Raw genomic sequence first — 144,179 nt, 5'->3', positions numbered from 1 at the left:
GAACCACAATATTGAATGTATACGAGTACGTCTAAACTCCGCGCAAAATACGGTCCCCGACATCAAATGTATAAACGCACTATAATGCGCAGGGATTAGATATTGTATTTTTTCGGTAAATCTCGTTTTTCTGTTACCTGTGTGTAAAAAGACTTTGTAGATCTTGGATTAGATTGGACGTAGAAATTTGTCTAAGAGTGTTTTTAATATTTCGCGTTAAAATTACTGATGGTTTACTTAAATATTTTACAGTACGTTGTAATGTAATGTAGTTATATGATTACAGTATTTGGACTTTGGAGCTATACTATAATATGGTTCAGTTAAAGCTCCTTTTTGAATTCGATCAAAGTTCTACATAAAAATTAATTTCGTTTTTAGGACTGCAGTGATTAAAGATTGCACGTACCTAGTGTAATTAAATGAAAAAACGCTTGTCAAGACAGAGGTCGGCATGTAAACTTTCTTGATTTTCAATTCTTAGACATTTATTAATCGTATGCAATATGTATGTATAATGTATTTTATTTTCATTTTCATTTAGTGAGATAGATCTCTGAAACCGGAGAGCGGATTTTGTTGTTTGGGGTCTTGTTAGATTCACATTGGCTAGGAGAAGTACAGTGAAGATTTTCAGAACTTTATCTTTTATAGTTAATTCACTGCAGAGCATCAAAAAAAATTAAAACACATTTTAGTGTGCGTTGTTTATGATTTTCAGCTTTATAGCTTTGTATGTAGCGAATTAACAAAATTGAAGTTAAAGTTCTGAAAATCTTCGTAGCACTTCTCCTAGCCAATGTGAATCTAACAAGACCCCAAATAACAAAATCCGTTTTCCAGTTTCGGTAATCTACCACGCTAAATGAAAATCAAGCAAAAAAATAACAAGTTTTTTAACTGTGAAAAATGTTTTATCACACATTTTATATTTACTTGATAATCTCTTTTTAATGAGCTATCAGCCAAATTTTAGCTGTAATAGTTTTGGAGAAAAGTTGAAAAATAAAAATTTTGGGACTGTTTACGCCGACGTTTTTGTAGACTCAAATCGTTACATCGCTTGGGTGTGATATCGATTCTCTGTCATTAATATTTTATGTTAAAGCTAGCCTAATTATCCACCTACTCATTACAACTGAGTTACATTTTTATAATTTTCCTATTTAACAAAAACTCTTGAAGTTTTAAAAATGCAGACTTTTTTCATTTCAATTACCATACTTATTTGATTAAAAATCAAGAAAGTAAAGAAGAATATTTTGTAATTATTAATTAAAATTCATAATTTTATATATTTTTCCAGAATTTTTTATATTAATATTTTCCTCTTAGTAAATGTAGTTGGTATTATAAAAATGAAAAATAGGTACATATCAACAATCTATCAACTCATATTTGCAGAATATATTCAAATAGATGATATTTGAAACTACTCTGCAGTAACGCCAGTAGCCCACGTTAAATAATCTATCCAAATAAAAAATCTTATGACTTGAATTTTTTTTAATCAAAACCAACTTTATCAATAAAATTTTAAGACTAGTAAAATCTAATGTTACATATTTTTTCCTTACCTACTACTCAAATGTGATTATTTTACGTACATGTTTTCAAAAGTTAATATGGCCACCAAACCATAATGTTCAGTACCTATAAATAACAAAACAATATTGATATCGACAAATTAAAATTTGGAGTGTTGAAAAGTAAAGAGACGGCTATAAGGTTTATTGCCTTCTTGATATATATATATACACATAATCATACCTAATTAACAATTGTATATGGTTGAATGGTTATGCTTGTCAGTATGAGTAATAGGTATACATAGTCATTTGCTACATTCAATAAATAGTAATTTTTTCATCATTGTCAAGAGTTTATACATTTTATTATTAATTTAAACGATGTTATTGAAAAATAAATGAGAAAATGACAATGTATATTTTTAAAGAAGAAAAATATATGTAGGCCGTTCGATTTTTTCGAAGGTCACTAAATGACGACATCAAGCTCTGTAATTTAAAATGTATCTTATAAAAATTATAATTATTAATTATCATAGAAGAAATATTTAATTATGTTTAATATACATAAATTAAAAAAATTATGATTTTTATTAAATATGTTCTCACCTATCGTATTGAAGATAAGTCAATTGTAAAAATTTCAAATGCTTTTTACGGTAATATTTATTTATCTAATGTCTTATATTTAATGTAAGTAAAGTTAAATTTTTAAAAGTTTTAAATCCAAATAATTTTTAATTTGAAACAAATATCATCTGACTTATGAATCAAGTCGAGGTTTAGTAAAATATTAAAATATACATAAAAAAATGCAAACATTTAAAATAAAATAATTAGTTAATTATATTAGTTATATTTTACTCATACAAATCTGAACATGGATGGAGAATATATTATTTGATCGTTTCTTAATTATACTTTGCTAAACTCTAACTAGGTAGGTATAGTTACCTTATAATTTCCAAATTATAAATACAGAGTGATTCTTTTACCATAAACCATTTAATATTTCAAAAAGTATTCATGTTTTAGAAAACATTTTTTTACATAGTTCAAGTTGTTAAAAAACAACGTTTTTATTAAAAAATTATATATTTTTTTAAGTTTTTTAGTTTTTTGAATGACAACATAGAGTTTTAATTTTATATTCCAATGAACAATATTTTTCTGAGTATTTTGATATATAAAAATCGAATTTAGGGCGAATATTTAAATGTTTGACAAGTGGAGTAGTGGACAAACATTTTTGGGGTTACCCCGTATCACACCACTCCGCGGTCAAAATTTTAAATACTTAATAAAACTTAATCTAATAAAAACGTTGTTTTTTCAACAACTTGGAACTATGGAAAAATATGTTTTCAAAAACATGAATAGTTTTTGAAATAATGAGTGGTTCATGATAAAAGAATCACCCTGTATACATCAAAATGTTTAAACATATTTATAAATGTATCAATATTATGGTTTTAATGATAAACAATGACAATAACATAGATATCAAAAGCTGATTGGACAATAAAGAGTATCATTTTAAAAATATACAATCGTTAAGATGTTTAGAAAATCCTACAACAGACACTTAACGGTCGCAAAACACGCGTTCGTTTGCATAGGTACTAGGTACTAAGGTATATATTTAAATTAATTTATCATAAAGAATTATAATGAATACATTTTTTTCACCTGTTGAAATGTACTCGCCAGTTTATATAATAAATAGTAAATAAGTAGTTTTTATTTTGTTCTTTGAGAAACTTATTACTATGATATGGAATATAAATATTATTTTGTGGTTTAACCGTGTTCGGTTTGGCTATCAGATGTCAGTACATCGTAATAACTAATAAACGGTTCGTAATAGTGTTACATAAAATATCGGCTAACAACTGCAGTCCTATCCACCATATGGATACTGAACTAGAAATAAATAACTGTATATAATATATCGATGTACGCGTGCAATGCATTACTGTTACGACCCTAATCGAGCAATAACACAAATATTGCATTACGAACGTCGAACGGGGTTGACAATTACTACGACGCACGATAAAATAATCCATTTTAGAAACCTCTACAAGCAAACCATATCACTTACATTAAATATATATATATATAATGTAATGTAATGACTAAAATATAATAATGACAATAATGAACACATCCTATGGACCGTTTCGACATGTAAACAAAATACTGTGCGTTTATTGTACGTTTATTATACCTATAATATAATATGATATTGTTATGCAATGTTTGCGTTTGCAACACGGACCGTGTGAAAAGAAGTGGAAGACTGTGTGGAACGATGCAGTTATATATATAGCGTTGGTCGAAGTGCGGAATACAATAGATACTCGCCATCAATCGATCTAGAACGTGTGTACGCGCAGTTCTTAAGCCGTTTTCCGATCGTCCTCTGTTATTGATACGTATAAATTGTTATAATATCATAGTAAACACTCGTGTTTTTTTACAACGTCAAGGAAAATGTTGTCAAAGGTACATTGTTAAACGGTGTCCACTTGAGATACATTTTTATTATTATTATTATTATTATTATTATTCTTTTTTTCACTAAAGGTTATCGTCGGTTCTTGCGTCTTGCTGTACGTCAGTCTCACGGTTCAGTCGTATCCTCAAGGTTACGGTGGCAGCGCTGGACACGACGACGACGACCACGTGGACTACTATGTGGGTACCACCAACTAACTATCTATATCGACTAATATACGGTGTGATCCAATCAAGTATCACCCATTATTTCAGAAAACACAAATGATTTTGAAAATATATATTTCAAATGATTTTAAGTCGTTACAAAACGACATTTTCATTTTTTACCGTTATAATTGTTCAAGCTTTTTACTCTTTCAAACGACAGCATACAATTTATTATACATTTATAATTTCGTATTCCTTAGTAGAATTGTATTCGTAGTATTTAGAATTTAATCGAGTGGATCAGCATTTTTCGGGGTACTCCATCACTCTTTTCATATAATCTTTAAATATTTATAACTCAAAAACTACTCGTCCAAAATTCGATTTTTATGTGTCAAAGTACTCATTAAAATTTTTTGCTTTGGAATAATAAATTAAAAATGCATATTTTTGTTTAAAAAAAATATATATTTTTTAGAAAAATTTTGTTTTAAGATATATTAAAAATATATCATTATATCATTATATTATTTTGGAAATAAGTGACCTACGTCAAATAGATCACCCAGTAAATGTATATCTTTCACTTCTTATTCTAAACACCAAAGTTGTACGACGACTAACAATATCAATGCATAGAAACGATTTGCTAACGCGTATGTGTGTGTGTGTGTGTGCAATTTGTACACTGTGCATGTTGTATTTTTCCCGCAGGCTCATCCAAAATACTCTTACAAATACGGCGTGCAAGACCCGCACACCGGCGACTACAAGACCGCGCACGAGTACAGAGACGGTGACGTGGTGAAGGGATCGTACAGCGTGCACGACCCCGATGGTACGTTGAGGACCGTCGAATACGTAGCCGACAAGGAAAACGGTTTTAACGCAGTCGTTCACAAGACCGGTCACTCCAACCATCCAGACCACTACGAACACTATTAAACAGCTGAAAGTGAATAACGCAGTAGGTACTAATGAATTATTACCTACGTACCAACATGTCGTATTATTATTTTTATTTATTTTTTCACTTGGGTTCTTCACTAAATTTCCTCGAAAAACTCCGCGTGTCCGTACATATAAGTGTCTACAATACATAATCGTCTATTTACGTCTCGTCGCTCATCGTTAGTATTTGGTGACAAATATTCCAGTTTTTCCCTATAGCGAAACCGGTCACTCGTGTCCGCATTTAAAAAGATTATATTATAAACTCTTAAATTTGATTGGCAATAAATCGATTATTTTTCATTTTGTTGTAGTATAAATCGTTATACGCATATAACCTAGGCTCGTTTATGACAGGTTTAAAGAATCGATTTCTTAAGAGGACGCCATACCCGCATGTGTTGTCTCTGTCTTACTAACGTACATCATAACGAATTTTCGTTCAGCAGAATACATTTTATGATGTTAATTTTAATATTAGAGTAAATTTACCTATTGTCAAATTTAACGGTAAGAATAATATCTAGACAATGACTTATGCTCTTATGGATATTATCATTTAAAAGCTATAATATTTTACATAGTTATAACTCACTTTAAAATAATAATATCAATAAAAACATATGTCATTGTCTAGGTAATATTCTTACCTTTAAATTTGATGATAGGTAAATTTACTCTAATATTAGAGCTAACATCACAAAATGTATTCTGCTGAACGAAAATTTGTTATAATGTACGTTAGTAAGAGAGAGACAACACATGCAGGTATGACGTCCTTTTAATTAATTTTAACAATGTCTAGGGATATCAGAATACAATCGCGTAATAAATTATATGAAACAGTAAATGCGAACTCAGATGAAATGTATAACAGGATTGAATACTGTGTCTAGTGTATTCATGATCTATAATATTATGGTTTTTAAAAACGTTTTTGTTAAAAATGGGTTACTAGTATAATAGCTTAACCTTATAATATTAAACTGTTATATAATCACAATGTATGATTTACTATTATTAACGTTTTGCATTGATTAAAATGGTATAGCTATAAATGGGTTTTTGCTCATATATTCGAAAAGTCCGTTTGTAAGTCATAACAAAAAACATGTATCATAGACTATTATACTATCTATTTTACTATTGTAAATAATTGGCCAATAGTTAACGATCCGTAACTGTAAACTAAATGATTTTTTTTATTTACTGTTGATACTTCAAACTAAAATAATATTAATCAATTATCGAATTAGAACTTTTATGATAATTATTATTTAAAATATTTCTAAGTTTTTAACTTTATCTAAAACGTATAAGATGTTTTATTCGCAGATTTATAAATCGTAGCCTAACCCCAAGTGCACTTTTCATAAGAGTTTTTGATTCAAAATCAACGTGATATACATCCAAGTGAAACTATAAAATAAAAATAATTATACTTGTATTTGTGCATTGTACACATGTCGCATGTCTACGAGTTGTATATAAATGTGTCGATTTTTGTATATATATTGAATCATTAACAGTATAAATAGTTATTAATATTCATAAAAGATATGTCAAACAGGTACATTTAATATTATTCATTATATAAAATAAACAACATTAATAGATTTTACTTTCAGATGATCTTTCCAAGGTAATTATATGGTTTATAACTTCCGATAACTATACTCATTTTCCAATATAAAGGACACAGGAAAACAATTAAATAACAATCTAGTCCTTAATTTTATTTAATTGGTTTGACTTATTTGTCAGCAAAATATTCACACATATTATTATACTTTTATACGTCATATTATAATCATTACTATTATATTATTATTATTTTTATATTATTTATACTTTTTTTTTACATATTATTTTATATTATAACTTAGAAATAATCACGGTATGTTAAAGTATTAATAAATACTAAAAATATTATTACCGTACAGTACATTCTGTAATATACCGTGTGTATAATCTAAAAATACTCACTGTATTTTATAACGGCTGATACATATAAAATATTATATACCAATATTGTAATTAGTATATATAATTTTAAAATTTTATTACCACAAATACATAACACATTTATTTTACAAGATTTTTTTTTTTCTTAACGAATTCATGTGTGACCGTTGTACTGAGAACTAGTTACGTTTATTTTAGAAAATTACTATTCTTATATAACTAAAGTAGATAAATGTTTGAGAGAAATATACTGGCTATATCCAATTGGGTCTTCACGCATGACAGATAAAAATATATAGGAGACAGATAGGATAAACTAATATTATTGTTATGAAATAATCACATAGTTCAACATAATAATGTTGTTTAAATAAAACCCCGGAAAACGTAACCGTAGATATAAGGGCAATTATGACACATCATGTGTTATGTGTAATTTTTTTCCCATATTATATTATAAGGTATAATAGAATTATTTCACGTCGATACATATTATTTAATATACGTGGCTAGTATGGTAACTATAATGGGTACGTTAATAGTTTAAACAATTTATATAATTCAAAAATAATTTTGACACAATTTCAATATGGTTATTGATTACGTATGACAATGTTTTCAATTATTATTATTATTATTATTATTAAAATAGAAAAATTACAAGGTTAACTACATCGAATGAACAACAATAAAAGCATTTAAAATGTGGTGTAGTGAGAGCAATGACACGAGAACAAGGGCGAGTGGCCCCAGTACCTGATATTATACTGTGTATATACTTTAAATATTATATAAACTTGCAGGGTTTATTTTTTAAATGAATATTCGTATTTTTATTTTTTACAATCTCAAAATATTATGTTCTATAGTGATAACAATTAAATATTACTACATTTGAAGAGCATCACAAGAGGACGGAAATTGTTATTGGTCACTTCATTCATTATGATATTATTATATACGAAAAGTTTTATAGACCTACGTTTTTTTACTTTGAGATGGAAAAGTATTTATTTTGAAATGCCTTTATACTATTGTCTTTTTTTTTTATCATATTATGATATTCAGCCAACGAAAACTAGTGGAAATTCATACGTGACTACTGACTAGCACACAGAAAACAATAAAGCAAAATGAAACAAAGTAAACACACCTAGAATTGCTAGGTGTAAAATAGAAGCATTAAATGTTGAAAAAAGTAGTCGAACAGTAAGTCGGATTATGATATTTAAATAGCTCTTGTTAAGTTTAGGCCTTATTTAAGCTACAGTAATGTATATGCTAAATTTGTATTTAATAAATCATAACATACAAAACAAAAACCAATTATGTTTTAATTGAACACAAAACTTTTTATCAATATAAGAACTTAAAAAACACAAATTTTGAATATTTCAAATATTTTTAAATAACATAAAATTTGTCTAAATATTTTATAATTTTAACTACGATGTATATAAATATATAATTTAAATTGAAGTGGAATAGCTATAAGTTTCAATTCAAAAAAATAAGTAATTTGAATAATTTCAAAATAATAAAAATCTTATGATGAAAATTCATTATAATTTTATATTTGTACATCCAATATCATCAACTTAATGAGTAGGAAATACTAATTTATTATGATACTATATCATTGTACATGATAAAAAATAATTTGGAGTGTAGACAGTGTAAGCCTATCACTAAGTACATTTCATGAAATGTTTTTTGATAGTGCAATTAAAGTTACTTATTTATTTACGGTAGGTTTAAGGTTGATTACATTTTTCCGAAAATATTGCATTTATTTTATTATTATTATTTAAAAATAATACAATTTATACCATAGTATATTATAGTTATTCGTTTATGAATCAATAATACCTTACTGTAAGACAGTATTTAATACTGTTATTATATTACTCATGGTATATATTTTAATTAAATACAGGTAATATCTACATATATTTTGAATATCTAACGTAGTGTAAAGTAGAATCTATAATATAAATACGTGTAAGTTTTAAGTTCCAACGAAAAGAAAGGGGTGCCCATACAACAGTATCTACTTCACAATTCTCTTCTCTTTTTCTTTTCTCTATTTAATTAATTTTTTTTTTTTTTTGAAGTTGAGGAAGTCTCTGGGCCAATTACACTTAAGACGATGTGTTTGTTTATCAAGGAGTGTGAGGGAGGAAAGATTGGATATAAGTAGATTGGAATGGTTGAATGTGTTTTTGTGAAATATTATTTATAGTAATAGAAAGCTATTGTATTGATGTTAGGGATTTTATGTCCGAGTGGAAGAGAGAAGGGTGAGATTGCTGACGTACCATAATTATTATAAAATTATAACAAAATAAATAATATCATTATTCATCGTTTAAATATGCAGGTAATTTTGTTTAAATCTGAACTTCAAATATTTATAAAAAATACCTATGTTTATATAGGTACTAATTTTATTTTTAGTTCTCGTATAAACTTATGAAGAATATTGTGTTTAAATGTCACGCATTAGCTACATAAATTAAACATCTTATAAAGTTTTTACAACAAAATACTTTTATTTGTAAATTTTAGTGATTATTATGAATATTGTAAAAATTTGAACTTAAGATGTATAAAAAAAGTGTATTTTTAATACAAATATAAATAAAAATTATAACAAATAAAATACATTTACATGGAATCTTATATTAAATTTTCAAGATTTTTGACCCAGTGAATAATTTGTTATCTGTCATGTCCCCTCCATGCTATACAGTAACGTAATTACGGAGAGGAGAGTTCCCCCAGAAATAGGTGTACATACGCTACTGATGCTGTGAATTTCCATGCCCCGCTATATCGCGGTGGCCCTTATCACTTCCATCTTTGGACTCCACGCTCCTTCATACCAATATCAGTCGTAAGCCGTTCACCATCGCACAATACACTTTAGTTGACGACAACATGCAGTTACGAAGACGACGGACAAAACTACCGCGACGACCACGACGACGACAACAAGGATTCCTATAAAAGACAGCTGTAGAAGTAATAATTTAAGTACCCCATCCTCAATATACTTCAAAAAACAAAAACTTTAGTATTTCCAATAATTAAATTGTAAAACATATAGTCATTCAGTTAATACATGTATATACGAGATATAATGATAAAATCGACTCATATTTAAATAATATATCATAAAATACGAGTATGTGTAGAAGATCATATAATAGCTCATTCTATATCCACTATTGTATGTAATTACTTTAAATATTTTAATGCAATTATTCCCCGAGTTTACCTATATATTACTTTTTAGTATTATTTAGAATCAAAATAATAATTTTAGATACTATATAGTGACCCTATAGAAAACGGAAATTAGGATAAGATTCCAACGAGCATTTCAAAACGTTTATATTCTGCGTTTAAATAATAGTTTATTATTATAAATAATAAATCTTTAAAACAATAAAATTACAGTTTTATGTATATATTATACTGATAATAAGTATATAAATTCTTAACATTTTTGAGAAACGGTGATGATGATAAATATACTCCCCCTTCTCATCAAGGAAATTATATGTTTGTCAAAGTATATCCCCTCTTGACCAAATCCTAAATACGCTTAATTACACAGATGGTTACATCAGATGTATTTCTATTATCACGAAAAATGGAGTTACCTCTTCAACTAACTCTATGAGAGAAGATTTGATTATACATTTTTTGTGAACCAGAAATTCGTCCATTGGAGTACAACCCTACTATGGCCACACGTGACTCTGCTGTTGCACGCCTAGTAATTACTAAATTGCTAATTCACACTTAAAAGAATATTATGCAGACATACAATTAAAGTTCGAAAAAAAGAAATATTTTTATTTTTTGATACAAATTAACATTGTGAAAGAAGAATCAAAAAAAAATTATCATAAATATAAATAATAGAAATGCAACATAAATTTTTCAGCAAATTAATGTAACAAATTTTGTCTGATATGACTATTCAAATATATGCTTGAAATCTACGGGTATCCCAGTACAAGTCGCTACTGAAATCGCCTGTTCATCTGTAGGATATGATTCTTCAAGTATGCTTGACTAATAGAAATTAAAATAAAAAAAAAAAAAAATAATATAGAATATTATATTTTTATATCTATAAAATATACATACTTTTACTGAAGATATAGTTATATGTGTCAGTTTGTCATGGTTGTCGATGATATGTTGCACGTGCTGGACACCATTTAATATGGCAGCAGTTTCAATAGAGCTTTTCTAATAAAATTTAAAATATCGAAAAACCATATATCATAAATAATAATAATATTAAAAAAAATGAGAACCTACGAAATTTTCTCGAATTGTGATATTAGTACAAAAATTATTGTTAGTAACTATACAATATCTGTAAAATTGCAAAGTATATACTAACAGTTTAAGAATCAATATTATATACTTATTTATTAAATATAAATATAAATCACCCAGCCAAAAAATGTCTTCCATTAATTGGTTGCATAGTTCGTTGAGTAAAATGCAACATAAAATGTAATTTATTGTCTAGTACTGCGTCAAAGAATTAAAATAAAATAATTTTTTTTTATACTAAAGCTACTACGAATAGGGCATGTATTTATCACATACTATCACCTCTCGATAAAATATGATTCATCCATTTGCGAACCATGCGAAGTGGACTACACAGATATTCAAATTACACTTAAAAAACGAAATCGATGTTTTCAAAAATTGGATTTGTTTATTTATGATTAAATAATCTAAAATTTGACACCAAGTTCAATACCTGTACGATATTATTTTCTTAAAATATATGCTGTTGTATAGCCGTAAATTATTAGTATCATATCTTCTCGTCAAAGTATCAATGTTTGCATATTTAAAACGCCGTTACATATTTGTGATGTTTTGGATTTGCTGTCTTCTAATTATTTTATTATTACTATTATTGTTATATTCGTTAGTCTTAATGTGCTTATAGGTATCATAATTCGTGTATTGGATTTTAAAAATGTATTAATAATTTTTAAACAATAATTGTGTATAAAAAACTTACTATTAATTTATTTTATGCAGCGCTTATATATCATTAATGATAATTATAATTTATTATATTAGTAATTTTTTAATATATTAGAAAATTTATAGTAACAACTATCAACATAATATAATCTAGAAAAAAATCGTCATTTAAATTGTTTAAGTGAAAAAAAAAGTAATTATCTCATAAAGAATGTTTTCAAATGTATATTAATTTACTAGATTTATACTTAACAATAGACGATATCATATGAAATAGGTATTAAGAGCCATACATAATATTATAATCTGGTGTTTTAATTAAAAAATTAAAAATAATATAATAGAGAGAGAAAAATAAAAAAATAGATAAGTTCCCAAAACATTTTTTCTTAGGCCATTGGTAAATTTAAACGTGCTAAAGTGGATGGATGACCGTTTTCATGAGAAAATATTACAAATTTGACGTATGAAAAATACGTTTTTAAAGTGTTTTAAATAAAAAAAAGTCGTTAAACATACTACACCTACAACTAAAACTACACCAATTACAAAAAAATATACTATAAAAGAGTTGTTTATTTTTAATTTTGAAAGAATTTTAAATATAAAACAGTTATTAAATATAAATAAGCTTCTCGTTTCATTCTTAAATTAATCATCATTGTTATGATAATATTATTATAAAATCATATAATTTATTAATATACCATATTCATTATTCTAATTTAAAAATAAACTTACTATCAATCAACTATGGTCTATAGTAGTGAAAATATAATTAACTTCTTACCAATCAGCACTTGCGAATAACAGATAAACAGCGAGGGTACTTAGATGTCTTTACAGTTAACAGCTCTGGAATATATCTTATAATAATTAAAAAATAATTTATTAAATTTGTTAATAAAAAAAATATTAATGCTATATTAAAGATATTTAAATAAAATAAACAATGATATAGTGGTTTTTGCCACAATATGATACGATATTAACATTGCACATTGTAATTTTCATTGCATATTATTGTACCTATAAGCCATAAATAAGTATATATATTTTTTTAATATTATGATGATTTTGTTCTTGACATTTTTAATACATACTAAAATGGACAAGTAAATGGACAGTAGTATAACAATATAAAGAATCAATATCATCTTGATGCTTTATATTCACGTCTATATTAAATAAAATACATATAGGAAGGAATCTGTTGACTATAGAGTTAAATTTATACCTATTATTTTACAACAATAAAACAGACTACTGCAACAGAATATTTATGTTATTTAAATGTCTAGTCATTCAGGCGCATAATTTTGAAGTGTTGTTTGACATGTTTCATCTTTTAAAATTTTTATATCTATTAGGTGATATGAAAATAAAATGTAAGAATTCTGAATTCTGACATAATTTATAAGACTATATATTCAACTTTATACAGACATTTTAAATTTTACAAGATGTTTAGATTTTTTAGGATTATGGTGATATATTTTTTTTATCTAAGTAAAGCATCTGAAGGTTAGGACTGAACATTTAGTACAGTATGTATTTTTAACTTGTTCTTGTAGCACTTTAAATGTATAAAAAATACTTGGGGAGGGGTACTATATCTTTTTTCATCTTAATGAAATTCAATATAATTAAACATAAAATAACGAGTTTTGTAATATTTGCTTTAATTAAAAAAATTATCACCTTTGCATATTGTTTTTATGTATAAATATGTAAATACACAATGGCATTTTTACATGGTTTTTATCTTTTAAAGTATATAAATACATGGTATTCATTTATAAGTTAATGAAAACAAATATATGGTATGATAAATAGTATTACAATATTAATTTTGAATCATATAATAAATGCGATATATTTGTGTAAGTTTTGTTTAATTTACCGTATCATTAATAGAAAAGTAAATAATTAATAGTCACATCAGGAATTCATAGAATTTCCTTAGTTAAAATAGAGTAAAAACTCTATATATATATATATATAGAAAAAAGTTATATCGAAGAGCAATATTTGATTGAATATTAATAATTTATAGTGTATAGTATGTCCACTCTATACTAATATTTTGCTATATTTATATATTAAATTACCGCATTTAAATAAATTTAAAGGTTTAACCTAACATATCTTTTTAAACAAATATATAGTTATCTACGATACTTTTTCATTTTTAGCTAAAAATATCATTGTTTATTCATAAAAATCTATTTAAGTTAAAAAAATAAAAAATTTAATTGAATTTATAAATAATAAAATAGTACGTGCATGAAAAAATTAATTATAATATATTTTTATAACGTTATACTTTAAATATTATGTTTGATATATAATATTATATAAATAATAAAAATTATTGTAAGCATAATATAAACTATATAACCATTATAAATACAAACCTTATTTAAAATTACTGAGTTCACTTTAAGTGGCTATTTGTTTTTTAATTGTTAATATAGGTAATAGAAGATAGATTCGATAAGTCGACAGACAGTTCATTGACAGTTGATAGATAATAAATTAACAAAACCAATACCTATTAGGTATGATGTGTACATGATTATAAACTCGCCAATATAGATATAAATATGAATATTAATACTATTAATGGCTGTCTGCAGCAATATTCATGACGATCTAATGAAAAAGAGTTCAAGGAAAAATTTCATAACAAAATCAATCTGAACTCTAAAATTATAATTTATTTTGATCGTGATCTATTTATTAAAAAAGATAGTCAAATAAAAATAAAATGTGTGGGTATACTTGTATATTTTGATGGCAGGATAATAACGTAGAAAATAAACCAATGACCTACTATAATTATTATACAGCTAATACTTAATGTACAATTTATTATTAAAATATTTTATCTATCATTTCAATTGCATGAGTTATTAAGTTTGTAGACTAGATTACATATCACCAATTTCCATTAAATTTCTATGTTAAATAGGTGCATCGTTTCAATAGTTAAAAGATAAAAATCTCAGAGACATCAATGTGCGTAGGTATCTATTAATTTATTATTGAGTTAAACTAATACAAATCCAATTGTGAATGTATTATGATTATATGAATCATCTGAAACATCGACAGAATGCTTCTTCTTAACTGTCAATAATAGATTATCACTTTGCGTTGTGAGAATTAAACTCGTCCAACACAACTCTTTAATGCATGATAATGGGTTGGTAATCAATGTGAAATATCTTCTGAAATAACAGTTAACGATTATTTGGATTATTTATATCAAATTCACAATAAATATTTAGATATAACAATATTTATAATATTGATATAAAGTGGTATTTGATCTATGAACAGTTACCTATGCTATATGAACATGCTAAATAATTCGTATATATTATATTATATCAATAATAAAAATTCATGATTATACATTTATACGAATAAGAAAAACCATTCATCCGTATTTCAAAAGAGTGGAATAGTAGACTGTAATAAAGACTAGAGAATTGTTATAACAAATAAATATAAGGTGCCTTTAAGGCGATGATAAAAAAGTGGTGCAAGTTGATACATACATAATATAATAATTGAAATATAGAAATTTAAAAGTTAGCGAAGAAAATAATGACTATAGGTTTTAATTATTAAGTTAATTAAATCAGTACACGAATATATTGCTACAAAGTCAATATTTACATGGTATATGAACAAATAATAAAACGTAATTGTTATTATTATTAAATAAAATCATGTAGGCTAATTAAGTACTACATGTTTATTAGTCTATGTATAACGTATTTTAATCATTTATGTCCGTGATTAAAGTAAAACTAGTGCTTAAGGCTATAAAAGGAAATGCTACCCGACATTGTATGTACTTATAGTAATTACTAATCAGTATGTAACAAATTTAATTTGATGAATATTTGCCTGTTGCCTACATTATACAATGTATACTGGTACAACTCAAAAATAAAGAGATTACTTTTTAAAATTTTTATTAAATTTCTATGAAAATGATTGTTTTATCATTTTTATTTCTTCAGTATTTGTTGTGGCATTTTTAAAAAACTATTAAAAATTAATTACTAACTGTTAAATGCTATCAAATATCACGATTTTTAAAATCTACAAAGCTTAAGGAATTATAAAATATGGATTTAAGAATATCTAGATAACTCAAGTAATCAATAGTCTCTACTATGAAATACAAAAAAAAATAATAATATGTTTAAATTGAAAAATGCTTTAATAACTAGATTTAATAATCTAGATAATTAGATTTTTAAAGTTATTAAAGTTAAACGTGTTAAAAACACTGTAAATATATACTATAGTAAATTAGTAATTATATATTATTGTATATATAATTATAATAATATTTAAAAAATATACATATTTTTTTTTTATTTGTTATAAGTTGTACATAATCTGTACCAGTAGACACAATAAGAATATGAGCTACGTGAAAAAAAAAGAAAGAAAACATGATAAATGTTGAATGAAGAAGCCACCCATTGATGCCACTTCGTAAATTTAGAAAATATTAAAGTAAATTATCTTATTTTATTTAACTATCAATTATTTTTAATTAACAATGTTATGCAATTGATATTAGATACAGAATAAAGCTATACCTATATTTTTTTTAATTAAGAAGGCAAATACTTCTATGAAGATATAATTAATAATTGAGTAACTTTAATTGTATACAAAAGTTAGTTATCATACTATTAATATTATATTCTGTATGTTCAATAGTGTTTTTTAATAGAAAAAGAAAACTAATAATTATAATGTAAAACCTAAATAATTATTTAATTTTTTAGGTATATTTTTAGTAATTTAAGGTTATTTATGTTCCAAAGTCATCAGGACCAATTTTAAACATTCAATTATAAATATATATTATAATATACGTGATTAAAAGTCATATAATTTTCAAAAATATTTTCAATGGGCTCTCAAAGCAAATAAAATACATCATATAACTATTTTTCGTTAAAAATAATAATAATTCATTTTATTTTCATGGCTACTTATCATAATAATTCATAAACATTTAGGTGAAAATACATGCGTTTAAAAATGATTGAAATGTATGGAATTTTAATAGCTCCATAAATTATAAAATAATATAACAATAATTAATATCATGTTGTTTAAATTTTTATTATTGTTATAATTTAGTCTTCATTTTATTGATCTCGCAAAACGTCGACACTTCGACAGCAAAGGTGATATTGGTTCATCAGTTACAATTTTTTTTGTTACAGTGTTGCTTATAATCTTTATATTTATTTTTATAATATAAATTTTACAATATTAAATTTCCTATAGTTATGAAAGAAAAAATGAAATTATGAGAAACATAAAAACAAAAAACTACGAGTAAAATATGAAATGTGTTTATTTTTATTTTTTAATTTTGTTAAATAAGTTGATTTTAAGTGATTTTTATAAACTGTAAGATTGTTTCATTGTTAATCGGGTTCAAACCAAAAGAGGTATCGAAGTATTCTGATAGGCTTCATCTTTTGGTTTAATATTGGCCGTTTAATTGAGAGACTAATTCTGCAATTTATCTTTTACCGCAAGAAATCCGAGGAGGGATAATCCTACAAGTATTATTATTTATAATATGAAATCGACGGTATTTATCAATTTATTGATATTATTATTTATGTAGTATCAATTTTTATAAAATATACGTATCGATATAAAATATTATGTGCAAATTATTAATAAAATGAATAATGAATATGACACACATTATGTAATAAAATGTTATACCAAATATTTTTTTAGGTAATACAATACTATTAATAATTTATATTAGAATATTATAGGTACTACCTCAATATTTACGAAATTGAAACATATGTAGAATTGGATGTGGATATAGAAATGTGACACATTCACGTGCGTGAAGTTGTCCCTCTCAACAACTTCTAAACCCAATTTATTTAAAAATTAGCTAAGGTAGTAATTTTGTTAATAATTTGAAAATATCTCAAATACAAATAAAATAAGATCGATGGGGGCCAGATTCGCACAGCACTCTCACCCCTTTTAAAATCTATATATTTCTAATTAGGCAGACGTTTTTCAAATAACTTGATAATTAAGGGAGAGGAAGGGGTATCGACTTTATGCGTGTTGGTGTATCTTCGACGATAGTAAAAATAAAAGTAAAATAGAATTATCTAGTCTAACATAAAACAACTGTACCCACTACCCAGCTACATAATTATTTGTCGACAAAAAAAAAAAACAATTGTGGTTATTGTTGATTTTAAAATAGTGAAGCAATTCGTGTATGTAAGTTATATCAATAATATAATTAATTATTACTTATCGGTATATTTTATTATTCTATATTCTTAAATGGGAAATGTAAAATATTTAAAAAATTAAATCAATGCAACATTATAAAAAAATGTAACTATCAATGAATTTCAGTTTGCAATTTTGATGCAAAATTTGATTTGAAGTTTAAACTATTGAGTACAAAATAAAATACAGAATAAGTTACATAATTATTAATTATTATTATTATTATTATTGTTTATTCTGCCAATTGAAATTATTATTGCCAAAAGATCTTCTAAACATCACGGAGTGGAACAAATTTATGACATGTTAGTATAATATAATATACTCATGTATATAAAAATATATCTATGGCTTGATATAATATAAGACATGCATTTAAAACACTGATACTTATTGTTTATTTTTCATCAAATAAATCAAATTTTTAATATTGTTTACAATACCAATATCCAAGGATTATTTTTTTAACTAAGCTACGCTGAAGAACATTGAACGATATAATATTATAAAATGTTTTATATTTTAATGATAAATTCGATACGAGTATTTAAAATAAGCTATAGTGTGAAAATTAGTTCAGGGTTTTGCTAGTAAAAGTATATGACAAACTGGTGACAAACTCATTATTTTACTATTCGTCGTCTATAAAATATTAAATAATGTATTTACTATTTACTGTATATGAAAAAGTGAAACTATATACTATACAATTACAATGTAAAATGAATCGGACGAGGATGACCTTATCATTTATTTTGATGTGTAGTGCGGATTGCTTTGCTACACGATTTCTTGAAGATTTTTGGTAAAGGTTAGCTTCGTACCCACGGTCATAAAATTACCCTCATAGTAAAATTTGATTTGATTTATTTATCGATAAAATATTAGATAATAGACATTATTTTATTAGATATTATTTTTGTTTAAACAGTACAATAAAACATTAAATTTTATTCAACCACACGACGCTATCCATTACCTCACAGGCATGACCCAATACCGCACACAAAAATAGTAAGATACCCACACAGATGTATTAATACAAACTACCAAACATATTATATAAAATTAATATGTCTTCAAAATTAATAACGTAAAAATAATATTTATAATATCAAAGACTAAAATTTATATGCTTCATAAAAAAAAAAAAAAAATTTAAACGAGTAAAATAGTACGTACCGTGGTTTAAAGATAGAAAGTCGAAAGTAACTTATTACAACATTTTACATTGTTGACACAATTTTTTATTTTTTCAATCTTGATTAAGATAAATTTATTTATCGATAAGATACGATAATTGTGAAAAATATACTTCTTAATATATATGCGGTAATGGGATATCTAATATTTTAAAATATGTGTGCAGTTTTATCTCATGTGTATTTTGCACATTTGTACGGTATTGCACGACGCCCCAACCACAATCTTTAAAATAATTATTCTCTCGTGTTTCTACAAAATATTTCAAATATTACAATCTTTATAAGGTATTATAATTATTATTATTCTTTATACTTTGATATAAAATAAAAAAAAAATAAAAAATATAACACATTAACAAAAAGTCTTGTACATAAAATAAGTCGATACAACGCCACGTTGTATTTTTATACTTATAACATTGTATTGAAACAATTTAAAAGATTTTATTTTTTTTTAATAATCTCATAAGTAGTTATACTAATCATATATAATACACGGATATTTGATAAAATTAAAATTGAGCATCTGCGATTATTACCTATAATTTACTGTACACTATGTAGATGTACGTCCTATTTGCTCATCGGCCATCGCCCATCAGATACATATATCCTGTACCTATTTATGAACACAATGTAGTGTCTATGAATATCATGACAACATATTTTAGTCCTTCAAGTAAAATTTATTATATTTTAGTATACAAATGTATATTGAGCATAATTTTAGATGAATTTTCGCCAAGTTTTCTGTGTGACTAATTTGATAATTTTTTTGTTATTTATATCCGAAGCTATATCTACTAATCAGACATGCCGTTATTTGTCCACTGTGACAAAACGATAATATTAATTTGATTGATGAATGTGTAAAATGGCCCTCCTATGGAGTAGGACAATTACATTGTTTTTAAACATGGCTATCAGGCCGACCACCTTAGTTGAATGATAGAATACAAATACTACCATAAAAATAATGTTTCTTAAAAGTCTATTAGACTCGATATTCATAAAATCTATACAGGATTCATAATTCATGTCCATTATAGAGTATGACCTAAATATTAACTGGGCTAACCTAAAAAGCGATTGAAAATATGGTTTTCGAATAAATGCAAATTTTTTTAATGAGTGATATACATTATTTTTGTAATGAATATATAATTATTTATTAAATTTTAAATTTTGTCAAACATTTCAAACAATTTATTATTTAAAATGTGTTTATTTTTGTTTTATTATAATAATATTTACACTTTAAAAGGAAGGGTGGTTAATTGGGTATCGTTCTGCTGTATAGTAGAGGTGGAGAGTAAGTCACTACAATGGATGTGTTAAATTTGAATGCAACGACAGCAGGTATCATTGTATACGAAAAACGATTCTAAAATGATTTGTCAGTTTATATATATAGTATTATATTATTACCTATTTACCTATATTTTAATTGTAATACATATTTTTTTTTGATACAAGTAACTTATTTTTCTCAACCACTGGTGAAAGTTTTAAGTTTCTACGACTTATATTTTTTAAATAACAACAAATGTTTTAAATCATTTTAGGATGCCTATATCGTTATTTTACGTGATTTCGTAAATATTTAAATTTCATATACTCATTAAATGTTTTCTATATTAACACTGGAGTTTTTTTTTACAGTTATATGAAGGGAAAACTTATGGAGAACCTTGTATTAGGTATTTTCGCGATTTTGATATATTTCATGAACACTTGAACTTTAAATGCTTATAAACAAAAATTGTGATTAACGATTGACTGAGATAAGTACAACTTATAATAAACTTTGTATTACATTTTAAAGATTTTTCGGAATGCCAAATTTTTTTATCGGCATTTCAAAAAAAAAAACAGAAAAACAGAAAATTTCAATTGTCTGTACTCTAGGGTCTATTATTGTCTATACTCTATAAAGTATAAATAGCTTAAAAAAAGTCAAAATATTTTTAAAATTTAATCGTAAATAGATAACGCTAATATTAACATCTGGTGTAAATTTTAAGTATTTGCAATAATTTGTTTTTCCGTTACTTTTTAGACGTTTTTCTGACATTATTGAAAACTACTGGAAATCTTTTATTATTGACCCCCCAAAGTACCAACTAGATTTATTTTCCTTTTCAAAACGGAGCTGAAGTCAAAAATCAAAGCACTATTACTAGTTCAAAACGTGATGATAGATACAAAAATTATAAAAAAACACATACACACATTATTGTAAAATTAATGAATGTATTGTAATTAATTATGTATAGTTTTTAGCTATTTAACTTTATGTACTAAGGATAATTGGTCCATGTGGTATTGAATTTGGATATAGAGGATATTGAAAATTTTAGTAATTTATAATATTAATAATCTATAGTTATTTATAATTCATAAAAATTATCATAATATAATAACCGATATTATATCTAATTTATTTTATATTTTCATAAATCTATTTTTAAGGACTATAATCCTTAGTATAAACATTTTAATAGCTGAAAACTACTATTTTGCGTTTTGAATTGAATACACTAAAATAGGATGAGCATTGTATTATTTGTTAATCACACTATACATAAAAAAAATGTATACACCTAGTTTCATCATAGAAAATATCTAAATATGCTTATCATACTTAACTGTACTAACTGGAAAAATTAATGAAAACATTATTGTTTCATAATATAGTAAACGATTTAAATAAGAACCCCTGGTTTTAATAAATAATAAATATCTGTAAACAAATATTATTATCTATCATTTTTAACAAAAATACATTTTTACAATTATAGCATTATAATATAATTTAATTTAACTTCTAGTTATGAATCGTATTACTATGATGTTGCTATGATTAATTCATAAATACCTACCTATAACAATGTATTGAGAGGAATAATATGATATTATTGGTATACAATACTTAACGACTCTAAATATTACATAAAAAACATGATCGTCATAATATTATTACTAATCAATTTATCAATATCTATAGCTAGTGATTACAAGTTAACAGTTTAATAATCACAAGTGAATTGTAAACGGTATTTTCTTCTATTTTTTTTTTTTTAACTATTAATTCTTTAGTATAGGTATCTACCTAATTATATTCCAAAATAAATAACAATTAAAATTGATTATTGGTTTTGTATATTTTCACGATGGTTCGTGTCTGAGGTTAAGTAGACGACATTATGATCCCGAGAAAGCGGGCTAAGTTTTCGCAATAAGTACGTATATTTATTTATTTTGATAAGTAAGACTTACTCGGCCATTCAATCGACCTTCAGATTCGTTGATCCGGAAAGCAATATTGCCTTGACGTCATAATTGTTATGTCATTGAAAGACATACAAGGACATTAGAAATCTGCAGGGTACTGACTTTGGCAGGGAATTTATACATAGCATCGGTGAAAATTGCCTTAAAGTATTCCATGAATGTTATTTAAACATAATAATAGAATGCCTACAGTGACTAAATTTGAAAATAATTTTAATTCGTATATAAGATTTTCTATTATTTATCAAGTACTAATATTCTACAAAAAAATTGTTAAATTGAAATGAATGCATTTCACACGCTATTACCTACGAAAAGTAAAACAAATTATAATAATCTACACCATCTAAGTTATATAGGTTTAATTATTTGAAGTATTTAATTGAAAAATGTACCATCAAAACTAATTTATTATTTTCATTAAATATAGAAAAATTATACATTATGGTTTATAAATAAATCCTATACTGCTATATTGATTATTATCATATCAAATTAAGGATAAGCTTATAACAGCTCCAACAGTTATTTTTGTATCATTAGCAAACTGTTTTTTTTTAATATAACAGTATATCACTTTTTGGCATATTAATTTGTACAACTAGTTTTCTATTATTTTTATGGTATATTTCCATGAATATTAATACTATTTTTATAAAATAGGTTACACTTCGAGCGTATTATTCTAAAAATTACTTACTTTGTACTCTACTTACCCACAAATAATTGCTATATTTAATTATATTTACATTTATTCATACTGTTAGCTGCATATCACTGCTATATCATTATAGTATATAATATTAAACTAATACCATCCATAAAATGAAACCTCCGTGAATTTAACAATAGTTCACAAATAACGATTATATTACCAGTTCTGTTTTTGCAGATTGCGGTGTCGAGAAAATAAATCAACCTATTAATTTTAAAAGCCTTAAGCAATTGCATACATATTTTTATAAGATTTTATAGTGGCCTACATATTTGGATATAGAACTGAAACACCTTATGGGGGATAAGTTGTTGATAAACTGAAATGTTACACGCATCGATACGAAATTTATCGTTCACATCTGCAGTCATCATTGTCTCAACACATCGCCCTGATCTGTCCAAAGAGCGTTCAACCGATAGATAAATCATTTAAGAATTGAGCACTCCATCATAGGGGGTCATCGTTTCTTGTTCTTTCGAGTTATTATTGTTTGGGTTCCAATATTTGGAAGGAGCAAGGACGTGAAAACGAGCTAAGAAGGAGAACTATATATTAGTGTCGGCGGGAAATAACGTCATGAATAGTCGCGTGGAAGTGATTGGACGTTTAGTTTGAATAATTTATTATATTATTATTATTTAAATTTTTTACACGTGTTTTTAAATTGTATAAATCTACTTTGGTTAAAACGTATGATTTAAACAACTTATTTTATCGCTATAAAATGTTATAAGGTTCTAAAATTATTTTTCATACTGTTTTTTTCAAAGTACATTTCGGAGACTTAAAGATATGAGAGACCCAAAGGTTTGTAAAATTATCTACATATTTAATTATATTATTATATATAATAAATTAAAAACAATACAAAAAATTACATGTATAAATTAATAATATATTAATTTATATTTATCGTTGTTTAAAATAAAAAATATTTAAATTCAACATTTAATAAAATATAAAAACTTTTTTCATTGAAAATTATTTAGTATCGGTACCTATTTTAAGTTTTTAATATTAACCATTGATATTATAATAACATTGCTTAATAACTCTGTGATAATACTTAATATCATAGTAGTATATTGTGCTCTGATATAGAGAATCTCTGTATTTTATTACATTGTAAAATTTAATTTAAATTATTAAGTTAAGTCTAGAATAAATCAATAATACAATTTCTACATGGATGATATTATGTAGTTAATGATCCGTAAAATATATATAAGCGTTATTTTTTATTTAGAAGTTACTGAGTTAAATAAATAAATACCCAATTTAATTATATATTTCTTGAGTTATTATTATAACTACTACTATAATTATTCATTTTACAACTTGACATTTTTTACAAACATACAATATTAGTGGTTTTATTTCCATTTAATAACTGATTTTTTAATTACATATCAAATGAGTGAGCGTACTACAAAAAATCATTAAAAAAAAAATACAGCTAATTCTTATTATTTATTTATTTATTATTTATTCATTTGATAGCAAATTAATTCAATTCGAACAATATAGAAGATTATACATATAAATATATAATAGTTAGATAATTTGGTAATAATATGAAAATAAACGCTTAACTAATTATAAAAAGGATAAATGCTAATTAAGCATTTTTGATATGGTGTGTACGATGAAAAATAACTTTTATTTTCTTGATAACAAATCAATTTTAAGGGTAACTGTAACTAAACATATCCATGTTTGCAATTACATCGTATATTGCACATTAAATAACCTTACATACATTCTTATAAATTGTTTAGGTCCATACTTGTTGATAATACATTAATTCGATACAGTGTTTGTGAAACACTTTAATATAAATCTCTTGCTTAATAAGTATGTTAATTATATTATTACTAACTTAAATACGTTTAAATACTTTAAAATTAAAATTAAATCCATTTGAATATTTACTGAAAACATTTTAAATATATTTTAATAGATATAATGCAGAAATTTAAGTTTGAAATGTTTTATATAAAACGTGAAATTATAAATATGTAATATGTGTACCTTATTGGTAATATTTTCAAAATCATTATTTTAATTCACATTCGGTGATGTGAATAATATATTGTATGTACTATGTATAAAAATAAAACAGATCGTAACTATTTAAATTTGTCAGTTTAATATGGACATCAAAATACGTAAATCTTCAAAGATTTAATTTAACAAAAAAGGTAGGGTATAATGTGCAATATTTATCAATAATATAATAATATATGATAACATAGTAAAATAAATATAATATATATTATTGATGTGTGTATTATTAAAGTATCAAATATAATCTCTTGTCATTACCTATTATTTTGTTGGTTACAAATATTCAATACAGGTACTATTGTACCAAATCTGATCACAAACTGTCGAAAAAAATATTATAGAATACAAAGGAGTCACTTATTATTATTATTATTAAGATATTTTTCAGTTAGTAATAGTTTTCTTAATTGTATTGTAATAGGATAACTATTATAAAAGCCAGACTAGATATATTGCAAGGTAAATTAAATGAATCTAGTGTTCGACATTCGTGTCAAAGTGTTATATACCATATATTAGAAAATAAATAAATCATTACACTTAAAATAGTAAAAAAATATTGAAATGTAAGCTCGATTATAACAATTAAACCTACTAAAATACTAAATACTACATTTTTTGACTTTCAACGATTATCGATAGTTTTTATTCGAATATAAGCTAATGAAAAAATCAAAAATTAACTTTTAAAAGAAATATCTAAAATTTTAAGGTCTGGACTTGATTAGTAAAATGACATTGTTTAATCTGAAAAATTAAAAAATATTCTGTTTTTTAAATCTTTGTCAAATATATATTTTTAATCTTAATCAGGATCTAATTTACACTATTTTAATAATTATATTAAAAACTAAACAAGTATTTAAACTTCTATTGACTATTTCAAAAATAATTTAATGCACCTATACTGATTCGCGTCAGGCTTAATTACTTTATGCTTGGTACACTGTAATCTATTTATCCATATGTGCATTACAATTTACAAGACTGTAATTTCTAAACTTAATGCAAAATTAAAACATTTAGGGATATTAAATTAAAAAATTTATCAGAAAACAAGGTTATCCACAATAGTAAAAGTTATTAAATCAGATATGGTTTTTATAACAGCACACAGACGATTTGAATTTTGAATCTAACTTAGCGGAACTGTTATTAATCTATAATTGACCATCGTTGACCTTATATCTGCGTAGGTGAATTATTAATGTCGTTATTATTATCTAAATATTTTTTTTTATTTCCATGGACATATAAATGTAACGGATTAATTCAATTATTTTTATAAATGAAGAAACGTAAATAAAAGTATTCTAAAACTGATTATTTTACATTTCATTAGTTACAAAATACATATATATTGATTGAATTATCAATTCTATCACAATTATTTTGTAATACGGGCGTATAGCACGTATTTCATTGATAAAAATCAAAGAAAAAATATATATTAATTTGGTGATTTTTTATTTCAGACGGTTTTGTTTGTTTTTGGGCTATTCGTACAAACATGTTTAGCGGAAAACGTAGAAACTACTAAACACGCTGACGCAAGTGATAAGAAGGTGTCAAAAAGAGAATATTACGCACCAGAATACAATCATGATCATTATGTAAGTTTAAACAAAATAAAAATAAACAATGCATAATATAAAAATATATTACTGGAATTATAATAAATATATTATATGTATAATATTATAAGAGACATCGTATTTTCCCATAAAGTTATAATAAAACGGTAAAAGTCGGTGGTCAGTTCTATATATATGTATAATTTATGAATGCATTATTAATACGTCTTGAGAAACGAATGGTCTTATGAGAATTTTTAAAAAATAAAATAGAGTAGTTAAGTGCTTATAACTAATGAGTTGTATATGGGCTTAGAACGTTATGACTAAAAATGAATGATTTCCTTAAAAAAACTTATGTAAAAATGTACCTATATAAATAATAAATATTAAGTGCTACGCTAAGTATTTTGATTTTATTAAAATAATTATTTTATTTTAATCGTCATATTCATGATAACTAAAAAAATGTATAAATAATTAATGTCATTAAAATATAAAATATAATTTAATTAAATTCTAAATTGAAGTGTTTTTAAAACAGTTTGAGTAATTTGATAGAATATTGTTATACTCATATAATATATCTACAAGCCATCAAAAAAATTATGTATAAATTAGCACCTAAAAATTTCAAATTTGTATGTTAAAATTTTATCTAATCGAAATATTCAAAATTACAATTAGGTGCATAATTCATTATTATTATTGCATTAAATAATAATCAATCATTCTTTGATATTTTCTATTTTTAACGAACAATAATTACTATATTTCAAATACCTGCAGAAAACTCGTTTCATCCACAAAGATGATTGGCGTATACCTACTTAAAATGATAATTTCACTTACGAATTACATATATATCTTTCTGATAATCTCTCTTACACTCGTTTTGTTATTCTTCCCTCGCTATTATATTTGACATTTGAAGTTCGAACTGCTATCTTACATATCTGTGATTTTCTTCTATAATAAAATATTATATTCATATAAACCATTTCTCCGCGGAAATTGAATTTAAAAATGATTTTAGTATTGATTTAATAGGTAATTATTAAATACTATTACTATTTATCATAACATTTAGTTGTAGTATTTGCACTTGGCAGTACATATATTAAAATATTCAAATATATAGGTAGAACAGTTGATTGTGATTGGCGTTATGACAATATAATGATTTGATTTCACAATCATGTATGGGCGCGCATAGGAAAATATCTCGATCGCTCAAAAATTAAATATGAATAAAATTAATTTGGAAAAAAAATGGGCAAATTATTTCTATGGACAGAACTTGCGTGAAAGAGCGTGAAATTGATGTGATTTCAACATTTTGTAAAGACTGCTAATTTACGCGTATCGAAAACATAATCGTCAAGTTAAACATTTATAGGTGCATTTTATTGCTGTACACCTAAATAATATTTATGAATAAATTAAAATAATGCCGAACAATATTTATCAAAGTAGGCAAACCAAGAATCACATATTGTGTCGTAAAAGTAAAACATACCATCTAGTATAGTAGGTAATATGTAGGTAGGTGGGCAGGTACGTATAACAATGTATACAACTACCGATGCCTATATATGTATATAATTTTATAATATATAGGTAATATCTTTTGTTCACTAAGAACGCGTATTTTACCGGATGGCGTCGTTTATTAAAAAACATTTTTAACGGATAATAATTATTATTACAATACATTTAAAACCCTGAACGGCCGAACGTACTATATAATATTATATGATACATAGTATAATATAATATATAATCCGTCGTCACGCCATGTATAATAACATAATACAATAATTCAAATAGACGCGTGTTTCGTGTGTACATAAAAAAGTAGACATCCGTTTGACTAAAATAATAATATAGTAATATTAATCGCTGTACGCCGATAAAATAATATTATTAATATTACCGCACATATTACCGCACATATTATACTATTGACCCACAATATATTATTATGACTCGCTAATATAATATTATGTAAAAATATATTGAGGTTTTTTTTCGTGCTGACTCGGTCGATATTGAAATTAAAAAACTTACGCTAATAATAATAATTAAAAAAAAAATAGTATCATATATTATTATTATTATATTATATGTATGCTGTTATCAAACCCAAAGTACCTATACAATATACTACCTATATTCGGATCAGCGGAGGTGACATTTTTTTAATTTATATGTCGAAGTAAAAGAACTGCAATTTTCGAAATTCCCGACAGAATATACGCATACATATATTATAAGTACAATAATAATATATACTTTGTACATACGAAACGTATAACAAAACGACGTCCCCGCGGAGACAGAACACAATGTATTATAATATAATGATATAGATGTGTGAACACAATACACCCATATAATATAATATTTTTTATAGGTACACTCGCACGAGCCGGTGCCTATATTATTGTTAATAATAGTAATATTATAATGATATTATACAGGTATAATTGAATTATTTGCGGCTCGCGCGCGTTCCACTTGACGCGATTTGCCAGTCACACCGTCATCGTCCGCATTTCGTATAATAATTATTAGTTGGTAGTTACCTACACATGTACGGCACACGAATATTGTACGATAGTCACTAGTCGGTGACGGATTAAGACAAAATATATTACACTAGGTGAAATGTTCAAAGCGTCTTCGTGCTCGTACAGTATATATTTGTCTAGCATAATACGTTTTGTTTATATATTGCAAATTATAATATGTTACGGCCTCAGTTGTGAAATTATCATATTTACGAATTGGTCAATATTCATATTTTATCCTGCCAAATTTAATCTAATATTTTGCTACCATGCATAAATTATATTTTAAAAGAAAAAAATGTATATTATAATACGCATTACGCGTTTAAAATTCCTAAAAACAAGTTATAATAATTTTAACTAAAAAAAAAATATGACTTTTTTTAATAACTAATAAGTAATATTCCAATGTAGGTACTAGATATATACTGATTTGATGTCTGGTAAAAATACATCGACATCAAACAAAGAAGGTAAACAACCTGTTGACTAAATCTTTTAATTTTTAAATTAAAAATTAAATTAAATTATATTAGAGGCTCGTTCGTTTTTCGACGATACCAAAGATAGACTAATAGTGTAACTCATCTCATGTAAATAGTTATATTGCTCCGTATAACGTTGTCGTGACATAATGCAGTATTAATATGTTTTGCGTTCATACATGTATTTTATTATTTTATTAAATAAAGCCAAAGTGGTCAAAATGATATTACTATTAGTTATAACTTATAATAATATTATACACAATATATACGAATTATAATCGGTGGTTCATAGTTCGATCGACTGCCCTAAAAGACTCTAAGGCCTAGATCCTATAGATTTTATGCAAAACCATAATGTTAATGCAACATCGTATACACTATACCTGTATTATTGTTTTGGCTTTCGTCATGGGTGCAGTCGTCTATATATGATTATTTTTTATCCCTCTGGTTTAGTTTGTAGGAATGACCATATTTAGTATTTTATGTGGGTATACGTTGTTGTTGGTTTGCATTTTTACAGTACCAATATGAAGGAGAGCACTTAAAATACAATTTACAAACTATCACAATATGACAGTTTAACAAATATATGCAGTCTGAAATATAGAATTTCCCGACAAAAACATATTGCAACACATTATTTTTATCTGCACAGATATTTATTTCAACGAGCCGTGAAATTTAATACATTAAAATTGACTAATAGAATAACGAATTTAAAAAATGGCTCACCCAGTCGCCCCGCGTATACGCAATATAGTGCAGTATTATACGTATAATATAATGCCTTTATATCGTACATTGCCGGTCGAAAATACTTAAAAGTCTATGCTATTATCAGCGGCGCCACCAAGAACGTCCAGACTAATTTTCTTAAAGATGTGCTGACCAAAAAAACTAAATTCGATTTACTGTTGTAGCGCGGCTGCTATACGGGACGCGTGTTACAGCGGGCCTCGTTCTAGAGGCCGGTAAAACTCAAATTATTGGGCAGTTGTAATTACCTATAAGAGTGCCGAATCGACATTGCGTATCCGTTGTAAAATAAGAACGTCATAATCACAATACATCACAATAACTAAACTACTACATTATAGCCCCGACCTATATGAATAATTATATTACTGAAAATTTATGTTCGATTTTAAAAATTACCTCTGCGCGCTCTCTCCCCTCGGCTACCGAACACCGAACACTGAACGCTTTACTGAAACATAATATACCCTCGGGCGGTCAGGCATTGAGGAGAAATTTTCAGGACGATACGTCTTGGATTCGGTGTCGTCGCCGCTTAAATGTTCGGCGATGACCGATTTGTCGTGACAGTATAATAACATTAATAACAACAATAATATTATATGTCACTTACAAATAGTTGAATGCAAATAATAATGTTTACGGTTTTTGTATGATTTCCGCATTGTCCGCGGCACGCAGTCGTATCCGGCTTACCGCTTCGAGTACGGCGTCCACGACCCGCAAACCGGCGACATAAAGAAACAGTACGAGGAACGGGACGGGGACACTGTGCGCGGCTACTATAGCCTGGTGGAACCGGACGGTTCGATCAGGTTGGTCGAGTACACTGCCGACGCGAAAAACGGTTTCCAGGCGACCGTCAAGAAGATCGGAAGTTCGCATCACCCGGACACGGTGACACATCACCTGAACACCGCTAACGGTCACCACGGCGGCGACGGCGGCTACGCGCCCAATTACAACGGCGGTGGTCAGGACTATTATCATAATCTGCAGCAGCCGTCGTTGCCGACCGTCCACGATGGTCATCATCAGTACGAGCCGCCCGTTTTCACGAATCACTACGAACCGCCGTCGCCGCCCGCCTACAACGGTCACTTCGAACAGCCCGCGGTCCACGGTTACGACGATCATCAGTACAACCACCATCAGCAGCAGCAACCGCCGGCGCATGGTTACGACAATCACCACCAGTACCATCACCATCAGCAGCAGCAACAACTGCCGCCGTCCGTTTACAATCACTACGAGGCGCCGCTTGTGCCCGCCGCGCACAATCACTTCCCGCACCCGCCGCCGCCGACGGCGGGTTACGATCACTACGAACCGCCGCTGCAGGTGGTGGTGCCGGCCGGCCACGGCGATCATCACTTCGAGACGCCGGCGGCGCATCCGGAACCGGCCGACTTCGATCACGGTTCCGCGCTGCCGCCGCTGTTCGCCGCCGGTCTACCCACCGCCCATGGCGATTACGGCAGCGCGTCACCGGAAGAATACTATCCCGCGCCGCTGCAGTTCCCGACCACGTCCCACGAAAACCAATTCGAGTGGCCCGCCAAGAGCGCCAGCGACGACGGCGACGACGTTGACCCACATCATCGCGGTCGTCTGCATGACGAATACCAGTTTCCGGCCGCCAAAGAGCACGACCATCTGCAGGGCGCCGCGGCCAAAACTTCTTCCGGCGAACGGCCCGAGTACCTGAGGAAGTACTTCGAACCCAACTATCAAGGCCACGCCGCCGCCGTAAACAGTTTTTACGACGACGACGAGTGAATAAGTAATGTACCTATTTACGTGTAAGTTTGCGTGTAGTGTAATATTTTAGTCGAGCTCGCAGCTTATGCCATCATAGTAATTATATATCTATCACCGTGACAATTTATTATAGAACATTGATGGTTAAACGCTCACGTTTCGTGCACTCATTGATTACTCGTTTTTCGAGAATCCCAGTTTTATAGGAATGTATAATATTAAAAATTGGAAAAAATTTAAAAATATATATAATAAATTTAAAAAACAATTTTTATGTGAAAACCAATTATAATATTACAGATAAAACCAAAATTGCAATTTGCAAAACCTATTGCACGCGTATGTACGTTTAACCGTCGAGATTAAAGTTATCATAGTCGTCAATTACATAAATTGTTTGTTTACGCCCAATCGAGTACCGATCGCTCATAATTACTATTTTCATTTGAATGTCTTTAAAATATTTTATCGCAACCGCCTCGATTTTCTTATAAGGCCGTTTGGTATACCATCGCAGGTATTTATAAGCCTATACCTAATAAAATAAAAATAAGTTATTTTAAATCTTTAGATATATCTACTACCCACTACCTAGTTTATTTTTCAAAAATAATTGCAATGAGTAAATTATTATTGCATTTTAACATGTTTATTATTAATTATATTTCTTTTAAATAATTTTCTTAAGCTCACTCCGTTGGAATCGAGATTTTGTTTTATATTAACTACAATACGCAAATCAAAAAATAGTAAGTTACGAATTTGTGACATAAATTTGATAATAAAGTTCCTTTTTATTATACACAGTTTTAAGTTTTCACATACTTTCGTTAATTCTTTTAATCAATAACCATAAAAGTATAATACCTATTAGTCTAAAATATAACTATAGTACATCAATTTTCATGATAACAATTGCATCATAATAGGGGTCAGTGATACACAAATCGCAAACGCATACATTTTATTAATTTTGAACACTTTGAAAATAACAAACCAATAATTTGTACAACTTAAAAAAAAAATATGTTCGATATTGCAATGATAAGACGCCCATTTAGACGTATAAATTACAATAATATTTAGTAATGCAATCAATAAGTCAAATTTAAATGAATAAAAATCCAAACATTTTTCTGGAGAAAGTTATTATTTGCCATGTAGATAATTTTTATTGAAAATAAAATACCTACCTATTAGTTCTAATCTCTGAATCTCATATTCTATGTATGTGAGCCGAAGAAAAATATATTATATAATATATAATATCATCTCTAAAAAAACTATACAATTAGCCAAAATAGGTTTTCACTTTTAAAATCTATTTAACTATAAAAATAATACATAACATAACACATAAGCACATAACATCATATAGAACAATATTTATTTCGAGCAATTAGGTTTCTTCACAAAAGTATATTTGTCAATTTTTCATTGTAAAAAAATCATAATTGACGAAAAAAGTTGCATACTGAAGAAACCGTTAGAAACCCATTGCTGATGTGCGTTGCATTCCAATATTATATTATTTGTATTTAAATTTCAATTATTCTATTATTAAAACTTCGTTTAAAAGATTCAATATAATCATTGATTATAAACAATTATTCAAATTTTATATGAGTACCTAAGTACTTATATTTGAATACCAATAACGGCATTTCATATCAACTGTTGATAAATACTATATAATGTGAGTATACAGTTATATTGCATTTTAGTATTAAAAGTCATAACACTCATAATATAACTAACGTTGGTGAGTGTTAAATACCTACACCATTTACGTTAAATGTTTTACTTTGTATGATAATCTTAACGCGTTTAAATTGTAATTTTTATAATAAGAATGTCATTTTTACACTATTACTATTAAGTTAGGTATGATGTATCATATTATACAATATTAGTAGATATTATAAAAAGTCGACCGTAATGTTAATATTGGTCTTGTCTTGTTGTATTATTATTTTTTTTTATTTTAAACATATTATATTATGTTGAAGACGTCAATAATATAGTACATTATATTATTATTATGTACATATTACATTATAAATATATAATAATTATGCTGTAGGCTTATTAATTATTACTATAGGACTACGGTTGTGTTTGTTTTCTATTATATTATTATTGTTACTGTTACTAATTAAAATGCCTAAATGTATTACCTTATATAATAAACAGTTTTTCTATGTATATATTATTACTTATAAAGTTATAAGTATACCTTTTCACGTTTTCATCCTATTACAAATTTGCTAAGTATTTTTCAAAAAAACAATAAAGTAAAATAATGTTTTTTTTTTAACTAATCCGATTAATTACCAATCTTTACTGATTATAAATCTTTTACTTATAGATTAGTAATTAAAAGTTCAACCACCTTTCCTAGATGATTTACACCTAACGAGGTCAACCACTCAACCCGACCACGTTATATTATTAATCATATAAAACATAAAATATTTTTGCCGTTCCCAATATGACAATGATTACTGCCAATACTTGTCAATAGTGTCGTCGAAATTACAAATGTAATAACTAATAAGCAATAATACCATGTCTAATTTCAATTATTATAAGAATTATAATGATTTATTTGTGGGATTATAAATTTTTTTTTTATTGGTACAATGAATGTATTCAACAATATTATTTTGTTCGCAGCGTGACATTAAAAGGAAAATTTAATTATATTAATCTGTTTGTCGATTGAATAGTTAAACTATTCAACAGTTGAATGCATCATCAATACACATCTAAACTCATTACTCGATATGAGTGGAAATCAGATATTGAAAACATAATTACCTATATTAAGTATAAAGGCTTAATGTTTTCTAAAAAATAGCTCAACTAAAGACAGTAAAGTCCGTAATTCAAATTTTATATAACAATAATATTATTTATTCCCCAAACTCTTTCCAAAGTCGATATACCTAACCTGATTTAGAAATTATTTACTCTCTGTTTTAAATAAACTATTTATATAAATGATACCCTACCTATGATTTATGCCAGTGATAAGTTCAAATTTTATCCGTAAAATAAATAAATAATAAGATAATAGTATATTATTCTACTTACATAGTTGGATCTTTTACATTTTTTTATAGCAAAAACCCATATTTGTTTTGTAGTCTGGCACAGAGCAATCGCACATTACCCAAAGCTTCACGGCGTTATACAATCTTGCACACGAATACTCTCGGCCCCTGCCGTTTCCCAATGAATATTAGATTTTTTTCAATCTCGTTATCACGTCGAGGTTAGGCGGACTAACGAGAGGTTTAGTAATGAGGAAGGAACTTCGTGCACCGCTAAGGCTGTTTGCACAAAACAATAATTTTCCAATACTGGCTGTGTTCAGTAGTTTGGTTGAAAGGATACCGAGTACCAAACACCACGGTGCTCCGTGGAAGCACTCGGTAGTCAGTATACCATTGTTGGATTAACGGTTACGTCGTCTGTCGTGTTACGTCCAAACACCAAAAGTAAAGTTAATTTCGACCAACAGCCCAACTCACGGTAGACCATGGTAAGTGAGTGATACTACGATTACAACGGCCAATCAGAGTTTGTATTTTCGCGATACAAAAATCACGACAAACGATGTAGCAGTGAAAACGGCTTGAAAATTATATTGAACCCGCGTGTGTGTTCACTGTTCAGTGTTCAGCGTTGTCTCCGTCTTACTAACGTTAGGTTAGGTTACCTATTATCAAATGTAAAACCGTAAGAATATTATCTAGAGTATCGCGCATTCATGCAGTCTTTTATTGGTATTTTAATTTTAAAGTGAGTTATAGCTATGCAAATTTGCAAATTATTAAGACTTTAAATACTCATGACTACTTACTTTAAAATTAAAATGTTGATAGAAGCCTACATGATGCTTTGGGGCTTAGATCTTACTCTAAGTCCTATAATATGTTTATACTAACTCTAATATCAATAGCTAACACTATAAAGTGGGTTTTTTGCTGAATTCAAATTTGTTATGTTCTACGTTAGTAAGATGGATACATTGCATACGGATACGACACGTCCTACACCCTTCCTAAGCTGCAAATCGAGAATGCAGTAAAATGATTCATCATATCATAAATTGAATATATTATTTATGTATATTTAATCTGTGATCTGGCGTACGTCTCTGAATTGGTGAACAAATTGTATATTATAAACTTATCGGATGAGGAATGTTTACGCGGCAGAATGATTGGTTAAGGTAGGTACCTATGTCTAATAATAACTACTAACTCCCCACAGCGCTAGATAGCGTGTTAGTATAGTGTACTTTAGTGCAGATAGTGGTATACCGTATACGCAATTTTAATTACACCGAACGTGTAGTAACGATCATGTCAACACAGTTAATTCTACAGTGCATAATTCATTACCTATACAATTAATTTGAAATTTCTTTAATTGTGCTCTACACACGGATTCTCGAATGTGGTCGCATATGAATCATACAATTGTTGCCTAGTTGAATCCCGTAAAAAAGGTATACACTATACACGTATTGCGTCCTAAAAGGTCAAGGATTCATACATTATAATCAATGGGATCATTAGGATCTTAAACAACTAATTATTAAATAAATAATAAATTTAATAAAAATTTGATTTTTAGAACATTTAAATATATTTAGAGACCATGTATACAAATATTTTTACTTAAGGAGTGTCCTGTTGAGATTCAAAATTCCATTTTTCAGATGAAAATCGCCCATCTTTGTTGTAAATTATTAAATAGATAATTTTTCACATGACAATATTTAAGTTCTAAAAATCTTAACTAGGTAAAAATAGATATAAAGTGGTAGTATAGAAACTAGTAATAACAACACGATAAATCAACTACTTAGTACCTACCCTATTACTCATTAGTATGTTTATGAGTTACGAGTATAAGCAGGAACTTAATTAAGGGAGGGGCCCATAGGGCCCGTAACCCCCCACATTTGCTTATTTTATACTTTTTTTTATTATATGAGATATTTTACAACTCTGCCTCATGTACGCAAATTTAAAATTTATTGTTTGTGCATAAGACATTTCTAAATACGCCCCCGAGTATAAATTTTCAAGTGTTTGTATGTCGAACAAATTAACACATAGGTACACATTAATAATAATTTATGTTCTTTTAGAGTCAAATTATTTATTAATTTATGTAAACAATTCAATTATATCAATGAAAACATATATGAGGATAAGACCAAATAAAAGATTAATAATATAAATGCAAAGTTTATAATGAACAATTTTTCAGATCAGTTAATAATGTTTGATTAAGTAATAATAATAATGGTTTATTTCAGTTTATATTATTTGATAATTATCCTTAAAGGAGTTTTAATTTTTAAAATACATACTTAATTTAGAATTAATTAATGATTTTCCTTTCAGAAGTAAAACAAATTACTAAATTTATGACTGTTTTCTTAACAACCAAAAGTATCAGATATTATACATAATAAAGGTTTTACTGGGATACATTTTATATATTAATTTTCTAATTAATCTTTAAAAAAATAAGCAAACACGAATTTTTTTCTCTGTATTTTTATCATTTTAAATAACCACGGAATAAAAAAAAATGTATAATAACATCATCTAAGAGCATGTAATTATTATTCCATTATGATCTTTCGATCGCTATTTAGTTTATTTGGTTTAAGGTATAGGAAATATTTTTACTTTGATAATTTTCTATCTTAAAATCACCCTAACTGATACACTGCACATTTATAAAAATAAAACGTTATACCTATTAAATTTATAATGTACACGTTAACTTCTCGACAGTCGACCTACAATAATAGTTCCTAATTCAATATTGTATTCTTTTTTCATAGGTTGTCCAATGATCTCATAGAATATAATCGAAAACTTACATTACTTTCACAGGCATTCATAGTTAAATATCGTCAATTAGATAAAAAAAAAATTGGAATATCATTTTATTTACCTTATTCATATACTGTGTTGGCATTTTGATAGTACAGATACACTTTTGGAAACCACAACATCTACATACTTCTATTTATACACCTTTTTAATTTCCCGTATATTACGAACTATGTGGTTATAATTTTTATTTATTTTCTTCTCATTGACATAGGAAATAGATTTCAAACGTTAAATGAATTTTGGAAGTGCTTTCCAACTGAATTCGTGATGAATGGACACATTCGGAAATAGCGATGTTAGTGGAAACCATTAGGTTGTTGCACGCGGAATTAAATACAATATTAAAATTATTCAATTTTAGTTATGGTTCATTGCTTTTAGAGTTCTTTGTATACAATTTCTTAGATTTTATATACATAATATATTTAATGGCTTATCATGAGATAGATTCATAAAAAATGAATTTAACCCAAAATATATTCCAATGCATTTGGTTAACCTTCAAATTAAAGTATTTTTGATGTCTATTATTATTGCTGCATTTCGGATAATTGATGAGATACTATTTTTATTTTTAATAAACCAAACATTATTATTTGCATCAAAAATATTTTTATATTATTATATTGTGTATTTTAAGTTTTAATATTTTTCAATAAAAAAAATAAAATTATATCAATATTAAGATTGATACGGATTTCAAAGTTACATGTCGACTTAAAAATTCAAGTAAGCCACTTTCTAACTACCTATCTATTATTTATTATTATTAATATTATTATTTTACAAGAATTTTCATTATGTTTAATAATATAAATATGTATTATTATTTTTTAAATAAAATGCATCTTTTGTACTTAATCACATTATTTAATAACAATTTAAAACATAGAATCGTTAATAATCTATTTTTATTATTGTATAATTATAATGTAGGTATTAATTACATTTAGATTAAAATGTTTATGAACCAAACATCAGTAACAGAACATAATTGAACGACGTAAATACATGGACATTTTTTAATATCAATTTGAATCTAGTCATATCAGTAAGTATGTCAAATTATATATAATGTCATTGGTGTTAATTGATATTCACGTAATGCACTATATGTTTTTTTATAAAATAACAGTTGCCGTTCTAAAAGTATTATATTCTCCATATTCTCCATATTTGATATTTGATAACAATAGTTTATACAATTATACTAGACTATTAAACCACTTAAATTCAATCAATGGCATTTCACTCAACCAATTTCATTTCAAAATAATTTACAAATTTTTGATTTTTTAACGAAATTCGTCAAAATTTAAATACCCATACTTATAAAAAATATTGTGACTATGTATTTTTTCAAATATAATATATTTATAATTGGCTTTCTCATAACAACTTACGAGGAAACTTGTATTAAATTTTCAAATTTTTTGTACAAGCGGAAAAATTTTATCAATAATAATTGACCAAAAGTAATCGATAATTTGTTATGTTTATTAATATCCCAAAGAGTCAAAATATTTAGAAATTATACTGTGTTAGAAATGCTAATGTAAATATTTGATAAAAATTTCAAGTATCTATAATTTTTTTTAATAACACTAAAAAATGATTTTGTTAAAACTAGGTTTTCATAAAAATTTCCCCTTTTACTAAAAATTTTATTTGTTTTCCCCAAACATTTTGAAAAATACTGAGAAGTGAGAATTTATAATTTTGGCCTTTTAAAATTACAAACTAAATCTAATTTTCTATTGTATGAATCATTATCATACCGCTCAAAATCCCAAAAATTAATTGTCTTGTATTTCATGTTTTAGATCCTTAACAATGATGAATTTTACAATGTGTTTTTTTTTTTTCGGTGTCTATCATCACGTTTTGGAGTAGTCATAGTACTTTTATTTTTAACTTCAGCCCCTCTTTGAAAAGGAAAATGAATCTAGTTGGTACTTTGAGGGGGGGGGGTCGAGAGTAAAAAATTTCCAGTAGTTTTCTAAAGCGTTAGGAATAACCATAAACAAATAACGGAAAAACGGGAATATTTACGCATAACCAGTTTTTAAAATTAAAATAAATCGATTTTTTTATTTTGCTGTAACTCAAAAAAGAATCATAAATACTCGAAATGTTCACCAAATTTTTATACTAGCGTTATTATTTACGATTAAAGTTTCAAAATATTTTGACTTTTTTAAGCTATTTGCAGACAATTAAAATTTTCGATTTTTCTAAATTTTTTTTCTTGAAATGTTGATAAAAAAATTTGGATTTACATTGTGTTAGTTTGAAAACACTGATGATCCTATAATGTATTTAAAAATATATACTTTTACTTAAGTTACTTACAAATAATAAAAACTCTTTTATTAATTTACTTAAAAATAATTTTTTTTTTTTTTGCTCAACTGGAAAAAAATCCAATTATTTTAAATATAGTCAATAAAACTAAGATCCACTATGAAAATTGGGTAAGAATCTAACCTAACCTTATGAAAATTTGTTAAGTAACACAATTTCCACCACATATGTTTAAAATGTATTTTGTTTTAAATTTGTTCTTAGGAAATAGTTTAAATTAATTGATAAAAGAAAAATAAATGTCTTCATAATATTGAGCCATTTACTTTAATTAATTTATTATATTTGTTTTGAATAGTTACTCTATTAGGAAATTAGCTAATTATTCTATAAATGCTAAATATCTTTGAAAAAATGTTATTAAGATGGTAACTTTGAATATAATTTTTTTATCACTATTACAAGAATAATTTTTGAAAATCTAAAGAAAAACTACCAAAAGTTTAATACTACGTAGTATGCAGTGGCGTATCCAGGATTTATTTTCCAGGGTTTTTTTTGTAAATTTAATAGACTTGTGGTAGGTGGGGAGCAAATTTATCTTAATTATTAATAACTGCATTATTGGTGAAAAATAAAAGGGTGAAGATACTAAGTGAAATTACCTTGTAATTAGATAAATAGTTAATACAATATTTAAATATGTAAATATTATTATATTCTTAAATTCATTCTAATCTTAATTAAAAAAGATTATAGATAAGTACTTTTTTTTTTTTCAAAAATGTATTGATTTGAAAATATTGTTTTATAAATTATATATACTTTTCTTATTTATTGAAATTAGAAAAAAATGGTTTAAATTTTAATTTACTGAAATATCTATGGTGCGTAATTTATACAATATTTAATGTTAATTCAATTATTAAATTAAATTTGTTTTTGAAATTTATTTTAAGTGTTTATTTATAATATTAATTATCACTCATTCATTAGGTTGAAATGTTTATGATCCGAGTATCGTTATTGAAATTTAATGAAGTATTGAAGTGTCTGCATTTAGATTTAGTGTTTTAAGCGGAGCAATATATATATATATATATAGATTTTAAATTACATGTGTTTCTTTTTTCTATCTTTCATAAGTCTTTAAAGCAGTAAAAATACTATGATTTTTAATAACAGATTGGATGTGGATGATTACTTGGGTAAACGCAGATTAAGAACTTATTTATGGGGGAGGTGACTGATATAAACGGACATGGCTGAAACGCTATCGGAACGACAATATATTTTATTGACTGCTGAAAATAAATATTCCAGACTCTACAGTAGCAGGGGAGACTATCGCCCTTTCTTACCCCAGGTCTGCACCTGTGACATGGTAATAATAAATTAGAATGGTAATTGGTAGGACGATAACATTTCATTGAATAGAAATAATAGAATTAATGTAAATTACATTGATGAATATGGATATTTTAAAATATGTATTTATTGAAAGACAAAATCCTTTTGGACTAGAAACTTTGAAAATTGTATAGGTTTAATTTTTTTAAATTAAAAAATAATGTAACAGTTTCGACTGAACCAAATAGAGATGGAAAAGTATGTGTCTAGTGTCTATTACATAGTTTTAGCTTATACATTAATAATAAACAAAATAAAATATATTAGCTTTTTTAAATAAAATGAAACTACATTATAAGTCAGTGAATTATATTAAAATATGTCCAATAAAAAGTATTTTGTTAATATGTTTTCTTTTTTTTGTGTTTCTTTGATTTTCTTTTTGAACTTTCCTCCTCAGAACTAGAACTCTATAATAAAATAATTAAACAGATCAACTAAATATAATTCTTAGTTATCAATTATTTAAGTATGTGTGGTCAAAAGAAGTTAAGTCAGATTTTTAAATAAAGCCTGACACTAATAAAAGGAAAGTTTTCCAAAAAATGAGTTTTTTTTTAAGTTCAAATTCAATTGTATAACATCTTTAAAATGTCAAAATTTGAATCTAATTTGATAACTAAATGGATTGTTAGCTTACATTTGAAGAAGAAGTTGATAAATGTCTTTTTCTTTTCTTTTTTTTCTTTGATTCGCTAGATTTTTTCTTCTTTTTCTTTTTTTTGATTTTTTCATTCGTTGATAAAACATCTTTATTTATTGCTTCAGACTTTTCAGATTGATTAGGTGCTACGTGTAATACCTCAGTCTCATCATCGTCTGGCAAAAGATCATAAATTTTTCCAGATGTGCCCTGTAATTAATATATTATTTAACTAAAATAAAATAACGAGTTAATAAATGAAATGTCATACTTTAAAACAATCTTTAGCTAAATGTCCACCAGTTCCACATCTCACACACTTTGTGTTATAAACTGCATCTAATTGAATTGTTCTTTTACCCTTAGAATTGGGTTGAATCTTTCTTCTTTGTTCATCTTGACTAAAAATTATTACAGAACTATATAAAAATATTATTTCTTAGTTTAATAATAAATTAAGTTATAACTCACAACATTTGAACTCCATTGGGATCTAAATCTCTGCCACTACCTTGATCAACAAGTTTCATAGAAAGAGAAATCTTTCCGTCATCCTATATCATAATGCATATTTAAAATATAAGTAAAATATTTACATACAAATTAATTAACTTACTGTTCCAATAACTTTAGCCCATATTTTATCACCTTTAGATAAAACATCTGTGGCATCATCTACAGGTACTCTAGACAACTGTGTACGATGTACAAGACCTTGTTGCTTAGTTCCTGGTATTCTAATAAATGCCCCATAGTTTTGGACAGATGCAACCTAAAAATTCAAATTTAAAAAAACTAGATATTATACATATTTTATGTTTCTTATCTTCTCACTATTAAAAGTATTTTATATTTATTTTAAGTTATGTAGTACCTAAAATAAAGTAATAAAGCATTCAGTTAAATTCATTAAATTAGCAAAAACAAAAATAGAGGAATTTAAATTAAATTTATAATAACAATCAGTGGCAGTGACAACTTTTTAAGTCTTTGAAGACTTATGTATTTTAAATATGTTTACCACCGCCCTGTTATTGAAACAAAATAAGCAGTAGGTGGCTTTGTTTCACACATCTTCCCTCTCAAATCATAAATCTCTGAATATGATATAAGTAACTATATTTAAGATAAAACAGAACTTAAATAGCTATGGCAATATACGAATGTAGACACAGTAACTTGATAGTATATTAGTTTATATAAACTAAAGTATTTGTCATGATATTTGTGTTAATGTCTTATAATTAGACACCAATATAGACCCAGCCAACTGAGCCAACCATTCACATATTTAGCCATGAAACAATTGCTTCAAATAATCTTCAAACTTACAGTTACATATAACGATAATACAGTTCCTTGTATTTTTGACTGTAGTATACTAAAATATATTATTTAGAACTACCATACTATTATAATTCAAACCTTTTCTCAGTTTGCATCACATTTTGTATAAGTAATTTTTAAGCGCTTTAATATTTTTATTGAATAAAATTGTTGATTTAGGTTACACATATGATTATTTACATTTTTTTTATTAAATAATTTTTTTTTACATTTTTTTATATATTTTAAATCATGTAATAGCAATCGAATTTATAGGTCATAAAAAAAATTTAGAAAATGCAATAAAAAAGTTGATAAAATACGATAAAAAAAAAAAAAAATTAGGTAAATAGAAAATTTTGTTTTCATTCAAATTGGTCCTGATAAAAGTGATTAATTTGATTTTTATGATTTTATAAAACTAGTGCAATTGAAACTGAAGATACAATTTTTAATATACTTTCCAGATCAAAACTATTTTACAAACTTACTTCTCCTATAAATATGTCATTTATATTCATAGACATTATTATTATCAATTATTAATCATTATAATAATCTTAATAAATATAAAATAGCAATAAAAACATTTGAATATCCAACTACTTCAACAAGAACGGCTCAGTTTTTTATTTACTGTTTACTTTAAACTTTTTAATATTAACTGTTATCTTAGTATATTATTTACTTGCAATTCAAATAATCAAAACATAATTGATAACACGAATATCTATTCAAAGATTCACCTTGGTTGTTATTTTATGATAACACGAGACCATGATAATCTGATAAGAATATTTTTTTTACGCAGAATTTATATTTCATTGTTTATTTTAATTTTTGTTGTTCCTTTGTTGCCTGAAACTCTTCATATAATTAAAAACAGTTTAAACATCATAATTCATCACCATTTAATATAATCAACTGCGTTACCTAAGCGTTAGTGTTCAACATAAACTGCAAGTGCACAATCATAAATGCATTTATAAGGTAAATATTATAATATATTTGCTTAATTATGATAATTTTCACACTCACTTTTACTTGTGTTGTGTGTAACCATGAACGTATATAGGTAAAAAATACTGCGTAATTTAATAATGCTTAATTATTGAAAAGTTATTTTTATTGTGTATAATTTAATATTTTTAGAGATGTCTTGTCAATGGACGACAACTGTTATGGTCATTTAGGCCATTTAAAAAACCAACACAAGTTACCAGCCATAATGACCCCTGTCAGTACAATTTCTTCGGCTCACAGCGATTTTGGTCTTCCAGATGTGACCTTCACATCTCATTTTACATCATTAAAACTTACTCCCGATTACAATGACAGTGATGAGGAAGGTGATGGTCATTGTCATAGCTTCTTACTTCTCGATGAGAAAGAAAGACTGAAGGTATGTTTAATTACAATTAGGAGAATGTTGATTAGTTATCAGATTTTGATATTGCGTCTTATTTTATCCCATATTATGACTTACTTAATTTTATTAAGTACTATTTAAATATTTAATATTTTTTCATTGTAATCATTATATTTGCATAGGTGTCTAGCGTTGAAACGTTTGTAAAACGTCTCAATGGATATAAAAATACTAATCCAGTTAAAGTAATATCTATATTTGGAAATACTGGTGATGGAAAGTCGTACACATTGAACCAATGTTTTTTTAGAGGTGCAGAAGTATTTCGCACATCTTCTGAACAAAAAGCATGCACAGTTGGAGTTTGGGCAGCATTTGATCCATCCTTGAATGTTGTGTGTTTAGATACTGAAGGATTTTCTGGTTCAACTGCTCATAATAAACAAAGGACTAGGCTTTTGCTTAAGGTAAATTAAATCTAAACATAATTCATACTCAAATAATATTAAGTATTATTAAATAATATGAAAATAAAACTGTTCTAGGTTTTAGCTGTATCAGATGTAGTTATATACAGAGTTAAAGGTGAACGATTACAAGATGATATGTTTAATTTTCTTGGTTCAGCATCTAAGTCATATATAAAACATTTTCAAAAAGACTTACTTACTGTTTGTAATAGATCAATAGATCCAATTAAATGTGCTGATTCTGTAAAAGGACCAACATTATGTATTTTTCATGAAACTAGAAACACTGAACCATTAGGACGTTGTAAGTTTTGATAGTTACTTTTAAGTGTATACCATTATAATTTTATTAATATATATTTGTTTCAAAGATAATGGTAAAGATGTCTCAGAGCAAATACAAGATAGATTTCATGAATTACAACTTGACATTGATGGATTTGCATCTCTTCGCTATGTGGGAATTCAAACTATTATTCCACCAACAGATTTTGGTCAAATTAGAGAAGTACTTAATGAAGAAATTAAAAAAAACTGTAATCGACCACAGAGATCTCCACATATTGTTTATCTGACTCTTAAAGTATAATAATATATTGTAATTCACAATACACTTACACATAGTGTACCTACAGTTAAAATATTTTACTTTTCTAGGCATTGAACGACAAGTTTACTGGTGTAATTAAAACTTCAATTGAACCGCTCTTTCCAGATCAACATTTAACATGTCCGACTGTATGTCAATCTTGTGAACAACGATGTTCAAATAGTGTTGGACATTTAAAAGATAACATTCCCCATTTTAACAATTCTAAATGCAGGTAATATTGTATACTGTATTTAAGATTTTGTTATGTATTTGATCATTATTTGCTGTACAATATTTATAATCAGAGATAGATTAAAACATAGGCAAGGGGCTAGGGCACAAACATTTTATAATTTTCCTTTTTTTTTTTTTTAATATTTATAGTATATACTATAGTCCACGCAACAAAAATTGGATGGTGATCTCCACGACCCGCCCACCATAAACCGGTAGGTTAGCCATGGGTCCTCATCAGCTGGAAAAACAGTGATAGTTTAATAATTATTCATTTTTGTTCAGTTATGACTTGTGACGCTGAGTAGAGTTTTGTTTTTAGAATGTCTAATTAAATAATCTAGTAGAACTAGGTACTCGGATATGTGAAAGGGATGAAAATCCATTTAATCTAGCTCTGATGGTCTTATATCAATTATAATGTTAATGATAAGTAATACAATATATTTCAGGTATCAGTCACAATTTGAAAATTCGGTTTATATTTGTAAAGTGTGTGCAGACAACGGAACACCTGTTGTTGTTACAACAAATTATACTAATGATAACCAAAATTCTTGGTTTAAATATGCGTTGTCTGGGTAAATATTCACCAAATTAAAGTATGATAAGATAAATATACTTAATATCATTATGTATTATATTTTAACATACAATTTAGGTATACCATTGATTGTCCACAATGTGGTGTAATTTATCGTAGTAAACAGTATTGGTATGGAAATAATGATCCAGAAAAATCTGTCGTTTATACAGAAACAAAACATATCTGGCCTGGTGTAAGTTTTTATATTTTGTACATAATAATTACATGTTAATATCATTCTTAATTGAGTAATATATAAACCAAAAATAATTTTTATATTTAATCTAATATATATTAAATAAATTTCATTTCATTTTTATCAAATGTAAAATGTATAGTTGGGAAGTAATCGACTTTGAATACATTTTTGTATCGAATTTGAATACTACCAGATTTTTATTTATACTTATAAATACGAGTGCTCATGAAGTATTTAAATTTATTCAACTTAACTTAAATCAAGTATCTGACTGTTTTATTGGAAAAATAAAAACTATAGATATTTAGAAACCCTATTTTTCCCCAGTATTCAATTTTTTTTCTATATCATATCTATTAAATTTTAAAATACTTAATAAATTAAAATGTCATAAACATATAAAAATTAATGATATAACTATATATCTATTAAGGTTTATTTATTTATATTTGATTGCATATATTTTTTTTTACAATTTCAATCAATTAAACGTTTTTTGCTAATTTATGAAAATTTTAAAATAAATTAAACCTATATTTGTTTTTATATAATATACTTGCTGAGAACATTTTTTTAAATTATTTTATAATATAAGATTATATTCTAATAAATAATAAAGTAATTGTATGTGTTTGCTTAGATGGATTTGCCTTCCTCATCTAGTATGAATCCTGCTAGAAAAGTGTTGGATGGAGTAACTTATCTTTCTGAAACAGTTGCTAGTGTTAGTTATGAACCATCCCGTTTGTTATCTTCTTGGGTTGCTGATCAATTTGCACCTAAATACTGGAAACCAAATGCTGAAATAAAGGTACTATTTAGGTTATATAAATAATACTTTAAATTAATATTATTACCTATACTCATATAAATTAATTATAATTAGAGTAATTGATATGGTATTAGGAATGTATTGTTTGTAAATTACAATTTTCTTCAACATCAATAAAACATCATTGTCGAGCGTGTGGAGAAGGGGTTTGTGATGAATGTTCTAAACGAACATTGTGTGTTCCAGAAAGAGGATGGAATACACCTGTTCGTGTGTGCAATTTTTGTTATAAACGATCTGGTTTGTTCTCTTGTCTTAATTCTTAGGTCATGATTTATAAAATTCTAATAATTATTTTTTTTAATTTTAAAAATATAGGAAGCATAAGTAGTAATTGTTCAGATTCATCTAGTCGGGGAGACGAAAACGAAGTAGGGGCTCGTAAGTTTAGTGAAGCTGTAGTACAAACATTATCTTCTGTTGCTTCTGTTCTAGAATATCCAAAAAGTTAGAACAACTACTATTATTTTATTTTATTTTTTTGTTATATTTTAGTGTTTAATTATTCTTGTTTTTTAGATCTTATCAAAGATACAGCTAGACCATCTTATTGGGTACCTGATAATGAGGCATTAGAGTGTTATATATGTAAATCAGAATTTGGATCTACTTTAATATTGCATCATTGTCGTGATTGTGGCCAAGGCGTTTGTTCCGGTTGTTCCAACCATCGAAAACCAGTCCCGCATCGAGGTTGGCCTAACCCTGTACGAGTGTGCGATTTGTGTTCTAACCAAGACACATAAGTACATTTTTTTATTTTTTTTGCTTTAATTTTTTATAACCTTTATTTAATTTAATAATGTGCATCATTTTTTGGTATTCCAAACTGGATAGTGACTTAAGAAATTGACAATTTGAAGTACAAATTGCCAGTGAATTTTATTATTCCTTTTGTATTGTTCATTTTTTTTCTTCATTGCCAAAAATACATAAACAAATTACTGTGATAGGTATGATTTAAGCTAGTCCTAAGTGGTTTCCTTGATTTCTTGGTGGTTCTATTAGTTTTACTCATTGTTATGATAGCTCCATTATCATTAATTAGTATTAATTATCATATTTTATTGTTTGTTTTATTTTATTAAATACTCATTTATTGACCAATTTACAAATTTGTACTTTTTATGATATTCTAAAAGACTTAAAGTGTTCATCAAAATTGTAATTACTTGAATAATTAGTTATATATTTATTATTTTATCGTATATTACTAATTATTTATAATATTAATAAACCAATAAAAAAATTGTTATATCTATACTATTGCCATCTTTGATCTGATTTCAATATTTTTATGTTAAATCAAACAAATTTAAAAAATGTTTCAGATTCTAAACAAAACAATGATTGTATTGGTTTTATAGCGATTATATTTTTTTTTACCAAATAAAGTATCACTGCAACACTAAATTACTATCTATTACATAGTATGTTGTAAAAACAATACCTACTTTAATCTTGTCTGCATAAGGCGCTATTAGAACACTATATTATTTTATTACTTGAGATTGTGTGATATATATTATAATTTATAACTATATAATGAATTAAATAAATAGGTTGTTAGTTATTACTATGTAATAAAAGCAACTTAATATAAATGATAATATATACTACACATTTATTCTAATAGTAATGTATACAAAAATATCGCTTGTAATTACTCTAATCTCAATATTTATAAAGTTTTTAGATACAATATTATTGTACGAGACTTGAGTTACTACTTACCTACTTTAAATCTCGTTCATGGCTGTATGAAGCTAGTTATATGTACAGATGTACTGAATGACCATATTTTATAGGAAATATTTTATTTTTTAATTTATTTTTGAACAATTTGACATTATTCTTAGTTATTTAAGAATATCATTCTCAAAAAAAAAGAAATAGCATTACCTATATCAGCATTACCCATTCTTTTATATGTTTATAAAAAATAACAGCATGCACTTTTTAATTTTATAAATTATGAATTTTATTTACTTCTTAAGAACATTTTTTGGTGGTTTCTCAATGCATTAAAATCAAATCTACAACTTGTAGTTAATTAGTTATTATTTTTTAATGTATTTTTAAGTTTAGACAATTCCCTGTGTATGTACTTATCAGCCTTTATAATATTCTACCTCACTCATCAAAACTTAAATACTAGGTTAATAACTAATATAAATTAGTATAAATTAGATATATTTTATTAAATTAAATTAACTCATTAGAAATTTGATTAATATGTATCAAAATACATCAAAAAATATTCTACGAAATGTGAAATTAAAACGTATGTTGTCATTTCAATAATTCACTTAAAAAAATTATATTAAAATATAGTAAAATATTATTTTTTATGACTAAAATTAGATAAAATAAATAGGTATTTTAAAAATTACCTAGTTTAATTTTAAACTTTAATTTAAAAAAACAACGAATTTCTTACTTTAAAAAAATTACCCTGTCATTCATAGTTAGGTATTTCAATCGTATACTAAGTAAGTATTATTCATATTATTTGAAACAATTATTAAATAATACAAAAATTTATGTTATTATGCAATTATCAGCATCTGACAGATTTTTGAGACAATAGGCTATTTATATCTAGATCGGCTAGATCTAATATGGATTTAGAACTCCAAATTCCTGTTTAACAATTAAATACCATGTATCTACAAACAGTACAAGCAACAAGAAATTATATAAATTATTACATATATTCAAACGACACGATTTAATAAATAAAATATTGTAAAGCACATTTTAAATGTGTACACAATTATTTTTATAAATATGAAAAAATAAAAATACAGTATCGCTTATAAATATTTATCGTTACATGATATAGGTATAAGTTTTTACGTAACAAAAGTATTAAGTAGATATAATTATAATGTACCTATTATAATTAAAATATTATTATGTACATGTGCACAAAGTACAAAATAAACATTAAAAAATAACATTATAATAAAAAGACAATATTTTCTCCTTGTTCGAGTTGAAGTGCTACTTTGTCGCTAGACGTTGCCCGGTCCGCTGGCCCCGACAACATGGCAGTGGCGAAAGTGAGAACAATACCAAAAGCTGCAGTGTACAAACCTGATCCTATAAAATCGCATAACAAAATATATTATTTATAAGGCAATGCGAAGGTAAAGGCACAATTGATGAGATATTTTCTATAAACCGTATAGGCGGTACGTATATACGAGTATTATGTTATTTTATATGGGCTGTTTGCTACAATCATTATTGCAGCCTATCGACAAGGTATAATATAATCACACTAGGTACATATTATTTAGCTAAAACAGCGTAGTCTCCACAGTTATTCAAAGCTTTAAGCTCCTATAAAATATTAAGTATTGTATGCTATTAATTAGCTCATTTTGTGTAGAAATATTTTACCTCTTCCCTTAAAATTTCATAAAATCTTCAACTAGGTGTGACTTGTGAGCTAGAAGCATGAAAGCATCTGAATTTGGTTTGAGTAATCCGGGATTAGGAGATTATAGTTCATTCCGGAAATGAAAACGTTTATAATAATTTTTTTTTTAATTAATCAAAAGCATTACTGCCACGACATTCTTGGCTCAGGAAAGACTATATTATTAAAAAATGTCAGTTATTTGTATTTCATTATCGTTTGATCCTATTCGGAAGTCAAGAAGAGTGGTTGCCTGTAGATGCTGTATACCTCGAGTATTCGTCACAGATGATTTATCTTAAAATATTACCTCCGACATCTGGACGGATTAAACGACTACGAACAGAACTACAGAAAGTATTTTTAATATGAAAATTTAAAAACGAGATGTTTAGGAAAACTACAGGAACCTTCGCAGTTTGTAAATACGAATGTGAAAAGCAAATTTTAGTTTTTACGCACCGATTGCAGCCATATACCAAGAAATCCGCGGAGCATAGTGTCATGACGTAAAACGTAAAATGCAATTTAATTTAAAAAAAAATTCATTTCTATTTTTGTAATAATAGTACGCGGCACAGTACTCGTGTTTATAATAATAATAAAACTTCAGATAATTATCTATAATAATTCGTTCACTATACTAAAATAAATTATATGATATTATATATTATCTTATGCAGTTATATGCCCTCGGGTGTTTTGACTTTTTCGTATTTTATAATTGTCTAGTCGTTTAAATTTCTTATTAAACTATATTATATGTATACACTATACACGACATACCATTCGTGCAATCCGCAGAGACAAAAGGCACGGATTGAGTACCACACAGCATCACCACGCGTTCCGAACCCCAACCAGCGGCGAAACAAATAACACCGATCAGATAGAGTAAAACTAAAAGACAAAAATAAACATTCGTCACATTTGGTTGTATTATATATTTTATTATATGCATATATCTTATAGTCGATACTACATCACGTCATAAGGTGACCATACGTTCCGTTTTAAAAGGGCAGTCCCGTATTCGACTGTCTGTCTCATTATTCCTAAGGGAATCTTATGACATTAAAATGTCCCGTATTCATAAGGTAGACTTTAAAAATAACAAAAATCGTATTTCGTTGATAAATAATTTGTATTACCTATTCTTTTTTTATTTCCAAATTTTACATTTAGACGCACTGCGGGACAGCTAAAGAGGGAATAATAAAAGATATAAAATGAATATTAGAGCGGATGGCATATTATGGTTATAATCATCGCGATATTCAGCATTCAGCGCCAACACATTCGAATGTTCTCTCAGCGGCGCGATTCTTTTTTTGTCTCGTTTTGAACTCAAACATATGGTCACCTTCGGCTTAACTATACAACGACTTTACTGTTATAAATTCTTCTAGTGAAGTTACTTATATCGACCGACATGTATACGTAATAACTTATGACTAATGAGTATAGTACCTACACATAATACATACAATATATCTATTAATTATTATTTATTGAAATTCTACAAATGTACATAATAATAAATACAATTTAAAACTTATATAATATATTATAATATACAAATGTAGACTACTCGTAGTAGTTTGTCGCGTTTACCGCAGCATAATCTTGGAAAGTTGGAAATGAGTTTAAGATGGTATTAACTTAACTTTTAACTCAATTCATTTGTCTCTACATTAACTTAAAATTAACTTAACTAAAAGATATGGTTTCTTGGACGGTAAAAAGGGATACGGCATTTTAAGATCGATAAAATATCGGGTACATTCAATGAGCCGTCAAGATTGGAAAATTATATGATTATATCATATATGTCAGAGCGACGAAATTATGTTAAAGGTACCAAATTATTAAATACTAATCGTCAGATTCGTCAGAATATAATTACAGGTACTCCATCAAGTCCATCAGAAGTTACTTCGAGTAGCTACATGCAAAACACGGCAATTTATATTTGTCTATTTATATATATAATATATTATACAGGTATGCAATACTTGCTAATTCAATGATAATATTGATAAAAAATATATATTGTATATTATATTATTATTTATTAGTTTATTACCGGCGAGTCCTTGCCCAGAACCAGCTATCCCAAACACGCTTTTCTTGCTTATTGATTGTTTGCAAAAGCTGACCACGGCCAAAGCAGCCATTAAAAAACTGACGAAAACGCCAGCGGACATTAACACCAGGCCAACCTTCCATACGAACGGGAACATCGTTGAATCCGTAGCCAGTCCTTCGACAGCGAACGAACCACAGTGCTGGTTACCGTTGATTTTCTTACACCGGTAGTAAATGCCCACGGACGGGCGGCAGCGCACTTCGTAGTACGGCGAGTCTACGGTGTTGTTCGCTGTGAACACAAAATCCAACGGTTATCAATTGCATTGAAGTAGCCAGTAGGTAGTGATGCACTAGTGCAGTATACAAGTGAATATTTATGAATGCACGAATTGTCGTATATTTATTGTTTGTTACTTATATATATATATATATATATATATTTTAGTTTGTAAAATATGATAAAATGTAATAATATAAAATGAATTACACATGGGCATAAGGCATATAGGTTTTTTCGAGGTCATCCCTGCGGTTAGATACCGTCTTCAGACGTGATATTATTAAATTACACGTGGGTTTAATTTGTATGGACTTACTTTCAGCGGGCAACGATTTGCTCGATAGACAGTTGTAATCAGTAGGTCCGATGAGCCATTTCGGCGAGTAAATGGCCGTGAATAGAGTAATGGTGGACACCACGCTCAACGTGGCCCACAGTAGACTTTTAGCGGTTAGAATGAAATACATCTTTTCGACCTGCATACACAAATTAACAAATTAACTTTTTGTTTAATTAAAAAATATTCAAAATCTTTTATGATAATAATTATTTAATATTATTTAATAATAATTTTTCTTTTAAAAAATGAAAAAAATTATATAGACTTTATAATAATAATAAAATACAAAATACAAATCAACGTATGCATATAAATTATAATATATATGTTATAATATTAGTAATTACTAATTACTAATTAGTGTTTAGTTCACTTCATATTATTATCTCTGATATAGCAGATAATAAAGTGGATATCGCACGAACTTCGTATTGCATGCCCATATATATATTATATATTATATACGCATACAATGTACTATCTATATAGACGTGCACTGCAAACAAAGCATAATATACCGAGGTAAAGGGCCCGGGGTTATTTTACCAAATTAAAAACGTTAAAACCGTCGCGGGAACCGCCGCCACACTCGCTACAGCTATATTACATGCGTATATTATATAGCGGCTCTCGTTTGATTACTGCGGCGAAACCTCCTTGTTTTATAATACTGCATATAGTACATAATATAATATCGTATATAAATATATATAGGAGGTGCGCGTTGCACGAAACCGGCCCCTCCGATATAATAATAATAATAATATATATAATATGGTCTACACACGTGTTCGTGGTGCCAAAGTGACGTTTGCCATACATCGCGGCTACAACAATTCACGTATATAACTGTGTAAGAATAACACCATAACAACAACAACATAACATACGATGACGTTATAATGAAATATATTGTAAGTCCGTTAATAGATCGGAAAAAAAAAGGTTTTTCATTGCCACGCCGTCTGCGCTCATAATGATATAACCTATTGCATTGTATATATAGGTATGTATTTATATAATATTGTGCGTGTGTGTGTGTGTATGTGTGTGCGCGAGTGACTCATGTGTACATTCTGTCGTATGTAATATTATATATACCCTCTTATTTCGTTTACCTCTACTATTTGTCTTAGTCACGGGTATCCCAACCCTGCGCGCGCTCATCAACCCTCAAAAAAAAGAATTCCCCCGACGAGCGATCGAGACGGTCTGCAGCGAGCACCGCCGACGACCGCACCTGGTTCAATTCCTGCATGACGGGCGATGTGTGTATACCTCGCTAGGAAACCGACGACGACGACAATATAATAATAATAATAATTTAATTATATTATACCTATGTACGTATATTTTGATATTATCCATCGCGTATATTGTTTTAAAATTTTGTCCGTGTCCGAAAACAACACCGGAACAACACGATCGGAATTTAATTTTGACGTTATTATTGAAGGTAGATGGTATAGATACCTACGATATTTTATTATTATAATTTATAATATTATATATTATACTGAGCGCGTGTCTATATACAATACCGAATACGTGTAGATTGTCGTTACCTACTCGATCGTCCATTATAGTAATATATATTATTGTATATATATATGCACTTGCACTTGAGCGAAGGTATATTGTGATTTCGTTATTAAAAGAATACGCATACTGCATGTACACTATACGAGTATATAATAATATATTGGAGAGACGCATCTATAGGCCACTCGGCACGAATAATAATTCGATATTATTCTGGACGGCATGTGGTGTGCGGCCGTGATTTGAAAGAGAAAAATGTACACCCGAATAAAAAAAGGAATTAAAAATGGCGTTTAAATATTCACGGCGTAACAGGAGACCCTTAATGTGTTTTTTTTGTCCGTATATTCTTAACCGGCAACATAATGAACGAACGAAAATTAAAACCAGCTACATTATATTGACGTCTTAATTTACATGCATCATCCGACCGGTATATCACAGCGCATTGCACACATATTACTTGATATATTTTGTTATGTAGAACTTGTAGAAGACTCAGTAGCCGAACAACACATTATTTCATTGGTCGACTCGTACGTATAGAGTCGTTGAGTGCATCACACATAACGGTACAACATACAACTAATACGTGCAAGGTGATTCTTTTTTAAGGTAATAACCACCCATTTTCTTGGAGAGTATCAACAATTTATATCAATACTTAAAATATTTATTTATTTTTATTTCATGTTATTACAAAACAATAAATAAACGGATTTTAAATTTAAAAATGGACATTGCCAATTGTCATTCAATAAAGTAAAAAAGTAAAAAACAATAACAGTAATGATTCGAAAAAATGAACGTGAGTCGTACGCCATCATATTACCGATCCAAATCGAAAAACGCGTGACTGTGAAACAGAAATGTTTCATCTTGTGTTAGTTAAGATTCTAGCTCTGAATTCACGTATACTTTTATATTGCATTATTGCCCAAGGCTACATCAATATAAATAATATAATAATATATTATTTAACATTTATAATAATACCTATTTGTGAAAGTGAAATATTTTTAAACTCTTTATATTATTATGCAGTCTATACGCGTAAAAGTCTAAGCACAGTGTCCGACACCTGTGTAATAAAGTGGTGCGTACTGTATTCGCATTTCGTCGAAATAGTTCGTATATTTATTGTGATTTTGTGAATAAGATATCTCGCATATTATATTACCTGCTATATTGGTTATCATAGCTTCATAAATCATAATACAAAAGCATTATAATAGGTATACTAAATTATGTTTAAATGATATATGTATAATTTATATACGTATTATTATACTCAGTTCCAGAGTTCGATCGTGTTTTTTCGGAAAACAAATTAAAAGCAAATACGATATAAACAGGGATGCGTGGGTGAGACGGAAGAGCGTCGGGGTTATATTGTTTCACACTCGATATAATATGAAAAAAATGTATTCCCAAATCGTTCATCCGGAGTAATTTAATCATTTTTGTACATCAAAATTTACATATTACTATGGGGAATAAAACAGTTTAAAAAAAATACGCATCATAATATTTGTATGGCTGCGTGCAAAGCAAACAAACGAAAAAAAAACAAAATACATAATACCTACACTATAATGTATATATATATATATATATATTTACACATAAGATAGATTATTATAGTAGGTAGGTGGTATGTATAACATGGTTATCGTTCTGCATCAGTGTTGATTGTTGAACACAATATTTCGTTGTTATTTGTTGCGTGGTACCAAAAGTGTCGACGTGAAAACAGAATTAATAAATTTTAATGTGTATCTATACGAATATGATAAAAGTATAGATATAATGTGTATTATATAAACACGTGGCTTAAATACGCTATGAAATTATAGTTTACACCATTAGATTCATACGATGGACTTTCTAATATTTATTTTATGAGTGACAAACGATAACGAGCCACTGCGCAAAAATAAATGTGTATACATTTTAAGTATAGATTAAATCGTTTTATACATTATAATAATTATTTTATTGATAAAATGTATTAACTATCAAAAATTCCAGAGTACTCAATAAGATATGTATTTTTCGAAATACACGTATTGGGAAGTGAACTAAAGATAAAATGTTACACAAATCGACAAATCTTATAAACACTAAGTAATAATCATCTTACTTTAAAAAAATTCGACACACTGCAAATACGATGCATTCAATATGAATTAGAATTGTAAAACTATTAGTAGTTATTGTGTAATCTTAGTTATAAAACTGCTAAACGTAATTAAGCAAGTTCGTCGCATTGAGTTAAGTTGTGAAATCATTAATATTTCTAGTTTGAAACTCTAGGTAGGTATATATATATATATATATATATATAGTTACTATAAAATATAATTTATTTTTAATAACTTACGAAGTTATATGAGATGTATAGATGCTTAAAAGTATATAAATTATACAAATATACAGTTAAAACAACTAACAAGAATTCATTTTAGTGCATTTAAACATTCGATTTTTAAATCACTTTTATACATCAGTATTAGGTACACACTAAACATATCGATATTTTAAATTAAAATGACCAAATATCAATTAATCCTAAGTATTTTTTTTTATTTTTACTTTTTGTTAATCGTCTCTACGTTAATTACGAGTGAATATTTTATTCCAGTTTAACACAATCTACGGGCACTGTGCAACAACTGCAGTCTACAATGCACCTGAGCAACCGGTTTGAAATTTGAAAAATCGCATACTGCAGTGTAGAATAAAAGTTAGTCCCGCAGACGGAATAGAGAACGATAAAATAAGAAATCGAAGTAGAAAATATTTGTAATTACGACATTACAGTTTAAAACATTTTATATGCCCACCAACAAATAAAGCTGTAATTTAAAACGATGATTATATAGTATATAGGTATAGTAATATAGATATATTAGCTATATAATATAGTACCTTCACGTACCATCCTTTTAACTGATATGAAAATACTTTTTTAATTTTTTTTAAATTCATAATTCATACTAGTATACATGTTAACAAAGTTAACGTCGTTTACATTATCATTGTCAAGTATACATTTTATTGTATTTCATTTTAAAGATAACGTTTCATTATATATTTTTTTTAAAGAAGATAGTTTAATATCATTTTATTGAATCTATATATATTAGTCTATGATATTATTGAAGTAAACATGATTATTTTGTTACAATACATTTTTAATGCTAATAAATGTCCTGATGATTTTCTAAGTAAATAATACATGTTCGGATTACCAAGGGTTTTCCGTTTCGAATTACGAGCGGTATTTATCTATAAAGTATAAACTGTAAACTATAATCGAGAATTCGATACCACTCAGCTCACAGCTGTGACTGTAGTGATTTTTATATTTAAACGCATATATTTTATGTTTTACCACATAGAAGATATTATATTTCTCAGACTATATATTGGTAATAACTAATAACATTTATAATATAATAATGTTTAAAAACTCGTTAAATACTTAATGTAGATGCTACATTATCTTATATATTCCCTAGTCTCCCCGCAGGTACTAATTTTAACTATACATTATATAATTATGGTTATTTTATAATTTATTTATACTTATTACTTATTATATAAACATCTAATACATAATTTTTTTTCGTTTAATTAGTACGACAGTTATATTAATTTGTTAAATGCTATAATTAAAATTTTTTTAAACATCAGTTTTTTTACTAATTTATATTCTTAAATTAACTCAAAACTTGCTCATAAATGGGTGGTCTCAGTCTTTTAATAATTATGCATTTAGACGCTTAAAGTAGTCTTATGATATATAGTAATATTATTATAGGTACTTAAAAAATAATATTATATTTTTTTGTCCTCATGTAGTCATGTCCTATAATAGATAATAGGTAGGTAAATTTATTTATCAAATATCTATATTTAATTTCAAATAATGTTTGGTGAAACTTTCTACTGACTATTCGCTGATGTTTTCGAGTATTATATTATATACATTTACAGTGTAGAAACGGACATATTGAAGCAGCTGTTCATTTTCATACATACATGTTCTCCATTCAAGTTATTTTAAGTCATTCTATTAGTCATTGTTAGTCTACAACAAAGTAATTAATGACAAATAAATAATATGGACCAAAAAGATATTATAAAATATAAATTATAAGGAGAAGTAGAATCTACATAAAATCATAAGAATATACATTTACAACATCAACAAATTTACAGTCATATAATAAATTATTAAAAAAGGTTCCAAAATTAATATTTATTATTAACAATGTACTTATGTCATAATATAATAGGTACATATTTAACTTATAATATTAATTATAATTCATAATTAATAAACAAATATGTATACTGTCTAAAGTATAAATATATAACTAATACGAATAAAATATAAATTTAATGCATTTTGCAATATTATATTATTATGTGTGTTTTGTAGTTTGTATTATATAGCCAGGTGGCCAGGTAAGCTAAATCTTTTGTAAGAATTTTGACTATTTAAAATACGTATTATCCTACGCAAGGCTACGCCCAAATCCAAATTCGTATTATATATTTATGAAGCCATAGCTTATAATAAAATAATAATATTCAATTTAACATTTACAATGGTTTTCAATTAATTTAAATTATTTTTGTGTTAAGTATCTATAAAATTAATATTACTACACTAATTCAAATTAGCTTCAAAATTGGTATTAAAATATCAAAGTAAACCTTTTACTATTTTAATTGCATAATTGAAAACTAAAAACTAAGTCCAAAATAATTACTATAATATTTTAGTGAAGATTAACTCCCTAAGATATAAAAGAGTAAAATAGAGTTTTAATATTTGAATGAATTATAAGTTAAGTATGACTTAGTATGAGTAGTATGACATTCGAAAATACTTTAAGATCTTTGAAAATTATTCATGAATGATTCCATTATTCCAATCGTCCATAACAAATAGCATTCGTCATTGTAAAGTATAAGATATAGAACCTATAATATAACAAACATGATATAGCCAATATAGCAATATAGGTACTTAAATAATTTATATTGTTGGAACAGTTTTTAAATAAATATTTTTTTCTAAATGAAACGTTTAACTAAACAACTTAGTCTATTTTTAAATTAATACAGTATTCTCACGCTTTAATAAAATTATACATATATATGTATATTAATTAACCTCGACGTACAAATAAATAACCATTATTATAGTAATTAGTATTTATGTCCATTCTATGTACAATGTGCAAAGAATATTCTATAGTATAATATCACTAATCTAATATTATATTTGTATACAAATATTGTTTATGTTTATTATGTATAGATATTAGATATAGTATATTATAATACATTCATTTAGGTATAAATTATAAGTGTATAAAACATAAATTATGTACTTAGTTATGTGATATTTCAGTTAAAAAATAACCTTATTTTTTTTACAATAGATTAGGTTAAATGCATAATAATGCATACTGATTTAATTTTTTTTCTTAATAGTTATTACTATTATGATTATTATAAAATCATTTTTCATGTGTAAATATTCAAAATACAACTATTTAAGATCTGTTTTTTGAATAACATATGTTTACTATCAATCACTTTTAATGAAACCTAGGTACTTCACATCTAGTTTAGACTTTTTAGTTTTTATTGTTGACATTTACTCATAATTACTAAGCAAATTGTTTCTATTACGTTTTTAATAAGTATTTTTTGTGTTAATAATAACAAACTGTCTGGACATTAAAACATTATAATAATCCCAAAAATTAAAATATTTATTTCTACATTTACATATTATAACAATGCAATCGACAGAATTACAAGGTTCATCGGCAGGTAATTAAACTATAATTTTTCATGTATTTATATTTTATACACATGAAATAATGATTATTAATTATTAAATATTATTAGATGTATTAAAAGTTTTGAAATTATAATATCTAAATTAATCAATAATTGTTTCTTATCGTTTAATTTGTTTTTGTTTCTAGTTATTAACTATTATAACTTAAAAGTTTAAACTTCTTTCTTATTTAAATTGTCCACAGAAAAAAATTAAATAATTCAAATTATAATAATATATTTACATTAGACATAAGTTGTATTTTATCGTAATTTGTTGTACCCTGTTAAATTATTCAAACTGATATTTATATACTTGTATTACAAGAAATATGTCTTTTATTTTGTGTCAAATTTTATGAGGCTTAGTGAAAATAAGTATTTTATTAGAAATAAAAGTGTATTGAAGATCTTTCGCGATTCCCAATTGAAAATTCCTAAAAAAAAGATAATGATAAGAAAATAAATTTCTTAGTGTGGTGATGGGTGTCTTAGGATTATAATTTAGAAATACAAAGAGACGAAGAATACCTACTATATTATAAATTGTGGGTTAGTACATTACACATGTATTCAGGGATTAGTTCGATATAGTAAGGCACATTTTATAGAGTAAAAGTTGAGCCTCATGAACATGAATACATTTAAGGAAGATTATAAAATGAATGACAACGCGATAAACATAAAGATTACACTTATCCCGTAATACTTTTTATGCAATTCAAAAATATTTATATATAATACATTTTTACATTTAGCTATAATAATGCTTTCATAACTCAAACATAAAAATCATATTAATTTATTTTAAAGTGGACTACCCACATATCAAAAACACATTAACATATTGTCATATTTTTAAAATTCAATCCTGAATCTTTTCGTAAATTAAAAATAAGGTAGGTAATTAATCAGTGTGTGTATATATATATATGTAAATAACTATTATAAAATAATAACTGTAACAAACTTTTAAATAAAATAATTTTAAAATACTTTCATGAGTTTAATGACTAACAAGATGATTCACCAAGCAAACATCTCTGATTTGTCCAATAATATTGTATTTATTTAAATTTTTGAATTTTTAAATCTTTAAGTACCCAAAGACCATATATTAAAATTCTTAGATTTTAATTCTTAGAAGTATTCTTTAATGATTGAATCTTATTTTTTATAAATGATTATTATATTATAAGTAGATTAATTTTAAAACTATAAGATGTAATAAATTAACATTATTTTATTTTAACTGTTTTTTAAACTTATTATTATCATAGTCTATAATATATTATCCTTAATACATAAAATTAAATAGCTTGAAATGATTCAATTAAACTTTGTCTAAGGTACATCAACATTTAAAAGAATTATATGGTGGACAATTTATTGTAAAAAATGGAGGTTAAAATTTTAAAAATAAGTTTTTATTGTCAATAGAGACCCTTTAAATGACAAAAAATTTGAATATTCGAAAATTTAGGCTTTAATTAAATATACTTAATTCTAAAAATAATAATTTGAATAAATGCATAATTTAAAGTAAAATGGGATTGATCGGTGAACTTTTTTGATAAATCGTTTTTTACAATAGAATATTATAATGTTAGACGTTAATATCTTATATTAATATTTATCTTGGTGCATTGGTCAATAATCAGTGATACTCGGTAATCGGTATTTTTTTTTGATTTTGTTTATCATTTTCAATTTTGTGTCACAAAGTTAACTATATTTTCATTCTAAATACATACGTTAATGTTCACTGTGATTATCCCAATATGATATATGAATAATATGATAAGAGTTCGTTAAATACCATAATATTGTAGTAACTAAAGTGATGTTTTAAAATATATTTAAAAATGGTAAACAAATATAACATTTTATAGATATTTTATTAAGTTATTCATAATACAGTAATGCCCTTATTTAAATGTTCAAAGCCATTAGGTTCGTACAATTATAGGTCATAAAAAACTAATAAGTAGGTATTAAACGTATTATGTAGTTATATATAGAACTCTAAATTACTTTAATTAATTAAGTTCATTACTATACAATATGCTTGGTATATTGACTGTCATTTACACAATAAAATATACATAATATAGTATGCACGCGTCTAAAGTCCGTTTTAATTTAATAATTACCTTCGATTCCAATGACTCACGTTATTGATAAAAAAAAAACCATCTCGTATGGACGATTTAAACGAATTTATATATTATTTGTATTTTTTTACACATTCTAAAACCATAATTACCTATAACGTTTCCGGAATAAGCAACGACCGTGCCGATCGCGGTCCGCGGTCACACAATTGAATTGTATTATAGATACTGACTATTTAATATTTACTAATTACAATAATACAATATTGCTAATAATACTAATTGAATAATGCAATACGCGCTTAATTCAGTTGTTAAATACTGCATACGATATTAACAAACGTGTGCAGTATAGCATTATATTAAGATGTGTAACCGGTATGTATTGTATTATTGTGTATTTGTGTATACGTTAAGTATAGGACCATATGAAAAACTTACGTACCTAATTAAAAATAATATTAATTTTTTATTTACCGCGAAACTGTAGCCGACAGCCGTCTGTGGAACGAAACACTAAAATATGGTGATATTCGAATTGAATATTTAAATATCGTTTTATGACGAAACGCGCACTACATTAATATATATAATCGTTTGTTATTACAAATATTATACAAACGCGATAACCGAAAAACTACGAACGCAACAACAACTGCGGCTGTCCCGTGCACGCGGCGTACCGACGACATGCCGTGATCGCGTGTCGTGACCGAATGACTGGGTGTCTGATGGGTCTGCGCGACGCGAGTGTGCATCGCCAACCGCCACGGCCGTCGTGTATAATATATTATAATAATATGCATATATTATATTATTATATCATACTCCGATATTCATATATTATAATAATATTATTATGAATGGGCTGATGGTTTCCGCCGCCAACGGTGTACATTTGCAGTACATATACGTATTATATATTACTGAAACGCTGTACAGTTCATAGATATAATTTGGTAATGTCTAGAAACAACAGTATACAAGTTTTTACAACGATAATAGTATAGACTATAGTCAACTGTGATGCCGGTTGTACCCAAAGTCTTCAACTTTCGCAGAATGCCGGTCTATTATAGATGTATTACTTAGGTATATTTATTTATATATAATAATCATCAATCAAAAGAAATTAAAAAAAACATTCCAGTCGTCAGTAATATTATAATACATAGTTATTGACACATAGAAACTATTACTTAGAATAGATTTAGTAATGATACAGATTACACACCAACAAATTTAACACAAAAACAACTGAACAATTAGTACAATATAAATATATCTAAAATCATTTGGTTACATTTTATGTTGTTTTAAAGATTAGCTTAAAAATTTTAGCCTTAAAAACATTGTGAAATAAAACAAAAAAATCGAAGACAGTCGTGATTTTATTGACATTTAATAAAACTTTGGAAAAAAATTATATTGCTATGTACAGTTTGTTTTAAATATTGGTATTAATATTAATTAATGTTATGTATAATCCTGTTAATGATTCTGAATAAAATTTAATTTAAAAGCTAATCACAATAGGTGGTATATAACTATAGTTGTACCACAATAACGGCCAATTATGTGCGTTGTATACCTTGTATGTATAGTATAATACATTTATATATTAATTGAAAAAAGCGCGCAAACTTTACCAGAATATTATCAGAACATTCTGAACATTTATATAATACACATACACCATACACAAAACGATAAAAAAGGAAGGGAAAAAAGAACGTTATAAAAACACGTACAAACCTACCACGATCATTAAATACATCATTACACGTATTACTTATTATGTGTTGTATACATTGTGTAAAAAAACAACAACAATAACAACTATGAACGAAAACAAAGATGTCGTTATAGACCGTAAAATTTGGAGACTTTCAGCAGGTGGTCAGAGCTCAGATAAATATATGCACCAGTGCACCATATTTATACGTATTACACTAAACATGGTATATAATTCGTTTAAATGACGTTAGAGTTGTAAAAAAAAATAATAACGTGTACATTATAGTACATAATGTCTCGTTATAATACCTTAATTCTTGTCTCAGAAATTTTTTGTATCATTTTTTTTCGAGCGGGACACGCATGTGTATATACGATACACGAGTATGTAAAATTACATCACCTGCTGCACGATGATCCAAGAAAAAAATATATAATGATATTATGTTCGTAGTAAAAAAGAAATTAAACGTTTTCCTCGCCCCTTGACACATTGCTACTGTGTTGTATATATACCTACGCGCGCTCTGCAGACTCGCCCGGCGGGCCGGTCGGGGTAACATCTGTACACAACTATACGTATAATGTGTATTGAGAAAAAAAAGGACCCCTTTTTTTGTCCGATGATGGTCTACTCACTTTTTACTATATTTAATATTGTACAAGGGATCGCTTCTATATAATTTACGCCCTATATGACGAATACGCGCGCGCATTGCATACTGTACGTAGGGTCATAATATGATGGGTTATAAACGTCGTGTTTGTTGTTTCGCTTTACCCATGTGGATTATAAATCTCCGTCATCGCCTTATAAATAACTCGGTTAATGGTAGTGCTGTATATATATATATACAACCATATAATACGAGTATATACAACATACAGAATGTTGTCGCCCTACGATAAATATTAAACCGATCTGTTTATGTGAAATCCAGATGAGCGATAATAATAATACGAGAGTAATGGGATAAAAATTAGAACAGACAACCCAGTTAAGTAATAATAATTAATAATCATCTGGAGGCAGCGTACCTACTGAAAAAGCGAGTATAAATTACTAACACAGCATACGATGGTTTTTTCCGGTAACTGAAATCTAACACGGTTAAGGTCAACAAATATGCTATAAGTTAATCGTATGGCCATCCTCCATAAAATAAAATAAATTATAAACCATATTATTACTTATATTATATATTATTGTGTGCGTGTTCTGTGTACATGCGTTATTAACACAGTACTAATAGTACTATGCTAGTGAGTTATTATGGTATTAACTATTATTATACATAGTAATCATTGTATAATATTAAACATTATCATTTAAACACTAATTTCTCCATAATCTATATATATATTTATTTTATATTTTACTAGGTTCTAGGAGGATTTGCATTCTGCTAATCTGCTCGCTATTCGGTCACCAACCTAATTATGTAAACTGAGAGTTTATAACTAATATAAATATTTATTGACATTTTAAATAATATAGTTCACACATTTCTGTAACGTACTAACACCTCATCGAATATAACGCGTTCAATTGATTTTTCTTTAAATTTATACTCGATCCCGATTCTTCCACAATTTTTACATCGTTCCTATCGTAGTAATGTAAATAAACTATTATACACTCAGATATTATGTTTAAAATATCGGTCTAATTGTCTAAATAAAGTTACAAAATATTATTTAACATTTTCTAAAAACTACTAAATAAAATATATTTTAAGTACAGAGTATATTTATCTTTATATATTATATTACTTATTTTTATAATTATATTAGATTTTTTAATAAAAATTATAGTTTGTATTCTATTAAATTTCATAACTTATACAATAACAATGTTTTTATTATGTGTTGGTAAGATTTTACATTAAACCTTAAGTGTATACGTAATACGTATATGAATGGGCGATGTCTATTTATGGTTGTATTATTAAAATATAAGTTGAAGTATTTGGACACGCCTGGTCAAAAACTTAGGTACTTCAAACAAAATAAAATGCACTTTGTATATAGGCATAGAATTTTGTAGTAAAATAAAAAAATGAATGAAACACAATAGCTAGGTATATAGGTTGATGGTTGATGTAGGTACCTATATTATTATGTTAATTTTTTAGATTGTTATACTTTACGTACTAACTTTAATTATCGTTTGAAAATCTGTACCTATGTGGTGTGTGGGTTTGTGAATTGTGGATAATAAATAAAACTCATTTGGTACTTGTAAAAAAAATATATTCTTTATATTACAGTATTTTACTATAAAATATAATATTACGAACATATCACTTATTGTTATAGCCTTATAGGTTCAAAATAAATAAATCGACATAATATTTTATTTAAAAGGTTTAAATATTAAAATATTTTGTTTGTGCGTCACTCAAATGACACAACACATATTTCATCCTTAATCTATTATAATTCAATATTATAGATTTATATAGAATAAAATGTGTATATATATATATATATATTCTTAATTCTTGTCCCTTTTACGTATGTATATTATTGATAAAATTAAATTTAAAGTGTATGTATGGGTATTTTCATAGTTAATTTATTTTATTACTAATATAACTATTTAAAAGTTTAGTATGTAAGTACCATAGGTATTAATAAACTATTATTACATATAATTATTATACTATTGAGTATCGTTTTGGTAATATTTTGATCAATATACATATACAATATTACGCCTTTATAGAACAGTTTTTTTAAAAATATTTATTTATTGTGTACTATGACTATATAAATAAATCTAATAATTTTCTAAGAAAATAAGAGGTCTCGTCTAATCTAATTAAGATTACATATGTAGAATGAGAAAAAAATTGTGAAAGCCACTAGTAATTATATAATAACAAAGGATAAAAATTATTAATACATAAATCTAATATAACAAATAATTTTAATAATTACGGTGAATCATATTATTACAAATAGTAGAGAGATAAATTATACACAATAATAAATGATTAAACACAAAAATTAAACAATAATCATTCCACAATTTAATCTATATGATAGGACAAATTAGAGATCGTATATTATTTGACAAAATTCTTTTTACAACATGTAATTAGGAAAACTGTATTAGATTCTAAACGCTCTGAAGAATATATTAATTTTAGTATTTTACAATAATGTATTTTTTTGTGTTTATTTATAATTTATATACGATGTATAGTAGAAAAAATACTTCGATTTTCAACTTTGGGAGTGGTTAATGGTAAAAAATTGGATGTAGTTTGTTCTTTTAAGATAAAAATTTAAGTTTCAAAATAATTCTATGTTTGTGTGAAAATTGTGACTAGAAAAAGTGGCAAAAAATATATCTATTTTATAATAACAACATAATATGTTTTTTTGTTTAAGTGCCGATTCCATCTAATTTTGAATTTGTTCAAATGGTATTATACGGAAACCATTAATCAGTTATATAGGTCAAAATTAAAAAAATTTAGATAACCTAGACGGCTAGACACCTACTGGTAGTTACACTATATTATTTCGGTTCCTCAAAATTTCAACTTAATTTCTCGTATCGGTGTATAATGCATAATAAATAGAATAGTGCATACCTACTGAAGTATACACATGTACCTATAATTTAGATATATAAGAAATTAGATTATAAGAAAATGCAAATTTTTAATTTTTAAACAGTATAATGTATAAAATAATAAACTTACTATAATTTAATAAAAATTAGGAAAGAAAATTGAAAGCAAAATGAAAGTTTATAACAATGTGCATTGGTATGAACAAGAATTATCAAAAACTATTACTAAACTCAGGTAATATTATTTATATTTTGTTTGTATATACAACAGTTGTTGTTGTTTTTTTTAAATAATTTTTTATTTACAATCTATATTAATTTAACAATACAATAAGTAAATTTGATGATAGAAATTTTTGGCATGATTAGAAAAAATATCCACTGATATTACTCTAGTTATATATAAAAAAAAATATTTAATTAACTTTGGTCTTATATTATTATTTAGAGTATATAGCCAAATAGGTATAGCAGCCAGCAGGTCCTTAGGTACCTATTTAGTTTAAATTATTTTTTACTGGGTAGAAAATGTGCTCAAAATATTTAATGTAATAAAACTATGACTGACTAAGAATACTATTGTAATTTATTTATAGTCGTAATTAATTTGCGCATATGAACAAAATGTATAAAATACCTATATTAACAAAGTCATGCCTAGGGGCTGGCGAGAGGTGCAATATACGTATTAAGCCCTATAAAACCGTGAGAGTTGCGCCAAAAGACATTTTGTTATAGGTAAATTTTTATTACTTGTAAAATATTACTTTAAATTAGCTATCTATGAATTCTAAATTCATTAAAATATACATCGAATTTATATTTTACATTAAAAACTTATTACAGTTCATTCTTACCAATAATAATGTAGGTGGCTATTTGGAAGGCCGTAGATGATTTAAAAGCGTTATTCAAGGACTCAATCCCTCTACTCTAACGTTTGTATAAACCAACAAAAAAATTCTAATATGCTAAAGCCGAAAAAAATATTTAACGAACTAATCGCCATTTCAGTAAAATTTGGTTCTAGCTATATAGCGTTGCAGGTCATGTAGATGTAAATACACAATTAGGTACTTATTGTTTTTAAGAAAAGAGCTTTAAATGAATCTTAGCACCGGGCGTAGATTTTGCTAGGCACAATAAAAACAGTATTGCCTATTATATAATATTACAATTTTACATTGCAGTTAATATTAAAACGTACCTATTATCAGATACCTAAGTACTTGTATAGTATATTGGGTGTTAAATTAAAAACCTAGATTATTATATTTTATATATATATTTTTTTTTTGGTAGATTATATTTTTATGCTTACGTCTCATTTAATGCATGATATAGCAAGATATGAAAAATGATGTGGTAATCAACCTCAACTCTCGCTTTTTGGTGTATAAATAATGTAGTAATTAAGTGTAGTGTTTGAACAAGGTTTTTCCTGTAACTTTAAATTGAACATTTTTGCAGTTTCATTATTTAAAAAATCTTTCTCCTCTAAGTATATGTATAACACTTCAGGATCTAACTTAACCATGGTTCTATAATTTACACTTCTACTGTGTCCTACCTGGCTACCTAGGTACTCACAAACATATTAGTAGATAGATATATTGTATATGCAGCGGTAAAATATAAATATAAATAAATAATATTAAATTAAAATATATTATACATTCACAGCTTAACTAATTATAAAGTTAACCAAGAAATATTGAACAATTTGAGCAACTATTTGAAAATGGAAGAATGTCTTGTTAACGAACTAGTACTTGATAGAATTGATCTGTCGAATTTGAATTATTTATGCTGTTTAACACCAGATACTAAGTAAGTACCAACTTACACCAATTACGCACATTTCTTTTTACATTCGTTTTTATTTTTTGTTCACGTTTTGGATGACTAGCTATATTATTATTGTAATGAAATCAATTAAATTACCTCAATTATTTAAATTTAAGAGTGAAAAAATTATGGCTCAGATTTTGCCAACTGAAAGATAAAGGAGTTAACTATCTTTTTGATATTTTGGATGAGACAAATGGAAAAACACAATTGAATACATTATACTTAGATTGCAATGGTATAACAAATGAAGGAGCAAAAAAAATTGCACAGGTGGATAACAATAATTATACATATTATCAGATACATTATTATTATATCAATATTTATAATCTATATAATATATTATAATAAGTAGATTAGTATATTATTAATTATTAACATGCCTACTTACATAATAATAATAATAAATATACCTCAGATTTTAAGGACAAACAGAACATTAAAATCACTTTCGTTGGCTAGAAATTTGATTAAGGATGAAGGTGCATTTGCTTTAGTGAGTGTTTTGTCAAAATTCCAACTCAATAGTGATGAAACCAATTGGAAATCAATGCAAGAACAAAAAAGCAATAGAATTTTAGAATATTTAGTATGTTTTAATAGTATTTACGCATTATATTGTGAAATTTCCATATCTCTTTGAGAACAATAACGTCCATAACCAAGTTAGAACCAAATTAATGTACTCCTATTTAACGAATTCCTATATAATCAAATTTTTATGTCATCGATGATACTTTTTAATATGTAAGGTTAACAATGGTCCTACTATAAATTGATGAAAATATAATAAGAGATGAAAAGTTGTAATGTTACTTATGCACTTTTTTTCGAAAAATATAGGTTAGTAGTTACCAACTATACCTATTTCATAAAAGGTACAACCAATATAAATGTCTCATAATAGTAATTTTGAATTCAAAAAATTACATTAACATCTTCAATTATATATCTATATTTTGCAGGTAGCTAAAAGCAAAATGTATGTTTTTGTTAAGAAAAAATTATAATAAGAGTTTATGATAAATAAAAAAAAGGTAGATAAGTAGGTATAGCTCTGCTGTATAGTAGGTCACTATAATGGATGTGTATGTGTAAAATTTGAATGCAATGACAGGTATCATTGTAAACGAAAAATGATTCTGAACGGAGATGATTTGTCAGTCTATAATAATTAGTATGATATATTATATTATTCCGTTTCTTTAAATTGTAATATATCGTTATTTTACGCGATATCGTAAAAAATTAAATTTCATACGCTCATAAATTTTTTTCTATATTGATGTTGGAATTTTTTTTTTTACAATTACTTGAAGGCAAACTTAAGGATAACCTTGTATTAGGTTTTTTAACCTTAGATATAAATCATAAGAATTTAACGAATTTTCAACTTCAAAATTCCTTGCAAATTTTTGCTATTTAGATATATTTTGTAAACATTTAAAAATTAAATGCTTATAAACAAAAATAGTGACAATTTTCAATTGTCTATAAATAACTAAAAAAGTCAAAAGATTTTGAAAATTTAATCGTAAATAGATAACACTAATATCAACATTTGGTGAAAATTTCAAGTATTTACAATGATTCGTTTTTGAGTTACAGCAAAATGAAAAAATCGATTTTGTCGAAAATTATGCGTAAAAATTCCCGTTTTTTCGTTACTTTTTTAGGGTTTTTCGATTTTTCCTGACGCTTTTGAAAACTACTAGAAATTTTTTCTTTTGACCACCCAAAGTACTAACTAGATTCATTTTCCTTTTCAAAGAGTGACTGAAGTCAAAAATCAAAGCACTATGACTATTTACTTATAAGTAAAAATTATTAAATTTGTTAAATTATTTAAATATAAAATTTGTTTTAGACGGATATTCTAACTCAAAAATTAAAAGAAAAAAAAAGCCTATCAAATGATAGTATCAATTATGCTGAGTTAACATCAACTGAGTGTAAGAAACTAATATAATATTACTAATTTTATAACTTTTAACCTGCTCATCTATATTTATATTTTATTATTACACATCAATGATTCCTGACTCAACTTTTTTAATGAAAAACATTTTGTTAAACTAATTAATTAAAGTTGTTTTAAAATTAGTAAGTTTTTCATTTTTAAAAATATATACTATATTTAGTTTTCTCAAATAGAAAAATTGTATACGTATCAAGGTCTGAAATTATTGGTATTATTCATAATGATGACTTATCAGGAAATCTTTGAAATAGCTATAATATAATATAATATTATATTTAATATTTATATAGTAGTATATAACATACTTTACATATTAAATATCAAGTAAAAATACATATTTATTCATTTTAGTGACTAATTTGAAACAAAGAGCTAAAAATATGATTGTTCCTCACACACACCCATATTTAACAGGTCAATTGTTAAAGATTGGATTGAATTATCATAGTCCAGGAAACTTTAAAATTGAATATTTAAACCTTTCATGTATTATATATTATGTCATGTATAATAAAAATACTAAAATAATTATTAAATATTTTACTTTATAGATAATCAATTTAGCTCAAATATTTTAAGTGTAATAGAGCAAATATTTCAATATCAACAAAAAGTCTGTATGGCTAAAGAAGGACTAAGAAATTTAAAAATTGAAGTTAAATAATTATTGTACTTTAAGTTTTAATTTAATGAAGATTTATTTGTATTTTTTAGGGGTTTGATAAGAAGCAAATAGAAAGGATGAACAAACTAATTGAAGGAAAGCTACGTTTAGAAAACAGGAGTAAAAAATTTCACTGAAAGCATATATTATTACATTTCATTTAATTTAAGGTTTATCACAAGAAATTAGGATCATAATTTTTATAATACAAAGAATCATTATTTAAAGTAATTTAAGATGTTATAACAATGGTATAGTCATAATACACTAAATACTATTATAGGACACAATATAATCAGATAATTTAAAATACACTTTATTTTAATATCAAGAAAAATCTAGATTAGAAATTGCTCTTTTTACATTTGCAATCCAGGAAAGATCAGTATTAGTACCAGTTGTTAGAAGTGTGGCTAAATCAACCATGAATGTGTCAATTGTCTCGATAGTAGGTGGCTCAGTGTTATCTAAAGGAAGAAAAATATAAATAATAAACAAGATTATAGATTAAATAATATATTATTTGATTATTTTTTATCATTTTTAAATATATAATACACCTCAACATTATATGTACAAAAATGCTAAAAATTTATTTTTGTTTATATATAATATACATATTTATATTATATTTTCACTGTAGGAGTGTTATACTACGGGCAGTTAGAAACTTTAGACAGCCGATCCTTTGACATCTCCCAATTATTATTAATTTTGCACAACTGACTAGGAAAACTAAAATAATTTAGTAACAACTTGTCGTTCTTAGATGATCTAAATAAAGTGCACATTTCTAAAGAGTATAGACTATTAATAATAATAAAGTTTAATTGTGTAGAGTATATAATATAAATATTTATAAAAATAAAAAACAGAATTAGATAGATGTTGAATATTTTCCTTATTTCATTTGTCCAAACACAGAATAAATGTGTATTTTGGTATTAAATTTGAAATAAATGGTATAATTATACCATTATTGAAACTTAATACTTATATAGTTATACAGTGATGGAGAAACTAAATAAAAAGAGATGTGGTCCACTACAATGCTATAAATGCCAATCATAAAGGTATGTGCATAACTATTGTCATTATAAATCTTGATGTCAAATATGGTGAAAATCACAATGGTCTACTCAAATGTACCCTCAGACAAAGGACCACCGTGCCAACTTCAAAAGGTATCGAGCACTTAAATCAATTTTTAAAAAACCTAACAGCTAAAGACTGTGATTCTTCAATTCAAGTCAAATTCATTTCACACATAAAAACTACAAACAATTTAAATTTAAACACAGAATATACTATACTCCAATACTTTTTTACATTTGATTTCAAATCTAAATTTAATAATCAGTCCTTTAACACATTGACTGCCATGCGGCTGCTGGCGGCCACAAGATTATTTATCATGGGTACACCAAGGACATTTTTCAGTGTCATTATACATTTGTACTTGGATATATATTATTGTTTTTGAAAAAAAATGTTAAAATTATGTTTATTACATCAAAAAAATTGCAATTATTCCCGTTACGCCACGGAAAAGTTAATAATATAAATCTAAATTAATTTACTGCAGCCCGCGGCCGTATGGCCTCCTATAAATGATATAGTGCAGCAGCTTGCAGTCAACGTGTTAAATTCCCTTATTTTTTAAGTTCTAAAGGCAATTAGCTAAAAGCATTAGCTCTTCTTAACTGTTTTTGTCTATTAATACTTACTCATTACAATCTTATCTATTATTACTATTTATTTTACCCTCATTAATGTATTTTAATATTCAAGTTGTATTTTATTATCAATATAATTCATGTACTATAAAAAAAAAATTGGCCCATGAGAGAAAGCACCTGAGCACAGATCAAAACGTGTTCAAACTCATCAATTTCACATACTGATAACATTGGTGTCAGTCAACATCAAACTGCTGTCAATTTACATATGCGAAACAGGTGCGTTCTCTTTTGGAATGGAGATTATATTATGGACTTATTTCCATATTAGTTTACAAATTTGATTATTTTAATAGGTATGTATTACATACCTTTTTTTTTGTATATATAAATTTGTTTATAATTAAAACTGTAACTGAGAAAATTAATGGTCTTATTTATACAGTTAACTTAAAATAAAATTAATCAAAATCTTGATTCATAAAATTATTAAACTGTGGAAGTGTTATACTACGGGCAGTTAAAACTTTACACAGCCGATCCTTTGACAACTCCCATTTATTATTAATTTTGCACAAGTGACAAGGCAAACTAAAATAATTTAGATGCAATTCGTCATTCTTCGATGATCTAAATATTGTGCATATTTAATTTTATCATAAAATATTAGAAAGCTATTAATATGTACAAAAAAAATATTTATTTTTTAATGTGAAGTTTACCTGAGAATGCTATGTTAGAAAAACTATCTAGAAGTAGAGATCGTAATTTAGTCAAATGCTGTTCATAATTTGAACATCCAGCTTTAAGTTTTTCAGTGTTAGCCATTAATTTGATTATACCATTATTCATGTTTCCAATATGTTTATCTAAGACAGATACTTCTTGTTCTTGATCTGTTACCGTTTTACGGAGGTATCGTAGTTCACTTTCTCTAGCTGTAAACAAAAAATAATAAAATAATAATAAAAAATAAATTAAATTAAAACAAATACCAACCTTTATTAAAATTTAAGAATTCTTCTGTATAAATAGGTATATCATGAACCGTATTACTGTTATCGTTAGATGGCTTTTCTTTTACTAATTTTTGATCCTAAATAGAATTAACACATAGACAATTAATTAATTAATAATAATTAACAATGAACATGTAATTATAATTTATTTTTCATTCAACTATTATTATTCAAAGTTCCAAAATTAAAAATTTATTTTAATATGAACAATATGATTTCTTTTTTTAAATTCATTATTATACAATTATTGATGTTGATAATTTAAGTTTAAGATTTATTTATTATTTAAAATAAAGAATTTATGTGGCTTGGTGTGGTGCGATCGTACATTCAACTGCGGAAACACTATACACAATACAAGTGTACGTATCGGCCGGTGTTACTAGCTCTCGGATGGGTGACCATCCGGGATTTTAGTGACAAATCCTTGCCACACATACAAACAATCGTGTTTCAACCTACCGTTCCTCCCCCCTACAAATTAATAAAACCATCCAATGGCTTTTGTTGTCTCGGATAATAATAAGAATTTATGTGACAGATTATAATGAGTAAGTGTTTTGAATTTAACACTTCAAAAGATATTCAATTAAAAAAAAAATTACTAATTTTATAATAATAAACATTTGAAAAATTATATAACTGAAAATTTTAACAAACCTCTTGGATTGAGGTATTCACTTTTTTTTTTTTCAATTTGCGTTGAATAAAATTTTTGTATGCATCAGTATTTTTATAAGCTGCTAATTCTTCAACATATTTTACTCGTTCTTGTTCAGCAGCTAAAAGATATTGCTAAAATAATTAAAAGTAATACAATATTCCCATAGAAGAATTAATTAAATTCTTTCTAATTGTTTATAGATAGTTTTTTAAATATTTATTTAAAGAAAATTACTTGTTTTTTATCTGCCGGCAACTGGTTCCATTCAGTAGCTAACACTTTGGTAATTTCAGCAAATGGTAAACTGGGATTTTCAGATCGGAACTGTTCACGTCTGTCATTTAAAAATCGTATGTACCCTATATATATACAGACAGATAATCTGTACATTTTTTATAACTAAAAGAAAATATATTTGTTAATTACCAGAATGTGGAGGTCTTGGTGCTGTTTTGTCACGTAAACATTTCTTACGCTTTTTACCTTTTACATTATTTTTATCCGCCTTTTTAGACATGCCATTTTCAATGAATTCATCATCTTGACCTACGACATTTAAAAATAAATAATAGGTAGGTAATGGACATACCTACTATTATTCAAATACAAAGTGATAAACGGTACCTGATTTGTCCACAGCTCCAGTGTTTTCAGACTGAATCATTGTAATTTATCAAGCACGTTCTTTTACATAAAAACACAGCTTACGAGTAAACGGCTTTCAGCATTGGTCGTTCCGACAAGTTTTTAAACAACCGTAGATAGTAAGCAATAACAATTGAAAAAATCTAAAAGTATTGATTTTTACATCGTTTAAGAAGCGCACTCGCAAATGAAGGGATAGTGGTACTGGAAATACTAGAAATTCGGCCGGTCATGTGGATACACTATACAAACAAAACATTCAATAACCACGATTGGAACCACGACTATCCAGTATCCAAACTCCACATAGGTCACAATATTATTTTTTGTCAACAGTGCACCCAACCTTAACGGCCGGAGTTCAGTTAAGACATTTTAATGTCAAAAATAATATAAATCGTATATTATATTCAATATGTTGTTCAATCGTTCAGTGGTTAATCTTAATATTCAACACTCGATATTTTAAATATTTACGTTTTACACCACTAGGAATTTTGTTTTTCTATTAATCGCTTATTATGTAATACATTTTTTATTGTGAAATTCGAACTTTAATGTGTTGGATATTCGAAAGTTGATCTTTGATTAGGACACACTGCGAAACATATTTCTTTTTGCGGTAAACTGTAAAGCACTAAAGCGTAGCCGCGTAGGAGGAGTCCCTGCGGCTTGTAGATCGTTTTGACAAACTAAATTTCTTTCCCATTAAATTTAAATTCGTTTTAGTAGCTGCAGTGTAGTAATTTTAAAATAGATAATCATAAATCCAGATATGGGATCAATAGTTCTAAAGAGTCTTTCGGTTCTACTTGGTATTTTTTTCCTATTTGTAGGTACTCTGAAAATGAGTCCTGTCATCAGTAAAGAGCTACACAAGGATCTCGTAAGAAATAATTTATGTCAATAAATAATAATTGCTATTAATTCTATTATTAGGTATAATATTATCTATGACGTGATAACTGTAATTGATTATCAAGGTTTAAAATTTAAATTGATTGGTACAAATATTTATTCATTACTCATTTTGATTGAATTTTTTTTTATAAGAGTTAATTGTTTAAAAACTAGATATCTCTATCTAATTAATTTAATGGTGGTCTTTTTTTAATTTTAGAACATCAAAAATAACCATATGATTTTTAAAGGACTAGGTATACAGGTATTACAAAAATTAAAATTTTATACCTCTACAATAATAAATATTTATTATATTTTATTTAATAGTGTAATTCATTTTAATTAAAATTTTTAAAACAATTAATTGTATTTCAGTCAAGATTGGTACAATTTAATTAAAAAATACAGTGAATTATAAACTAAATTTTTGCATTAATCTGTGAGTAATATTTTATCATCTTATTTGAAATTTAAATTATTACGTTTAAATATTTAACTTGTATCGAAGGTTCATATAACTACTTCTCTTGCATAAATAATTGAAAAATTAAAATAGTAAGATAGAAATTATAAATAATATAAGGTACTTCCTGTTTTATTTTTTGTAAAAAATTTAATTTATTACTTACTAATGGAATATACCTATATTGTATAATTTCATTTAATATTGATTTATTATAATTTTTAACACTACCTAATTAGCTCAGTCAATCAAAATAATTTAGATAACAAAAATGGAAATTTATTTTTATAAACATGAATATTATTTAGTGTTTTTGATGAATCTATTTGTGGTAAAATGTGCTGATTGGCAAAATGCCCGCGTATGAATTTAAAATATTTGGCACTAGCGTAAATTTGTTAAAAGATTCTACCAAAATATGTAACTATTTATCAATAGTTTGTTCTGAAACTAAGAGATTTTAAAATATATTTATATGAGTTAATTATAATTATATAGTTATTGAAATAATATATTATGATTATTTAGAAGTAAGGAGATAACACTATAACATAACAATATTGGTAAAATATTTATGATATTTATTTTTCTGAAAAGAAGAAACAGTTTAATGCTCATATTTTCATTTATGAAATGAATAATTGAAAGCTATTAAATAATTTATGTAGAATAAATATATTATATTATATTAATCTAGTTATTATTATTTTTTTTTATATATAATAAAATTATTTATTTAGAAAGTATGTACATTATTTTGAATAGTATATCCATTTCTTTGATACGACCACAATATATTGATTGTAGCTAATAATTATTATAATTTATCTAAAACTGTATTTTTTCAGCGAAAGGACTATGTTAAGTATGCCAAAGTATTTCCATTATCTAAAATGATAGATTTTAAAGTGCCAGCCAAATGGTATAGAAGAGCTGTCGGTGGAACAGAAGTATTAAGTGGTGTTTGCTTGGCATTTGTTCCTTATAGTATGTATTTAATCACAAAATCAACTACTTTTAACCCATTTACATGTTTATATGAATATTCTAATTGTTATGGTACATTTATTCTAATTTAAGGAAATGTTAAACAAGGGGCGAATATAACTCTTTTGATGTCACATTTATTGGCTGTTTATACACACTATGCAGCCAAAGATAAATTTGAACGGATGGCTCCAGCATTAGTATTTTTATTCATGTTAGCTGGACGATTGGTTATTGATTATCAATTGAGGCGCAAAGAACTGGCAGAAATTGCTGAACCTAAAGCTCAAAAACAAGAATAGAAAGATAACAACTTTTCCCAAACTTAGCTCATTTTTATTAAAATTTTTGCACATTAATTATTGTAAGGATTTGTTTTTTAACTACTAAAGCTTGGGAAACACAACCCCTGTTCCATCCCTCCAAAATATGATAACAAATTTTTGTGTTCATTCATTCTAGTCATTTATGTTAGTACCTATGTAAATAATTTATGTGTAGGGTGTAAATCTTTACATAGTTTTTTTTTGTTTGTTTGTTTATTTGGTTTTTTTTTTTTTTTTTGATCCATTTAAACGTCATGTATATTAAAAATAAAAATAATAATTTTAAAACAATGTATACATTTTTTTAACACTATTTTAATAATTAGTAAATAATAATTATGAATCTTCACCAGTTGTAAGTAACTTCAGTGCTTTTTGTAAATTAGCAATGGACTCGGAAACATCATCATAGGTTAATGCACTAGCAGCAAACTTGCAATATTTTTGTGCTTTAGTGATTTGTGATGGTGATAGTTGTATTCCATCTAAAATGTAAAATTATTTTTATATATCTGTAATAATAATCACACTTTATCCAATCCAAAATACACCATTGTTATTAGATTGTTTTGAAAATAAAATATTACTTATTAATCATGAATTTATACAAAAAATAATTTAGAAAAATTATACCTCTGAGTAAAGCTGGTCTTTCTGATACAATTGGCTGTATTTCTGTTGGACTAATCGTGGACATATTAGGTATTTTCTGATACTCATTAGGAGTCGATGCAGGATAATCTAAAATTATACATTTTAAATTTTTATATACTAGATGATTTCTTATCAAATAATACTCATTATTTCAAAATATATTAATGTTTTTGAAAATATTTTTTTACATAATTTCAACTCAATATAAAACCATTTTTTTAAGTTTTTAATTTAATTGAATGAACATACATTTTTTATTTATATTCTGAAGCAGAATATTTTTAAAGTAATTTGACACACTAAAATGTAAATTCGGGCAAAACGCAAAAATGTAAGTTAAAATTTTTTAAAGTTTAGATTAATGGAATTAAGTGAAGTGGTACGCGGATACCCCACAAATTATGGTTTATTACTCCACTCAACTAACTTCAAATACTTAAAACAGTTATAAATCATAAGCTACTCATCCAAATTTAGATTCTTATATAATAAAATTTTCCAAAAAATATTATTATTCAAAAAATGTTTATCATTCAAAAAATTATAAAATTGTTTATTTTGAGTTATGAAGGAATTATATATTGACTATAACTTTTCATTCTTTCAGTATTAGCTTAAATATTAAATTGACCTTCATATGTATGTGTAGTAGGAGTAACAGGAACAAAATTATTTGTTGGTTGTTGAATGTCTTCACTTTGATTTGGAATGTTGAAACCAATTTGTCCACTTTCTGTTACTGGTGGTCCAGGAGTAGGAGTCTCCCCATTTTTCATGCAATTATGAATGTATGTTGCCTTCCATTTTGCATATTTTTGAGTATTTGTGATCTCTTCAGAAACATCCCCAAATACACTTAGGACATCCATAAGTAGTCCAGCAGTAAAAAACAATTTAACTATATTCCTAATGAAAACAAAAACATTACACTTAAAAACAAAAAGAGATGGTATAAATAAGTTATACTTATTATAATTTGCCTGGCGATCCATTCCATCAGCAAAATTAAACAATTTTACTGCATAATTTTCTATATGTGCTTGAGCAGCAGTCTCAATTGTGATCATATCATTATCTTTTAAATTATTTTTTTGTTTTTCCAACCAATCCATTAGAGATACTAAAAACATTTTTGCATCTTTTGATGATTTATCAAGTGCCAATGCAGTTTGTAGGGCATATAGTCGACCTAAAACAAAACAATTACTAACATGCTTATGAGATTTATCAATGTCAAATAACTCACACCAATAACTGATTACTGGATCTTTAGAATCGTGTTCTAAAGCAATTTTAAGATGATGTTGAATCTTCTTTAAACTTTCCGGGCATTCGGGAATTTGTGCCATCTTATTTAAACGATTTAGTTTTCTTTTATTGAAATAGGTATTGAATTAAGAAACGTAAACGAAATTGAAGGACATCATTGTGTATAAACAATAATAATTAAAAATAATCTTTCTAGCTAAGCGAGTAATGTTTTCAATTCACGATCTTGAATCGAATGTTCAACGTTGACAATAATAATTACAGCTAACGTACAAGAAAAACACTATATAGGAATAAGACATATGATAAATATATTAGTCATTACTCATTAATCATTATTCATGAGATCACAGACTACAGAGGCACACGATCCTTAGAATGTTGATAATTCCGTAGTCCTGTAGAAACATGAAAAACGACGACGAAGATCAAAACGTGTGATACGATATCAATATGACATACGATTGCAATTCCTAAGGTCGTGGTTCGCGTCGTTGGCTGCACCGACTTTATCGTTTCGATTGGTTGGCGCGTTGTATCGGTATCACGATCCGAAGCTAATTTTTTTTTTTAAGGATACCTAGTCGTCTGTAGTTGAATTGACTGTTCTTATTTCTTAAACACATTGCAAACTGTAAGTTTGTCAAATTTTGTTTGTTTTATCTACGTACACAAATAATATAAGGACATTGTGTTTGAATTTTATATTTTGTGATACGCAAACAACACATTTTTTTATTCGTCGTTATTTCCGTACGTTTTACAATATACATAGTTTAGCTACAACATGTCGAGCAATAATAATAAATCTGCATTATTTGCGTGCTCTAAGTGTTTCAAACGGTACCCGTACGAAGATTTATCGTCTGGGCAACAGCTCTGTAAAGTACGTAGATTTAATGCAATTTTTAATCGCATATTAGCCATTCGGCGACCCATCAACGTTTACATATTATGCCATTGGTATGTATTTTAGGAATGTCGAGGATCATATCCTGTAGTCAAGTGTACTTATTGTCGGTCCGAATTCCAACAAACTGAGTAAGTCTATTGTGTGTAATTAGTATACCTATTGGCCACCAAGTATTTTATGTTTGTTTAAATTAATTATAATTAATTTTTATATTTTTTAGTAAATCAAACACAAGTACAATTTGTAAAAAGTGTGAACAATTTGTGACTCAATATGGTAGACCAACAGCATGTAGTTACTGCAACATTATAGCTGCATTCATTGGTCAAAAATGTCAACGGTGTGCAAATTCTGAACGCAAATATGGGCCACCTGTAACTTGTGATCAATGCAAACAAAATTGCGCATTTAATAGGAAAGATATGGACTGTGAAGTAAGTATTAAATGGTATCATATTAAAATGACTTTTCTTAGTTATTATTATTTTTTTTTTTTCAGTTGCTTGATGGAAAAGTATTATGCTGGTTATGTACTTTATCATTTAAACGAGCTTTAGCAAAAACAAAAAAAACTGACGCTGAAATGAAATCGTTAGTAAAAAAACGTGATGGGTAAGTATTTTAGTTAAAAACTTTTGACCAATGTTCAATGTATTAAAAAGTGTCAAATTCTATACAAATTATTAAATAATAATTTTCAGGTCAAAAAATAGGAAAACTAAACATCCCAATGTAATGAAAGTAATTGACGATAGTGGTCCAGATTTTGCTTTGCCTCCACCTTCAAAAATGCATCGAAATTCTCATAGGCATGTTGATGTAAATTCAGATAATGTAGTGGTTATTACTGACCTTAAAGAACAAATAGCCATGTTACAAAAACAATCTAATCAAAAGAGTTGTCAACTATTAAACAAAGAAAAATTTGTAAGAGATTAATATTTGTTTTGTGTTTATCCACTAGTAATTTACAATTTATTTGTTAGATTACTGAATTGAAGGCCAAACATTTTACAACAGAAAACGAATTGCGCACTAAAATGAATTCAGACAAAAAGGAGTATAGTAGAGAAGTAGAAATGTTACATAGTAAAATCAAATGTTTGCAAAAAGAGGTTGCTACTTTATCCAAAAGTGGTGGTAAACGTGGTGTACATCTTCGTAAAGAACAAGATAGTGGTAGTGGTACTGATAGTCCATCTGTAACATAAGTTTAGTATTCTATGTACTACCAAGTTTATATTATATTTGGTATGTACTTTGTGATTTATTTAGTGATATACAATTTTTTAAATATAATCGTTGTATAGGATAATAAATATATCTCATCTATACACTTCTAACCTATTTTCAACGTAACTGATTAGTTTATTATAAATTAATTAAATTTCAATTTTGTTTGAAAACATTTTCCTTTTACTCCTCTACATTTAATAATTGCTCATCTGAAATACTGTTAGTAAGTAGTTCTATATTATAAAAATTTACATATGTATTTGATTTTCACTACTTTTTTTTCACTATAATTATTTATCAAAGTTATTTTTTTTATATTATGAATGTTTTTTTTTAATTTTAAGTTATTCTAAAGATAAAAATTTAGAAATTTTAAAATTAACTACTTACCTGTGTTTTAAGCTGGGAACAATTTAATTAAACATTTTTTTTTTTTTTTATATGTATGTATAAATTTATTTGTGTATGTCTGTGGCCAAATGAACACAAAATAGATTTCCATAATCTTATGATTTTTAATTTATCCATTTGTGTAATTATTTTTTAATTAAATTGTTCTAGAACAATATCTATAATAATAAAAAAAAAAAATGTGATTTAAAAATACATATTTATATAGTTTTTATTATCTAAAATTGTGAATAGTATTTTTTCTGCATCTTTAAAATTTATTTTAGTAAATACAGGTATCCATTTAATTATTTTTTAAAGTATAATAATCATTATATATGCATCTATTTATTTAAAATAGATATTCACGTATTTATAGGAAAAGTGTAAATTCTGTTCCTATAAAAAAAAATTGTTCACTGTTAAGTCATAATTACTATTATACGAAAATTAACTTATAATGAAAAATAAAAGTTATACTATAATAAAAAACATTGTGCATTTTGCTACCCTTCTTGCAACCCTGCGTGATAAGAATAAAAATCAATATTTGTAATCTGTTGAGTTGTTCTCTTTACAACTAACTTATAGTCACTGCACTTAAACTGATTTTGATTCAGTTTCAAGAATAAATGTTTTTTAAAAAACTACAATAATTACCTAAATTGTTTTTAATTAATTTTATGAGCTTTTAACATTATGGCCTCTTTTGGTTTTGGTCTTAGCGAAATAATTAATATACCATCAGTTTTTAATGATAATAGCACCAATAATACATCATTTACTGAGCATGCAGGTAGGTTAAACAATGTATACAATTCTTCTCGAAGTTTGAGATTATTAAAATAATTGAGGATAAATTGATATAATAGATATTTATCCATTTATTGAATAAACTGTATAATGTAAAAAATGTGTACAATCTTTTTCTATGTAGTTTGGTGTATTGATTGGCGACCATCACAACATTGGATGTTTCAGATAGCTAATGTTCTATTCTTTGTATCATATTCAGTGCCAACTAGCTATTATGGTATATTGTTTATGCACTCAACATTAATTGCAGGTACAGTCTAAAATAAAATTAAGGTAATAAGGGTTTTATTTTATTCTATACACTATTTTAAATAATAAAAACATGAAAACTAAATTTAATGTTTTCTTGGTAATCAATTTGTCAACAAATAAAAAGTGGTTTTATCAATAGGTTCTTAATTTTGGTTTTAGGTTTTCTTATACTCATTACTTGGGCGTGGAGAGTAGTGTGTGCACCTGATTTGTTCACTTGGAATTTATGTTTTCTTTTTATTAATATTCTGCAACTTATTTATCTTATTTACCAAAGAAGACCAATTAATTTTAATCCAGAACTTGAACAAATTTATCGTAATATGTTTAAGCCTTTCAAGGTAAATTATCGTTTATAAATATACTGTATTCTATTTAAGAAGTAATCTTCACTTCCTTTATGAAAAATTATCATAAACAATATCGAATCCTCGGTATTTTAAGTAACCTTACTAATGCATGTACAAATCAGACTAGTTTTAGTTTACCACCCATTTTATTTTTAAATAGAATAGAGTATAATAGTATTGTGTACACACAAATATAAATGTAGTGCATTATTACTGATTTCACTAAATATATAGATTACTAGAATTCAATTCAAGAAATTGGTGAGTGAACAATTTGCTCAGATTGTTACATTACACATAGGTGAGGCTTATGCTATGCAAAATATTACAAAAACTGATCGACTAGGACTACTTTTGTCTGGAAAAGCAAATGTTCTCCAAGATCATCAACTTTTACATCCTATAGGACCATGTGAGTTTTTAGATTCTCCTGAATTTGAAAGTAGAGGCTCTTCTGAAGACAAATTTAAGGTAAATGTTATATATTTAAAAAAAAATTATGATTCTTTATTAATATTTACTTTTTTTTAGGTTTCTGTAATTGCTGCGACAACATGTCGATATATATACTGGCAAAGATCAGCATTAGAATATTTGTTTGTTAAAGAAACATACTTAGCCACTGTATTAGCTACTCTAATTGCAAAAGATATAACCATTAAACTTTATTCTATGAATAATAAAGTAGAACAATTAATGTTTTTACATAAAATTGCTAAATTAATGTTATTTTTCATTTTTTAGATTATGACAGATAAAGGATCTCATTTAGATATCAGGTTACCAAGTATTACTCCAGCTTTAGCGTCAAAAGAATGTAAGCCACCAATTGTGAAAACATTAAAAAAGCTAGCAGTGATCTCATCGCATTGTCCTAAATCACCTATACCAGCTGGTAAATGTATTTCATAAATTTTTAATTTGTGTTTTTGCATTCAGTTAAATTTATTTACTTACCTATACCTTGCTATTGTCTAGTTATAGAGCATTTATGACTGTTATCTTGAAGTAAAAAGTTAATTATTATTACCATGCATAAAATTAAATAATTGATTTTTTAATAACCAACTATAGTGGAAAAATACACTTTGTTGTATCATAAACAAATTGTCAGGACACTGAACAGTGGAAAACATTTGTACCAAAGTTTGTATTCTAAGACTTCAGTTGTACTGTACTGATAGTTGAAGTTATTCTTCAGATAATATAGTCATGGGCGTAGCATACCCTAATTAACAAGGGGGGGACTTAAGTCCTTGATTATTTTTATTAAACTATGCTAAAATTGAATGTATTGAATTACAACATTAATATTCATTTCAGTTATATATTTATATAAATAGTTAAAATGTACTTAGTCCATCAATAAATATGCAATGTATATTTATTGATTTATGACTGAGAAGTGAGTACTCTAGATTAAAAAAAACAAAACAATTTTAAAAATTTTATTTTATTATTACATTATATATTAATATTATTAATACAAATAAACGTAGGATTAATAAAATTGACCTAAGCTTTCAAATAAAAAACATTTTATTTTAATGTGCCTACTCTTATAACTCTTATGATAAGTGTAAGTCAATCCTATGTTAACTCGTACTGATTCGGCGATAACATTCTTTTCACTGCGCGGCGCTGCGCATCGTCTATTATGATAATCAGTGATGGCCACCACATTAAGATAAAAGTAATTTTAGCACGCCAAAATTATTTTAATACATTTTTTATTATTATCATGGATGCCTGATACCCGTAAGTTAGTAAGTTAGTGTAACAAAATATATAATTTTAATAATATAGTATAGGTATACTATTTTGCGTTAATTTAAAAGCTTAGATTATTAGACTTAAAAAGTGGACCAAATAAAACTAAGGGGAATGAACCACTAATTGTGGGGACTATAGCCCCCTTAGTCCCCCCATCCTACGCCCATGAGTATAGTTATAGTACCAATTTAAAGAAAATTTAGAATTTAAAATTTTTGAATAATTTTTTTAATTTTTTTTATTCTTTTGCATATTACATGGGGCCTTCAGGCTACAATATATAGACACTAGAAATTGAAACAAATTAACTATAAAAACACAAGTTTATAGTATCAATTTCAGAAATAATATTATGTAATTAGGCACTTAGATACGAGGTAACAATACTGACTGTAGCCTGTACCCTGTAGATAACTCATAAGAAATAGACAAATAATTGTGATATTAAAATAGTTTATTAAATTATAATTTTATAATATTTATTGTACATAATATAATGATGTTAATTTTTTGTTATGTTTTTGTTGAATAAGTGTGTGATAAATGTAAATATGTTTGATGGGTTTTAATATTAATTACATGTATGATAATTAATTTGAGTACCTCCGTGTATCTAACTATATACTCGTAAATTTAATAGATTATCTGTTTCTATAATAATAATTTTAAATAGCATATATGTTAATATAGTACAAAAAACAATTATGGAGGTACAAATTACATGTTAAATTAGTAAAATAGCTAATATGTACTTAATTATCATGATACTTATTTATGAATGCACATATGTATGTGGAATGTTTGATTGACGACAATTATAAGCAGAGTTGAATTTTAGGTAATAGGTATCCACTATCCTTATTAGCCAATAGGCACGAATAAAAATTTGACATATTTTTTTATAATATATTAATGGAATGTATTCAGCAAATGTGTTTGAATATTATTTTAATAAAAACATTATAATGCCCTACAATCCAAAATGATCTATTTATTGCAAATAATTTTGTTTTTCTAAAATAATATGTGTTATGTGCTTAAGCTATATGTATATATATACTATATATATATATCCATATTTAAACTATACTTAAATTTATTTTATAGTAAAAGTTATTCATATTAGGTTCTTATTATAGCTGGTGCAAGGTGTTAAAGCAACTTGGTTGGCTGCTTACTAGTGTGAAATACCTATCTAAAAGTAAAACAATATTTTATTAGTTGATCAGTATTTTTTAAATTGAAATTCTTAGTGTGTGAACCTAACATAAGTTGTTTTAATTTAACCTACCTATATTGATTCCTGCAAGTGTATGTGGTGTGTTTATTGAGTACATATTTTGCAATTTTAACAAATTGTAAACTTTTGTGTTACTTTGTGTTTTGCATGTATATATGTGTTTTGCACTCATCTATCCATATTTTTAATTTATACAATGTTTATGTTTTTACATATTGTGTTTTGAATTGTATAAGTATAGTAAATTGCTGATCAAACTGTTCAGGTTGGAGATGATTTTATCATCGACTGGTTCATTTTATAATTAATCATCATTATACATAATTTTATAGTGTCCCAATGAGGATTTAAATATTTATACATGAAATCTATGTAGGTATATACTTTTATAATATCAAAATAATTAAGTATATTTTAATCCATAGAATAAATCTATTCGGTGATTGTCTCATTACTATTGATATTTTCTACTTATGTCAAAAGAAAAATTAATAATATAAAAATATTTATAATTTATACAATATATTGAAAAGAATAATATCATTTAAAATCATCGTATGTCATATGTAAAGTTGGAAATATTAAAAATCTAAATTTATTACAATATTTAGTTAGATATCTATTAATTAGATCTAATTTATGTATTAATGTAAATATAAATACATTTTTTTAAATGTAATATCTTGTATTATAACACTAAAGGTATTTTCATTTTTCATTTTTATAAAATTATAGCCATTTTAAATTATTTTAATAATAAAAAAAAAAATTACAAGACTAATGATGTTCCATTAAATAAAGTAAAAATAGTAAATACAGTTTTTTTTAAAAATAATGGTTTTATAAAAACTTATTAAGTATCACTTAATAATATACTTATCATATTATTTTTAACACAATAGTTGATAAAATCACTAGTTAGTAGACAGTAAGTAAATAATAAATAATAATTAATTTTTATTTAAATACATTTAACTATTATTTATATAAAAAAAGTATTTTGTAATATTTATTACTTCATATATATTTTTAGTATGAACAAATTATTTGAACTGATATACCTATTTGGGTATTTTGATTAATACGAATAGAAATTGTTAGGCTTGGTTTTATTTATTTTTACTAGTGAAAATTACCAAGTGCGATACATTGATTATGGATAAATGCCAGACGACCAATGGAAAATTCAATCGAATGAACTTGGCCAATGAAATGGGTAACACGGGAGTGGAAAATTGGCTTGAAAAAACTTCAAAATATCATAGTTTGGAAATGGCAGATGACGAATAAATTTACAACTCTATTATTAGTTTTTACTTTATAATCAATTTATTTATTGTTAACATAAACAAATGTTTGCTTTAAAAATAAATTTTTATCATTTTTTAAATCTTTTATTTAGTTCTTGGAGTAGGTATATATGCATTGTTGATACACATTACACACCAATGTGCAATTTCTTTAAAAAACAATATCTGTATGTCTGTATTGTATAGTATCTATTATACAACAGTGCGTTGAAAAATCTTTAAATTTTAGGCGAAAAAAAAAATTAAGGATCTACTCATATAAAATATAGATTTGTATGTCCTATAAATAATTATTTTACAGTAAAAAATAAAATGATTATATTTTATATATAATTTTACATCTTTGATCTTTTGTATTTTTAAAATTAATTACATACCTATTTTAAACTTGAGATAATTGTCTCTAAAAACCTTTGGTGTATTAGGTATTGCATTAATATAGTTGTTTAAAGAACAAAAATAGTACTCATATATTACGTATTATTTATATTTATGTCAGTTATAATTCATAACTACTTTTGAATTCCGATAACTATTAATTACCGTCTACCACACCGCGATTGCTGATTACTCATCGAATTTTTATAACATTCATCTGTCAATGTCAACACATTTTATATAAAATATATTTTGTTTTTAGTACAATCGTACAAATAAATAATGATAACTTTTTATTTGGCATGCTCAAAGAAAAGTAAATAAATCATTGTCAATTCTTCAATTGGAAATAGTATACTCGTAATATAATACGTTTCTAAAATATAGTATTTGCCATTTGGAAAATCAAAATCATTAGATACCTATTTTCTAGACTCGCAGTCGCCCGTCTGTACCTAGTAGATTTAACGTGAAAAAATAATGAACATTATGCTGTAGGGGACTTATTTGGAAAATACTCTATGCCAGCCAACTTAATAACATTAAAACATTTCGAATTGTATGAGTATAAAGAAAATCGAGTAGTCTTTTGACTATTTGGATAAAAGGAAAACAATTATGATAAAAATATCATTAATACATTTTTTTTTATTAAGTAATAAAAAATACGTTTTGTTTAAAACTATATAATTAGTAGGAAAATGTTGTAGTTTCTATTTTTCTAATTAGTGATAACTTCCAATATTTATTTTTTTCAAATAGATATTTACAATAAAATTTCCAAATTAAAATGTTATCACTCGATTCACTCATAATAATGTTATTATTTAATTCATTTTTAATAGTTAGTAAATAGAATTAACTTTTTTAAACATGTTCTTATCTATAATATTTTATCTCGGAACACTATTTTTCATAAATAATTTGGAAGTTATTACTAATAGTAACGTAATACAGTTTTAATTCATTTTATATTATTTTTTGATACTTATTGATAAATAATACATACAAGTATATTATATTTTTTTGACTTTGTATTTTGACTTGCTCTTTTTAGGATCTTTTTTCCTAGAATTTTTATCTTAATAGGTCATACGGATAAGTCAGCAAGCATTTTGTGAATGGTGACACTAGAAACACCACTGCAGGTAAATGTTTTTCTAATGAGAGCAACAAGTTAATCAATTGTTTGGTAGGTACTCGTAGTTTTCGAAACAATAAGTTGTCCACGAATAGTCGCCACGCGTAGGTACCATTAGAAGAGTTCTTGTAATAATGACACACGCGTTCGTTTTTTATCGCGTATACGGATTATGTTGACGTTTAAAAACAATCTCAAAAAAATAATATGATACTTTCAAATATACAAACGTCCCTAATATAGTAATTAGATTTTATTTGTGATGTACATTAATGCAACTCAAATTAAATAACTAAAATCTTTCTTTTCAAGTAAATTAATAAAAAAACATTGATCTTTCTAATAGTTTTAACACAGAAAACACAGGATATCAATACTTGTCTACTTTAAATTTTAATGGATAAAGACCTTCCGATGATGTGGAAATTGGCAAAACTGAAAAGTTATTGTTATACTGTTTTACTTAAGACCGTATGACTACTGGCTATTGGCTAAAATGTTATATTTTAAAACGTAAATTTTAATGATATAAATTTGTGATAGGAATATAGAATAAAAAAAAAAATACTAAATTCTTAACTGTTTTGGACTATTACCAGGAAAAATAAACAGGTGGGTGCTAAATAAAATACAGCAGAAGGCAGTAAATGCAACCAGGATATTTTGAACGGGGGGGGGGGGGGTCCAAAACTTAAAATTATTTTAAAGTATAGCAAGCTAATTTAATTACTATTTTATTGTTTGATTTTTGTAAATATTGCTATTATAATGTAAAAGTGAATGATAATTAAATGTAAGAATAAAGGTATTTTGTCATACACTTTTATTATTTTAGAAAGATAGGACACGGTTCAAGGGCGGGAGGGGTACCCTTCCACCGTGGTTGCGTCACTGGCAGAAGAAATGCAGGATAATTATTTTATCGAAGAACACTCATTATTTCAATAACAATTAACGATATAAAACACGTTACTTACAATATAATAGCAAGCTAATATTATTTAAAAAAAAAAACCGAAAATATATTTTAATATAAATGAGGAAAATATAATTTTTCATGCAAAAATTATCAATGAACGTAAAATTTAATTATTTTTCAAAAAATATACACATTATTACTTATTATAATAAAACTAACAATCATTGGGTATAAAAGTATTCGAATTCAAAATAGAACATAAATACTAGTTAACATAAACGAAAAAAATTTAAAAACCAGAACACAAAACAATATAGATATCTAATAATACAATATAAATATGGAACCTAACTTTATGTTTACATTCAATTACACTGATTGTACTAGTATACAGTTTCGGATATAAAAGAATACGTAATTTGTCATAATTGAAAAATAATTATTAAAATTAAGTCCAGGAACACATGTTTGTTTGTATTACATTAATAATTGTAGGTAGATACATAAAATAATAACAATAATAATAATAATAAATGATAATTGGCAAATAATTAAAAAACAATTTTTAAAATTAGATATAAAAATGAAAATCACAATAATAATTAAAAATTGAAATATACGGGTATTTGCAATTTACAAGATATTCCAAAATATGTTAAAAAAACATTTTTCGATAACTATGTGTATATTGGAACAAAATATTTTAACTTCATCGATCTTTTCGTTTAATTTAATTTTAAGTTTGGATGCCAAATGTAAAAAAACTAGTCATTTCGTTATACATTCTATAATATTAGACTGTTTTTTCGATAATAGATCGTCATGTTTGACGATCGTATGAACGAGATTCAAAAATTCCCGCCCAACGATTTCGAACGATATCAGCCTCTATCTCGTATTGTATTATTAAACGTGATGTACCTAAACCGTTAAGTCACTCGCGTATACACATCAATACATACCGACAAACGTCATATTATAATAATAATACACAGCGCCCGGCTGAGTTGCGTGACGTCACCGTGAAGTCATCATCAGCCAGTGGGCCGTCTGTGGGGTGCGCGCGTCGGTACGGACCGGCAGGAAAATCGATGCGATCTGACGCGATATCGTAGGTAGGTACATGTACGATAAAAATACGACATGAACATGGACTGCAGTTACGTAGATGGGTAAAGTGCTATTATTACGGTATATTATGTAAGAAGAAAATCGGTAGAAACAATTTGGTTTAGCTGTAAAAAAATAAAGAGTAGTAAAAATCGATTAATAATTTTTATATTTTTAAGATGTTTTGGAGATGACGTTTAGGGGCGTGTAGTTGAGAAGGGTGTGATGACAACGTTTAAATCAGTTCATAATTAATATACTATCTAATACGATATGTATCGTGCTTATCCGCTGACAATACCGGTTAATTTTTTTTTGACAAAAAATGTCGTTTAATATTTATATCTTTTATATATTATTATACAAAGATGACGGTATTAAAATAGAGCCAAAAAGAAAATTGGGCAAAAGCGTGGAGCTTAAAAAATAACAGAACAACGGGAAATAGTCGTCAAAATAGGGGCGATCACCTTTTAGACAAGATAATACTCAATATTATGTAAATTTGATAAACATTTCCTAAAAAATGTTCTAATACAATATTCGATGTTGCGTTATTAAAATGTAATTTCATGACGTATTATAATATGTACATTGTGTATACCAATGTCTATCTTAATGTCTTGATAATATTTATTAAATTATTCAATGCTTCAAATATAGTAAATTTTCCAAATTTATTTTAAACCAATAATTAACATGCTTTTATAATCACTGTATACATTGAAAATGATTTTAATTGGAAAAGAATTCAAAGTTAATTACAAATAATATACATATATAGGAATTATGCATATAATACGGACTTAATCTATTTTATTTTAATTATTGATACTCAAAATTAATTAACTTTGTTTCCGAGTATATTTATCACATTTTATTCGGAATGTTTTCCTCGGACTTTATATCCGAAGTCTGTTGGTACAATTCTATATAGCCTGTAGCGTGCGTTGCATTGGGTGCCGCCTCACCCGCACGGCGGCCGAACCCGAAGCGCGCCACCGTATAATATTATCACACCGACGACGGCGACGACGACGACGACGACGACGACGACGACGTCGACGACGTTACGGGCGAGCAGTGTATGGTAGAGTACTGCACAGCAGTCACCGTCGCCGTTCGCGTTTCCAAAGTATATTTTGGATTCACCGCGCTCGCTCCCTCGGTGACGGAATTATTGAATCGTATCATCCAGCCGCGCATGTCGTCCAACACTAATTACCATCGCCGTATTATATGCGTATGTCTGTTTTTATCACCGACTCATGGTCGCGTACGATATGACAAAACACGATAGAGACCAACAACGACGACGTCGCTGCGACACCAAAGACTTCGCGGTCTTCATTTCGTCGACAATCAGTAAGTCACGTAATAGATTGATATTTGCGTATGGTACAAGCTGGATAAATAACAATGATATTAAATCGAACAATAATTATATGTTTTATACGTGCGAATCATTGATTTTTAAATGTTTGGTATATTACTATTATTATTTCAAAATCAATGGTGCGACTAATTATTTATTTATAGTACCAATAATGTATGTATCAGAATTGCATAACCAATGCGCCGTGTTACATTAAACGATATTATTTATTTATAGTCAAAATAAATAGCAATATAAAACAATGTGTTTTACAATTAAAATTATATTATCCATAAAGCCTAATCGTATATAATTATTCTGTTGTCAAAAATATGATTTGATAACAGAGCTCATTGATGTAAGTGCTATCGAATTTTATTCTTACCGTATCATTATGCACTGGAGTATAATTAATTATTTTGTTATTGCGTTGGCTTTAAAAAAACAGTCGCCCAAGACTTTGACCTTATTGTTATTGCTTTATTCAACTATACATTCGTGTATAGCCTCAATTCCGATACTGCAATTTGCGTGAGAATTCGTAATTGACTAAAGCAGGCACGCGCAGTTAAGAATTATTTAGAAAAGTGCTAACGAAGTGTACTTAAAAAATAAGTATATTAAACAGAATAAAATTCAATATATTGGTTGATAAGTTTTAATTTTAGTAAAATTACCTAAACCAGTATAGAAATGCTTCAGCATTTTTTTTTTTTTAATGAAAATTTTACTTATATTTTAGCAAAATGTATGCAATTTTTAATATTATTATGATCATTTGACAGTCTGTAGATTATTATTCAGAATATTGATTCAAACACATTTCAAAACGTTATTTATTATGAGGGAGAACAGAGGTTGTCCATCCATACTAAATCTATGGTATAGAATCTATACTATAGATTATTGAAAATGAAGCAGCAAGTATGTGGTAAAAAAAAAATGTTATTTACGTAATACCTGTATTTTAAATCAACTTATCGGTCGACATATTATATAGATAAATCCGAAATTACAAGTATTTGCTCATACCATTACTGCCATACTGACCTAACAGATATACATCATATAGTAGGTATGTATTTATATTATAACCGAAAGCAACCAATACCTAGCTTCACATTTTGTTTTTAATGACGACCTAAATAATAGCGTCGTAAAAAATCCGACCTTTTTAAAATGTCGACAAAACCTGAGAAAAATACTTCCCTTTTACGCGTGCTTATTTCATTATAATTACCTTGACCATAAAAATAATTGTGACTAATAAAAATGAAAAACTACATTATATGTATTAATATATTGTTATCGGTTTATCATGATGGATCGAAATTAATTCTACTGGTATGTTTTTAATGTATATAGTAAAACACTAACATTTAATAGGTAATTATTCAATACACCACACCCTGCAGTAGTAAAATTATTTACATTTTTTGAATTTGTTGCCTATTACGAAAATTTACAATATTTTCAAATGATATTTCAATTTTTAACACTTATTAAAAATTATTTATTATAATTTACAGTTATTTGATAGGCTTTTGTAATCATAATAAATTTGTTCAGTGTATAGTTTCAATTTACTAAATAGGTATCTACTATTTTTAGTTCTCTTAAATCTATTGAAATACAATATAATAATGTATATGCAGTAAACAATAATTACTCTTAATTATACTGGTTATTTTTATATTGAATTAACAATGATGTGTTTTATTTTTATGAAAATTAAAAATGTTATAACCATCAAGTTTTTTGTAGGTAATTCGATCAAATAGTTGATACATTAATTTTGTAATTCATAAATGAATAATATTGTAGACTTTAATTTCTTATCAAAAATTATATTTATATATTAGAATTTTATAAGCTAGAAATATAATTTTCAAATATTTTTCCTCTTTTCGTGTTCTTTTTCTTTTGATGTATGTATGATAAAATTATTGTTTTTGAGTAAAAAAAATTGTTTTTTTTTTAATAAAAAATTGCTTTTAAGTTTTTCTTACAATAATACATATATAAAAACATAATCACTGTTAAAATTTTGCAAGATTCGTTGAATGAAATAATTTTATACGTACACACATTTATTTAGTGTATTTCTATTTGTATAGATATAATCTTTTAAATTATGTTCTTTTAGCTGTTGAGGGCAATTAAACACTAGCAATTCATTTCTTTTAATTTTACTTATGTCCGCATTGCGGTGCAATCAAAATTAAGGGTTTATTACTGCAGTGGGATACACGGTACACGTTAAATTTACCTCAATAGCTAGATCAAATCTGAAAAATTCGCAAATAAAAGGAAAAACTTTAGAAAATTAGAATATTTAAATTTTTGACAAAATGTATTTTATTTTAATTTAAAAAAATAATAACCATGGTAGAAACATGAAATATTTACCTAATATTTAGAAGATAATACAAAATACGAAATAATTTTCAAAATCGTAATTGTCTTTAATTGGCATTTGACATTTTCTCTAAAATTTTTTTTTTAATTATAATATGTTTGAAAAAAATGTATCGAAATGCTAGAAAATATAATAAATATTTTTTCATAAGAGTTTCTTACAGTTACTAAAACATATTAAAAATACATATATACGGTAAAATTGTTTTTTATAAAATTATTTAAGGTAAAAATGTTGTAGGTATTAAGTATAATATATAAACGTGATACATTGAATATTGTAACAGAAAACAGTAACAAAACATAACACAAATAACACAGTAACAACTAACAGTGAATTGACAATGAAAAATTTTACTCGACAAAAATATTAAAAATATTTGCATGTGTTCATTAATTTATTATACGAGGTGTGGCTACTTTTGGTCAGGAGTCAGGTTTTTTGGCACCAACTTCGCACAGACTTTTGTCATGTGTAATTCCTCATGTAAAATTTTTCTAACCGTTTCTTTATCGGCGTTTACAGCCTTGGCAATCATCCGGATGCTCATTCGACGATCTGCACGCACAATTTGGTTGATTTTGGTCACTGTTTCCGGAGTTGAAACAGTGACAGGGCGACCTGGGCGCTCGTCATCTTCAGTGCTCTCTCGGCCCTCACTGAAGCGCTTATACCACTCAAAAACACGTGCACGAGATAGAGAATTGTCTCCATAGGCCTCTTGCAATAATTTATAGCACTCGGTCGGAGTTTTTTTCAATTTAACGAGAAATTTGAGATTGATACGTTGCTCCTGTTTTTTGTCACACATGGTTTTCGGCACGAGAATAAAACACGTTCGTTTCAAACCACTACTGCACAAATACTATAATAGTGACGAAAACGTGTTTTGGTACATGCATAGATAAGATATCTAGATACCCAACGCATTACTCGTTTTTTCCCTACCCATCTAGGGCGCCCTCTAGGCGAGTAGTCTCGTTATTTAATAGCCACACCTCGTAGTAGTTTATCGTAATAATATTAAATTTTACATAGTACTTTGAAATTATTATTATAATAACGATGCGTGTTATATCCTACCAAATGACTTTGTTTAAACAATATAATTCTGCAGTTTGAATGTAAAATTTGTATATAAATACATCTATTTAACGCGAGGTACCCATGTATAGTAATAACTATCCGAAAACGGTTTTATCATTATTTTGGAAAATAATTATAATTAAAATACATTTGTTTTATATTATGACAAATGTACATTAATTTTATTAGAACAAGCAATACATCTGTAGTATTTATTAATAACGCAGTGTATATCATACATATATGAACATCTACTCCCTAGATTAATAAATTGTTGTACCTCATTTATTTTATCTCTTATAATCTCTTCATAGTACGACCTGCGATCTTTTTTAAGACGCTGTATAATATGATGTAAAATAAACGGTTAAAAAGTTCACCTGTGCGTTTCGAATGAATTAGTAAAAATCTATTATAGCTAAATATATCAGGTGTGGGCTTTACATTGCAACATTTGTGCGTAAACCCTATCTGATTTTATTATGTACTACTAAGACGACGAAATCTTACTGTACATAACGAATTTTTAAATAGAACGTTTTCTCTCTCTAGAAATCGCGACAGACACGCCCGCAGCGGTGTGCGCGGGGGCTGCAATGCTGCAGCAGGCCGTACCGGAAGAACAGCGGATTATACTGTTATAAGATGTCGTACAGGCACAAGCGCGCTACACGATTCGGCGACAACGTACAACAATACACACGGTGTACTGCAGCAGCTACGTCACGGGGCTTTGAGTGAGTGCCGCCGCGGCTGTAGCGATAAGACGTCCGGTCGGCCACCCGGTGATGGGGCATCACAATCACAATATCACCGTCGAGTCGGCAACCAGCGCGTACGCACCACCACCGCCACCACCACCACCGCCTGCAGCACAGCCTCGTTCGTCACCGGCCATCGCAACTCACCTGCGGGACGTGATCGGCGCCACCGCTGTGGCCGGCTGCAACCTGCGGCACAACGCCAACGCCAACAGTAGCGGCGGCATCGGCGTCCGCGGCGCCGGCAATTGCACGGGCGCAACCGGTGCGGTGACAGCCGCGATGCAGAACGGTACGGCCGCGCCGGACCGGTCGGCCAGCGACTATTATTACTATTACGCGTACGACAACGCCACCGAGACGGCGCTGTTCTTCCCGCTCAACGGCTCAGCGGCCGGCGGACCGGCGGCACCGTTCCAGAAATCCAACTGCCAGTGGATACCCGCCCAGCAGAGCCTGTTCCAGTTCTCCAACATATGTTTCCTGACCGCTTTCATCGTTCCTAGGAGTTACAAGCTCAGCGTGTTGTCACTGAGGTAATTATATCCGCGTGTCACTCGTGTGTACCTATCGGCTTCTTACTGTATATATACCCGATAATCCCAAAAGTCCTGCAGTATCGAGTCCCAATAACCGTCCGACAGTATAGAATGTCAATTGCGATATTGAAATCAGATAATTATTCTTTTTAAATCATCATTTTTTTTAGTCATACAATATCATTCTTGTCAAGATAATTTTATCATTCTCAATTATCAACAATTATTGGTATTTCATTTTAATTTTTCTCAATTTTAATTTATATATTTTTTTTAATTATTACGCCATCAAATAAGATTTTTTTTTTAATGAATTTGGAAAAATTGAAATTAAATGCGTTGTTTTCTACAGAGATAAACTTAAAGCAGTTAAAGCTGAGATAAGGTGTACTCGTATATTACTATTATACATAATATTATTCTATTATCGGTTATCACTTATTGTATATTATCCGATATTCTGATCATTGTCGTACCTATACTATTTTGATAATAAATTAATACGATGATCGATTTAGGCGTGCCTGGATATTTTTTATTATGCGAAATACGTAAGTTGTTCATAATATATAGGAAACATTATTGCAATCTTTTTCTTTCACACAAATAATCAAGACTAAATAAATTTCGATTGATGAACAATAAATAGACGCATAACATTGCACTATTTTAACGCAACGAACTGTGATATATTAGAAGATGAATTCTTATTTGCTTCACGTGTTATATTCTAGTTTTTTTTTAGACTTTTTACATTATTGACGGTATCATATGTTTAATTGAAATGTTACAAGCAGATTTCAGATAATCAAACCTCACATTTTATACTGAGTTCTGCATAAACATTTATTTTAGACACAGTAGATACTATCAGTAATACATTTTAATAATCTTAAAAACCATTACTATATGTATGTAAACGCGGATATCGTCACAAATTTTTCATACTTGGAATTTAAATGAGTATTATATTTATACATTACTTGCAGATGCAATTTTCAAAGAATGTACCATTTTTTACTATATATAATTACTATAATTATATCTAGGAAAACTGTTAAAAGCTCCAAAGTATTTTACTTCAATAGTTGGAACTTGGAACTATACAGTTTTTAAACCATTGATGAAAATAATATTGTTGTTTAATAAGTAAGTCGTATTTTATATATCCAGGGAATTTTATGTTTCTAAAAGTTATAAAATCTAATTTTCCTATTATTGATGAAAGTTTCGTAAATTGTTTATAGAATCAGATATGCATTATAGCTGTCATTAATCATAATTTATGTTTACATATTTTGTTGGTTATTTACATTTTAGTTGCCACTTTGTGAGAAATTACAGCATTATAGGTTACATTCTCACTACATTAGTTAATAAATTAATGTAACAATCCTTTATAGTAATTTGTAAAAACAAGAAGTTTTGATGGTTACCATTTTAGTTTTTACGATAATCAAAAAATAAGTTAAATAATGTTGTATACCTACTAATTGAATTGAAAGAATAGATCTATTTTCCTTCTTATTTAAATATGTACCTAGTGATAAATAGTATTATATATGTAACACGTTATAAAGATGTTTTAAGTATTTGAAAAACTAAACGATTCATTACATATTTAATATGTAATCATACTATTTATAGTTTTATACATATACGCCAATTTTTAAGAAAATAAAATAATATACGTAATTATTATAATAGGTATTTTATATTGCTTACATAATATCGTCAACTAAAATCAAAGATTAACTATTGCATGTATATTAAAATCCATTAAAATGCTTATTGCATATTAGTATATTGTTAATCTCACTGATGTCGTCGTTGAGAAATAATGTCAACTAAATTGCTAAATGCTTAACACATGTAAAACACGAGACAAATAAATAAAAATAAATTTTAAAAGTTAAAAAAATGTTTACTCCATGTATGTGTCGAGCAGGGCACTCCTGTTTTTAGGGTTTTTGATCTCGGGTCTTTGGGCATCCACGGACGTGTGCGCGGCGGATGCCTTACTCTGGTACGGACTACTGGCCTTGATCAACGGTGTGCACACGCTTAAACTGTGTAAAAAGCTCATGCCACCTGCGCTATCAGTAGAATTAATGGAATTGTATTTGCGGGTGTTCAAGCCGCTCAAAGTCAGTCAAAAACATTTCCGGGAGTTAACGCGAGAGGCGGCTATTGAGGAATTGTCGCCAGGCGAGTGTTACGCAGTCGAGGCGGTGACAGCCTGTGACCAACGGCTGTCTATTCTACTCAGAGGCAGGTAGGTAACAAATATAATCCTCCTGGGACTGGAATCATAATTATTTTATAAGCTTAGTTAGATTTATCAAAATAAATAAAATTGCGCTTTCAATCATTCAAAACAAAATATAAAGTATTTCTAAATTGGAAAAATGTATAATTTAAATACAACTTAGTAGTTAATAGTTAATACACGTCTTTTTTTACAATTAATACATAATTTATGCAATGATATACACGTTTCATTTACATAATATGCACTAAGTACCCTAAACATATATTTTTTGTTTTCAGTGAAGTTGAGTTCAAACACGCTATTTAATGAATTATTAATCATCACTTGTACTTAATATGAACTTAAGTAGTAAACGTTCCGTTAATATAATAAATATCACATTATTAATCATATATATTTATTATACACACATATACGTATATATATATATATATTGTATAAAATAAAAACAACCTAGGAATAAAAAGGAATTATACATAAGTTATTAGAATAATGGAATTAACCTTTCTATATAGGTAGGTACACAACGTTGAAATTGGTTTTATATGTTTAGGTGTAGTGTTACTTGTGAAGGTACACAGTTGCACAATATCAGTTCGTATCAATTTATCGATTCACCTGAATGGATGGCTTCAGCTCTAATGCACGGAGAAACTATGTTTCAAGTATGTTTATTATAATATAATATTAATAAATTGTAAATTGGTTGTACATGTTTATTTTAATCTATATCAATTTTTAGGTAACAATAACGGCTGCTGAAGATTGTGTTTACTTGTGTTGGCAACTTTCAAAGCTCAATCGAATATTTAAACACCGAACCCAATTGCACGCTGTACTTACTAGCATCATAGGTAAGTCTAAACTATTATTTATATATATTTAAAAATAATACCGATCTATTTCTCTAAGTTATTTTCAATACTAATATGGGTAACTGCCTAATTAAATTGAATTGCACTATGTGTTAAGATGTTTTAATTTTTAGTGTAGAACTATAGAATTGTTGCAAAAGTCTCATAAATATGTATACGTATAAAAATTACATTTTAAATTTGTAGTATTAGTATAATTAGTAATTAAATTAAACAGTTTTAAGAGTTTTCAAAAATAGATACCTATAGGTACATAATTTGATAAACCATGTTCTTATATATATTTTATGGAGACTAGGTTTCAACCCAACACGTCGAGCAGAAAAACCATAAAAATTGACTTGTTGGTTTTTAATTAATAAAGTAAATAACGAATTTTTGGGTATTTTAGGCAAAGACATAACGCACAAAATGTACTCGTTGAACGAGCAGCTTGGTCAAGCAAAAAGTTTCGATGACCAGACGCGTGCTGCGCGTAACGATCATTGGCGACAAGCGATTTACAGGAGCGTTAGCTACGACGCCGTCAACACGGGAACCAAAGGAACGGTCAGATCGAATGCTTGGAAACGATATAGAGACCGAAAGGCGTCGTTGTTCGCGGATCCCGGAGAAAGTGGGTGTATTATATTATATATTTAATTAGGTATTATTTTTTATATTCGAAATTTTCTGTTAAATAAATTAGGCATCACTTACAATAGTATATGTCATGTAATATAGATATCAGCTGAGTTGGCGCCTGGCATATATAAATTAAAGGAAAATTGTCACCATATATCTATTAGATCTGGTATATTTATATAGCAATTAATGTTCCTTTGTTTGTCCTCTATATATTTTCAAAAACTACTGAACCGTTTTCAATAAAATTTATATCAATAGATTTCCCGAGACTCGAAGGATGTTTATAGTTTATTTTTCAACCCCTATAATATGTTGCTTTAACACATAAATTTAGTTTTGGCTCATGAATAATTTAATATTTTTTTGTTTATTTTAATATTTATCATATGGTTATAGATTATAGTATTTTGATAATTAGTGGAAATATAAAATATCAGACTTTTTATGAAAATATTTAAACAAAAATAAATCTTAAAATCAAATACTTACTTATGAACACAAAATTACAATGATTACTTTTAAGATTTACTTTCATATAATTTTGAACATATTTTCGATGTAAATTCATTAAGATGAATTACCAATCTTAATGGTATTGGTCATTGGATATACGCTGGTTTTTAACTATTAGTTGAATCCATCTCCAGTTTTTTTATGTTAACAACAAAAATATGTTCAGAAATTTAAGAAACAGAAAATTGTAAAATTGATCATTGTATTAGGTACCAAAAAATACTGCACCTCCGTCAGCTACTTCTCAAAAAAACATTTCCATCTAAAAACTTCTCGATCCTATTAAAAAATTAAAAAAGTAATAATCAATGTCCCAAAAATCCGGACTATTATTGTTAAAGTAGACGACAAAATTCCATTTAATGGAAGGTCTTGAAAAAGCGAGGCATGAATGTGAGGTGACTTTCCTAAGAACTTTCCATTTCAATTAAATGGGATATTTTTACTCACTTCATCTTTTATACGCAGTCCAGGCGTTGCATCTAGGATCCAGCATATTTTTAGTCAGTCTTAGCTTATAAATGGAAATATATTATATAATTTGGGGTTTTAAAGGCGCGATAACCGTTACATTAAAACATAACGACCTGTGTATTTTGTAAACCTCGAGATTAACTGAAATAGTACGCACAGTAGGTACAAATGCTATACGTTTTTGTAGGTCCGGTGCATGGTCCGCGGAGGTGTTGGATACCGGTGTTGACCACGCAGCTTTCGGACAGCACCACGGCGTACGCCAGTATGGACGGGCAATCGTCTTCGGCGGACGAGGAACGCGAACCGATGCTCCCTAGGGACCACCAGCCGGGCGACATACCGCTGTATCGGTTGGACGGGCAGCACCAGTCGGCCGCCGCGTTGGCGTTGATACCGACGATTGTGGCAGAGGCGGTCGGCCTGGAGCTCAGCGTGGACACTGCCCTGCAACGACCACGGCGGCCCGGCTCGTTGCGGCGGCACAGCAGCAACACGATCAACAGGGAAGTGATATTCGACGAGACAGTACTCTAAACGGCGTACACACATTTTTGTCATTTTAGGGCTCGGGGATTATTGCGTTATTGCATTTGAGTGATTTTTCTCTGTCTGTCCATTTTACTGATAATTAATAGTTACACGTTTGTTTTACGGCAATAAGAATTAATTCGTGATTTTTTAATAAGCAATTTTTTGGATTTATTATTATGGTTATACCTAAACATTGCAATTTATCACACATTTTTCTGGCATATATTTTTGAATTTATTAATTGTGATAAAAAATAAAATCTAAAAACACGGGTAGTTAACCTTAATCTAATAGTATTATTATTATTAGTGATACCTATTATGATAGATTTTCATAACATGAATTTATTTATTCAAATGCAAATATGTGTCTTACTCTTTTTTCGTGGAGAAGCTTTAGTTTTTTTAGAATGGGTACAAAATAACCTCAATAATCAAAACTGGTAAGTTAGTCATTCTTTTCAACTATGTACTTTTATATAAGTATATCACCACTAATAAAGTTAGATAAGATATAAGTTGGTTTCTAAAATTTCCCAGATGTCTATCTTAGTTATATGTATTTTTTTTTTTGTTTCTTTTAAAATAGATATAAATTTGATTCATTAAACTGAATAAACGGCAGTAGCAATAAATTTTGTTTGGCAGCATTGTATCGTCACCAATTAACTAACTCCATTAACTAAAAACTACTAAAATAGAATAAATATTATTTAACTTACTATTATCATATTTATTATAACAAATATAATACGATAAGAAATATAACTATTTTCACAAAATACTATCAACTATAACAAATTATAAATTATAAATTATGAATAATTAACTATCAGCTCTTAACAGTTACCTATGGTATGGGACATTTGGATTTTTACCGTGAATACAAAAATAACTATCAAGCATTCTAGCTAATTACTCTTTGACAATAATTAATGGAAAGACACAGCGCATTCAAAACTCTTCGAAGATTAACTATCATTATATTTCAAAACAACTGTTATAATTTTTGATTTTTTCTTGTTTCCAACGCAAAATAATTTATTTTATTTTTCCGTATTATTCATTTATAATAAAAACTACTGCCAGTTTCGTTTTGAGAAAGTATCATTATAATGAAAAAAAACCTGTGATGCCTTATTGCCTTGATGGCAAAAACATAAATACAAATAAACAAAATATTCAATTGTCATTTTTTCTACAAAAATATCCCCAAATTAAAAGTCATATATTATTATAACTTCCCGAGCCTTATAAATTACACATTTACATTACATTAATTTGACGGTTGCTGTTTTTAATAATATTAATGTAATTTTACTAAATGCATGTAGATAATTATTTATTGTTCTCGTAAGCCTAAGAATATTGTTACCTGTCTTAAGTAACTTAACTGCAGATTCTAAAGTTAAGATATGCTATATAATATAAAGTATATAGTTACTATAATACTGTTGACACCAGTTACTGCTATTACATTAATAAATAATAATGAATACATAACATATAATATCACGATATTATTTTTATTATTGACGAGTAGAAAGAAGTAATGTAACTTGTAAAATAGGTAATGATTAAAACGAAAAAAGTAATTAATTTATTAATTATGATGGTGCAATTTAATAAGTACGCCCAATTGAAAACATACTTATTTTTTTTTTTTATAATCTACAACTTTTTATACTGTGATGTAGCCAATGGTTTTTATTTTCGTAATTCTGAAATTCAGAACAAATTATGTTCCTAAATAATTATTTAACTTGTACAAAGTTAAGAAAATGAATGATATTTTCAAATCAAATACCTGCAATTGGTTATATTTTTTATTTTACCAAATGCCTGGCTATCGCGCAATTTTCAAACGAATGTAAAGTCTTACTAAATGTCAACGAATTACTTATGAGATTTACAACTGATAATGATTCAACTATAATAAGAATTTTGATATTTAGACTAATTAAGTAAAAATAATAATAATTGTAAGATAATGGTAAAATATTGTGCACAGTGCACACTAATCCAAATCAATACATTATAAGATTAAAAATAATAATCACTTACAATAAATTATTGCATTTTGTATGTAAATAGAAACAATAGAAACAATAGACTTACCTTTTCTTATTTTTTATTGATACCATGCATACAAAGCTGATCAGTTAAATGCAAGACAATCGCAACAAATGGACTTCCCCCCTATTTACAAGTTGTTGGCGATAATATTTTATTTTTAAATTTAATATTTAATGTTTTTACAAACTGTGTTTTACTTAAAATTAAATATTTTGATGACTAATCCATAAACTACTAGCGCCAAGCGCTTATAAATTATATTTCAATGTTTTTGATAATATTTAGATATAAAACAAAAATTACCGGTGTCACTTAATTATTGTTAATTAATTTAACAAACAACTTTTTGATAAGTTATGTATTATTTTAACTTGTGTGATTACCAGACACCAGTTAAATCAAATATATTTAATTAACATTTTAAATCAATCATTTTGTTAAGTTTTTTAGATTTTCAATTATTGGTATATTGTATAATTGAAGTAAAATGCCTTGTATAATATATAATACACAAATTATTATCTGCTATAAAAATAAAAATAATATTTCATATAAAATGCTTTTTAGTTAAATATTAAATAGTATACACAATATTTATTATTTTGTAAGTATATATTATTAAAATAGTTTGAGTAGTCATGTATTATTATAATATATTATGTTGCTCTGTGTTTAATTATAAATATTAGAATTTAAAAATACTATTAGGAAATATGTTTTAATGATATTTTATAGTGTGTTATTATATTGAGGCTCATCTTTCTATACATATAAACATTATTCTATATTGCTACACAACTTTTAGGCAATCATGAGACTATTGATAAGCACAGATTTCAATTAGAGAGAAATAATAACAGTGAAATGATAATGTTGTATTAATTCTGCTCACGAGCAAAAAGCTTGATCGTTTAGTAATTTTTAAATGTATAAAGATGAACAAAAATTTGGACATTTTATCGCTATTAAATACTAAAGATTACAAATATATGTGTGTGTGTGTGTGTGCATTTTGAAATATTTTGAAATTATGATATTGGATTACAATTAATAACAAATTATTAAATTTTTATTAATGTGATTATTTTTAAAAAAAAAAACAGCTTTTTATAAACAAAATGTTTTGTATACATTATTTTCATAGAATTGATGAAAAATAGAAAAATTTAATGTGTTTTAATCGTTGAATGTTATTATTAGAGTTAATAAAATTATATTGATAAAAACAAAAATCAAATATTTTTAAAATGTTATTGTTATTGTGTTATTCTATACCCTAATTTTTATAATTGTTTATAATTATGTACAAGATAGATAATACATAAAATATTTACAACCTTGTATAATGGGTATTGCATTTTTGAATGATGTAGATTCTAGATCAATTGACATATCAGCTATTTTACTAACTACAGTTGAAATTTGAAGACCGTGAGTATACAAGAGGCTTAGGAGTGGTACCATTATCTAGTCATAATGAACTACCTACCTAGAGGAAAACCATCCTCTTAGGAAAGCTATGTTCTGAAAATTATATTTCTATGTTTATTATATCTTTAATAGATTTTGATGGGAATATTAAACTAGCCATTGAATATACATATTGTAAACAAGTCACATGACATTTGAATCGCCTATCTGAGAAACGACGCAAGTCACAAAATATTGAAATACACGTAGAATGTGTTATCAATAAATGGATTCATTTTGTGAGAACATTAAAAAAAAATATAATATTAGTTTAAGATGGCGGAACCATATAATAATCAATATAATTTGTTTATTGCTTTAATCTATTACTCCTTTTTGTCCTATCCTTAAAGAAAAGTTAAAATAATATTATTTTATAAGCATAGTTGGGGTTGACTATGCGTATTTGAGAATAAAAATGAATCCAGTTTGAATCTATAGTAATTTAATCGTGTATTAATACCACAGAGAATCGTGTATTGTAGAACTACGCAAGTCCAGAAACTACATGCACCTTCTTTTCTCAGACCAAAACATAGTCTTATTTTTTAAATTGTGTTTCTTGACTCTGTCCATTAGCCTCCGAGTTCATCCAACATATATAACTTTTACCAAAAAGTTTTTTTTTTATTATTTTCTTCAAATTACTTTTTATTAACATACATTGTTTCTCAATAGGTTGGCTCATTTATAATTTAATATAAATAAATAAATTATTGCATAATTTTTGTATGTTAAGTCTAAACTAATAAAGGGAAGGAATTATTAATCACAAATAAAATTAATTGAAAATAATTTTAAAATATTAAAAAAAAAGATTAATTTAAAAATTAGAAAATTTGTACGTGATACAAAGAAATATCAACAAGTTTTTATTTGACAAATACATACTGATAGGTTACATAAAAATGATTAACATAATATAACACAATATTTGTGTTACCAGTTTAGTTTACAAGTTACATTTGACATTCTATTAAATAATAATCGATGAGTATTGAACTATTCTAAGTTATAAATATCAGGTGAATTTAAAATATTGTTTTTTTTTTTTATTTCTAATATTGTATAAATAAATATACACATTTGTTTTCTAATATATTTAAATATAGTTTTACATTACACTAGAAAAATAAATGTATTAATTAATTGCATGATTGACAAGTATGAATGTGAAAATACTGAAAATAATTTTTTTATACTTTAAGTATTCATGAGAAGATTGTGTATGAAATATATTAATTTGATTACATATTGTTTAATGACATCAAGAATAATGAAAATGACGGATAATTTCCACTGGCTTCAACTTTTACGTACATTGAATGAAAAATGTGAAAAAACAGCATTATAAAACAATACAAAATAGTTAAATAAACAACAGAGGTATTATTTCATTTTTGAGTACTCAACAAGCAATTGAATAACAAACACCCAATTGTCAAAATGCCATTCCTGGTATAGAAATATCACTTATATAATACTCATTGAATAAATAAATAAATAATACTCTTTGATCATTTAGATTTATAATGCTAGGCTATAAGCAAAAGGTAACTAAATTGATAGGTAATAATTTAAAACTAAGATGAAATACAAAAGTGATTATGAATTTTATTTGTCTTACACAAATTCATCAGCTATAAATAAATTAATATAAATGTACAGCATTTTGTCATAATTATTTAATGTAACAAATTTGTATTATTACACTATGAATAGAAATTACATATAATGCTTAATATTCTTTTTCCCTTTAAATACTCATTTTAAATGAAGATTTAGAACTATATCTCAACATAAATATTAGATGATTTATAATCTAAAAAAAAAAAAAAAACAAAGCTTAGAATAAAAATAAAAAAAATAAAAACATACTTTGTTTGAAATCAAAATTCATTAATACATTTTACATAAATAATGAATTTAAACTATAGTGTAATGACATTCGACCTAAATATAAGAGGCATATCAATTCATAAAAAACTTTAATTCACTTTTTTCTCTAAACTTTATAATATATATATTTTTTTTATGTTTCAGTTATGATTTATATTTTTATTTATCGCATATTTATGACTGAGACCACCAATCTTGAGTTGAAGAATTTCCATTGGGAGCAGAACCACCACTAGAGTATGATCCTCCATAATTACCACCACCATAAAATCCACCGCCTATAAAGTAAAATAAAAATTAATAGAATATAATAATATTAAATATTACAAAAGAAAGGAAAATAAAATCTAATAATTACTAAAATAAATACAAATTAATTTTATTACCATTGTTACTACCACCTCCATAGTCCCTACGGGGTGGACCAGAACTACCACGTGGTGGTATGCTGCTTGTAGTACGATAATCTCGAGAACCAAAACCAGCACCGCCGAAACGACTTCTGAAATGTTCAATAAATAAATAAAATAACTTTAAAATATTAATTGGTTAGAAATAATATTAATTATTATAACAATTTTAAAACATACCCTCCTTTTGATGTATTACTTCTTCTTCCACTGCTCATTCTGAAGTCAGTAGCCATACTCTCCAACCATCCAGGTAATTCTTGTTTCGATTCAGTTATTAATTCCATTAGGTCTCTAGTTAAATTGCGATTTTTGTCATTGAAAAATGAAGTAGCCAAACCTTTTGAAAATATAATAATTTTATAATATAGTCACTATCACTTAAATTATTTAATCTTTAAATTCACCTAAGTTTCCCATACGGCCAGTACGTCCAATACGATGCACATACTCCTCAACATCTGATGGTAAATCATAATTAATTACATGTGTCACATGAGGAATATCTAAGCCTCTAGCTGCAACAGCTGTAGCAACCAAAACTGGTGTATTCCCAGATCGGAAACTTTTTAAAGCATCCTCACGTTCTCGCTGTGTTCGGTCACCATGAATTGAGGTTACTGGATAACCGTTGGAATACAAAAATTCTTCCAACGAATCGGCGCCCTTTTTAGTTTCAACAAACACCAATATCAAAGACTCAGCTGGTTCTGTAATCAAAAACAAAAATATTATAAAATGGAAATAAATATATTTGAATTTACTAACGTGATCTAATTGGAGTAGCATTTAGTAAATCTAATAAATAGGATCTTTTGTTTCGGTCTTCCACCCAAACAATTTTTTGTGTAATATTCTCAGATGTTGATCCAACTCGACCAATAGCTAAGAAAATATAGTTGTCAAGAAAATCTCTAGCCAACATCTGTGAGAACATTGAAAAAATGTATGAGTAAAAATACATGTATAATTTTAATTTGATTTATTCCACTTACTTGAATTTCTTTAGGGAATGTTGCTGAGAACATCAGAGTTTGTCTGTCACCTGGAGGAGGCATAGAATCCTTCTCAACAATACGTCTTATTTGAGTTTCAAAACCCATATCTAACATTCTATCTGCTTCATCTAAAACTAAGTATCGACAGAAGTCTAACCCAATTTTACCTCTCTCCAACATATCTACTAAACGACCAGGAGTAGCCACTAATAAATGACACCCCTGTTCTAGATCACGGATTTGGTCCATAACGTGTGAACCGCCATATCTGTAATGATCAGAATATAAAAATAAAATTAGTGATAAATAATTTTTACTTATATAAATATACTTACACAACACAAGGACGAACTCTAGAACGATAAGCAAACTTCTTTGCTTCATCATATATTTGGGTAGCTAATTCACGAGTAGGAGCTAATATCAAACCAAGAGGATATTTACGTCTTGACTGAAGCTGTTAAATATTTATTTTAAGAAAATATTAAATTAATTCCAAAACAACTATTGATTATTATCAAACCTTAGGTCCAACATTATATGCAGCTGGCCCTTTTTCATAAATCTGATTAAGTATGGGAACCAGGAATGCAGCAGTTTTGCCTGATCCAGTTTGGGCACAGGCCATAACATCACGACGGCCAATAATAATTGGTATAGCATACTTTTGAACTGGAGTTGGAGTATCATAACGAGTCAAAGCAATATTCATGCGTATAATATCTGTCAGCTTAATGTCGTCAAACTACAAACAAGATATGCAAAAATGTTATTGTTAAAATTTAATACCTATGATATGATATTCCCGAAAATTAATTATATAAAGCTTACTGTATTAATGTGGGAGGGTATATCTTCACCAGTTGCTTCAACTGGAATATCTTCATATTTATTAAAATTAATACCCGTACTACGATTTCCAAAAAGTTCTTCCTCCAAACGTTCATCAGGTGGGAGTGGTTTTGTCCAATCTTGGTTAGGCGCGCTTGATTCATCCCAACGACCTCTTCGGTTTTCTCCAGATCTATAATTATTATTGTTGTTAAAGATTTTTTAGTATTTTAAATTAGTATATAATGTATTTACCTTCTTCCATCACGTCCACCACCTCCTTCTTGCCACCTGCTACCACCCCCACCGCCTTGATTGAAACGCGACCAATCGCCGCCATCTCTATCATTGCGGTAATTGCCTCTATAACCACCTCCGCCTCGTCCGCCACCATAACCGGAACTCGATCCATTGTAGGAACGATCTTCATAATCATCTCTACGGCCACCACGACGATCGTTTCCTATAAAATTGTTATCCTTATTAGTTTAAATTTAAAAAAAAACTTGGAAAAAAGATACAAAGTATGTAAATAAAATTAACCTGATGTTTGGCGAGGTGCGTTGAAATCTCTGTCGTTATTAGCACTATCTGTAAAATAACAGAAACAATATAATTAATTATAAAATACAATTAGAATAAAGGGAAAATAGAACATGCTGTTTTTAAAATTATGCTTACAATCTTAAAAAAAACATAATTTAAAGAAAAGTAAGTTTATTTTATATTTAAATTCCATAAAAGTGATCGTTTGATGTATTTATATAATTTAATGAGATATGGAAAACTAGAAGTACCCAGCTATATTTGAGTCATAGTGGATTATCTGTTTATGATAAAGTTGTTTGCTTTATCTAAATAAAAATATACCTATAAATAATATTTAAAATAGTATGTTGTGTTCCGAATATATAGAATGAATCATATAGACTAAAAATATTTCTAGTGCATTTAATAACATGAATCTATTTTTTTATACTATAATTTACAATTCTTTTTATGAGAATAAATATTATTCTTATAATAAATTAGTCCAAATCTATAATACTGGAATATTGTAACAGAAGAAAGTGGAAATTAATTTGCAAGACTGAAAGAATTTTATACAGTTTATCTTGACTTTCAATAGATTCTAAGGGAATTTATTCAGCAAAATGCCAATATTTAAATTGAATAAAAATAATGCGATATTTTAAAGATAAAGAACATAATATGAATTGAAATTATGTCTGACACTTAAATTGTATGTTACTGTGAATGTCGACATTTACATAGTGATATTGGTAATGTCATTTTTTTTGTTTAATTTAAATATTATCTAAGGAATAACGGGAAAGTCACTATTCTAACAACTTATATAATATCATATATTGATTATGGTCTCATTATACTGCCATTTAGTATGCTATTATCATTCATCGCAGTTATACATTGTGTACGATAAATTTTCACAATAACAAAATATTTTTTTTTATACACCAGAAAAGTTCACAGTGCAAAAAATAAAATAATATCCTTTATGTACTAAGGAATCAACAAATTGTATAGAATAAAATAATTATAATTTAAATGACTAATGGTCTATACTCTATATTATATTAACCAAAACAGTGTTGTATATGTTATCATTGGCCAAACTCATCATATCAATGTTGATATAAACTAGTTAATGTATAATTATTTTTTTTAAATGTAAAATGGGCACTAGATATTTAAAAAAACTATTACTTAAAATGTTTAAAAATTAGTTTCAGTTTTGTACAGCTGAATTATAAGTTATAATTGATTCTAACAAAAAAGTAATAATTTTATAAATCATTCTCCAACTTCTATTATTTTTTGTTTGTTACAACTTCTGATTTACAATAAGATTTTGTGACTAATTACTATAGAATTAGTTTGTATAGATTAATAAATTAATAACCTAATAGTTTTGTTGAGCAGGTTTTTAATTATTTTAAACAGTAAAACTTCCATAAAACGAACTTACATTTTACAAAATTTTCTGTTTAACAAAATATTTTTGAGAACTGTGACCTTTATTGTTAACAAATACATAATTCTATTTAAAGAATTCCTCCATATTACGAATTTTTTTTGTTGCTTATTCGACTTTGTTATATATTATGGAAGTTTCACTGTAATAAACAAAAAACCTAGCTTATATATATAACTTATAGGAACACAATCTAAGTGCAATATTACATAAATTCAACTGATTTCAAGATGCCATTTATCTATACACCATGTTTTTTTTATTCAATTTAAAAATTTACATTTAACTGAGATCATGTTCTTATAACACTTTTAAGGTTAATATTAATAACATTTGATAACATTAAAAATATCATTATTTTGTTTGATGGGGAACGAGGTGAATACTCAACACAAATAGAATAACACTCAGATACCATCTTTTATGATGTAGGAAGATAATATATATATATATATATATATATAATACATACACAACTAAATGCATTTGCTTCATAATTGAAAAAATACAATAATGAAAATACTAACTTCCATATTCTTTTTAGTTATGATAAAATATTGTATAGCTCATCAATACCCAACATAAATGTTAAACCTAACTAAGTTATAACTTATATAATCATAGAAAAAAGTATTTAAACAATAGATTAATATACGTTCAATGTCTTTAATTTTCTTATTTAACTAAAATTTTTTTTTTATATAATAATCTTTTAAAGTTATTAAATAAGAAAATTGATGATTATTATTTAATAAGTCTCAAAAACTTTAAAGTTAATGTTCATACGTAGAGACACTTGTTATTTTTATATAACTTATTCTTCCTTTGATTACATACTTAACTACTCTATTAATAATATTGTCACTTGTTATAATTTTTATAAATTTAATACTGAATTTAATCTTGTAATAGGACCTAGGTCAGTAATAAATAAATATAATAAACCTAATAATATTTTGTTTGATGGGGAACGAGGTGAATATTCAAAATATGCAGAAAAACACTCAGATACCATCATTATACTTAATATTGGAAGATTAATTTATATATACATAAATACATATAAATATGATTTGTTCATGGTTGAATAAATTCAAAAATGAAAATACTAACTTCCATACACTTTTAAGTTACGATAAGATATTTTATAACCAACAAGCTTAACATATATTATTAGGTATTTAAACATATTAACATGGAAACTTTAATTGTTTTTGTTATTATATTATATATTATTAATTTCTAATTTAAAATTTTAGTCTACCTTTAATCTAATGGACTATTATATAAATATATTTCTACTTTTTTTTTGATGATAATAAAAATTATTATTTTTAATATTTAATGTATTAAATAATAAGCAATAAATAATAAGTTAAATACATTTTAGCTGTAAACATGTTAATAACTTATGGTCATAAGATCCTGCAATTATAAACAAAAAAAAACTAATTGCTTTGTTTTAAGTACAAGTTTGTTTGCAATGAAACAATCAATAATGTAGTTATATAATAATGGTATTTGGTTTAAACAAACAGTTGTTTAGATAAAATTCAAATCACACTTTTAATTATTATTATGACAAAGAAACAGAAAAAGAACAAAGAAAACAATGATGAATGTTGTAGGCGTTAATGATTAAAGTGTAAAAATATAGTATGTCTATTTACCTACTATATATTTAATTAATATAAATTACCTTGTTCTACTGCTTCGGAATTATCCGGTCTGTTCCTTAGATGAGGTGGAACGTACTTGCTTGGAGCCGAACTGGGCTGTGATTTGCCCTGCAAGTCCAGACCAGCAAACTGTAAGAATAAAACAAAAAAACTTTTAAAATCATCATCATACACATTTAAAGTGTTCAATATTAATCAGTATACGTAAAATAGCGGCACTATTCTAAGACAGCGGTAACCTAGACAATGAAAATTCGCACGTATCTTAACCTAGTTGATGGTCAGTTGATGAACACTGAAATAGACAAACAAAATTCTTACCTGCTGCTCTAGACCTGATCCATTTTGATTGGGTACATTACTCATATTATTACAAATCGGCGACGATGAATACGTTGCTGCACTTGCGAGTGTAAATCAACAAAACGAACGTACAAAAATTAAATCGCTTTATTGAAAAATGTATTATGGCAAATGCCAATAATGGCCGACTAGATTGAAAGGAGACAGACAGCTGATAACCTTGAATGCGACGTTACCATCTTTTCGGTTTTAACCAAAATAAATTTGCTATTTTCTTAAAATTCATATGTATTTTAATTATTTTTTTCACTTAAATTAGTTGTTCGTATTAAGATTTAAATTTGAATTAGTCAAAATTAAAGTTTTAAAATTAATAGTTTTAAATTCCATAAATTTTCTAAACGGTCAACAGTTGGTTACACTGCGGTCTTGTGGTACGCATCACGTCCGTGTGCGTCCGCACTGATTACAATGTTTTTTTTTGATTTCACGAGTCTTTCCTACGTGAAACAGTTCTTCGAGTAGTTCATCTTGTAAATCGTAAGTATAATTTTTATCCTTAATTATCTAACCAATCCCAATTTGACAGACATATATCCGTCTTAGGTTCGGTTTTAGTTCGTATTGCGATTAAAGTGTAACGATATCCCCAACGTTTAGACACATAGACCGGTGTTCAAGTCTGGTGTGAAGTGGTACCTTCCCAGGGTTTTTAGAGTTATTTGTCTGATGTTAATTGTCGTGCTTTGATTTTAATTTTAAATAATTGTAAGTTTTTTTTGACAAATTTATACTTCTCACACATTTTCCAATTTGTTTTCATACCTTAGTCGTCTGTCTGTATTGTGGATTCTACAATTTTTTTGCCAAAAATAGATAAGTTTTTATTGTTTCATTTATGTTCTAGATTTCATAATGGGTAGGGTTATTCGTGCTCAGAGAAAAGGTGCGGGAAGCGTTTTCCGTTCCCACACTAAACACCGCAAAGGAGCCCCAAAACTCAGGAACTTGGACTACTCAGAAAAATATGGTTACATCAAAGGAGTCGTTAAGGTAACTAGTAATAAACTTACTTTTTATTTTTAATAAAATACAATTTTAAATTACGCAGTTCCTGTTTTTTTCAAACAATATTTAATTTTAAATATAATTTATTTATATTCACGTTCTATAATATTACATTTTGGAAATAAGACCTATTATTCATCCATTTAGTATATATATATATATATATATATGTATTCTTGCTTTTAAAGATATTACTGTGATAAATAAAAGTATTAAGTATATCTTAAATTTACTTTAACATGATTCATGTTTTTACTTAATATATTGTATTTTTTTAATGCTTAGTTAATGATTTTCGTGTTGTAGGACATTATTCACGACCCTGGTCGTGGAGCTCCTTTAGCTGTTGTTCACTTCAGAGACCCTTACAAATATAAGACAAGGAAAGAATTATTCATTGCACCTGAAGGTGTATACACAGGCCAATTTTTGTACTGTGGAAAGAAAGGTATGATATTGTAAACATAAATAATCAACAATTTTTATTTCTTCGAAATCTTAAATTTATTTGTTTATTTTTAGCTAAATTGAACATTGGTAATGTTATGCCTATTGGAGTAATGCCCGAAGGTACTATTATCTGTAATTTAGAAGAAAAAACTGGTGACCGTGGTCGTTTAGCTCGTGCTTCTGGTAATTATGCTACTGTTGTTGCCCACAACCCAGACTCCAAAAGGACAAGAGTAAAGTTACCATCTGGTGCCAAAAAAGTTATTCCATCCAACAACCGTGCTATGATTGGTATGTTTTATTACTGAGTTTATTTAACAAGCAATATATTTTTATTAACTTATCCATTTGGGTTTAAGTTATTATATTAAATAATAATTATACAATATCTTTGGATAATATATGTTAACTCTATTTATACAACCTTAATATATTATAAGTTATACATGTTTTTACTTATAAAGAATAATTTATTACTTATTAAATTCTTACAAACAAAAACTTTATTGTCTATGTGGTCGGGTAGTCATTTTAAAGAGCCAATACTATTTGAACTCGTGAAGAGCAGTTAATTTTTTATTGCATTTTTAATAGTTTTTAATTTTTATTAATAATTAATATTTTTTTTTAAAGTATTTTAAAATCTATGATGTTTTAGACATTTGAAACCTGACAATATTCAGTGAAGTCAACATTATGTACTGAGATTATTTTATTTTAAAATAATTAAGACTTTTGAATCTATGATGTTGAAATTAATAGACATTTGAAACCTGATTTTCTTTTAGTGAAGTAAAATTGTAACTGAGATTCAAATTGATCGATTTATTTAGATATCACAATTGAACATTTATTTAATTTATAATGTACAATACTAGATAAATTAAGCTTAAAAAATATTTAGTATTAAGTATACAATTTATATTTTAAAGGTTTGGTTTCTGGTGGTGGACGTATTGACAAGCCTATGTTGAAGGCTGGACGTGCATACCACAAATATAAGGCTAAGCGTAACTGCTGGCCTAAGGTTCGTGGTGTTGCTATGAACCCTGTTGAGCATCCTCACGGAGGTGGTAATCATCAACATATTGGTAAAGCATCCACAGTTAAGAGAGGAACCAGTGCCGGAAGAAAGGTAAATTACTTAATTGTGTTTTTTTATTTTACTATAATTACTAATTCTTTTTTTTTTATTAAATTTTAGGTTGGTCTCATTGCCGCCAGGAGAACTGGTAGAATTCGTGGAGGTAAAGTGGTCACCAAGAAGGGTGATGATTAATCTGTTCATTGTCGTGTTTGTATTTAATTTTACAAATAAAAAAAAAACAAAACCAATGTGGTTAATTGAGTTTTTCTTGTATATTAAAATTATTTATAATTTTATTTGGTAACCTTATTTAGTCAATAACAGTTGTTGTATATTGTAAGTTACAATGTATGTAATATGTGAAATATTTCAAATATTCAATCCAGATAGTATCTGATGTTTGAAATTGGTATATTATTTCTCTAAAATTGGTACTTCCATGTTATTATTTCGACTACCACAATTTATTAAATAATAACAAAGTTTATAATAAATTTGTTTAATTAACATTTAGTTAACAGTAATATTTCCAAATTTAACCTATTCTGAAACACAATAAAATCTAATTAATAAAAATAATGAATGGATGTAATAGTATAAAACATTAAGTTAGATTTAATAATTTTTTTTAGGGGGAAATAGGTTTTAATATTCATTCAAATGTTTTTAAATGCTGGATTGTTTGCAAGATTTTGTTGCCAAACAAATTCGGTCAGGTATGAATCCAAATGATGGCGAGCTGTTCCCCTATGTTTATTTCGCCATTTGGACATCCTCAAAGGCGTTCAATCGTTTTGAATGAATTTAAAAAAAAAATTTGTATTGACGTAGAATAATACGAAATATGGATAGTAGGACCTAAACTAATTGGTCTGTAGTAAATTGTACATTAGTATGATACGGAGGTAGTCTTGAAAATATTTGGGTAGTCGAGATAACCCAGATGATTCTAACAGGTAGTCTTGGAAATATTTTAGTAGTTGAGATAACACGGAAGTACCCTAAAATGTCATTATTTTATGTATAAACTTTATTTTTAATAAAAAGGATTTATTTTGTTAATAATATTTTAAATTGCTAGGTTTTCAACATAAAATATCCATTTATACTTATAAGTACGCAGATTATTTTGATTATGTTTTATTGTAATATAAAAATGTATATTCACAGTTTCAATAATTGATGGTAGATATACTAATAATATTAGCTATTTTCTACCTAATTAATTGTATAATTATAATAGAGTAAGTATGTGTTAACTGGTTAAAAAATGATTTATTAATTCATAATTCTATCCATCAATACTTCAATAAGTAATTTATTTATAGTATTTGGGAATTTGCAAATCTGGTCGTGCTCCTTAACTCGCGCAGAGTCGTGAATTTATTGTTAGTATTAGAGTAACTTGGGGTATAATGGCGCACTTTTCATTTAAAAGCTGTTATGTGATACATGTTTTTTGCATAATATTATGTTGTCATCCTATTATAAATATGTAAATTACTGGGGTAAAAGGGTGCATGATTTTATAAACATCTAAAAATTATTAAAATAACTTTTAAATTGGTTATGATTTTATTCATTATTTATAAATAAAATTAAAACAATTTTTGAATTAAGGAATAGCATAATATCACCATTTGAAAATATAACAAATTAAGAGGATGTCAGTGTAGTATTTGTTATCTCTCTCTAACACACGCACAACATAGAAAATTCTTACGTTCTCAATAATAACTATAACATACATAACCATATTAATTTCTGAAATTAGAGTGAAATGACCTCTTATAAAATTTAAAGTTAAGAACATCTAGGGCAAACATTATCTTTTAATTTTAAAGCGAGTTATGAGTTTCTTAAAATGTATAAATAATTTACAATTTTAAAATACTCATAACTCGCTTTAAAATTAAAATATAATAAAACGCTTTTGAGGTGTCCTAGATAATGTTCTTAACTTTAAATTTTATAAGAGGTTATTTTAGTTATTTCATTCTAATTTGAGAAATTAATATGGTTATAGTCATTGTGAACGTAAAATTTGTAATGTGCGTGGGTTAGAGAGAAATAACAAATACTACAATGACATGTTGTTAACAATATGCATTAGAAGAAAAAACAAATAAAATTAAAACAATATCAACTTAAATAATTGCTATGTTTAAATATTAATTTTGAAGTTATAAAAATTGGTAACTATATTAAATGGGCAAGGCATACTGTACACTTTTTCCGCATATTCATTAAACCATTTTACCCCGATATGATTTTTTGCATAAATAGTATTGTAGTATATCAGTTGCTATTGTATAAATATTTTAATAGTATTGACATATAGTTAACTATTTGTATTATACGAAAATAAATGAAAGCAAGATCTAAGGAGTAGGCAACGTGTCGTTAATATTAGTATTTATTCCTAATTATATACTACTCAAGTATAAAATGATTGAAATTAATACTTTATTCCATGTTGACTTGTTGACGTCAAAACTTCATAAACTGCCGAAGAAAAGGTTGTATTACGTTTGGCTATGATAGCAAAATCATACCAATTAGCTAAATAACTTGACCTGAGAACAGATAACAAATATTAAATTATTTATAGTTTTATACGCAATAGTTCATTTTTCCCTATGCGGCATTATAATCCAGGTTACTCTAGGTGCGTATATTTATGTTGATACTTACCAAGGTAGCTATTATAATTTGGCAGAGCAAAGCTTTGACCTTCTATCTCACAGTTTGTCAGTTTGACTCAATTTGTAATTGCAAACTCCGAAATTACTGTCCCATAAAATTGAAATACATAATATTCATTATTATCTGAAGAATGCATGGATTAAGTTTGATTTTGACGTTTCTAGACATTGTCCATCTCAAATCTGTCATTACTCGTCTATACAATAGAAATATTCAAATATGTGCTGATTGACTAATAATGTGGGTAGATATAGCTAAAACCATATGGTTGTTAGAGACTAAATGTTAACAGTATCTTCGTGATTCTATATAAGGAAGCGCGGTGAAATACAAATAATTTTTTTTTTTAAATTTGCGTTTTGAAGAAGGTCATATAGGAATTTTAATTAGTCAAATGGAAAATGAATGCTTGTTTAATGTTTAGTTATTTGCGTGTTTGTATATTATATTATGTATAAATGATTACTATCGATTAAGGGAAATACGATAGCTAGTTACAATGGTTGGATAAAATTAGTAAATCACCGGTACCTATATTAATATGTTTTTAATCTTCAAAAGAGATAAATACATTAAATTGGAAGAGGTCGATCCAAAACCCGATGTGATATGTGTTGAGGTGATAAACAGTATCCTATATTATCCTATCCTCGCCCCGTCTCACTTTTGTGCACGAATACACATACGCGTAGGTACATTATTGTTAGGTATAGGTATTGATTATAGCCTTAATAGCCTTTATGGTTATTATAACATATATTATTATTTTTATGTTTGAAAACGCAAATTTAAACCATGGCAACGATTATTGAACAATAAACAACTTCAAAGAAGGTCCTATGTAACCATCATTTAACCTATGTAAAATCATGAGTTATATATCATTAACACTGTAAATTATCATATTAAATAATTGTAATTTTTAGTGAATAGATTGTAAAATAATATTGAGCTAAAATGGATTACATTGATTTAAAAAAATTGAGTGAAATGCTGAATCCACCAACTGCAAATTCTTCAGACAGCGAAGATGATCTTCCAAAATCATCTTTAGTGCAACTTTGTAAGTACTTATATTATATTGTACTAATTTACTTTTTAAATTATCTATAACCCTAAGCGTATTTATATAAAATATTTTATCTACATGTATAAGATACTCATTATCAGCTCTTATTTTACACAAAAATAATAGACTAATAATATAATACGTTATATACGAGTGACTTAGTGAAATTAGTAAAAATACAGGTACCTATATAAATTAATTTTACTATGGCCTAATTTAAAAGATAATATGTTATATTCCAAAATCTCACAACAATATATTTTTTTTTTATTAATTTCCTTTTATTAGGTAGCTATAATTCTAGGTTCAATTTTATATAAGTAAATTTTTAATCATATGATTAAAATATGTTAAAATTATTTACCTAAATTCATTAAGTATTAAATAACAAAATATTTTTCTTATATTTTTATAAGTACCTATTTAATTTAATAATTATGAAGTGCTTACTTTAAGTAGATATTTAGGTAGATAATCCAATGACTAATATTTAATAGTACCTATATTAGGTACTTATTAGGTGGCTCTCACTCTTAGGCAATAGGAGCTGCAACTAAATAACTATTTAGCAACTGTCAATTAACTGCAAGTAACAATATTCCACAGATAATACGTATTGCCTCTAGCTCTTAACAGTAGCAACAAGGCGTTGCTCGTAACTTTAGCTTAGATAAAAGTTACCATAATTTAGTAGTACCATGCTATTATCTGATAAAGATTTCGATGACGTATTCTTATTCTGATGATATTTACGAAGAAAAATTAAAAAACGAAATTATTGGATTAACTCAGTGTTTAAAGTTTAAAGTTTAGTTTTAAACAGCTTGTAAAATATGGTGCAAATGTAGACATACGCAAATGAACTTGAACTTCAAACTGCCCAATTAAAAACTGTTATAGAATTAACCCAACAACTTTTGAATTTAATTGAACCGAGTTTGACAAAACAAGGTATTTGCCAATTACAGCAGAGAGACTATAATATAGTTTAGTTATATACATTACCTATATTATGACTACATTAACTACTAGCTGTCCCCGTGCACATCGTTGCCCGTTCAAAATACATCTGTGTAAAGTTTGGTTACCTAATGTTAACATTTAGCGCGAGGATAAAAACTATTTTTGGTTTTCTGATTATGTATATAGATGATATCTTTGACATATCAACTTTACATAACTGTTCCGCTCGGAGTTGTCCGTACAGTAAGTAAATAGTTATTAATTAAAAAATGGTTACTAAGTAACAGTAATGTGATGTATATGTAATATGTATACACTATGCATGCTCAGAAGAAATTTTTCCTAATCGGCATACTTTAACCGATCTTGTGTGGGATGTATGTCTTCTATTCAGAAGTTCAGAACAATCAGGTTGCCACGGAAACCCACGGGCCGCCGTGCTGTATACATGTATACAATATACACGTTTATTTTAATTATTAATGTTGTAATTAATAATTGACTTTATCGTACTAAATTTATGCCTATGACACTCATAATAAAGAATGTGGCTTTCTATTGGTAAAATAATTTTCAAAATCGATTCAGTAGATCCAGAGATTACCCTTAACAACGTCAAAAACCGACTTCTCTTTATATAATAGCATATTTATATATATATATATATATATATATATAGATATAAGTGCAACAAATATTGATGACATTTTAATATTTATTTTAATTTAAACGAATTTTAGATTATTCAGTATAGGTATGGAGGTAATTTTATAATGTTGTCGGATTATTATTAATTCGTGCTCAATTTTCTAATTTTGAATATTACCCAACTGATACAATGTCTCAGGTGGCTCAGGACTCAGTGCTGAGTAAGAACTTCCAGAATAACCGAAAAAAAAGTTGGGAATTTAGGAATTTTAACTGTAAAATTTTTTTAATTACTTTCAGAAAAATAAAACCTATGAATTAAAAATATCTTATTTAATATTTATACTTTATAGTGATCAATAAATAATTTGCTTTTATCAATGTTTTTTAAAAAAAATATCTTATATTAGTTAAAAATTGTAAATATATCACTATATATTGTTTTCGAAACCTAGACGGTGTGACGCGGATTACGGCTGATAAGCAAATACTATGCTTTAATATTTATGATATTATATCTGATGATAAGTTTGTAAATTGTACAAATTTAATTTGTAGCACAAAATATTTTTTTTTTGTCACGCATTTTTAATTTAAAAGTTATAAAAAGTATTTTTTATAATTATGACAATTATTAAACATTTAGGCAACTTATATTTGTTATGGCCAAGGTGGCTAAGATCACTAATTAAAACTTTTTTAAGGGAGGAGGGCTTAGCGTTCAGTCCGGTGCGTTGGAATACTTACGTTTCTTACAATTCATCGATCGTATTTGGTGCATATGACTTTTATTGGTAATAACTGCATAGCTTATTTCAGTATTAAAAAGAGATAAATTAGATAATAGCTTTACTATTTATGATTATACTTCGTCATTGAGTAGATTTATTACTTAATATACATTATAATTTTTATCCATGAAATAAAACTTTACAAAGGCCTTATAACAAGTCTAACATTTTCGTTATTCATATTATACATATATAATATATACTTTAAATTAATGCTACTTATATTCAGTTAAAATTTATTGTATTTTAAACCAAATTACAAATAATATTTATTGAGTAAATTAATTAAGTAAATTCATACCAATTGAAGAAATTAAATATTAAGATAAGTAATTCTGTAGTATACTACCAGTTCATGTCTAAATTTTAAATTCTATGATGATAATATTCTATTTTGACTTTTGTTTGCAAAAAAAACGAAAAGCATGTTTTGATATAGATTGATAGTTTATACATTTTATTTTTAATCATAAAAATAAAATATCTATACCTACTGTATATTATTTAATGGAATTCAATACCGACCGTTTTTAAGGATTTCAGTATATATAGGCAATTTTCTGAGTGTATGTGTGTATGTATCGTGCAAGTAGTCGTGTAGGTGTGTACTAAGTGATCGTTAGCGTGTGATTGTGTGTTCTTAGTTTCTTACACACATTTCTCTCGAAATAGCAGATTGCTCTCGTACGGTACTCGCACATGTCAATGACGCATTACATGAAAATTAATTATTTTGTTTATTTTATTAAAAGTATCAATGTTTTGCCAATTCTATTAACTAAGTTATTTATTTTGTAAAATTTCTGAAAAATTGTTTGAGCTCTTCAAATAATTTATTTGAAATCTACCGTCTTACATTAATTTTAATTGAAGAAGTGATTTTTCACTTCAACATTATCAATATTTTAAAATTCATAATTCTCAAAATGTCAATAAAGTGGAAAAGTCGTTAACTTTGTAACGAACTTAAATATGTTTTCATAAGTTTTATCTGATAAATAGGATATTTGATGTAATTGGCACAAGATAGGTTTATTTTGTTAAATAACATAAACGGAATCGAATCACCTTAAATCATTATTACTATTAGTAACATTATTCATTAGGTAATTTGGTTTAAAATACAATTAATTTTAACTGAATATAAGTACTATTAATTTAAAGTACATATTATATAATTATATTACATATGTATATGTACAACGAAAATGTTAGACTTGTTATAAGGCTTTTGTAAAGTTTTATTTTCATGGATAAAAATTTAAATGTACATTAAGTAATAAGTATATTATTATAATAACGTAATTGGAAATAATTTACTACTATATAAATTAAATTACCTTTTTCTTATTAAAACAGTAATAGTCACTAGGCATTAATTTTAAACTCTGCAGTAATCATCGGTAGGTGTTGTTCTAAATTTTTGAAAATAATACATCGAATTATATTTTTTAATTTTACACTAATATGTTATAATTTAACTACGGGTTATAATTTAAATAGGTAAGTCAAAAACAGGAAAAGATACAAAAATCTTAACAAACGAATCTATAAAAAAAATCGATGAAAAAAATCAAAAAAAAATCGAATTATTAGAGTCGGAAGAAGAGAAAGCTAAAAACATATGGCAAGAGGAAGAAATCATAGCTGCTCCAGAAGCAATTGACGTCATTTCAGACACTAGAGTTAGACCTGAATACGATGTTAAGTATCAACAATATGTCGGAACAGAAGATGCGTTTTTACAAGTAATCTATATTAAAAATATGTTTCGCAACTTAGTAGTTCTAGCAATTTTACAAATAGGGCCTCTATTAATTATTTTTTTTTAAGGTCAGAAAGTCTATTGTTTTTACTATTTATTCCAACCTACGGGATATCATGTTCAATGTTTAATTTAGATCTAATATCCATATTTATTTTCGATCCATACTATATGACGTAATGTATAGTATAATAAATAACGTTAATAGATACTATATGCATATCTTCTATAGTAAAATATGCAAATAAATTTAGCAACTGTAGCTAACGATTGTTCTATGTAGAAACAATTCCAAATAAAATACATTTTTTATTTAATCTAGATTATACCTGTTAATATAACAAATAACAATTAACAATAAAAAAAACTGTTATCTTTTTTAGATTAATTATTATTCGCCTCAAATATCTCAAATGTTCGAATAATTTTCCTGTTAATTGTTATCATTAGCAGATGAATTCTGATAAGCAGGGGCGAATCCAGAAACTTGGTTGCGGGAGCTAAGTCATAATATTCATAATAATATAATAAGCCTTATTAGTATATTTTATATTATTAAAGTTTATACATACTTCATGGTATAGATAATATAGACATATTATCCCTTACTAAAAGCTTGCAACGGTCTATGATAGTCAATGGTACCTATAATATGTTTTTAGTAATTTTTTTTTTTAACAATATATAATTTTTTAGAAGTATGTGCTAGAGGAAGAGGCGGCCGCTATAGGTTCCTCCTGGAGTCACTCTTACTGACAAACGTGAGAGTCAGGGGATTATTAAATTCAAATAATAATACATTATCGAAGTCTATCAAAATTAATATATTTCAAAAAATGATATAAGCAATAACTAGCTATTTTTCAATAGTTGATCAAGATAAAAATAATAGTATACTTGCGTATAATTTATTGTATCGTAATAGCTCATGAATTATTTAGATATCACTTACAATAGTTTTAATGTGATCTGTGCTTTGAAAATAGTTTTTGCGTAATTTGGTCTAATGTTTTAATATATTAGTTAAACGTAACTAAAATAACTGTATAATAATTTCATCATAAGGTTATCTGTAAAGTAAAATAACAATTTGGGGTAAACGCTATATTTTAACTTGAGAATTAGAGATATAACGCAATACAAAAATAGTGAATGCGTTAACCTTATACGTATACCGTTATCCATATAGCATTTTTTTTAAAGAATGTCTTTTTATAATTCTTTAAAAAATCATAATGATTAATATTTATAACTGTAAAAACATTTATATTGGGTTATAGTATGGTTGTAATGTTGAAGCAAAATAAATAGCAAAAAACTATAAAAAAAATGTTTGAAAAAAAAATCATAGAAACATTTTTTATTTTATTTTGATATACTTAGAATCAGAATTACACGTAACCAATTATCGTATCGCAATTAGAAAAAAATAAGCTATAAAATCAATATTTTATATTAAACACTATTTTTGATGAAAAACTAATTAATTATTGATATTTGATGAACTAAGTCAATATTAAAACGTATAGTTTATACGCATAAAGTAAACACTAATAAAAATTAGTAAAAACACTAATAAAGATTAATAAAATAATTATATAAGTTTAGTATTTAATAATTTAAATATTACGAGAATTGAATGCTTTTGACTGATTTAGTTTTATTATTATAGTTTATAAATAATAAAAGATTTTTATTGGTTTTATTATTACTTTAATTAAATCTCTAATTATTATTTAATATTTTTAATCGAAATTATGAATGGTTTTATGGAATGAATATGTCTCTCAAAAGATAACTAAAATTGTTTTTATATTATGTATACGTATATTAAACAAATAAAAAATGAATGGAATAGAACTATATTATTTTTAACTTTAAATAATTTGATGATATATAAATAGATTTTACATTGCTTTTAATATTCAGTTAAATATCTTTCGTATAGTTAAAATAACTCTTATGCTTGAACTTGATGTAGATTTTCATCATCTTACAGCATTGTAGGTTCAAGTTTCGTAGTCAAAATATTAATTAAGTATGATATAATATGAATGTGTATTTAATTGCGTTATTAATTTATTAATTTTTTTTTATCTAGCTGTGACGTTAAAGTATATATATAAAAAAACGAAATTAACGTAATAATAAATAATGAATTTATTCCCAGTTTTACTGTAAAAATATTTATCTTAATATGGCTATTTATTTTTATTATTATGTTTAACTATGTAAAGCTCCTAGATACTATATTATAGTCTAGAACTATATGTCTAAACTGTGTAAAAGGAGTGTATACCAATCTGGATATGTGGTTGGTATATTTAAATTATCTTCATCACGGCATTATATTTTTATTTTATGAATTAATTTAATTGATTAATAGGAATGAGACTTTCCATCTTGTGAATTGTGATAATGTAAATGAATGTGACATTAGTTACATACTTTTTTGTCAATATTATTCTTTAACGTGTAGAGCTATTATTTGTTTTATTTTTCTCTTAATATATATATGGTTCCATAACCATACAGTTTCTTCTCAAATTTTCAATTCTCAATATTCGTTTCTGTTGTTTCTCTGCTCATAATATTTATAAAAAATGACGGACTATCAAAATACAAAATGTATTAATTTATAAATTTATATTTTAACACATATAGATCAATTGTATGTGTATTAAAAACCACATATGAAATTAAATTTTTGATTTTAAAATCGTAATTAAAATAAAGATAATCATATTCTAAACATAAAGATATATAATTACATATACATATACCTAAACTAAATAATATGTAAATTATGTGTTGACAAATTGTGTTTATTTTCGGTGTTAATATTATTTTTAATTTAAAATTCCATTTATACATTTTGTTTATATAAATTAAGTTAGGTACTATATGCATATTAATGCGGCATGAATACGAATTAAATTTTAAATGTAGTAATAAATAGTTTTGTCTGATAATTTTATATTTTGCTTATTTTACAAAAATGATATTATATCAAATAAAATATTTGTAATTTTTTAGATGGGTCCAAAGACTCCACTGACATCCAGTTGTGAAGCGATGGTAATTGAAGTGAAGATGCCTGGAGACTGTATGCCAGGTATTTGTACAGATATAACAGATGAAGCTGTTGATATCCGCAGTCCTAAGTATAGACTGCACGTGCCTTTTCCACATAATGTGCACAAACAGATGTCGAAGGCTTTGTGGAATTCCTCAACCAATATTCTTACAGTAACTGTATTTCTAAAACGTGAATATGATGATATAAATTTCTGAAATATAGCGATCAAATGTATACCTCTTACTTATTTATCACAATAAACTATTAGATATTTTTTTTCATTTAAATATTCTGTGTCATATTGAATTATATTTTTAGTTTATATGATGTTTAATTTTATACCATTATTCAAATTTGTAATTTATGAATTATAATATAGTACTTTCGTATGGTTATTAATTACGAACCTAATATCGTATATGTCTTAGACCTTAGTACTGGCGATGTTGTTATTCGGTAGTGCACGTTTCCTTGGGATAGGACCTCTTGTGTCTACATAGTGTTGGAATGGTCTAAGTCGTTTAAGCTACATTATTGCTCATTATATCAACGTGTGCATCACAAGTGTCTCAATGTCGATGTCCTACTCTATAGGGTTGCGTTAATTTGAAGGCCATCAACGTGTGATTTTTTATAGGAATATTCAGCTTTTTATTTTTTTATAACAATTCATGTTGCTTTGTTAGAAAAGTTTTTCTTCTAATTCATTTTGGTATTATAAATCGTGTAATAGCGAACTTAAAACTCCGTGTTTTGAGGGTTTTGATGAGATGTTCTACGTTTCCTGTCAATGAAAATGTGCATATTATTTTTGTTTTACTTATTCTGTATAAATATTATCTCGCAGTTGAGATTTATTAGTCTTGGTCGGATTGGTGAGAGGAAGGTGATGGAAAATTCTGAAAACGTCTTTGTATACATAAATAGTATAAATTTTGCCAAAGTGATAATAATATTTATAATGATGGTTACAGGATATTATAATTATTATTTACTAATTTTCTATCGTCTTTTAATCACTGTTATAACAAGGAAAATTAATCGAAATTGTATTTAATAATGATTAGGAATTATATTGGTATTATGATTCAATAATAATACGTATTTATAAATGTAATTACGTTATGTATATTATAATATAACTATCGAAAGTCGAGGCTCATGAATCAGAAATATAACCATCAGCATATCGGTGTAACTTTACATTTTATAAGTTATTAGCTCGTCTAGACGCTTATTCCAGTTCTTAATTTTTCACGACTGACAAAGAATAAAGTTATCATATATATAGACAAATTGACACGTCCTAAAATAAAATATAATGTAGAAGCTTGTCTATATAGTAATAATATGTGATTCATGACTTTCCAGTCATCTTAGATATTATGTTTATACATAAATAAGTACATAACTTACTATATCGCCATTTCATTCATATAAATGGATATATCATGTACAGTTTTGACGTGTGACGTCATCAGTATTATAAACCGTATCGTTTAATTAACGTGAACGTCGTTTAAATTATACTCTCTCAAATTTCCGAACACACTAAGGTGACGTGTATGCGTCATTGATGTGAAAATTTATTGTCTGCTGTTTTTGCTTCGAAAACAATATACTGCACACATAATTTTAATTGTTATTAATATCAACGTGTGCGGTTTTGTAGATATCGTGCCGATCTTTTTTCGTTTCAGATGGGTTTAATTAGTTAATTACATAAATAATTTTTTATCCAGCTTGGTAAGTTAACTTTTTATCTCATATATATATATATATAGGTACTTAATCTTATAATGGTATTGGATAGGGTAACTTATTAGTTATTGTCATTATAATATATGTGTTAAAATTATTGAACAACGCTTATTAGAAAAATCCATTTATGATTTATTTACGTAGTTAAATTATATTAGATAGTTGTTAGTCAAAATAATTTAAAATAATTATTATAATGAAATAACCGTTAATAAATTGTTTGACGATTTCAATAAATCTAAATTTCCATTATACACTCTGATTTTTTTTATCCTAACATATTTGTAATCAACGACGTCCCTGTTTTCTCCGTTACCATAAACTACAGCTGAAACTATAAAAAATATTAGTGAAGTTTAATCCGTTCTATTCTGGTATTATTTTTTTTACTATGTCATTCTCCTGTTTCATACCTCCGAATTCCATTTACTATGTAATATATTTGAATACGTTTCGTATTTTATTTTGTATTTCGTATATTATAATAAAAAGTTTAAATCCATGAAAACTGACTTAAATATATACGGTGCACGCAATCGATGAATTTATTTTTATTTTTTTGTCTAGTTATTTGCATCACTATTGTGATCATTTTTAAACTACTAATAATGCTTTTGTTTTTTAATGAATTTGATTAAACACACGGCGTCCTGAGTAGGCTATTTCGCTACACCACTGTCATAGGTGCACTTATTCAATATTTTTACCTATTTAAGTCATAACTAAACAGTAGACAGAATTTTGTATAGTAGTGCATTTACTTATTTTTATATAAAATAACATGCTGTAAATGGGATTTCTCCAATCACACTTAAACGAAGAAAATTATTATTTTTATTTTACATATTTTTTATTATGACTCATAACTATACATTTTTTTTGAGTATTTAGTATTTTAAATATACAACAAAATTAAATATTTCTATATGCATAAAAAATAAAAAAATACTGTAGATATGTATAACCTTTTGCTGTCTTCTAAAAAAATTATCCTTGATAATTCTTGATTAGAATAGAAAATTTAAACGGGTTATGTAATAAAACTAATAATAACTATAAATAACTTTGCTATTCATCAATATATCAATTATATATAATCATTTTCAATATAATAATAATTTTGAATTTAAATAAATCTTTAGTCTTTTGATTTCATACATGGACTTCATGGACCAAGAAAAAATTATCTTTTTTACAAAGATAATATAAATGCAACATATTATTTAAATAGAAGTGTATAACAATAATCTTTAATTTTATATTTGATTGAGTAGTTACCTAATTCAAGTTATAACTAATAACATATGAAAAAATTATTAATCACAGACTCAAATTTTCCAACAACTACTGTTTTTGTACACGTTTTCAAGAAGTTTTTGACAAATATATATATTTATATGATTTATGTTTTTCATCGCTTATTGTTTTGATTGTTTTTAATTATTATTATTAATATTATATCACTGTTGAGTTATCGACAATAACTAAACACAATCTATGATGTAGTCACCTGTATGTTTTTCATACGAATTTTTAAATTTTTATGAATTTATATTACTAGGAAGAGTCATAAAAACTCCAAAGAAGTAAAATCTTAAATACGTTACTGGTTTCCACTGATAATGGTAAACAAAACTTATGAAGCATTTTAGGATTAGTTGAGTAAACTTAAATAAAAAAATATTTAATGATAAAATTATAAAATAAAATAAATGAGTTTAAAGTTTTCTTTCAATCTAACTTTAATTTTTAAATTGTTAATGATAACCATGTAGAATATGTGAATGCATTTATATATTATATAATAGTAAATTTTTATATGGTTTTTATCTAGGGCATTTTAAAAATCATATTAATAGTATTTTGATTCATTGCATAGGATTAATATATATTTTACTATTATAATCCCCAGTTAAACTTACGAGTAAACGAAACTCTAAACAATTACCATGATTATTGAATATTATACTCGAAAACCGATTCTTAGCTTAGCCGGTGTCCATATTTATTTCTAAGGATATTTTGTAACTATTTCTATAAGTAATACAGCATATAAAGTAAATTGAAATAATTTTTACAAAAAAAAAAAAAAAATCCACATATACTTTATATAACTTTTATCAACTTATAAGATAAATATATAATACCATTATATTAATATCATGTACCGTAGAAAAAATTAGGTAATGTACCTTGAAATTAAGTAATTTTTACTTTTGATCCCTTAAATTACTAACTTGTTCCAATTATATTTTCAGAAATCCCACTCAAAGTTGAAAATTGAAGCTTTTCTACCTTTCTTATTATAAGTGACATTAGAAAAAAAAAATGTTACAATATGTTAAATCGATACATTTTTGACATTTTTCGTCCTACTAAAAGTATAAAATAAAAACTTGAAATAAATGGATTTTTTATAGGGCTATAGCTTTGACTTAAAGATTACCAGTATAAATCTAAACTACTTTGAATATGGATAAAAGTAAAAAGAATGGACTTAAATACTGATTTAAACCGTCTCCTGTAATAATATATATTTTAACATTTCGCTAATTTTGCGATCGTGTTAAATACGTTTTGTTGTTGTAATTTGTATTAATATTAAATTGCATATTTTCTTACTAAATATTTTGTATTAATTAATCATACATAGAATAAGTACATTTTAAGCTAGTACATTTACAAAAATATAATACATATTGGTTATTATACTATTATCTGTATAAATTATTGTAAAACAAATTATTATTTCATAGTTATTCTGTAGTTTTATTTATATTTTTAGACATAATTTTATACAATCATTATGTTTTTATGCCTTAATATTAAGTTTTTAAAACAATTCATAAAAAGATCTTCCGGTGATATACTAATATATTACGACATAATAAATGGCATACGATAAAACTGTTTTCCAATGGACAAATAAATTGTTGAGAGGCGATTTTTATTCGTCGTTTATTGCACGTGTATGTATTATATTATTATACGAAACACGTATAAATATATTTAAATATATTCGATATTTGATGTTAACATATTAAAAAAAATTTAAAACACGGCATGTGGTTTTATTGTGTTGGCCTTATTGTCTTTTATGGTGCTACAGTTCTTAGAAGGAAATGCATTAAAAATTTAAAAACCGAGGGTTTTATTTATTGTATAAATAATAAGATAATTTTGAAATATATTTTGAGATAGGATCAAAGTGGTTTTCACTTCCACTATGGAATAATAATTTTAGTTTAGTTTTCTCGACAGATATTAAAATAAATAGTTTTATTAAAAGTCCATTAAAAAAATATTCTACACTATTCCTATATAATATTATGTATACTTATTACGTTTACATAATATCTTCATATTTTTAAGATATAATTTGATTGAAGCTGATAGTAAAAATGAAATTATGTGATGCATATAACGATATAAAAGAGATATAAATATGGTTTCCGAATGTAATTCCTAGATGGGAGAGCAGACGAGTGTAAAGGTTTCGAGGAGATTTTTCAAATTCAAATAAATAAAAAACAATATTTATCTAAAATCTTCATCGACAGTCTTGTGACGGCACCGGGTCCGTGGTGTCTACGTGTTTTTGCTTATCGTATTATGTATAACAATACATTATTGTGATGTTTTGGTGTACAATCATGTCGGGTTTAAGGTGGGCCATTGCCGCAGTCGTTGTTTGGCGTATTTTTATTATTGTGCACACTATCGAGCTCTAATCGTAATATTGACAAAGACGTCTATCTGTATATATAAAGACCCATTTTTTTTTAAATATGTACATTTTTTAATGATAATAAATAGAATTTCACTTACAAGTGCTATTGGGTCGGAAAAAAAATTAATTACAAAAATTAAACGGACGTCATAAAGAAATTGCATTTTTACACTTGAAATAATTTGAGAATGTAATTAAAAATGAGCAATGTGTCTGACGCACTGACTTTGGACAGTGCACGTTAACAGATATTACAGCTTAATATTGTGGGTGGGATGTTTGAATTGTCTGTCATTGATCATCGTTGCGCAGAGACACGTCTGCTCGAAAAATATTATAATATTTGTTTTTCCTCCCATGAAATTTGACGTTAACTTTCTGCCACGGTCGACTAGTTAATTTCAGAACGTCCAGCTGCCGCACCTCGTGAAAGTTTCTTTTGCAGAAAAACGAAATTACACGAGTAATATAAATGTTTGCTTTGTGTCCGGCGTATGTGCCCATGCGTGAAACGAGACTTGTCGGTATTTTCGTTATACATGGATAGGAAATTTCCGACGTCAATCCCCGACTACTATTTACTCTAATCAAATTGTATCTGTATAGTGTACAATTTTGAAACTATATATATATATATATATATGTATACATTTATACAATATACAATATATACACATATGTTATGTGACTTATATAAACTATAAAGTCATTGTTATTGCCCGGTTGATTCTATGTTATTGGTCATTTCGGAATATGGACGAAATAAACTGAAATACTGAAGTACCATGATATATAATTATGTATGATGTGGTAAATGTTGTTTACAGTTGTAGAATATAATTTATGAACACTGCACTGAAACCGCGAAGAGATCTTTCGACTTAGTATAGTTTAACATTATTCGTTTTATCTACGTTTCTGTATACCTACGATTTAAGTTACAAAACACATTTGTACATCATTCATATAGGCTTAATTAAATAATGATAATAATATTTAAAAGTAATTTTGGTTTTTGTTTTCTCAGCTTAAAAGTTTCATTAGCATACATAATAATTATACTTTATTTAAACATTTTTTTTTTAAAAATTACCTTTTGTAGAATCAATCTAAGCATGGAATAATCATATTTTAATACTAAAACATACAAATATTATCAACGTACATAAAAACATAAAAACTAAATATTGTCATTAAATGAATAGGTACATTTATTTGGAAACTAAATTTAAAATATGTAAATTTAGTGGACACACTATTAGCTATATTCAGTTATTTATGACTTTAAGTTTTATATTTCAAATTTCAAATTCATTGTCAAAAATATTCTAAAGCAGAAAATTGCTGTATAAATATAATATTATGATTAAAAATTAAAAAGAAAAGTGTGGAAATCGTTAAACATAAAAAATGTCTAAACTTAACAATTTAACAAATTTATAGACAATTTAGTTTATTTTTTTTATCTGCTGATAAACATTATAATTTTGACTTTTTCCACATTTCTAGGTTAATTATGAGAATTAATAGCACTTTTTGAGTTTCCTACCACCTTGGTAAAGGATTATTTCTAAATAAAATAAAATTAACTATGTAGTTAATAAATAATAAAAAAAAAATTATAGATTAACTAACTTTAGATAATGTTCTTGTGCTGGCTCGTATTTTTAAATTTAAATTACGTGTCATTGTTATTATTTAATTATTGAGTGTTTGACTACAGGTTTATAATAACTATTGAAAAATTAAAAATTACTTGGAGCCTAATATTATATTTAAGTAACATATTCAATTAGAAATAGTAACAAACATTCATTATATCAAATATAAAGTAATAATACAAGTGTTTAAACAATTTAAACAAAATGCAATAAAATAGGGAAATTATATTATTATTTATAATAATGTTATATAATTATTATTTTTTTATATTTTATTTTTATAGTGATTTTTGTAAGCAAGATTATTTATATTTCAAAAAATTAAAATGTACGATTACGTGTGTATTTATTTTTTCATTATTATAAAATTTAAGTTAATTTAATTCAAGAAAAATATAGTTTTTATATTTAATTAAAATCTTTTTTTAATTAGAATTATTTGTTTATATACATTCAATTAAAACGTTAGTCATATACACCAATACCGTTTTGAGTTATTAGAGGTTTAAAGTAAATATATTTTTACTACAAGAAAATGAAATTTTATTTCTGTATGATTTGATATAACTGTATTATTTGTTATATTACTTGAAGTTTTTAATTATAGGAATATCGATTTTTCATACTCACAGAAATAGATTCAAAAACATTAAATTATAATCATTCAAATTTAATTTCACTTAATTGTTTTAAATCTATATGTCTTTATTTAATGTAATACTTGCAGTGAAGTTTAAAAATAAAATAAACTAATTTAATTATTTATTTATTTATAAAATTGAATTTTTTAATGTAATATTAAATTGAGTGTTTAATTTAGTGCTAGTTGCATTATATTAGTAGTTCGATGAAATTATTATTATATTTTTTTTGTTAATTAATTAAAATATGAAACATTATTTTTTATAATCAAAATTATGATATGATATGAAAATGTATGATTTTCGTACATTTATTAAATAATAATATATGATAAACACGATAAAACTACAAATACACAGATGCGTACATTCATATTTGATATTTCGTTTAAATATTTTATTTGCTAAAATATTTTCAAATTTATTAGTGTTAGTGTCATTTTTAACGATACAATTTAAAGTAAAGTAAACTCATAAGATTATTTGAATATTGTACATATTTTTATCCTAGTAACATAAATGCCATAAATAGCTTAAATTATTTATTTATTATAAATGCTACAAGTCTTTAACGAGAAATTGTATTTGTTAAAATCGTTGAATTGTTTTAGCTTATTTCTATTTAATAAATGTTGATTACCTTTGAGAATAGAATTCGGTTGATATGGGCTTGAACACGTTTATTAATCAAAATTAAAATTAAAAGTTTAAATATGTTAAAATTTTGAATAGGTCGATCAATCATGTTTATTGTTAAGACTTTTCATGAAGGTAGGTAAATACTAAATATCACTTACCTAGTACACATCGATTTTAACATCAACGCAATGACATTTTTTCAAAGTTCTTTTATACTTCACAATATGATAGTTAATTGTGCTTTGTGCATAATGATTGTACTAAAAAACCACAAAGCATAGTATACAACTTTTTCTTATAAAATATTATTGAAGTTTCATTATTTTTAATGGTTATTCTTCATCATTCAACATATATTATAAAAAAAAATATATTATATATACATTAAAACTGCAACGAAGTAGTTAAAATAATATGAGATCACACAATGACTTATCAATTGTGGTAGTTTATTTATTCATCTATAGTGTTATTAAATTGAGTAATACCATTTGTTTAATATATGTTTTATGAATAAAAAAACCGGGGAACTCGCTTTTGTTAAATAGTAAATTTTGAATGTTTTGTTGGGTAGGTGTGTATATGTTACATATATTTTTGAAATTTCGACTATAACTGATAATTGTAGTGGGGATCTGTGTGAATATTACAACCCCATGCTGTTGGTGTCATTTATTGATATAAAGCGTAATCGCAACTTAATAATATATTTTATAGCCGTTAGTAATATTTTTAATATTTTTTTTTTTTTTTTGATGATATATACAAAAAACATCTGTTAGCGAAATATACAGATGGATCAGCATCTATTTGAACATAGTTTATGTTAAATTATATTTATATTTGTAATAGTTTTTACTAATTTAAAATTTATTTTTAAAATATTACATATAATAAATTATACGTATATTAGGTTAATACCGACATATCATAAAAAGAGTGTAAATAGGTTCTCAACTGAATAAATAGCTTAAATTTAGCACGAATATTTTTAAATTGCATTGTGTAAATAATTAGTGTAAAAATACTAAAAAATGTATGACTAATGATTTTGCTATAAAGCAATCGATTACAATTTATCTAGTTAAAATATCATGTGTTCGTATTTAATTGTAGATCAATTGTCCTACATGCTCATAAATAACATACTCAGATACTCAGTGTTGTAAAAAACTAACAGAGTAAAAAAACAAAAATAAATGCACTGTCAAAAGTGATTGATGATACCTTTAACATAAAAAAAAAGAACTTTGGCCATTCTTAACGTTATTATTGTTTATATAGGTATATTATATGTGAATAAAATGTTATCTACGATAAAAGATGGGATAATAAAGATAATGTAATTTTATGCTGCATTACTCACGACTAAATCGATTTGTTTTTTTCTCTTTTAGTAAAAAAATAAATAACTGTAGAGACTTAAAATATTTAACAAATATTTGTACACGCATATTTAAGATATTATGATTAAATTTTCAAAATATTTAAGAAGTGTACTATAGGTATTTTAAAAATCTTTGAATTCTTTTAATTTATATTCATCAATAATTGACAAAATGTTTGTTTGCATGTAAAAAGGATTGAATATCTTGTAAAAGATTTCTTATGTGTTTTTATCAAAAAATATTAATATGTTTAAAAATTAAATTTTTATGACATTCATCAAATTTTATTAATAAAAATAAAATAGAATATGAAATTCAATTCAATTTTTTTTTTAAATATTCTGATATTATATGTTAATTATAAAAAGCTTCACTTATGATTTCAATATTTGATTAATAGAGTTTGCGCTTCATTAGCATAAAACATTGTCATTATGTGCATTGATTTATTTAAGTAAACTAATCCATTAAGTAAAATTATGTTTAAAGTTAAATTATGTTTTAGTTAAAATCAAATTTAAGTCAAAACGTGAATTGTAAACAGGAATTTATCGGAATTTCAAGGATTGCTTTCTAAAAATTACGAAATGCTAATGATACAAAGTTTTTTAATGCTGCAATACTTACATAATAAATTATGTTAATTATTAAAATATACTAAAGCCTAAGATAAAAGGTTAAAGTTTTTTAGTGAAAAAATAGATTATATTAAACGTATTTATTGGTTACAAAATTAAAAAAGTATTCTGCTATACCTTGTATTTCTGTATGATAAAATTTAAATATTATAGATTAATACAGTAAGCCATTATAATATAACACACCTGTAAGATCTATTATTTGTATATATTGTTAATAGAATAGTATTCAAAACTTGCATCATTACAGGAGACTTTAATTGATTGTTAAGAAAAGATTAGATAATTAGATGTTGGGAGAAATCTGATTTGTGTTGTAAACTAGTGTACCGTGTACAATAAAATGCCTGAGCCGCGTCTAAAAATATTTTGGAGCAATACTTCTGAGCAGTAATGTTTTTTTTTTTCAGATTGTGTGACAACATTAAAAAATCAGATGTTTAGTGTATAATAATAAAGTTTTTATATTTGAATTTGAATTTTGAAGTAAAATTGTGGATTGTAAATAGTACTATTTTGTAGTAGAATAGAGTAGATTCTTTCTTTTTATAATGACTTTGTCAATAATTTAGATAACGTCTAGAGGAGGCTTATGGGGTGATACATTGTAAAATATAATAGAGGTTTGTTTGGTTTTAAAATTGGAATATGTTAGATTTCTCCCAGAATTAGGGAAAATAAGAGTCTCCGAATAATATTGTAAATATTAATATGTGTAAAAAATAATATAACATTTTAGTAGGTTTTTTAAGATAAGATTGCTATGTCATGCACAAATATTTTTTTGTTAATTAATTTTTAATTATAAATATTATTTCTGAAAGTATTGTATGCTCAACTGGGAAGAAAATTGGAAAAAGTTAGTTTATTAAGTTTTCTCTTGTATGAGAATTTTCATCGTTATTCATGTCTGTGTGTGATTGGAAGTTTTCTCCTGGATAAGTACTTATAAGATTTGGATTTTCGTATTTGGATAGAATGAAAATTATCTGTATTCTTAAATGGAGGTATAGTTTGAAAATTATTAAAAATGTTTTTGTACTTACCTACGATACATATATATTCGTAGATTTAGTTTTTAATTTGATTGAGACTCTGTATAAAATTATTATTTATCTAATTTACATAATTGTATGCGCAACTTTTATGTGTGTTAGATAATTGATTGAATACTTTTTGTTAGCATTCTTGTACTTAACCGAAAATTTTGGGATGTATTTTTTTATGTCTTAATGGCTATGGCCTGTGAATATGTAGATGTTGAAATTAAATTTGGTTTGTAGGGTGAGGTGTTATAGAAGTATATTTTTTTCCATGAAATTTAATTACAGTTTATTGTTAAAAGTTACAGAATATGGTCAGGTGAAAGAATATTTTAGTTTTAATATGAGATATATTAAGTTTTTTTTTTATCATTAGTTATGTTATGTGACATTCTGTTTTTTGTTATACACGTTAATGAATCTCATAAAGCAGGTTTGGCATTGAAGTCACCTCTATTATGTATGTATTAGTAAATGAAAAATGGAAAATTCCTGGTGGGTTAATATCATACTTGAGTCGATATATATGTATTATATTTTGGTGATGAGTATAATATTGATGCTATTCTAAAGCGGATACGGTTTATTTTGATAGAAATGTTTTTAATTGCAGGCTACCAAGTTGGTGTCGTGAAAGAATATAGTGTATAATATTTTTTTATATTTTTGTGACTGAACTTAATAATGGATTGTACCATTCAGATTGTTATATACGTGTGTTGTATAACAAGGAATAATGAAAGTATTGTTATTAGTTTATTGTGTCTCGGCTAAGAGTTTATTACTTATATATTTTTTTAGTGCCTTTTTATTTTGGAAAATACAATTTATATTCTAGAGAAGTATGTAGAATTGATAAAAAAATTGGATCATATGTTATTTTTAAGGGCATAACTTGTTGATGATGAAGTAACTGTAGTCAAAGAGAGATTAATAAGAGATTTTAGCTCGTACGAGTATACGAATGAAACTAGTTTTTGTAATATTTTATTGTGGAAATTGGTAGAGGGCTATAGGGTTGCGTATTCTGTAGTGTATTTTTAGTAGAGTTTATAAATAATTTATAAGAAATAAAATTAAGAATCAGTTTTACTTTTTGAAGAATAGTATCAATATTTGAATCTCTCTGTACACGTGTTTTCCGAAAAACCAGGAGATACTGTTAGCGTGTTACAGAAATTGTGATAATGT

At 26.5% G+C, this 144,179-nt stretch overlaps 16 protein-coding genes across 22 annotated transcripts; 10 read left to right on the top strand and 6 right to left on the bottom strand.

The window, feature by feature from the left end:
- Positions 1-3,893: 3,893 nt before the first annotated feature.
- Positions 3,894-7,184, top strand: LOC113552948 (cuticle protein 19-like). Of its 3 annotated transcripts, none has more exons than XM_026956002.1 (4): positions 3,894-4,037; positions 4,119-4,229; positions 4,914-5,166; positions 6,779-7,184. In XM_026956002.1, the coding sequence occupies exons 1-3, from the start codon at positions 4,026-4,028 to the stop codon at positions 5,142-5,144; spliced, it is 354 nt and encodes a 117-aa protein (XP_026811803.1). In that variant the 5' UTR covers positions 3,894-4,025; the 3' UTR covers positions 5,145-5,166; positions 6,779-7,184. The 3 variants fall into 3 exon arrangements, with proteins under 3 accessions (XP_026811803.1, XP_026811806.1, XP_026811805.1); XM_026956005.1 differs by having other exon boundaries at positions 6,766-7,065; XM_026956004.1 differs by having other exon boundaries at positions 4,914-5,170; positions 6,779-7,059.
- Positions 7,185-24,294: 17,110 nt separating this feature from the next.
- LOC113552947 (histidine-rich glycoprotein-like) lies at positions 24,295-34,915 on the top strand. The gene is made up of 3 exons (XM_026956001.1): positions 24,295-24,497; positions 27,233-27,370; positions 31,833-34,915. The coding sequence occupies exons 1-3, from the start codon at positions 24,483-24,485 to the stop codon at positions 32,928-32,930; spliced, it is 1,251 nt and encodes a 416-aa protein (XP_026811802.1). The 5' UTR covers positions 24,295-24,482; the 3' UTR covers positions 32,931-34,915.
- Positions 34,916-42,848: 7,933 nt separating this feature from the next.
- On the bottom strand, positions 42,849-45,178 carry LOC113554106 (nucleolar protein of 40 kDa-like). The gene is made up of 6 exons (XM_026957798.1): positions 45,017-45,178; positions 43,816-43,971; positions 43,671-43,753; positions 43,471-43,600; positions 43,197-43,409; positions 42,849-42,966 (listed from the first exon to the last, which is right to left on the bottom strand). The coding sequence occupies exons 1-6, from the start codon at positions 45,050-45,052 to the stop codon at positions 42,898-42,900; spliced, it is 687 nt and encodes a 228-aa protein (XP_026813599.1). The 5' UTR covers positions 45,053-45,178; the 3' UTR covers positions 42,849-42,897.
- A 169-nt stretch (positions 45,179-45,347) lies between these two features.
- Positions 45,348-49,918, top strand: LOC113552226 (zinc finger FYVE domain-containing protein 1-like). Its single transcript, XM_026954982.1, has 12 exons — positions 45,348-45,515; positions 45,678-45,927; positions 46,077-46,361; positions 46,440-46,668; positions 46,736-46,947; positions 47,022-47,188; positions 47,643-47,771; positions 47,852-47,969; positions 48,616-48,786; positions 48,882-49,047; positions 49,126-49,254; positions 49,327-49,918. The coding sequence occupies exons 2-12, from the start codon at positions 45,691-45,693 to the stop codon at positions 49,551-49,553; spliced, it is 2,070 nt and encodes a 689-aa protein (XP_026810783.1). The 5' UTR covers positions 45,348-45,515; positions 45,678-45,690; the 3' UTR covers positions 49,554-49,918.
- Positions 49,919-51,591: 1,673 nt separating this feature from the next.
- On the bottom strand, positions 51,592-65,194 carry LOC113552010 (LHFPL tetraspan subfamily member 2 protein). Of its 3 annotated transcripts, none has more exons than XM_026954652.1 (5): positions 64,915-65,194; positions 54,922-55,081; positions 54,321-54,614; positions 53,021-53,134; positions 51,770-51,912 (listed from the first exon to the last, which is right to left on the bottom strand). In XM_026954652.1, the coding sequence occupies exons 2-5, from the start codon at positions 55,070-55,072 to the stop codon at positions 51,770-51,772; spliced, it is 702 nt and encodes a 233-aa protein (XP_026810453.1). In that variant the 5' UTR covers positions 55,073-55,081; positions 64,915-65,194. The 3 variants fall into 3 exon arrangements, with proteins under 3 accessions (XP_026810454.1, XP_026810453.1, XP_026810452.1); XM_026954651.1 differs by having other exon boundaries at positions 64,947-65,194; XM_026954653.1 differs by lacking the exon at positions 64,915-65,194 and having other exon boundaries at positions 51,592-51,912; positions 54,922-55,072.
- On the top strand, positions 62,313-74,425 carry LOC113552619 (leucine-rich repeat-containing protein 71-like). Its single transcript, XM_026955469.1, has 9 exons — positions 62,313-62,346; positions 69,943-70,027; positions 71,476-71,622; positions 71,757-71,913; positions 72,062-72,232; positions 73,511-73,595; positions 73,976-74,110; positions 74,176-74,279; positions 74,339-74,425. The coding sequence occupies exons 1-9, from the start codon at positions 62,313-62,315 to the stop codon at positions 74,423-74,425; spliced, it is 1,005 nt and encodes a 334-aa protein (XP_026811270.1).
- A 155-nt stretch (positions 74,426-74,580) lies between these two features.
- LOC113555148 (high mobility group protein 20A-like) lies at positions 74,581-78,589 on the bottom strand. Its single transcript, XM_026959489.1, has 7 exons — positions 78,275-78,589; positions 78,077-78,196; positions 77,885-78,009; positions 77,647-77,781; positions 76,967-77,063; positions 76,690-76,905; positions 74,581-74,755 (listed from the first exon to the last, which is right to left on the bottom strand). The coding sequence occupies exons 1-7, from the start codon at positions 78,312-78,314 to the stop codon at positions 74,616-74,618; spliced, it is 873 nt and encodes a 290-aa protein (XP_026815290.1). The 5' UTR covers positions 78,315-78,589; the 3' UTR covers positions 74,581-74,615.
- A 262-nt stretch (positions 78,590-78,851) lies between these two features.
- Positions 78,852-80,975, top strand: LOC113555150 (transmembrane protein 35A). The gene is made up of 3 exons (XM_026959491.1): positions 78,852-79,181; positions 80,510-80,648; positions 80,742-80,975. Exons 1-3 carry the CDS (start codon positions 79,071-79,073, stop codon positions 80,948-80,950), a joined length of 459 nt encoding a protein of 152 aa, XP_026815292.1. The 5' UTR covers positions 78,852-79,070; the 3' UTR covers positions 80,951-80,975.
- Positions 80,976-81,195: 220 nt separating this feature from the next.
- Positions 81,196-83,311, bottom strand: LOC113555149 (vacuolar protein sorting-associated protein VTA1 homolog). The gene is made up of 5 exons (XM_026959490.1): positions 82,875-83,311; positions 82,595-82,817; positions 82,260-82,534; positions 81,608-81,715; positions 81,196-81,459 (listed from the first exon to the last, which is right to left on the bottom strand). The coding sequence occupies exons 1-5, from the start codon at positions 82,975-82,977 to the stop codon at positions 81,311-81,313; spliced, it is 858 nt and encodes a 285-aa protein (XP_026815291.1). The 5' UTR covers positions 82,978-83,311; the 3' UTR covers positions 81,196-81,310.
- A 162-nt stretch (positions 83,312-83,473) lies between these two features.
- LOC113555147 (protein FAM76A) lies at positions 83,474-85,336 on the top strand. The gene is made up of 6 exons (XM_026959487.1): positions 83,474-83,783; positions 83,874-83,938; positions 84,031-84,244; positions 84,310-84,422; positions 84,512-84,737; positions 84,797-85,336. The coding sequence occupies exons 1-6, from the start codon at positions 83,685-83,687 to the stop codon at positions 85,019-85,021; spliced, it is 942 nt and encodes a 313-aa protein (XP_026815288.1). The 5' UTR covers positions 83,474-83,684; the 3' UTR covers positions 85,022-85,336.
- Positions 85,337-85,892: 556 nt separating this feature from the next.
- Positions 85,893-91,257, top strand: LOC113551737 (popeye domain-containing protein 3-like). Of its 2 annotated transcripts, none has more exons than XM_026954171.1 (7): positions 85,893-86,232; positions 86,374-86,502; positions 86,664-86,845; positions 87,089-87,325; positions 87,386-87,538; positions 87,599-87,749; positions 90,994-91,257. In XM_026954171.1, exons 1-7 carry the CDS (start codon positions 86,136-86,138, stop codon positions 91,155-91,157), a joined length of 1,113 nt encoding a protein of 370 aa, XP_026809972.1. In that variant the 5' UTR covers positions 85,893-86,135; the 3' UTR covers positions 91,158-91,257. The 2 variants fall into 2 exon arrangements, with proteins under 2 accessions (XP_026809972.1, XP_026809973.1); XM_026954172.1 differs by lacking the exon at positions 90,994-91,257 and adding an exon at positions 89,767-90,251.
- Positions 91,258-95,826: 4,569 nt separating this feature from the next.
- LOC113554434 lies at positions 95,827-108,575 on the top strand. Its single transcript, XM_026958282.1, has 7 exons — positions 95,827-96,090; positions 100,158-100,902; positions 102,854-103,180; positions 103,731-103,842; positions 103,920-104,031; positions 104,444-104,668; positions 105,854-108,575. Exons 2-7 carry the CDS (start codon positions 100,394-100,396, stop codon positions 106,201-106,203), a joined length of 1,635 nt encoding a protein of 544 aa, XP_026814083.1. The 5' UTR covers positions 95,827-96,090; positions 100,158-100,393; the 3' UTR covers positions 106,204-108,575.
- Positions 98,852-99,361, bottom strand: LOC113554435 (protein GVQW3-like). Its single transcript, XM_026958283.1, has one exon. It carries the CDS (start codon positions 99,328-99,330, stop codon positions 98,935-98,937), a length of 396 nt encoding a protein of 131 aa, XP_026814084.1. The 5' UTR covers positions 99,331-99,361; the 3' UTR covers positions 98,852-98,934.
- A 2,771-nt stretch (positions 108,576-111,346) lies between the features above and the next one.
- On the bottom strand, positions 111,347-118,041 carry LOC113551325 (putative ATP-dependent RNA helicase Pl10). The gene is made up of 13 exons (XM_026953504.1): positions 117,880-118,041; positions 117,579-117,687; positions 114,427-114,474; positions 114,139-114,346; positions 113,884-114,076; positions 113,576-113,797; positions 113,388-113,509; positions 113,050-113,320; positions 112,823-112,979; positions 112,462-112,764; positions 112,235-112,394; positions 112,031-112,146; positions 111,347-111,922 (listed from the first exon to the last, which is right to left on the bottom strand). The coding sequence occupies exons 1-13, from the start codon at positions 117,922-117,924 to the stop codon at positions 111,819-111,821; spliced, it is 2,058 nt and encodes a 685-aa protein (XP_026809305.1). The 5' UTR covers positions 117,925-118,041; the 3' UTR covers positions 111,347-111,818.
- Positions 118,042-118,301: 260 nt separating this feature from the next.
- On the top strand, positions 118,302-120,714 carry LOC113554992 (60S ribosomal protein L8). The gene is made up of 6 exons (XM_026959233.1): positions 118,302-118,401; positions 118,769-118,914; positions 119,236-119,377; positions 119,452-119,670; positions 120,312-120,514; positions 120,584-120,714. The coding sequence occupies exons 2-6, from the start codon at positions 118,777-118,779 to the stop codon at positions 120,656-120,658; spliced, it is 777 nt and encodes a 258-aa protein (XP_026815034.1). The 5' UTR covers positions 118,302-118,401; positions 118,769-118,776; the 3' UTR covers positions 120,659-120,714.
- A 3,304-nt stretch (positions 120,715-124,018) lies between these two features.
- Positions 124,019-131,769, top strand: LOC113554395 (protein PIH1D3). 2 transcript variants are annotated; one of them, XM_026958220.1, is made up of 4 exons: positions 124,188-124,235; positions 126,557-126,646; positions 128,147-128,391; positions 131,445-131,769. In XM_026958220.1, exons 2-4 carry the CDS (start codon positions 126,634-126,636, stop codon positions 131,700-131,702), a joined length of 516 nt encoding a protein of 171 aa, XP_026814021.1. In that variant the 5' UTR covers positions 124,188-124,235; positions 126,557-126,633; the 3' UTR covers positions 131,703-131,769. The 2 variants fall into 2 exon arrangements, with proteins under 2 accessions (XP_026814020.1, XP_026814021.1); XM_026958219.1 differs by lacking the exon at positions 126,557-126,646 and having other exon boundaries at positions 124,019-124,235.
- Positions 131,770-144,179: the final 12,410 nt, after the last annotated feature.

Source organism: Rhopalosiphum maidis, chromosome 2, assembly GCF_003676215.2.
Source record: "Rhopalosiphum maidis isolate BTI-1 chromosome 2, ASM367621v3, whole genome shotgun sequence".
NCBI lineage: Eukaryota > Metazoa > Arthropoda > Insecta > Hemiptera > Aphididae > Rhopalosiphum > Rhopalosiphum maidis.
This window is presented reverse-complemented; position numbering and strand designations above follow the sequence as displayed.

Excerpts from the sequence above, each read along its gene's own strand:
- LOC113552948 (XM_026956002.1), top strand. Across the intron at positions 4,230-4,913 it reads ACGACCACGTGGACTACTAT|GCTCATCCAAAATACTCTTA; the intron begins GTGGGTACCACC and ends TTTTTCCCGCAG.
- LOC113552947 (XM_026956001.1), top strand. Across the intron at positions 27,371-31,832 it reads AATACAATCATGATCATTAT|TCGTATCCGGCTTACCGCTT; the intron begins GTAAGTTTAAAC and ends CGCGGCACGCAG.
- LOC113554106 (XM_026957798.1), bottom strand. The coding sequence starts at position 45,052 with ATGTCTATGAATATAAATGACATATTTATAGGAGAA. Across the intron at positions 43,754-43,815 it reads GGGCTAAAGTTATTGGAACA|GATGACGGAAAGATTTCTCT; the intron begins GTAAGTTAATTA and ends ATTATGATATAG. Across the intron at positions 43,410-43,470 it reads TAGCTAAAGATTGTTTTAAA|GGCACATCTGGAAAAATTTA; the intron begins GTATGACATTTC and ends TATTAATTACAG.
- LOC113552226 (XM_026954982.1), top strand. The coding sequence starts at position 45,691 with ATGGACGACAACTGTTATGGTCATTTAGGCCATTTAAAAAACCAACAC. Across the intron at positions 47,970-48,615 it reads CAAAACATATCTGGCCTGGT|ATGGATTTGCCTTCCTCATC; the intron begins GTAAGTTTTTAT and ends GTGTTTGCTTAG. Across the intron at positions 48,787-48,881 it reads AACCAAATGCTGAAATAAAG|GAATGTATTGTTTGTAAATT; the intron begins GTACTATTTAGG and ends ATATGGTATTAG.
- LOC113552010 (XM_026954652.1), bottom strand. The coding sequence starts at position 55,072 with ATGTATTTCATTCTAACCGCTAAAAGTCTACTGTGGGCCACGTTGAGC. Across the intron at positions 54,615-54,921 it reads CAAATCGTTGCCCGCTGAAA|CGAACAACACCGTAGACTCG; the intron begins GTAAGTCCATAC and ends TTGTGTTCACAG. Across the intron at positions 53,135-54,320 it reads TTCTGGGCAAGGACTCGCCG|TTTTACTCTATCTGATCGGT; the intron begins GTAATAAACTAA and ends TTTGTCTTTTAG.
- LOC113552619 (XM_026955469.1), top strand. The coding sequence starts at position 62,313 with ATGCAATCGACAGAATTACAAGGTTCATCGGCAG. Across the intron at positions 73,596-73,975 it reads TGAGTTAACATCAACTGAGT|TGACTAATTTGAAACAAAGA; the intron begins GTAAGAAACTAA and ends TATTCATTTTAG. Across the intron at positions 74,111-74,175 it reads TGAATATTTAAACCTTTCAT|ATAATCAATTTAGCTCAAAT; the intron begins GTATTATATATT and ends TTTACTTTATAG.
- LOC113555148 (XM_026959489.1), bottom strand. The coding sequence starts at position 78,314 with ATGATTCAGTCTGAAAACACTGGAGCTGTGGACAAATCAG. Across the intron at positions 77,782-77,884 it reads TGCCGGCAGATAAAAAACAA|CAATATCTTTTAGCTGCTGA; the intron begins GTAATTTTCTTT and ends TAATTATTTTAG. Across the intron at positions 77,064-77,646 it reads TGAATACCTCAATCCAAGAG|GATCAAAAATTAGTAAAAGA; the intron begins GTTTGTTAAAAT and ends AATTCTATTTAG.
- LOC113555150 (XM_026959491.1), top strand. The coding sequence starts at position 79,071 with ATGGGATCAATAGTTCTAAAGAGTCTTTCGGTTCTACTTGGTATTTTT. Across the intron at positions 79,182-80,509 it reads AAGAGCTACACAAGGATCTC|CGAAAGGACTATGTTAAGTA; the intron begins GTAAGAAATAAT and ends GTATTTTTTCAG. Across the intron at positions 80,649-80,741 it reads CTTGGCATTTGTTCCTTATA|GAAATGTTAAACAAGGGGCG; the intron begins GTATGTATTTAA and ends TTCTAATTTAAG.
- LOC113555149 (XM_026959490.1), bottom strand. The coding sequence starts at position 82,977 with ATGGCACAAATTCCCGAATGCCCGGAAAGTTTAAAGAAGATTCAACAT. Across the intron at positions 81,716-82,259 it reads TACTACACATACATATGAAG|ATTATCCTGCATCGACTCCT; the intron begins GTCAATTTAATA and ends GTATAATTTTAG. Across the intron at positions 81,460-81,607 it reads AAGACCAGCTTTACTCAGAG|ATGGAATACAACTATCACCA; the intron begins GTATAATTTTTC and ends TTTACATTTTAG.
- LOC113555147 (XM_026959487.1), top strand. The coding sequence starts at position 83,685 with ATGTCGAGCAATAATAATAAATCTGCATTATTTGCGTGCTCTAAGTGT. Across the intron at positions 83,784-83,873 it reads CTGGGCAACAGCTCTGTAAA|GAATGTCGAGGATCATATCC; the intron begins GTACGTAGATTT and ends TATGTATTTTAG. Across the intron at positions 83,939-84,030 it reads TCCGAATTCCAACAAACTGA|TAAATCAAACACAAGTACAA; the intron begins GTAAGTCTATTG and ends TATATTTTTTAG.
- LOC113551737 (XM_026954171.1), top strand. The coding sequence starts at position 86,136 with ATGGCCTCTTTTGGTTTTGGTCTTAGCGAAATAATTAATATACCATCA. Across the intron at positions 86,233-86,373 it reads ATCATTTACTGAGCATGCAG|TTTGGTGTATTGATTGGCGA; the intron begins GTAGGTTAAACA and ends TTTTCTATGTAG. Across the intron at positions 87,326-87,385 it reads CTTCTGAAGACAAATTTAAG|GTTTCTGTAATTGCTGCGAC; the intron begins GTAAATGTTATA and ends ACTTTTTTTTAG.
- LOC113554435 (XM_026958283.1), bottom strand. The coding sequence starts at position 99,330 with ATGTGTGACAAAAAACAGGAGCAACGTATCAATCTCAAATTTCTCGTT.
- LOC113554434 (XM_026958282.1), top strand. The coding sequence starts at position 100,394 with ATGGGGCATCACAATCACAATATCACCGTCGAGTCGGCAACCAGCGCG. Across the intron at positions 100,903-102,853 it reads CTCAGCGTGTTGTCACTGAG|GGCACTCCTGTTTTTAGGGT; the intron begins GTAATTATATCC and ends TGTGTCGAGCAG. Across the intron at positions 103,181-103,730 it reads TCTATTCTACTCAGAGGCAG|GTGTAGTGTTACTTGTGAAG; the intron begins GTAGGTAACAAA and ends TTATATGTTTAG.
- LOC113551325 (XM_026953504.1), bottom strand. The coding sequence starts at position 117,924 with ATGAGTAATGTACCCAATCAAAATGGATCAGGTCTAGAGCAGCAG. Across the intron at positions 114,475-117,578 it reads TTCCGAAGCAGTAGAACAAG|ATAGTGCTAATAACGACAGA; the intron begins GTAATTTATATT and ends GTTATTTTACAG. Across the intron at positions 113,321-113,387 it reads AGAGTTCGTCCTTGTGTTGT|ATATGGCGGTTCACACGTTA; the intron begins GTAAGTATATTT and ends TGATCATTACAG.
- LOC113554992 (XM_026959233.1), top strand. The coding sequence starts at position 118,777 with ATGGGTAGGGTTATTCGTGCTCAGAGAAAAGGTGCGGGAAGCGTTTTC. Across the intron at positions 118,915-119,235 it reads ACATCAAAGGAGTCGTTAAG|GACATTATTCACGACCCTGG; the intron begins GTAACTAGTAAT and ends TTCGTGTTGTAG. Across the intron at positions 119,671-120,311 it reads CAACAACCGTGCTATGATTG|GTTTGGTTTCTGGTGGTGGA; the intron begins GTATGTTTTATT and ends TATATTTTAAAG.
- LOC113554395 (XM_026958219.1), top strand. The coding sequence starts at position 124,130 with ATGGATTACATTGATTTAAAAAAATTGAGTGAAATGCTGAATCCACCA. Across the intron at positions 124,236-128,146 it reads ATCATCTTTAGTGCAACTTT|GTAAGTCAAAAACAGGAAAA; the intron begins GTAAGTACTTAT and ends TAATTTAAATAG. Across the intron at positions 128,392-131,444 it reads CAGAAGATGCGTTTTTACAA|ATGGGTCCAAAGACTCCACT; the intron begins GTAATCTATATT and ends GTAATTTTTTAG.